Raw genomic sequence first — 135,228 nt, forward strand, 5'->3', positions numbered from 1 at the left:
GCAAGAGGGAATGATGAATTTGTGTAGATTGCATATTACAGTTTGTTCTTTGTGGACAGGAAACCTGTGGGGTAAAAGTAGAGTGTCTTTTCCATGTAAAGTGTCATAGTGTTGGGACCAGGGGGAGGAAAAATAGGGTTATAAAAAAAAGTCTAACTTAGGCTCTTCCTAATCTAGTGGTTCTTGACTTTGCAAATTTACCTGGCTCTGAGAAGAGCAAAAATGGTGAGCTGAGGGTGTGGTCTGCTTTAGGGGGCTGGGGCTCCCTCAAACATAAAAAGTCAGAGTAGGTTGTAGCATCCTTGAGCAGGGGAAGAACTGGTGGCAGTGGGGGCATAAGTTTGCTTAGGAAGATCTTGGCTGAGTTTCTTTCCTCTCCCAGACCATGGAAAGAGTAATAGAATCAGGGAATCTTAGAATGCTTTGGGTTGGAAGGGACATTTGAAAGCCATATAGTCCAACCCTGCTGCAACAAGCAGGGACATCTTTAATTAGATCAGGCTGCTCAGAGCCCTGTTCAATCTGACCTTGAATGTTTCCAGGGATGAGGCATCCACCACCTCTCTGGGAAACCTCTTCCAGTATTTTACCAGAATTGCATTGGAGAACTTTTTGGGGAAGGCAGAGGCACAGTAGGCTGCCATTTTTAATGCTGCCTCGGAGTGTGTCTGTGGCCCCTCCCCAAACCCTGACAGTCTGGCCTCATGCAACGAAAGCCACCCTTGTGCAGCGGGCCCACGGGAGGCCTGTGTCCTGCTGATGTCTAAAATTAATGCAGCTGGGCTGACAGATCCCTTTCCATCTTACCCCCTTTGACATCTCCCCCAGATGAGGGTGGGAAGGGATCAGCAGGCAGTTTCACAGCACAGCTCATTAACAGAATTACTGCAGTGTTACCCTTTATGGAAAATACTACATCGAGGGCTGAGTCTTCAGGGAAAATGTTAGATGAAGATGCATGTGTCAGCTCAGTCAGACAACTTGGGGGTCAACAGGTTCTCAGACTACATGTCCCCAGGTGCCCAAGTCCTTACAGGGAGCCACTGTATCTGGGTTCTCTCTATAAAAAAATCTGGAAGAAGGCCAGGGGAATTAATGCAGTGAAACACTTACCAGGAAGCTGAAGATAAATATTCATGTCTGGATTTGTTTCCCATTGACTTTTTTAATTACATAAGGAAGAGATGATGTCTGTGAAAGAATTCCCCTTTTCCTCCCACAGGATATGTAGTGCTTTGATGCATGTCCTTTCCAGCAACAGGAATCCTCCTGAAGTGAGTTCCTAGAAAGTCCCTGAGGAAAAGATTTTCCTATTTTCTATGGCTCAGCTGCCAGCTCTGAAGAATAGGATGGCTAAGATTCCCCCTGTTGAGCAGTGGAGCTGAAGGCCTGTTCATTGTCTGTGTGACACACAGCCCTCTGCTCTGAGCTGACACAAGGGAGACGAGTGTCCTGCTCTACCATGAGGTAGCATTCACCTTTTTATTACTCTATTAATAATTATTCCTGCATTTCTTGTGTAATTTGTAAAAAACTCTCTTTGGCTCTCTCTGCACAAAAATATTTCAGGTGGGAGTTAATGCCAGTATTTTGGGGGCCAATACTTCCCTGCTGTCTCACACGTGGGTGGTTGCTTCCCTCCTCATCTTCTCTCGGCTATGTGGCATCTCACTCCCCATTCATTGTTTTGTTTGGGAGGGAATTGACTCTCATGGGCATTGTGTTCTTCAGATGGCAGCCCTGTTTTGTGACAAGCCCAGGTTTGCACACTGACACCTACAGCTTGCTTGTACTTTGATGGGAAGTCCACTAGTTTTGGGCTTCTGTAGACAGAATCATCTGGGTGCAACATGACACCAGCTGCAGGATTGCTGAGTCTGTCAGGTAAAATGAGCTGGAGGAACTCAGGAGTAAAGTTCTGTGGGGAGCTAGGCTGCAAGTTTGTCATAGAGAGAACTACATCCAGGACATGGTGGCCAACAGGGCAGAGACCTGGACAAGAGGAGACTTCCTTGGTACATGTAGGGTTCTCTTACATGCCACATGCAAAGAAAACCATGGAACTGGTCCTCAAACCCAGCCAGACACAATCCATCCATGCTGGGAGCAAGCCCCTTCCTGGAAAGCTGACCACAGCTGCTTCCTGGGTGGTGAGGAGCCTCAGCTTCTGTGCCATGCTGATGCCTCCCTACCTCTGCTGCTGGCTTCACAGAAAAACTGAAATGCCAGAACATTTTATTCGTGTTAGGCATCAAATCATATGACCACTGGCCAGTAACGCTCTCTCCTTCTCCCTACCTTTTTCTCTTCAGCCACCTGTTCCCACTTCTCCCACACTGATGTTCCCACCCTACTGCAGTCTGGCAGAGCCTTAAACAGGAAAAGGGAGGTTCCCCGTTTGATCAAGGCCTTCATTTTCAGCTTATACTTAGCTGCTGCAAGGCAAATTGCCCAAATCAAATTGACAGAGATCTTCAGCTTTGGCAAAACGTTCCTACTTATTTTAATTGCTTTTGATGAGAATACTGACTGCAAAAATACTTTGTCATGCAATTGGTGTTTGCGTGCAGGCAAATACAGAAGAGTTTCTGGTAGACATATTTGTTTTTGTCATGCACACTAAAGCAGTATAATCCTGCTGAGGCCATCAAGTAGGCACTAGCTTATTTTATTCTTTCACTTCTTACTATTTAAAAAACCAGTAAGAGTAAAAAACTATTCTCTGCCTTTGAAGGACTAGCCTAGTAAGTCCTCAGATAGCTGGTCAGCGGGCTCCTGTTGCCCTTCCTAACTTATCTTCCTTCCTAGCCAGCTGAAAACTGACAGGGTGTTCTACAGGAGAGGGAGCCTTCTTCTCCTCAGTTATAGTCTCCCTCACCCCAGGAGAAGGGAGTTCTGAGGAGACCATAGCTATTGGGGATAGGCTTCTCCTTCACATCTTTTTCCTTCAAGACACCAAGACTCACCTCAACCTTTCCACTACTTATGACCCCAGGTGAAGCCAAAGCTTGTGGGGAGCTCAAGGGTGGCTGGAGCAAGGGCAGTGGTGGTGGTTCTTGCAGCTCTTCACAAAGCAGAAGTGGGACTGCTGGAGGCAACAGGCTTGAGCATGCTGGTACCATGGGTTTTTCCAGAGTCTTCCTTGTCAACAGGGATAAAGCTGTATGATGATCAACCAGAATTCTCAGAGCTGCTCCTGTGTCTGGTTCAACACTGTGGCTTGAGGTGGAGAGCAAAGAAAAGGCAATTGAGTCCAATGGATGGTGACAATTCAAGTCAGGAACCTCGGCTGTGTAAATATATCAGTAACTGCTTTGTTTATGTTGGCCAAAGTACTTGTTTCCCTGAATTGTGGCATTCACCCAGTATTGTGCTTTTCTCAAAACAAACACCCCACTGCCTGGGCAGATATCCCATGGTACTGCCACCATGCTCTGGGCATGCTGGCAATGTCATACCGTTGCTATGTCAACAGGCGTCTCTAAATAGAGCCCTTCCTTGGCTTTGGGGTGCTGTTCCCATAAGCTTTCCTACTGGAGGTGTGCTTAGTGCAAAGGTAGACCTTGTCCCAGTCTGCATGGGATTGCCGCTTACTCAGACGCTACTGCCATGGGGCTAAGCATCCCATCATCCACTGGCTGGTAAAAACACACCATAAATTCTGCCAATGACCATGTGGTCGTCCATATTTTCCTAGCTAACTGCCATCTAACTGGGGTGGTCAGGAGCAGCCAGGGCCTGGCTGACAATGGCTATATTCACTGTCCCAGCTCATCGGTCTACAGGTTTTGGAGGGCTAAAGTGAATACCCCACAGGTTTCTAGGAGGGGGGCATTTGTTCTGCTCAAGCTCTACTTATGATCTTAACAGATACAGTTGTGCTCTGTCCCACCAGCCCTATCACACTGGAGTCCATAAGAAAAGTCTATTCCTGGACAATTAGTTTTCTGACTTGAGTTGATTTGCCTTCCCCACCACCCCTGTGCTGGTGGGACTGGCAGTCAGAGCCTTTTGTGAGAACAGCACTTTGCATGGAAAAGTAGGTTTTTAAAGGCTGCAAGGGTGACAGGTCCCCTCTTGGGAGAAGCACATTCTTTGTGAGCAGCGGGCACCTGAGTCTTGGAAAGGTGAAAGAAACTTAGCAAATCCAAATGTCTCTCCCAGGCAGATGAGTTGTCACATTCAGCTGGAGGCAGTAGTCATTCAGCCCGCACTACCTGTGGTCATGGAGCAGAGAGGGTAGCAGAATAGTGCATCTGGCCCCTGTGCCGCCGAGAGGCAGCGTTTACACTACAGTAACCTTCCCGTTTGCCACCTGACCTTTCCAGTCTCATCCCCTCTCCTTTCTGCTTGACTTTTGGCTGTCCTCAGTTAATCTCTCGCCATGCCCTTTCCTTTCCCCTTTCTAGCATATTTGCTATTCAGCAGGTTCACACAGCAATAAATGATTAACGAGCAGATTTGTTGTTTCAGTCCCCTATTGGAATGCAGCAAAGATCTCCACTAATTTGTACATGAGGTGTAACAGAGAGGCAGGGCTTCTGCCATAGCGTCAAACAAGCCTTGGCCTGTGCATTAAAGGTAAGCAATAATGATAGGAAAACACTTTAAAAAAAATCACATCGACTTGAGCAGGGAGCCAGCCAACCCCAGGCCTGCTGGAGACAGCTTCATGCATGTGCCTTCCTGACACATAGCAGAGACGTGCCGAATAGCTGGGCAAACTTCAGACCACCTTCACTGAGACTAGCAAGCACATTTCTCATCAGGGACCCACACCTCCATGCCAGCCCCACAGGAACCAGCCATGGGGAAGGGCTTGGCTTGGTTGCTCAAGGCTGGGGCTTGGGCTGACACAGCAGCCGGCTGAGCACCACTGATGCAGGAACATGATGCAGGTGCCACAAGAGTGAGTGAAGATCTGGCAACACAGAGAGAAGACCTTCTTTCTCCAAGGTGACCTCCCTTCCTTCAGAGGCAGCCAGAACACAGCTGGTGGGAAGCGGAAGGCACCAAGCTGCTGGTGCCATTGCACCCCGCAGGCGAGAAAGGGCTGGGGAGAGAGAAAACTTCCCCTTGCAGGGTGCTTTCCTCCCTCTAACAAGACAAGCCAGAAAATGATTCAATTATATATCAAAGAACAATGAATTAAATGTTTACAAGGTGCCTTTTTAAATGCCAAGAGTTATAAACCAGTGAGTGGAAGAAAGCAGGACTCAAGATTCCCCAGTGCCCAATTCAGGCAATGCTTAACTACTAGACTGTGAGGTATTGGAAAGGCTCCAGTTCCTCTTCTGGCAGCTCTTCTCCCAAATCACAAGCACAATTTTTCTTTTCATTCAAAAAAATAAATAAATACCATCCTCAATGATGTTCAGTGCAAGCGCCTTGAATGGAGAAGAGAAGGAGAAGGAGACATAGCAGTTTCTCCTCTCATGCCTGTCTTTCCAGGCTCTTCCAGGCACTGGCACGTACACAGGCCTTTCCCTGGTTACAGGCATATATATAATTAGCACAGCAGGTTACACATTGCCTCCCTATTTGCCAGCATAGTTCACCTCTGTGCAGAAAGGCACAAAGCCTGAGTGCCACTTATGTGGTATCTCCAGCCTAGCTGTCCCATGAACCTGGGTCAGACTCCTGGAGGATTGCTTTAAAGAGCACAGGCACTGAGAAAAATGCAATCAGGGCAGGAGGATTTATTGGCCTTTCCGTTTTCAAGCCGTTACCTTTTTCATTGTCAAGTCTTTCTCATCAGTGTGGGTGTCTGGAAACCAGATTTCTGTAAAAGTTAAAATTGCTGAATTACAGCAGAGCTTCTGGAACTGGAGTTGGCAGGAAACCCAGCTCCTTTCCACCCAAACAGGGGAGCACTAGCAAGGTCCCTCCTCTGCTGCCTGTGATATTTACCTGTGACTGCAGAGGGAGATGGAAGCAGAAAGAGATCCCCTGGGCAGCAGTGGGCAAAGCTCTGCAGATGCATGACCTTGCCTGCCCGTGTGTGTAATTCCTGAGCAGGGGGTGGGGGGGTCCTGCCCTCTTACCCTTCTCTCCCTGGAATAGTGAATCAGGTCATAACACCAGCAGGTGTTTCTGGTGGGTGTGTGGGTCCATGCTGAAATGTGTCAGAAAGATTTTTCCAAGGAGGTTTCATAAGCCAGATGACTTTAGCAGGGACAGAGAGTATGAGAGGTTTAAACACCTGCACAAAAGCATGTGTTACCCAAATAAAGAGGAATGATAACACAACTGAAGAGACAAAGGAAAAAGAGAAAAGGAGACAAATATATGATCAGGGTCTTTGAATGACTCAGAAACCCCAACAGGTTCTTTCAGTACATGGACTCTCCTGCTCAAGTTTGCCTGAGCAGCACCCTGAGGATTTGCTAACTGGGGACTATCACAGCTAAACAAACAGTGGAAGATGCAAATGTGCTCTCTGTGGGGTAAGGAATTTGGTGCCCCTCTTTACTTCTTCCTCTAACCACTGGCCATGTATCAGAGGAACAGCTTGAGAAGGTTTTACTACCAATACAGGCAGATGATGTAAGCAGGCTATTTCTTTCCCAGCCACCAAAACTGTAGGTTACTGCAAGGGGTGGTACCTGCTCTTCTGGAGTAGTGCAGGGCTAGCATCAGCCTTGAAACTATTCAGAAATTCAGGACAGAAGAGAGGCATGAGCCTTGGAGACAGAGGGGACGGCGCTGGAGTTTCTGGACGTGTCTGCTGTTTACACTGCTACTGTATTTGCTGACTGAATCTAATAACTCAGACTCTGCTCACTGGCCGACTTTGCTCTAATATCTTAGGAATGATACACAAAGAGCAGGGCAAAAGGGCTGCTGCAGATGCCTGGTGGGACCACAGTGCCAGCATAACTCTGTGAAGGAATGGAAGCAGGGAACAAACACGGATGTAGGAGTGGGAACTTCTGCAGATTTGAAAAGTGGGCATTAGTGTGTTTCGACACTTAATATGTTTAAATATTTAAGGACCCAAGAGTTATTTTCAAAAGCTGATCAGCCTTACAAACCTCGCCTGCTGAAAGCCCTCCACAGAATCCACTTCTGAAACGAATGTTTAGGGCTCTAAGTCACTTTTTTACCCTTGGGTATGGGTCCTCTTCCATGGTTGCTTGCCTTCTGTAGGGGAAGGAAAGACCGAAAGAAAATAGAGACCTCTGTTTCCTGATTTTCATCCCTAATGTAGGGATTTCACCAGTCCCCTCACAAGATGAAATGTTTATACTCATTTCTGGGTCTCTCAGCATTGAACACACTTCTTAATGTGCAGATTGCGGTTGTAGGAAATAATTCTTACTTATTCTGCTGCCAATGCAGCTCTGTTTATTCAAAAAGAAATCAAGGGCACCAGCCAAGCAGTGGCAGGTAGTAAAAGACTTTGGAACAGTTTTACTGGCACAGCTACCTACTTGTGCTACTCCTACCACAAACTGCAGATCTTCCCTGCCTCCCCTTCCTACACTTGGGCTAGCTGGCTTGGCTTTTGCATGTGGTGAAGCACCAAGCAAAAATAACTGCACACCTTTGCATGGCAGAGACTCCTTCTATCAGGATGACTCAGCAGGATAGCCATGCACTCCTATGCAATGTCCTCAAACAGACTGCCTCTTCTTTAGACTGGGGTTGGGGTGGGACTTGGGCCTCCTGAGCAAGGTTGATGCCAGAGAACAGCTTATCCTTAATTACATTTCCATGATAGGATTTGACTGCGGAAGAACAAACACCAGTGAATTCAAGGTGATGGAGCCGTTTTCCAGGCAAAATAAATCAGATAACTGGGAACCTGAAATTGAGCATAAGTTCTCCAGAGATAGAGATTTCATCATCTCAGAAATAGCCCTGGCAAAGCCCCAGGAGACAATGTAGCTGAGTTATTCTGTGGCTTTTATGTCCTTTCATGTGGCTCCTGGATAGCTAAAGCCTAACCACAATTACAGTAATTTTATTTTAGGGAATCACACAATGGCATGGCCATCTACTCAGACATTTTGGGTGGCCCCTAAGAGAGCTATATTGGTGGCATTTTCGGTCTTTGGCATTGTGGGATGGCATGTTCCTTGCAGAACTATGGAATGCAAAGCCAATACTTTTTAAAAATTCTTATATTCAGATCTCCGTCTTCTTTTATTCTCAATAAACTTTCCAAATTCATTATTTCTATCCTTTCATAGGTGCTGGGGCAGTGCTTCAAGGCCCTAGAGGCTAGACAGCATTTAGGGTGCAGAAGCATTTGTTAAAAGCCTATCTGGAGGGTGTTTGGGTGCCTGGTAGAAGGCAGGAAGTGTCCAGGAGTTCGTTTTTCGGAATTGCTCTCCAATGGCGCCAGTCTGCCTGTTTGCAACATTTCACCCAGTTTTGCAAATCTGACAGCCCTCTGGCCAGCGTTACATGTTCTGCCGCAAAGTTTTGCGAAACATCCTCTGTCTTATCGAAACAACAGGGTAGAGTTCTGCTTGTGGTAAAAGTTCACAACCCTGAAGCAGCCAAAAATAAAATTTTTGGGACACATCAGCACCTAATTTTGGAGTGAAGTTGCACTAGTTTGCACCACCTGAGGATACTGTGGTGTGGTAGTAAGGCCATTCCACAGGCTTCTGTGCCCCCCTAACTTCAGGGCTGACTTTAAGGGGTTGTGCCCCCTCAGAACAGTGATGAACTGAAGATCTGATATCTCCTGTCTGTCTTGTTATGGACATCAGAGCACTGCAGCCTTCCTAATGATTAGTCAACTCTCAATGGCTCATCCTAAGCATTCCTGCTCCAGACCTCCCTGTGGGTTTTTTTAACCATCTCTCAACTTGCCAGATCAATTTCATCAGTATGTGTTTGCCTGCCTTGGCAGACATTCTCTTAGGCCCTGGTTAGGACATTGACATAGATGTGAACATGGTAAGCCCCAAACACCCATGTCCCGCTTTCTCTTTCACCTTGACCTTAGTGTGATCTGAGTTTCACTTCCAGTAGGTGACATGGTGAGAGGTGAAGAAAGGAGAAGACAATGGAGGTGAAGCTGGGCTGTTATTCATAGGGACAGATCACGCGAGTTATGCACCATCAGACAAATTCTGCTTTTGACACCACTGTGCCGACTCCTTTATCATCCAACTATTCTGACCTTCCTGATTTACCCCCTCCCCCCTCATTCCCCATGCCGTGATTTATGTCCTTGCTCCATTGTGTCTATCTATTCTTTGGGACAGGTTTGTACAGCTGATGCAGAGTTTATTGCAACGAGGTCTTAATCTTCACCTCGTGTTTGCAAATTCCTCCTGAAAAATAATAACAAGCATGCTAAGAAACTTCACAGCACTTGTGAGGGTGTAGAGGTAGGTATGTTCTTGCAGTATACAAACCTGCTCTAGAGAGGAGGGTGCTGCTTATGGAAGAAGTCATGTTCTGCCTTGTCAGGTTCCTCACTGACACTCCTCACCCATTGCATGCCTTGCCTGAAGTTCCCCAGTGTTCCAAGAAGACAGAGAGTCTCCTTAGAACTCCTACACCACACCCCCTCCTCCTTGAACCAACCTCTAAAGAAATGTCAGACCACAATCAGACAAGGAAGCTTGGGAGCCTAAAGGTTTTGGGCTTACCCAACCACGGCTCATGTTTGCAGTGCACAAGCATGCCCTTGATGCCCTTGGGCAGAGGAAGGCTGGGTCCACCAGGGCAATCCCATTCCTGGTAACTGTTTTCTGCTTTCCCAGAGACCTGAAACATTTGTGCAGCAGAACAGGTGGTGTTTTGCTCTTTGGCTAAATCTAGAAGTCTATCTTCAGCAAAGCCAAAGACTTCTAAAGAGCAAGGGAAACATGGACTGCTTTTTTTCTAGAAAACCCATCTGCTTTCTCAGTGGCTGGAGCTGCTGGTTTGCCTTGGCCTTTGCATGGAGTGCTTTAGAGAGGTTTGTGGACAGGGTACATCCGACAGAACTGTCCTGCAGAGGTGTTCTCAGAGGCCCCCTGTGGTGTGTCAGGACTTTGAGATGGACCTGTGTTCTGTCTTAAACTCATGAAAGGGACACAGAGGACTTAAATAGCATTTATTCAATTTCTTTGTGGGTATTTTTTTTTCTTGAAATAAAGCCCTTTTCTCTTTTGTTTTACTGGAAGCACAACCACAGCAGGGTGTCCAGAATCAGGCAGCATTGTGCTTGGCAGGAGCCCAATGGGAAGCAGCGTGCAGTCCAACAGGGTTGCACCTCAGGTACATTCTGTGGTTCTCCATCCCCCACTCCAACTAGTTCATGACTCACATTCACCAGGTACCAAATGACTCTCAGACCATCCTGGCTAACTCTGCCTCTCTCTGTCATGCCAGCTGCCATGAGGTAGGTGTAGGTCTAATTCCGGCCCTGAACCATGTGCTAATAGGCCACACCAGGTCACCATCCCCTCAAGCTTCTTTGAACACACGAAATTTCCACTGAGCAGAATTCACTGAAGTGGTTTCCCTCTCTGCAGGGCCACAGGAGGTGCCAAGCTACCATAAAACAGTGGCTGAGGTAGTGCCCATAGCCACACTGTAGCCAGAGGATCCTGATCTGAGTGAGATCAGTCCCTCTCGCACTGGGCTTTAGATATATGAAATATTCTATATATTTTATGTATGATTTTTTGTGTATATATTATATTAAAATGTTCATTAAAATACAATGAATACTTATATTTGTTTTTATATGTATTAGATATAGATATAGCTATAGACATATAAATATATAAAAGACAATCTTTGACATGTGTGTGAACAGCTGTTGGGAAATCTTTTGACTCCTAAATAGTATACTTCTTCTGCAATCTAGTTATATTTAGTAGGGAAATGCAGAGCACTTATGCAGTGTCCAGCTACATCCCATCCTTCCCCTGCTCCATGGAGAAATGTTTGAGGTCCCTCTCCTGCACCATTCCTGCACCTCCGTCTTTGCAAGTGATTTGGTAACAAAAAGCTGTCTGTGGGAGAGGGAAGCAGCTCTGCTAGGATGTTGTGCAGTTTTCTAATGAGGAGGTACCACTCCTGCTGCAAGAGGAGATGAAAGCATGCACTCATCTAGCATGATCATCCCTTGAAAACTCAGTTTGTGTCAAAAGCAAACCTCAGAGCAATCCAGCAAGGGTGAGGCCCCAAAAAGATGATAGGTGGCATTCTTTTGCCATGCAAACAACAAGAAAACAAGCAGCCAAAAGCCAAATCTCTGCTGTATCATTGATGGCTGTCATTCAGGCTTAACGTGGTGTCTGGATCAAGGCAAGCTGGCTCTTCAGAGCGGTATGGGAGCTGTCTCTAGCAGCACAGTGGACAGCCTGCTAGCTCCTTACCGCTAATTCTGGTGGTGAGCGCAATGCAGCTGAGTAAGATTCTGCAGGGCATCAGCAAGGGGATGGATGCAAAAGTTGTGTTTGTTGTTGGAAGTGGTGTTGAGGTCAGGGAGTACCAACAGGGAGCCTTGCAGTGATTTAATTCTGTGGACACTGGATGGACAGCCCCTCCTCGTTTTGCTAATGTTCCTGAAGAACTTACAGCTGGAGCAGGATGTGAGACCCTGGAGCTTCAGCGCTTTTGTGCAATGAGTGAGATGGAGCTGTGTGGTTCCTGCTGTGATGAATTAGCACCAAGCAGCTAGCTGCTGTTCTGGGAAATAATTCAGAGGTACTGAGGTGTAAACAATCTCTTCCTGAAGGAGGAGCCAGGAAAGAAGCTAGGTGTCTTGTCTTGTTCTTCCCTCGGAATTAGGACTGGCCCACACAGGGATGTGAAAGCCAACTGAGAGTGGCTAAGTTGAGATAAGGCATTTGTGAGGCTTATTGGAAAGGCAAGCATTAGTGGGACACAACAAGCACTGTCTGCTGTGGGTACCTGTCTCCCTCCTGCAGATATAGGTGTATTTATTTAGATTTGTTAATATACACTGCTGTAGGAAAAGCAGCCCAACCTGAATGCTCAGTCATCACCTCCTGCAGGGAAAGCATACATGCAAGAGAAATCTGAAGGGACTTCTGGCTGCCAAGGAAAGATGAAAGGATTTTAGGAAGAGAGATTGTAAAAACAAGTAGTACTGGAGAGCTTATCCATGCATAAATGAGATGGAGCCTGAAGTGATGGAGAGTCCCCATTGCTTCTTTAAAAAATTAAGGGCAAAATAAAAGATTGGCTGAACAGGGTGTAAGGCAGGAAACAAGATCTTTTAAAACTGCTAGCAGTCAGGAAGGGAAGGCAGAATCTGTATGTGTGCAAATCAACTTTGATTTGATGCCCACCCCAATGTCCTGCTGCAGAGGGATAAGGTTACAACCCTCCCCCAAAAAAAGAAATGGAGCATGCTCCCAGCTCTCTGGGTCCATGCCAAACTGTGAAGTTCAATTTCAAAGGCAAAGCTGACATAGAGACATTTGACAGGACTCATGCTTCTAAGTCACGTGGACGCTTTTGTAAACATTACTTCTGGGTGTACTTAATATCTCCACTATTAATCAGGTTGCGGGGAGTTAAAAGCCCATTAATGGCATTAACAAATGCTATTTAACTGGACTGAATTGCAAATGCAAGTTTAGACAGAGAACAAATACAATGTGGCTTTGGAGGAGCAGAAAGCCAGCCAAAAAACCCCACAATTCATCTTGAAAAAAAACCCACAAAACAAACGCCAGTGAATCAACCCAAAACACACAGACTATGAGAAGGGAGGAAAAGCCTTGGCAGATGTGTTATTGGAAGGACTTGTGAGTATGTTGGTTAAAGCCAGACGTGAGGCTCAACAAATGGGAGGTGGTAGATGGGCCAATACATGGAGCAGATTTGATAAGATCTTGGCATGCAGTGTGACCTAAGGACGCTCAGTGGAGTTTGGTCTTGCTGGCACAAAGAGCACTCAAAACAGGACCAGGAAGTTGATCTTTCTGTGAAATCAGTGGCCTACCAAACGGGGGAGGTGGTGATAACCCAGATGGTCTTCAAAGCAAAGCAATAGCAAGGACTGAGGGTTTGGAGAAATCATCCAAGTCTTTTTGGGTTTTTGAAGAGTGCAACGGGAGAATGACTCAAACATGCTTGGTTTGGTTGGCTGTTTTTGTAGGGGCATGTTAGTACCTGTACACATTTACTGTTTCTGAGCAGTAAGGACAATGAATCTTTAATGCTGTGCTTGCCTGTATGTAAAAATATAAAAAGGGGAGGAAATTGGTTAAGGGAAAATGTAACCTGAATATTGTGGGGAAGTATTAAATAGCAAAATGCACAAAAATATGAGTATCTCTCCAAAGTCTTTTCCTGGGGCTTTCAAAAGTAGACAATAAAATGTATCCTATGAAGTCCAGTTCTATACTCTGTTGCAGAGCACAAACACCTAATAAAGTAATTATTTTCTAAATGTGCTAACTGCTTAATATTTGAGCTAGATTGGCACCTATTTTTATATTGTCTGTCCTTATTATATTTTTTAAATTACATTAAAAACCACTGAGGTTGGAAACATGAATTGCTCAGAAATAAGATATTAAAATCATGATAGTTCTTCATTTTTCAATTTAAACTTCTATATGCATCTGCTTTGTTTTACAGTCACAGGATTATCGCTGTATAGGACAGATCCTCACTGTGCTCACTGGGTAACTGCTCAGAATTTCTTCTTACCCTCATCACTTGACCCCAGGCCTTATTTACTAAACACCACTTAAGCTCTGCCTAGAACACAAACTGATTACATTTCCTCATGGGCTTTCCTGTGACACTTTCACTCTAAATCTGAGCAGTTCAGAAACATGAATAGATTTCCCCTTACCACAGCCCTTATGAAAAGAGGAAGGAGCTCGTAGCACTTCCATTTAACCAAAGTGGAACTAAGATAAAGACATTAGAGTTGTGACCACTGACTCTTGCTATTCACTTTACAGCTACACAAGTTTGCTTTTTTTTTCTTCTGGCTGTCTGTTCTGTATATGTTTAGATGTTGGTGTGTTACTTAACTTTGCAGAGACTTTACCCTCCACATGACTCTTATGAAAGACAAAATTGCAGATATATAACAAAACCAATTGTTTTCTGTAAATATGAGAGCTGGGCACCTACTGAGAGAAAAGAACAGGAACAAGATAAATACAAAGTTTTGCAAGGATCAGGGCAGAGAGCAGGGAGGGAGAATGATGTATAGACAAGAACATCTACTATTGTGGAAGGTTCCTGAATAAACCAAATGAATACTTGAGTACCGTTTTGGGCAGGACATGGAGCTGAGATGTCAGAAAAAAGGTGAGCTAAGTAGTGCCTCGAATACCCTTGTTAGCAAGTTTTGATAGCGAAGCCACCCAAAGGGAATCTCTGGCAAACCTATGATGGCCTGCTATGAACGATTTCTAGGGGCAAAACACATCCTTGGCTGAAGAGTGGGAGTACAGGGCAGGGAATTTCTAAGAGTGGTCAGGATTTCTTGAATCTGTAATGCCAGAAACTCTCATAATTTCATGTTGAAGACACAGCTCCCGGCAACTTTGCTTGCAATGCAGAACGCTCAGCACTTTTGCCAGTCTGGCCCCAGGTGTCCGTAGCTTGGCAAACAAAATGGGAGGTAGTGGCCAACTTAGAAAATGCTTATTTAAGTGACTTGCCAGTAGCACACAAGGGCTCAGTCCTAGGAGCAGGGCTAGGCAGTGTTCAGTTGCATTAATGATCAGATCATCTCTTCTCCCCCTCCAATCCCCTTCCTCATTTCCTACACTCCCCTCCATCTTGGCAATAAAACATGCAGGGGTCCTGTGGGAAAAACCCAACAAAACACTGTGTGATCATGTAATTAAAGGCTGTACTATAACACGCAGGCACAAAGGAGATGAATTAATGCTTTATGGAAAGCCTCCAGATTAGCTTTTCCTCACTCCACAGTGCAGCCTGTTCCTTTAACAGAGCTCTCCGTGTGCTATTGCACAGACTTATGGGGGGAACCACAACAAAGTTTCAGAGCTTCCTTTCTTACCCCTTAGAGAGAGAGTGGTGTGTAGATGGGCTGACCCTGGCACAGGTCACCAGGGACCAGGGAGCTGGAGATCTGCAGCCCTTTGCCACCTGAGGTGATGGGAGAGCAGCAGCCCCCCAGCCATGAAGACCACAGGGACAGGAGCATGCTGGCTTCAGTGTTGGAGCCTGGGCTGCCATGGGACTGTACAGACACAGACTGTCCAAAGCAGAAATTTATGGCTTTAACAATTCTACTATATCACTTAGATCCTGAATGATGTACCCCCACGTGCTGTGGTATTCCTGACCTCTGTCTTGCTTCTCTCACTCATACCACATCTCCTCTCAGCTCTGGCTGGCACCTTATGTGATTTTTTCATTCCTACCCCCCAACTTTTTCCAGTTTATGTCTCAGTTTACCTTTGCCTTTGAAGGCAGGGTGGGTACAGTCCTCTCACAACCAGAGATCTCAGCAGCAGTGGTGGCAGAGGCAACCGTGTTTGATTGTTTTGTCCCGATACAGGGACCTACACCAACTGCACCTACAGAGGAACCAGAAAAGATGAAGCACAAACCCATAAGAGATATCCAAGAAACCTTCAGAGAAAACAAGTGCTTGACTTGTCTCTTTTTCAGACAAAATGCAAATGTTGGCTTTTCTGAGCCTTATAAGGCGTCCAAATGGGAAGATTTTAATGAGGTTTCCAAGAGCACATCCTTGACACGAAGGGCAGCCCCTGCTTGGGTGCCCACTCCGAGACATGGGAGTCACAAACCAGTATGAATGTTTCACCATGAGGGAAACAATGCATTTTTCTTCTCCTTGTTCTCAGAAATAGCTGTGCCACTTAAGCAGAAATGCAAAAACAAATGAACAAAACAAATTCAGCTTGAGGCAGACACCCAGCATAGGGAATTGCAGACCAGATGGTTAGTGTGACAAAGTTAGAAGCAACTGAAAACAGCCTTTCAATAAGAAATGTTAGGCAACTTCAGGGTTAGGTGGTACCACCTCGACTGAACCCCCTTCCTCTTTTTAAAGATGACTTTTCTAAAGTCAGCACAGCAGCAAATTTGCTGAAGAAGCACAATGATGGCACGAGAAAGGCCGCACTGTTGCTGTTGCTGTTGCTGTTACATCATCAATGTGTCAGAGGACAGCAAAACCTTTCTACCACTTGTCCTGCTGCTGGGTCCTGTTCCCTTCTCCTCCTCTTGGCCCCGTTCCCTGGACCCACTCTCTTCTCACCCACCCTGCAGCTAGTCCCTTGGTGCCTGTCTCTTTCCCCTTGTGGCAGATACCCACTCAGCCTTCTGAGCCTTCTCTTCTTTGCCCATCCCACTGCTGGCTCTGGCAGCATCAGCTTGGAGTCCAGCAAAGCTCCTTATCTTGGCTCCCTGCCTCACTTCCCCTCCCCTCTGCCGTCAATTCACCTCACTGGTCTTTTGGAAAAATCTCTGTCTTCCTAATCTACTGTAAAACAAAAGGGAGGGAGCCAAAATCTCAGCTCCTGATGATTGCTGCTGTTCTGTTGACTTCTACCAGAGCCAAGGCTGTGTTACACTGCTTCACATCACCGAAGGATGAGCCCTGCTTTTGTCAGGGGACAGATGCCAACTTGCTTCAGCAAAGAATCTGTCATGTTGGCTTAGGTTTCAGTGTGGCTGGACCGATTGTTGTTGGAGGATGAGCTGACCCCTGACTCCAAATGAATGCAGAAATAGCTAGACACAGCTATGTATGCCCTCCTCATCTGCTTCACCTGCCTTCTGCTTCTTTCGTTGCAGAAGCACATGCACATACAGACACTAAGCATGTACAGGAGTTTTCAGTTGTTCTGCGCACTGAGGCTCGCTCTCTTTAGCTCTTGGAGGAGTCCCCTGCTCTCAGGAGATGCAGCACACGATGTCTTGACAGTGTTTGCATGAGTTGTTCCTGCTTGTTCCACATCATCAGGCTGTGTACTGACAAGTGGAGCATATGCTCTCAACAGCATGTCTGCTGTGACTAAATCATATCCTGGGTCATCAACTCAAGGCTCGCAGAGTGTTCTTCCAGTTCCAGAGGGAACTGTTGTCTGCTTGCATTGTTTATAACCCTTGGGAGACTTGGGCAAATCAGGACAACCATGTGCAAGACCCAGCATTGTTTTCTTAAGCTGCACAAGCATTTGCTTTCTTATCTCCATTGCTCTCTGCATACACTATGGGCATCTACTTAGCTGTGCAACATCTTGGGTGAAGTAGAGCTCCTAAGTCACCACTTGACACATCTGTGCAGAACTTGGTTGCTTTTAATAGGACCCTAAAAAGGCAGCCTAGATGGATATCAGTACATACTACACAAGTGGTTAAACTTCCTGTGTTGTCACTGCCTTGGCAGCATTTGGGAAGTCATTTCACACAAGTTGTGGAAATCTTGCCATGAATTTAAAACTCAACATGTATGAGACACAGAACTTCAGCTGTATCATTTTAAGGTCAGCATCTGTAACAACTGGGACATTTTTTTCCTTCTCTCTTTCTTTCTTCTTTCTTTTTTTTTTTTTTATTTAGCTGAAATTTTATTTTGTTTAATTGGAACCTTTCCCCACTTGCAACTTCAGCAAGCACATGCTGAAACAATTCCTGATGTTCAATGACAGTTCTGTCGTAGACAATTATATCATCAGTAGACACTTACATTTTTTACAGTTTGTAGCATCTGTGCACTGAAATGTTTTGGAACCTGCCCAATAAATATATCGAAGTTGCTCAACCCTTGGCTTTCCATGCCAAAGGAGATCTGAAAAACCTTATCAGTCTATCTAATTTTCTCAAGAATTTGGCTTCCATGGAGCAAAAATTTCAGTCCTAGTGGAAATTTTCTCTTTGCATGTTCCTGTTCCAGAGGCCATTTAAGGCTGAATCAACTATGCTGTCCTCCATAATTAGAAAGGAGCAGGCTTGCTTGCGTCTCCTTCTGTTTTGCAAATACTGCCACTTACTGTTATGCAGTATCTCCAGGCCTTCCACTGCAAGGCTGGAGGAATGTTTCAGATTGTCCAGATCCAATTTTCCATGACATCTTCATCTTCACTTGGATTCCAGAAGTGCTTTGCCATGACTAGAGGTTTCACTCTCCCAGACGCTGTCCAAAAGTGTAATGAGAGACTATCTTGACTCCCATTACATTACAGATCACAAAGAGAAATTAACTATTCCTGTTTCTGTTTCTGTGGAAAGAGCAAGCATTGGCTCACTGTGTCCTGAGTTGTCCTGTAACCATTTTTGGATCCTGTTTCATTGAGCTTACTCAATGAAAACCATTATTTCCTTCTTTGAGTCAATCAGAATCAGCTTTTCACGGCTCGGGGATATCAAAAAGGTCAAGCACTCTTTCTATTTTCCTTTCTTTCTTCCTTATGTTTCACATTCTCTCTCCCTCTCTTATTCCCCCACCTCCTTCCTCCTTCTCTCATTAGAAGGCAGAGCATGACTGTGGACATCACACCAACCCCACCGGTGCACCCTCTGTTTTCTACTTCCAGCTTAATGCACGGCTTGTAATTATTACAAAACAATGGGGTATCTTCTGGGTGATTGTTAGAGGGAATTTCATTCTGGCAGCCTGTGAAGGCATGTGGATGCTCTGATATTTGATATTCTTTTACTTTCTGTCTGCTATATCTATTTCCCTTCTCTTTGCAGGGCATTTCTTTCTTCACAACTGCTCGTGTCTATAGCCTACTGAGTTCCCAGTCTGAGATTATCTCTTGTAGTTGTTGAAACTCCTGTTGGAAGCTGGTGGACTTATTGCAGATTGACAGTTCTGTCACTACAAACAACATTTGAGCCAAAACTTTGTCCTGTGTAATCTCCATATCTCAAGGTGAACTCCTTGTTCATTTTTTTTCTTTTGTTTCACTAGCTCATGAGGTGAGATTCCCAACTGGTGTAAATAAGCATATATTCACCAAAGTCAAAGGATGTGTATTGATTTATACCATCCAAAGATGCCAGGGAAGGCATCTGTCCCATATTGGACTCAAAACACTGGCGTGTTCACACACTGGCGTGTGTGAAATTCCTCTTTGTTTCTTTTTATGTGTGTTTTATTTTCCTCATCCTTTTCTTTTTTCTCTTTTCTTTTCTCTTTTCTCTTTTCTTTTCTTTTCTTTTCTTTTCTTTTCTTTTCTTTTCTTTTCTTTTCTTTTCTTTTCTTTTCTTTTCTTTTCTTTTCTTTTCTTTTCTTTTCTTTTCTTTTCTTTTCTTTTTTCTCTCCTCTCCTCTCCTCTCCTCTCCTCTCCTCTCCTCTCCTCTCCTCTCCTCTCCTCTCCTCTCCTCTCCTCTCCTCTTCTCTCCTCACCTCTCCTCTCCTGAAAAAGCAAAACCAAAAGGCTGAAAAAGTGCTGCTGTGTCTCATTTTCCCTCAGGTTGAGGCTCTCCTAGCACCTCCTGCATGCAGCAAGCTGAGGAGGAGGAAGGATACACTGGTGTTAAAGGTAACACAGGGGAGTTCATATTGCCTCCTACCACCACTTATTTACCATTCTCTGAATCAACATCCCCCTTCCTTGGCTCCAAAATTAAGCCACAACTTTGAACTCAGAATGTTTAAAGAAACAAGGGGGGAGAAAAAGTGTCTGGGCCATTCTTCAGAAGCCCCGTGTAAACACTGGGTGACCCATTCCTTGTTCTTTTCCTAACCTGGCTGAACTCTGGAAGCAAGCAATAAACAGCAAAGGTTAATTAAATCCATTTCTAAGTTTAACACCCCTGCTCCCCACCCTGTCCTAACCGGACTTTGGGGTCTGTGTGTTTTGGGCAAATATAACCTGGTTTGAATTTCAAAACATGATTTCAAGCTTCCTTTAGAGACAAAGAAAACTGATTCCTGTATGCCAAATGAGTCATTCAAGACAGGGAAACAAATTAGGGTTGCAGCAGCAGCTAATTTCACCACCAAAAAGAAATTTTGTGCACTAGAGAATGAAGTGCTAGTTCCGGGCAGCAGCACCAGACACTCAGTATAATTATAATTTATATGGCCCTCACTGCTGTAGTAGTTAAGTGCTTGACAAGAACCAAGGGATTTACTCTGAGGTAGGGAAAAGTTTTCTTCTCTTTTACAGCCAGGGAATCAGAGATGAAATGACCTGCCCCACGCTATTCAGTGGATTTGGCCAAGCTGAACTCAGGTGTCCCCAAGTGTCTCTTTAAGGCTTTCAGCAGGAGTTTCACACCCTTCTTTTTCTCTTGCCTCTGCCCTGCCTGTAGCCATGAGAAATTTGGATCCTGTTTTTAAGTAGGGTAGTGAAGGGAAAGGAGCAGCTTTCCCCTCTGCTGCAGAGCCATGTGTCCCAAGTTCAAACCACAGATTATTTGAGTAACAAAATTCCCAACAAGACATAGAAAAATATTTCCCAGACATCAGAAGGTGAAGAGCTCAGCTTCCAATTCTCCAAGGACACCAGGCTGATTTAGCTGTATCACACCCCTTTTCTGGAGAACTCACACCTGACCCTTACCTGTCACCATTCAGATGCATCACCAGGATGCCAGGTGCCCAAGCAGGGTTAGATTTGAGTACACCGGACTTACAGAACTACACTACTGCCCTGTCTCCATTTTTGGCTCTCTGAGAATTGTGCAATTCAAAGTTTCTCTACAGGCCCAAGAGAACGTATTTTCTTGCAACAAAAAAAGGAGCAGTATAGAGCTGGGTTATCATTGGGAGTGGTTTAGAAATGTTTCTTTGCTCTAATGAAACCTCTTCTTTAGGAAAGCAAAAGACAGCTTGCAAACCTACAAAAGAAAGTACTTTTTTTCTGAAAGTGAGACACTTGGTGTCTATGCTGAGGTGGCAGTACTGGCCAGAATTCCTTTGAGGCTGGCAAAAGCTGGAGAGAGTGCCCCTGCCCCTGGAACTACATTTTGAGTCAAGTGGAAAATGGGAAAAGATCCACAGCTCAGCAGTGAGGCTAAAGCGCCACCAATTCCAGCCTCTGGGCTGGTGTGGGAGGGCTGGGAGCCTTGCAGCAGGGCTGGGGGCTCATGTCCAGCAGCTCAGGTCTAGCTGGGAAATGTGCAAAATGCAACCTTGACACTGATGCTCCTGTCAGCCAAGGAGCTCAGTGCTGCCTGGGGCTTTTGTCTGAGCCCCAAATCCTCCTCCTGTCTTGGGGGCTTTGTTCAGTCCTGGAGGCCAGCCTAGAGCAGCTATATATGGTTTCACTTTTGCTGTCAGAGGATATCTGTGTTGCAGGAAGCTCTTACAATAACTCTGTAAACATGAATGAACATGTTTCCCTGATAACGTCAAGTGAAAAATCCCATATTTTTCTCTTCTTTAATGAGCAATTCTTGCCCTTCAATATCTCTGACCTGAAACATATGTTTTTACTACTGGGTGACAGTGCTGTAATCCCATTCTTATACTTGATTTATGAAGGCAGGGCCCGGAGCTGCGTAGGGTCGAGGCCCCATTACACTAGACACTGTATGGGCTCTTAATGAGGGAGTCTGTACCCACAAGAGGATGGACAAGAGGTGGGAGGGAAAGAGAAGGCATGGCATGGGGGCCATACCTGGAAGGGAGCTGATGTCTCCTGAATCCTGGAGTAGCAGCCCAGCTGCCGACATTGTTGCCCCTATAAATATTCCAGAATTTCCATCAGCTTTGCTGTGGCTCTAGCTCTGGCATCAGAAGAGCCCAGTGTTCTGCAGTTGCTTCACCTCATGGCTCAAGTAGCAGTTACAGGATGCACAAACACAATAGTGGATTTAAGTGACACATCTGAACATGATTATGGTTTCCCAGGAGGAAAGAACCATGTCTTCCACTGTGCTTCAGGCATCATTCAGGGGATACTTTTTTCCAGCTCCTCAGGTTGGGAGTGCCTGCATGAACATAACCACAGTGATGCACAGAACCAAAGGATGGATGGGTCCAGCAATTAAATAGAAAAATCTGCTTAAGTATATAAACAGCCCTTATTAAAGACCTCAGGACAGCTGCTGATGAGCTCTGCATGGAGCCCCACAGATTAACACTGTCTGCTTCTTACATGTCTCACATGGACAGGAAACTGGAGCAGATGACAGAGCACAGAGCACATTTACTGGGATCTTCCTCCTCTCCAAGAGGAGCAGCACAACAAGCAAATGGACCATCCAGCACTGGCTGCAGCTCACCTGCAGTCTGTGTGGGCAACAATGTGTGGACCTTGTAAGGACTCCTGCTTGAGGGGTGGCTTCTGCAAAGCATTTCAGTGGACATGAGAGCAGCCATGCTGAGCATGGGTGGAGAGCAGCACCCCAGCTGCCTCCTGCCACATGGGAGCTGTCACAACAATGTTGGCCTGCAAGTAATTCTTGATAAGCTGTGGGGACTGTGGTGCAAGGAAGGAGATAGGGCTAATTGCCCACCCCCAAACAAGAGCTGGAGATTGCTGTCTTTCCCCTTCCAAGAGCAAGCCTAACCCCCACCCAATCCCCTTGGAGAATCTTCCCTGTGCTGTCTGTAACACACAGATCTGCAGCAGAATACAGATGACCCATGCCAGTCTTCTCTCTGACCAACCTCCTTCACGTATCTGTTTCTAGAGGGCAGAGGGATGAAGAAAGAACAAGTACTCTTTTAGTCTACGATGTGAACACATGTTTTCTATTGTCTTACTTATTCTAAACTCTCCCACTTCACTCCTTTACCATGTCCTTATTAATTCCAATAAATGTCAGGTCCAATCTCACTTAATGGAATATACACCTATTAAATGAATGAAGTGGAAAAACGGCTCTGACTTCTTGCCTTGGATCTGAGCTGCAATACATGTTTTTTTTCCATGCAATCAGATTTTTTTTACCAGGTCCCTAGGAAATTTCCAATAACACAAACAAACTTAAAAAAATCCTGTGAGATCCCCAGCCCACTTCGAAGAGGAACCCTGAGATGTTATTCAATCCTTGGAGCCATTTGTTTCTCATGTGATCCCAAACACTAACTAAAGGCAACATAATATGATAGGTATTTACAACATATTCATTATCTTATCAGAGCTTCAGGTACAGCTGTAAATAGCCTGTTCCAGCTGGGCAGTCTGCTGAGTTAAATGGGCTCTACTTTTAAAAGCAGGAACTGGAAAACATGTCCCGTTTAATCTGAGATTCACTTGCACCCAAGGGATGGAAACTCAAACAGCAGACCTCAGCTGCAGAGGAGGTCCATATTCCATGAAAAGCCTCTCCCTCTATCTGATGCAAAAGGCTGGGCTCGCAATCATCATGCCGCTCATCCAGGCGCGTTGTTGACAGAGCCCTGTTAGCAGCTCCCCAGGCACAGAGAATTGCTGCTCCCTGGATGGAAGGCAATTTTGCACAGTCAGCCAAAGACAAAAGGAAATGTAAGGCTGAGGGTGGAGAGGAAAGAGACCACATTGGAAGTTGTGAGAGGAAAGGGAGGGGGCAGAGAGCTGGTGGCTGGAGGAAAGGGGAAAATATGAAAAACAAGACCAGAGAAAGTGCAGTTGTTAGAGAAAACCTTTTCCACTGCTTCCCTGGCTACAGCCAGTCTGAACAGGACATAGTGTTTACTCTTTGCATGCTGCCATGCACTGTGTACCAAGTGAGAATGGCTGCTCTTCCACTACAGGACCCCTGGCAGCAACTCGATCAGTGTCAGAAGGAAACAAATCTGCTAAATCCCCATTCAGTCCATAGACTTTTGAAACTCTTTTTAAGAGCCTGGTGAAGAGTCAGAATTGGGTTGCATTGAGTCTGAGCTTATGTAGAGGGAAATGGTATTTCAAAGAAACAGAAGTAAGGAAGTTTTATCTCTGAGGCATGAGAAATCAGCAGCCGATTCCATCATGACAGAGAAATTATTCTCTGGCACTTCAGAAACATCCCAGAGGCAACTGTACAAGAGACCTACTGTCAGGAGATGCTGTTGACCATTTTTATCGGCTTGCTGGCTAAAACTGAACCTTGCTCATTAATGGCTGGTTGGCAGCTGACCAGAGAGTGAGTGACTCATGGTGACTGACCACAAGAGGAGGTTACTTCTGTAAGTGGACTTAATTTGTCAATTTGCACCAGAGATTTGGGAATTTAGTGAAACCAGCACTTGGAAGTGTTAACAAGCAGTGAGCCAGTGGCAGCGAATCTACTTAAGGATGCATACCAGGGCACAAAAACCAGTGCCAGAGTAAACAGAAAGCAGAGAACAGATTGGTTTGCAATAAACGTGGAAGCAACTGCAAGGGTAAACAATGAGTCTGACAAAGGAGATTTAGTTACAAACCCTCAATAAAAGCATCTCATCTAACAAAAGTATGCTGCTTTTGGCGGGCAACAAAGACATCCAAAACCAAAGTGCAGTACTGCACATATGGCTGAGGGGACAAAGACTTCAAACTCATCAATTTGATGATGAGACAAAACCAGTAGTTCTTCAGGTACCCAACCTGGCAGGAGGAGAGGCTGCTTTGTGATTGTGGAGTGGAGCAGATGCCCTCGAATTCTGAAATACTGTCAGTACCAGAGAAGACTTTCTACTTTTATGATTAAGACAAGATGGTAACGAACCCAAGTGTGATCACAGAGGACACAAAGAATCTATGTTGCCAAGCTGTATTGGGTGTTTACGGAAGGGCAAATGCTAATCAGGACACAGAGAGTGGAGAAAGCCAAAGTCACATGAGTATCTGTAACTTCACACATAACTGATGCAGGATTTCCTTTTAAAGAGCCGGTGGGTGGCCTTTAATGCTCTGAGATGGATTGAAAACAACATACTCATTGATGGGAATACTCATGTTGCTGACACACTGTGTACAAGAATTGCCCACCAAGGACGGAGATAGATGGTAAAGATTACCTTAATTTTGAGTGTTTTCTGAGTGAATAGATAGCATTCACTATGTCTTGGCAAAGAGACACCTGCAAAAAACAAACCAAACATTTCCTCCTCTGTTTGAGATAGTGAGGGTTGAAAATGGCCCATAGCTGGATGTGGTGGTCTAATGCATAGCAAGTAGCTGAGGAAAGGGAGTGACAGAGACCTCCATGAGAAACACAAGCAGAGCTGCTTATCAGGAGTAAGCCTCTCACAAAGTGAGATTATTGTGCAAAGGGAGGAAACAAAGATTTTTCTGGAAGAGGAAATGGGTCACCTCTAAAATTCAGGCATGTGGGAGGAAGGCATTTTAGGAGCTCAGGTACCATGGGAGGTGACCTCTTGCCATTCATTTTGCTTCTTATGTATGATAAAATGACATCACTGCAGGGACAAACAGCTGTTGTACTGTGTGGCAATGTCATTTATGCAGCCAGCGCCTGCTGCCCACAGCAGACACTTGGGATTTGAATTCACGATTGCTGGTGAAAGTTCTGGATTGAGAGCACTGGTTTTCCACAATGGTCCTTAGTAGGAGGTACAAAGCTGGATGCCTCCCATGACATACATACTGAGTGAAAGGTTTTCCCTCAGCAAAGGTGGCTCATGCCTCTGAGGTCAGTTGCAGAGCAGGGTGGGTGGTCAAATGGGAAAAACAGGAAGGTGAGCTGTCATATTTCACCTCCATCATCCCCTTCCTGGGGCTAGCAGGGTCATTGGCTGTCCTGTGGCGTGGGTCTAACCTTAAGCTTGTCCCTTGTAAAAGGGTTTGAGGGGCTTTCTTGAAGTCTGCAGGGGTTAAACAAGATAGTGTGGCACTTGGGGTTGGACAGATATGAATATACACCTGTCAGGACTATGTCTGAGTGAGGGTATTGTGGGGTGATGGTATGGCCTTGATCTAGAGTTGCGTCTGGAGTGGAAGGATCTCTCACTCCTCTCTGAGAGAAGGAAGAAGGTTTGTGCATGCAGGGCATGGCAGGGAGAGGCACTAAGGTAATTTGCAAAGGGTGGCCAAAGCATGAAAAGGGAGCTGTGTGGTGGAGCCAGGATGACGTGAGCCTAAATAGTGAACATCAGCACGTAACACAGTCAGGTCCTTCATGGGGTAACACAGGGAGCTCTTTTAAACACACACATACATGCAAGCACAGAAAGAACAATTTATGGTTGTGTCAGACTCACGTCTGGGCTTCTCATTAAAATTAATGAGGTAACGTCTCTGAGGCATTCTGAAACGGATGCTGCCCAGAGAGTACAGGAAAGACCTCTATCACTTTGAAATAGCTACTTAGCAAAATCAATTGCAAATTTTATTTTCCACAACCATGCATCAAACTCATGCCAGGAGTATCAAAGGCTACTGTCTAAACTTATATGCAACTGACCTTTCTTCAGACACTTTCGTCACCATGACCAAGGTTCAATGGCCAGAAGTGAGTGATGATGTAACAGCAGAATGGTGTTCAGTGGCTCATCCTGATGACTACCTGCACCCTGGAACTGAACCTATGAGTCCTCAGTCTTCCTATTTGTCTGCTGTCTGCAAATAGCTGTGAAACTCGCAGCCAAAATGGGTGCTCTGCTCCATTCCCTCCTTTCCCTTCTTTCCTTTAGTGAGAAGCTTCTCTATGAAGAAAAGAACGGCTTGTTTTATGCAGCAATCTGCAGTGCAGACCTTTAGTACTTGACTGAAAATAATAATTCTTCTATGGCAGCCCAAATGGGTGATCAATATAAATCCATGTGACAAAATATTTTTACCATTTTTTGTCTAAAAGATTCATTTTTTTTTTGTTGCAGTGCCTTATGTTAAAGTTGCAGAGTTGCTCACTCAGTGAGGAGATGCCAAGCATAAAAAATGTCTCTGCCTTGTGCTCAAGAGACATTCTGCTGCTCTCTGGTTACGTGAGTGCATACTGTATTTTTGGTATGACCTCTGCCTCCTTCAGCACACAGGGCTGGCTCATCTGGGAAGGAATTGGGCTCTGGAGAAGAAAGCTGCTCTGGGTCATCTGCCAGCAATGTCACTGGTGTGGCTGTCATGGCAGGAGCAGCAAATGTCTGGTAGACAAGACAGAGAGATGTTTTGCTGGAGAAACAGATGCTCTCTTCCCTGTCTGGGCAACAGCAGAGCCCACTCAAACTCCTCTGTCTGTCACTCGCTGTGTGTTGTGTTTTTTGCTGTAGACCGTATTTGTGGCAGTGCTGAGCACACATACCTGGAGGGGAAATCAGTGGGAGCTACACACTGAATACCTAAAATGCTGTAATCTTGCCCACAGCTTTGGGAAATTAAGCCCTGAGTGCCTTCATTTTGGCATCCACAATTAGTGAGAAGCTTCTGGCAACTTTGATCTCTCTCTTTTTGTGGAGCAGGATCATCCCCTCTCCCATGCATGCTGTGAAGAGACATGCATCGATTTTTTGAAGCTCTCTGACTCGAGGGTAAGACTTGAGGTAATTCGGTAATGATGTTTACAGGGCTGCTTGTGGAAAACAGGCCAGCCAGCCACACACCAGCTCAGGAGGACAAATAATCTGTTCTGAATAAACACGCACACAGTTACAGCAGCAGGAGCCCTATGGAAAGAGAGTGCGTGTTCATGAGATCAAGTGCTGTACAATGCCGTATGCTCAAGGTTGGGAATGCAGATTGTACAGTCAGCAGGAAGTGCGTAGACCCCAACTTTGGATGGCCAGGCTTTGCTGGATGCCTGTTTGTTTACTGCAGTTGTTTGAAAGCCAGACTCTAAGCGGGCAAAGGGTAGACTTCCATGCTGGAAAGATATTGCCTTTCCCATCAGCTGAACATCTTCCCTATGTCTTCTCCCTATTTCAGGTGCTACATTATTTATTGTTACTTGAATCATAGAATAATTGGCTTTGTAATGGAAGTCCTTAATCAAGATATCCTGTTCTGTATTCAATAATTAGGCTTAACTCTTCTTGTCCCTGCAGATTGGCTTGTTGACTACTTGCTGGTTTGTTTCTTCTGTCTCAATCTCCATTTTACTGTATAAAAGGAACAGATTTTGAATCTTGTACTTTCCCAATCCATGTATTTCAGGAAATGGAAGATGCTAGTCTCTCACTTCCTGCATATTTTTGAAGATAGCTCAGGGCCTCTTCAACATGATATATCAGAGATTCCATTTAAGCTGGAGAATTACCTTGAAATATTTATCATCAATATATATGAGTTTTATTTTGTACTAAACAGGTTGATAAAATTAAATTGGATCTGCTTTCTGGAAGTGTCCTGGGTAGTCCTGTGCATCAGGCACAGCTTCACCAGCTGGGCAAGGGAGGACATTGCACTGCTCTGTTCTGGGCTGGGGCAGTCTCATCTTCAGTCCCTGTTCAGTTTTGTGTGCCACAATATAAGATATTAAACTATTAGAGAGCATTCAAAGGAGAGCAATGAAGATGGTGAAGGGCCTTGAGGGGAAGCCGTGTGAGGAGCAGCTGAGGTCACTGGGTCTGTTCAGCCTGGAGGAGACTGAGAGGAGATCTCATTGCAGTTACAGCTTCCTCATGAGGGGAAGAGGAAGGCAGGCACTGATCTCTGCTCTGTAGTGACCAGCGACAGGACCCAAGGGAATGGCCTGAAGTTGGGTCAGGGAGGGTTAGGGTGGATATCAGAGAAAGGCTCTTCACCCAGAGGATGGTTGGGCACTGGAACAGGCTCCCCAGGGAAGCGGTCATAGCACCAGCCTGGCAGAGTTCAGGAAGCTTTTGGGAAGTACTCTTGGGCACAAGGAGTGACTCTTGTGGATGGTCCTGTGCAGGGCCAGGAGCTGGACTCAGTGATCCTTATGTGTCCCTTTCAACTCAGCTTATTCTGTGATTCTCTGATTCTATGATTTTCCATTCCTGTTGTGAGTGTAACATCTATTTATTGAACATTAAAAAAGAGGCAAGAGAGAAATCTCTGCTACCCCCTGTAGTCTGAATGTCACTGAACCTTATCCTGCTTCTCCAAGCTTATGAAGAGATTAATAGTATCCAACACATGGAAGCCTACAGTCTTCTGATTAATAACCCATAAAAATGCAATAATGTTTGATAAACAGAAGCATTTCCTGATTTCCTAACCCAAGTCAGTACAAATAAAATTTCTGGATGACATGAAATGATGAAGAGATAAAAGTGGTCCATCTTCCCAACCCAAATCAGGCAGTTCTTGTCCTGGCTCTGGTGTTCACAGCATCAGAGAGTTTGTGCCTCTTTCTGTTTCCACTGCTTCTGTTCTCATGTGAGCAGCTGGTCAAGTCCTCAGTATCCCCCTTCCCTCTGGGAAACCTATTCTTCATACTCCACTGGCTGATGTTTTCCTCAGTCTCTTCTTCAGGTGTCCTTCACCCTCCTCATCCAAAGATCTGTCTACCAACCAAACTTGATGCATATGTCTGTAAATCTTGTGTTGTGTGAGAACACCTTCCTTCCCTTCCCCATCAGACCCATGTATTCACTGTAGGAATTTCTAGCATACTGCTTTCCTCTTCCCTGAGCTGTGAAAGGTGGCATTTCACGGCAGCAGCCATGCCACTGTGTCAGCTTTGAGGACGACATTATCTCCAAGGCAGCTCATGGTGTCATCCTCTTTTGGTTTCTCACTACTGCTGTCCTCATCTCCTCCTCTCCATCCTTCAAGCAAATAGAACTTCCTTCTCCTGTTCTTTTTCGGTCTTTCCTCTGGGCTCAGCATTTCCCTGTCTGTCAGAAGTGACCAAAGGCAGGATGTGTCCATCCACAGTCTTTGACCATGTCACAGCACACGGTGCCTTGCCTGCTGCAGCAAGACCACATGCCATGCAGGTGACACACTGCCCTCAGACCCCCTGCGCAGTCCCCGTTGAGCACATGGGATTGCTCACCTGCCTTGAGCCTGGACTTGCCCTCCAGAAGCAATCTTCAAGTGGGGAGTTACCAGCATCACTGCATGGCTCCTGCTCAAACCTGGTGAGATGCTGAAGACAGCTACCCTGGCCACGCTCATCCCTCAGTCCTGCTGTCTGTTTTGGGACTGGACTTGTCTGTTCTTCTCCCTTTGACCCGCCCTCAGACATATTCCCCTAGCACAGAGTGCCCAGTTGCCCTGGCCTATTTGATCTGATGAAAGAATCAGGACTTGTTTTCAGAGCCAGAGGGAAGGAGGAGGAAAAATGAGGGGATCAGTACTCAGATTTTGTTCCTGTGTTCTTTAAGAGAAACCTTCAGCCCCTATCTGCAGAGCAGCAGATCTACACCTCAGCAACAGCCCAGGTCCCATTATTTCCTATTTGAATAAGAGCTCTGGCATAAGGGTGTGGATGCTGGCAAGACATCTGGGGAAGGATCTTGGATACAACAGCAGCCCAGATTCCCAGGGAGAAAAAGCGTGCGGACTGTTGTATGGCAGAGCCACAGGCTACAGAGAGCACTTGTGGCTTTGAGTTCAAGACAAACAGACCCTAAACAGCATTCTGGCTGCTGTGTCCACATTAGTAGGTCAGCACCACAGGCAGGGGAGCCAAAGAGCAGAAATCATGTCTTGGTTGTATTGTCACTGCCATTGCCATGGTACCCAGACACCTCACGCGTTCCAAGGTAGAGGACTGGAGGCAACACGGGGAGTGAACCCTGCTTTCCCTGAGGAGAAGATGATTTGCCTGTCAGTCAGCTCCTGCTAGTGTTCCTGCGGCTCGAGTTCCCCAAGACTCAGGCTCTGAACTCGGGTCATAGTAGGGCTCAAACCCTGTTAGACTGCCCACTGCCCCTCTCCTCACTCCTGGAAGAAGGTGTTAGTGGGAGTGATGATGACAGGCAGTGGCTGTAAGTACTGCCTGGTCACACCACAGCTCTGGTCCCGGTGGTGGGCACTAGGGATCAGTGTATGCCACAGAGACCTATTAATCTGCTCAGCTGTTTCTGGGATGACCTGCACAAGTGCATAGGCAATGGTCAGCAGAGATCACGAGACACCCTCTGGACTGAGACACACTGCCGGAACAATGAAGCATACTAAGGTTAGTGACTTTCTCAAGCCAGTGGCTGGGAGACATCCAAGGAATGCAATGAGAATTGGACTCTTCTGGGAAGCTGCCAGCAGCTTAGTATCACATGCCTACATGATGTTTAATATTCCATGCAGTGCCTCTGGCCATCCAATGCCAAGCAAGGCCTTCAACTTGGGGTTCAGGTGCTGCACAATGTAGAATTCAGAGTGGGGAGCCAGCGTGGGGCAAGTAGCCTATCAGGGGCTGGGGCTGGGCACTCTGGCTTCATCTTCTCCACCTCCCCTCTCCGAGGGCTTCCTTCTGCACAGTGCTTGTGAGTTTATCTGGGCACCCTGGTGTGGTCCTTCATGAAGTTGTGGGGTCATCTCTGTCCTTTAAACATCATGCAGGACCACTTGTGGTTGTGCCCAGTGACCACCATTTCTTTTGTCTCAGAGTATTTCAAATAAGATATGGTTCTCTTGGGGATGTAACATGACCATGGAGCTAGAGCTACATTACTGTGACCAGGAATTGGAAGAAATCCTTCTGCCTTGCTACCTGTTCAGAGGCTGAAAGGACTTGTTCCACTTCTTTTCCCTCAACCCTCAGGAGAGATTTTGTCTGCAGAGAGTCTGGGCTATTATCAATTTTGTTGAATGCATCTTACCTGAGGCTGACAGCTCCTTCTTCCATTCCTCTAGTAGTTCCTTTTGCACCCTCAGAAGGCAATGGATGCATTATTGGGCAATGGTTTTGCTAAATCATGAGATTATGTCAACTTAAGTGTTTTTGGTGTCCAAAGCTCCAGAAGAAAGTTTAATACTTTGATGCCGATGTACCTGAATTCTTGATATCTGCATCAGAATGAAAAAAATTCTTGCCTTTCAAACCTGCCCAGACTTCTATTTTTGAGTGCCTGAACTGTGTTTTTTTATGTTTGTGTATGGCAGGAGCAGAGATTTCCAGGAAATAAGCCTCAATAAACAAAGGAAAACCTTATCCATTACATGATGGTCCTGGTAAATGCTTGTAAACATAGAATATTATTTAATACAGGCTAAGTGAGGCATTTGCTTCCTTTTGTTAGACTGTAAATGATAGGCTGTACTTCTGACAGGCCCAAGACATTCAGGATTATGAAATTGTGATCTCTACTAAATACAGAGACAGGAGATGCCCAGAGAAATGCCTCTAGTGGAAGCTTTTGGTCTGGTCACACTCATTTACTTTTTAAGTACTTTCAAGGCATTAAAGCATAGCATGATCCAAAAAAAAAAGAAAAGAAAAGAAAAAAAAAATTAGAAAAAAAATCTTAGCTGTCTTGGATCAGGGACTACTGTTCCAGATGATTTTTATGCAGGTCTCAGCACCACAGGGTCCAAACTCCAAAAGTTCCTGTCACAGAAAGAATACAGATAAGAAAGCCTGCCTAATGGGCTGAGATTATAATATCCAGGAAAGCTGGTGGCTGCCGGAAAGAATCACTGGCAAAATCATGGCTACAGTGAAGAAGGATTAGAACAGCAAGTTTTATATGATTATATGTTTTTCTAGATCTGTGATAAGGAAGGTCTTAAACATAGAGGTTGATTCCCACAAAAAGAGTTAAATAAGCTCTGCCAGAGGCAACAGAGAAAGAGGAAACCATGACAAAGTGTTGTTGTTAGCTTCAACAGTCAACATGTCATTAAAAGGGTGAAGTATTTGTAAAATTCTCAATGACAGAAGTCCACAAGGTGTGTCATTTTAAAACAGACACAGGAGCACAAACAGAGCCCTGCACAATGTTAACAGAGTTCACAGAAAATAAATGGAGTAAAATCCCATTGCACAATAGCAGGGTATCCAGAGTGCGCAGTCCTGTCAGCCTGCCAGCGGTGCGGCATTTGGGTATGGTACTGACAAAGAAGCCATGCCCTATAGATGTGTGTGGATGCTGCTTCTGTGTGGGTAGCCAGCTCTAAAACAAGGTAAGGACCGGGCACAATTAAAGGAACAAAGGAAAATGGGCTTAACAAAACGTTTTTTATAACAGACCACAGGCAAGTTTTCTCAGGTTCAGGATTATTGCACTCAGTTGCAAAACAACACTCTTGTATTAATACCTAGGAAAGCTCCAGTGATGGTCCTGGCTGGACTATGGGGCAAAAAAGAGATTAAGCAAGTGGGAGAAATCAGAAAAATTCCAGAGACTTGGGAAATTACAGAAAAACAGTTTTCACAAAGGACTTCAAGAGAACTGAGTTTATGCTTAAATCTGAGATAATTGAATGCTATAACATCATGACACTGTACCCCCACGGTGCAGCTCCTGTGAAGCCAGCCCAGCAGGCAAATCCTCAGGCTGGCTACTGTTGTGCTTGCTTTAGTGATGCGAGTGCTTCTCAGCATGGGGTCACAATGAAGCTCTGGGAGAGATATGCCAGCTCACAGATCCCATCTGTCCAAACCCCACTACCTCCTATTGCTAAAATTATAATCTGGCTGCTAGTGAAGAAGACTTGTGAATAAGCAAGTATTTGGTTATTTCCTTTGGGTTGTTCACTTCTTGCATTTAGCAGGACTTCATGTGTATTATTGTCATTATTTTGGATGCACACTTTCCCCTTTCAGCAAGTTTTGCTGTGAAGGCAAGAGGAAACCAGGAAAGCTGTTCTCAGATTCTGCTTAAAAGAATTCTTAGTCCAGGACAAACAGCTGGAAGGAAAATATGTTAGAATGTTGATTTTAAGAAAATCAGTCCATGTCAAATTCCAATACAAAAGGACAGATGCTTTGGTGTTGGTAAACCAGTTCTTGGTCCCTAGATGGATGGAACTACAGGAATACACAACATTATTATTAATGTAAACAGTGAGTTATTCAGAGGCACAAACCAATGAATTATAAAGGGGGACGCCTCGAACCTTCCTTGCAAAAGCACACCAGTGCATCTCTTCTGAATGTGCTGAGAAGGCTGTTGACCTTCTCAGCCATGGGTAGGCTGATGCAGTTCACATGAGTGTTCCTTAGCTCAAGGGCTATTTATCCAAAACACTGAATTTACAAGCCACTTCCCAATAAAGAGAATAGGACTTGTGTGAGACTTCCTAGTTGAGAAAACGAACAAAACCAAGAGGAAAGAAAAAGAAGAAAGAGACCTCTGACTTCTTTATCACTTTCTGCTTTAGGACTTGTGCTGTGGTCTTTAAAATTATGTTGCAAATATCTGTGCACCTCTGGACTGTCTTAGCAGTCCTGTGCATCTGTTGGGACTCCAGCAAAACTGAAATAATGCTGGGAGACCTGTTCACCACCTTTCAACCCCTTCATCTACCATGCCCTTTTGCTCAGTGGCTCACCTTTGAGCACATCAGTAACAGGGAGCGTGCACACAAATCCTCACTGCAAATCCAGGGAAATCCACACACCAGTGTCACACTCAAGTTTGTGAAATGCCGGGGTCCCATTTGTTCTTCTGACACTTCACAGCTTCCTGGGAGCCTGGCCAGGAGGTTCCTGATAGGGACTGGAGAACCTGTCACCAGAAAACACTTCCCAGCCTATGCTAGAGGTACAGGGATTTTTCCCCTGCTTGCACTATGGTGTTCACAGTGCAATTTGCACGCTTCTCTGAGCTATTAGTAGTACAGTTGATAAGCCAGGGAACATTACAGAAGCTGCTCCCTGCATCTGTGATTTATGTTTCTTGCTAAATATAAAGCTTCCAAGGCTCAGCACATCAATATTTTGGAATGGAACACATGGAAATATTTGGTGGACTGGACAGAACAGATCCCTGTGGCCAGTCACTCACACTTGCCCTTTTGTGAGCAATCCGTCTTTCCCTGCAACAGGCAGTGGGATTTGGGCACAACAGCTGGAGTTTCAGTATCCCCGCATGCTTTATTCATGAGGGAGCCTGGATTCAAGCCATCCAGACACTGACCCTCCACAGATGCAACTGTAACATCAGCAATGCAAGAGCCTCTCTAAGCTCTGACAGGCTGTGCAGAGCACATACCTCCTGCCCGGCTCCATGTGCTGCACCATAGCCTCAACGTGTTTCTTGGGAAACAAGTTGTCCTACAGGGACTCCAGGTCTTCTCCTGGCTGTGCACTGGGATGGTGCCTGCTTAGCTGAGAGACTAATGTTCCCAGTGTGGCTCTTTGGGCTGCATCTCTGTAAGAGTAGTAAAAAGCCCAGGAATTCGCAGTCCTCTTAACAATGGTGTAAATCTGGGACATGGGGCGGTGAGATGTATCCATTCAGAGAAAGGAAGAGTGGCCAGGGAATAACTGCCAGTGGGAAAGGCTCTCTGGATGGTGGACAAGCAGACCATCCAGTGTGTGCACACACCTTTTTGTGTGCTGTGCCTTTATATCCCAGCTGCTGTAAATCCTTTTAGCTCTACTGCAGTCAAGGGATTTTTTCCAGCTGAGAATCTGCTTTTGGGTGGAGCCATGCCAGGTCTGCATCACCCTGGACATGGATCTAACAAGCAATGTTTCACATCTACCACAGAGGTATCCATTATTTTGGACAAATCTCTCAATGCAATGCTCATTTTATCAGTCCAGGGTATGTTGTTTTCGTCAGAGGAGGAATGCGGCAGAGGAAAGGCGTGTGGCATTTTTAGTGTAGCAGGTCGATCTGTGTGGTAGATGTCCTCTGACCTATCAGACAGTCTGGCTGAACCACGATTTGGGAACCTCAGTTGAACACAGTAGAGTGTACTGTGGAAAACACACAAAAGCTCTCAAAATTAGCAAAAAAACTCAAAACAGCAACCCTTTTCAGAAATGCTTTCACAGTTCCTTTTTGTGTGTTTTTTAGGATCTAACATTTATTTTGGAGTGGGACAGAGAGGTGGATTGGCTGCTTGCCTGCCTTCTGGGATGGAGAGCTTTGCATAAAAGGGAGGAGAAAGAGAACATCAAAACCAGATTGAGGGGAGAACAAAGTCACCTCTTTGCAGTGAAAGCTTATGGTTTTGTGCAAGTTCAGGATATAATAGGTATTTTCCAGCTATTGCTGTTCCAAATTTGTCCTACTGAACTGCCTAGTGGAGTGGCCATGACAAAGTAAGAATGCATGTGCTTGTTCTCACAGAAGGCAGATTGAATTTTACCATGAAGTGGGAAACAAAAGATGTGTGTAGCTCGTTCTGTTGTGTGTAAACCACCAGGTACTGGTTTCCTTGCGTGAATCTCCACAATACTGTGTATGGATCACTGCTTCCTAACACACAGGTTCAAGCCAGCAATACAAACCTATTGTTCTGGCTGATTGAATTCCTCTGATGTATTTGATTCTGCAGCATACCAGAGTGTCTCTGAGATAAGGGCTGGTTCAGCAACCACCCTGGCAGGGGAAATTCAGATTGCAGCTTGGAATGATAGCCCTGGGAAGGGGGTGGGGGGGCCTCGCCAGAGTGCTGGAGCATAATAGCCTCTTTCTGGTCATCAAGCCTAGTGTTTGGTGGCCAGACAACTGTCGCCTTCTCTGTCAGGAACATGTGCCCTCTGTGGCTGCATCAGACATACTATGACTATGGGACACCTCCTCACATCCTAAAACTAACATCCTGGCTTTTGAAAAGCACCTGTCACTAAGGTGAAAAAGGACCAAAAGCCACAAGCACAATGTACAAGAAAGCAAAACTCGTGCAAGCTATGGCTCAGTCCGTATTCTCTCACACAAGCAAGTGATTTGCTAAGCAAAACTCCAGTAAGGCTCAATCTTTCTCTTGGAGAGTTGTACCAAATCCTTGTAGTGAGCCTTCACTGGAGGAGTTCTTAGAGACACTTCCTGTTTGTTGAGTAGGAAATACAAGGCCAGGGAATCAATTAGAAGAGCTCTAAACTTCGATACAAAATGCCTGGCTTCCTCCTACCATGCCTACAGCCTGAATTTTGGCCTGGGTGATTGTTGCTCTACAGTTTGATGAAGCCTCCGGTTCCCTTTTCCCAGACAGCAATCTGCCAGACAAAGGTGCAACTTCATCTCAAAAATCTCAGACAGAAAATCATACTACAGACAATGTCAAATTGGTGTGTTCATACAGCCACGTCTGTTTCTAGTCACTGTGACTAGATAAAAAGATGCCCTCTTCATGAATTGACTTTGCCTGCCAGGTCACGAGGAACAGCCAGCAGTCGCACTCTTACCTCTTCAGCAAAAAGTGCAGAAGAAGGAGATCCTTTCTGGCCCCAAGATCTTCATAGCATGCAGGTGTGACATAGAAAAGACACGCAGGATTTTAAGGGCAGAAGGGGATAATTTCGTTTTAATGCATACATGCCACAGGCTACTGAGCAACCTTGAATTTGCATGCTTAGATTGCAAAGGAGCTTTTAGACAGCAGACAGCCCTGGTTAAAAAATTTTCCACGGAGGAGAATCCATGACAATCTCAGCCCATTGCCCCAGTTGCTAGCTGACTGCTGCCTTACTTCTGGTTTGACTCTTTCTATGCCAAATATAGGATCTCACTTTGTCTTCACAGGCTTTTCACCCTAGTGGATAATGGTCACATTTCTTTTCCTCTAAAGACATCAATCAAAATTTTTTTTGTGCAGCTCACCATAAGCGTCAGCTCAATGTCTAAGTGCGAGATCCATCTAGCATAATCAGCTACCTAAATTTAAACATCTGGTCTGACCCAGTTTTCTGGCTTGCCTCTAAGCTTTGGAGAAGTATAGGCTTTTTAAGATAGTAATTTGTCATGCCTAGAACAAATGTCACACCTCTCTAAGGATGGGTGAGACTTTATTATTAATGGACTTACGTCTCCTTCCAGGCTATCAATAAAAATGTTAAATAGCAGAGGGTTTAGGGCTGGTATCTGAAAGAATTCTCAGGAAATAGGTGAGAAACAGAACCCCCTTTAGAATGACACTCCAAACCCTACCTATTATTTGGCTGTTAATCCTTTTAAGGGTGCCTTATATTAGGTATTTCCTTAATAAAAATACTGTGGGATACCAAGCCAAATGCATCACAGAAGCTTAGGTGAATCACATCAACTCTTCCTTCCACTGACTGAGCCTATAAATCTCCTAAATCTGAGATTATATCCTAAACTGACAGGTATTCCCTTCATGGCTCCGTGGGTGAGCAGCAAAGGAAGGTACTCCTTTTAGGAAGTTGTCTTCTGAGCACTGAATATTCCGTCTTTAACTTTTGAACGAAGACTAATGGTGTTCAAAATCTGTGTGCAAAGCATACCTCCGTGTACTTCCATCTATTATACATCCCTGAAAAGACCAACTGTGGCCTCCAGTCAATCATACACTTCTGATTAGAGAAGATAGTACTTTTATGGAACTGGAATGACTTGGGCAGCTGGTCCTTAGCGACAAAGGATGTTCAGCTGCAGGATCTTCTTCTGAGAGGCCAAGAAAACCCCCTGAAACACAAGTCTGAAGCGCAGTGGGTGTCCCACCAGGCAAAACTCAGTCCGGGGCATTCACTATTACAAACTTCTTTCTCTTATCCAATATACTGTATATTTGCTTTCTTCTTTGCTTCTCTTATTTCTCCCATGATTGGTTGGTTGGTTGGTTTTTGTGCATTTACATTTGTTGGGGCCTTGAATGCGCTATTCTGAAAACAATTCATAGTTTGGGGAAAGCTGAGTCCTGCAGTTCACGTATCGTCAACTCACAATTTTACATCTTGTTAGCCTTGCCTTAAGCCCAGGAATGATTGTGCTGTTAGACTGAAGAATCATGTCCAGAGAAGCATCTGGCCTTGACTTGAAGATATCAAGACACAGACAATCCAGAACCTGCACTGGCTGCTTAGTAGCTAGGCACCCACAATGTAATCCAATTTATCTGGCTTCAGCTTTCGGTTCCTTGATCTTCCTTTCCTTATGGTTTACAGAGGCCTCGTGTCTTTAAATCTTCTCTCACTCTGGCTTTAGATAGGCAAAACAAATGGAGCTCTATAAGAAAGATACTGGCAAACTGGCGAGAGTCCAGCAGAGGACCATTGAAATATCTGGGACATATACGGTGTGTGAGGAGAGGTTGAGGGGACTGGGATCACTCAGCTTGAAGAGGGGAAAGCTGAAAGGGAGTTGCTTGCTGTTTTCTGCTCTCTAATGGCTGGTGGAGACAGACTTCTCATGGAGGGTCACAACAGCAGAATGAGAAGCAATGCTGCAAGTTGCAGCAAGGGCATTTTCTGTCTGGACATAAAGCTTTTGTCGTGGGGGAGGTAAAGAACTGGAGATTACCAGAGGTTTTCAAACCAGGGGCAGACAAGGCCTCAAGAAACCTGCAGACCCCTGCAGCATTGATTTTCTAAGTCATACTATATAAGGAAATTTTCTACACCCATAAAGACCTCTATGTGATTCTTTTACAAGCACCCTCCCTCAAGGTTTAAGCATCTTCTAAAAACTGCAAGCAAAACTGACTGCAGCATTCTGACATTTTTTAAGCAGAGCCACAGAAAGATCACCTTCTATGAGTCTTTTTATATCTTAAGGGATTGTATTAGCCATAAGAGAGCCCTTGACTGAGGACATTCAGTTGTCCTCTTCTCACCTTTAACCATTTTCAGAATCATCCCTTGCCAGAATGTCATCTCCAGGCTGTTATGAGCAGCTTGTGCTCTCTAGATGAACATATTAGCATTTGCTTCACTAAACATGTGTTGCTTGAAGGGCCTAATTTATCAAGTGATAGAGTCAGGCAGTGTGATTGCCATGCTTTCCACACTATTTACCCATCTGCCAATCTTTGTGTCATTAACAAATGATTACCAGTGGTAATTTCAAGCTTCCGGCTCATTGACAAAAACGTTGACTACCACTCTCACCAGTGATACATCCTCCTTCAGCAAGAGCTCTCTGCTGACAGCTGCTTTAAATCTGTCAGTCACTTTGTCCTTCATGCCATTTCACCTGCGCTTTCCTGATGTTTGGTTATGCTAATTTGTCATCAGACTGTTACATGGTGCTAAGGGAGACACCTCATCAGGGACTATCATGCAATAGTTGACTTTACTGGCCATACCTGTGAACTCATCAGAAGAGCACTACTATATTTATTCAATGAGACATACTTTCCACAAAGCCATGTTATAGGAATTAATTGCTTTTTGTTGTCCTTTTATGCTTTATCAGTTGAGTCCCATGTCAGTTTTTCCATTTTGCTTGGACTGCGGTTCAGGTAAGTTATCTGCAGTTACCTTGCTCATCCAGATTGCCCTGTTTGAACTGGCATTGTGCTAATGTTCCTTCCATTTTCTGGACTCTCACATTTCACAAGATGGTTTCAAAATTAATCCCAACAGGCCTCAGCTAACAATTTTGTGATTCCTGAATGCAGATTATTTGGTCTTCTGGTTTGCAAATGCTTTGTCTATAAGAGACATTTAACTTCCGAAGACAGGAATATTTACTGAACTGCTTCTGGTTCTTCATGTTATCACTCCTGCTTTTGCTATCTTCTTCCAGTAATGAGCCTGGGTGGTTGCTGCAGTTTCCTTTGTTCGGAATGCCCTTTTGAAAACATCCTTCTGTTGCCTTGGGTCCTACTGGCCATGTATTTTCCTCCAGATACTCTTACCATTTTAAACTTTCAGTTTTAAAATTTGGAAGTTTGAAAAAGCTATTCTTTTCTCATCTGTTTACTGAAAATTCTATTTTTTCCATATTACTGTCCTCAACCTTACCACAAAGCTTTTGACTAATCTTGTGCTAGTTCTTTTTTTGTAGGCTTGCAGATATTTGTCATCTAAATACAATTTTCCTGGGCATATCTACTTTTATTCAGTTTTTTCCTGTCTGAGTTACTCTTCACAATCTAGTTAATTCCTGATTTTCTTTGAGTTTGAAAAATCAGCTCTTTTGAAGTCGTGGTGCACATGTAACTGTTAAGGACATCCCCTTATTTGCCCATATTGAATATAATCAGGTCATACTCACTGTTCCCTAGACAACTGTCAGCTTTCAGCCCAGTAATTAATTCATCTTTGTCAGAACAAAGTCCAGAAAGGTTACAACATGATGGCCCCTTGTGCTACAAAAGAGACTATAGTTTCCCCCAAATCAGGGCGCTTTCTCAGTGGCTGTTTGGAGCTTACAGTGTACGGAAGTCCCCTGGAGGATCGTCTTTCTTTCCTTGCATTTCTCATGGAGACTGTGGAGTAATTCCTATTCTATGGCCTGCTTTTACGGCATGATTCACACAGTCCATTTTCACGGACTCTATCTTTCCTAAGCAGTTCATAACCAGTTATTTTAACATTCCGATCATGCAAATTGACACCAGCAGATTTGAGTAATGCTGATTGTATCACATTTCTTCTCACTAATGAGAATTTCCAATTCTTCTTGCCTCCTACCCAGACGACTAATGGCTACATAAAATCAAATGGAAAACCTCTTCTGTTCACATTCTTTGTCACATGATTAAATCATTTTGCAACATGCCAAGCTTGTTTGTAGTTCCTTAACCCCCAGTTCTTGCATTGTGTAATGCCTTGACTGCTGCTAGATTCAGGCTAGGAAGATTAATTCTCGCTCCTCACCAGCAATACGCCTGTCATCCTGTTTATACAGGGGATGTGACCTAGTGCCCCTCAAAACCCAGGCCTTCAATGTCACCTCCCTCAGCTAAACAGTAGTTAGTTGATCCTTGTGTTCTGTCACTGATGGGGCTAAAGGGATTGTCGGTAGGTTATGTGAACCTTGCTCTTCTTTGGCTCTGTTCCAAAGGTTCCTCAAATCTTCTGTTGTCTGTGCTTCTTCACATGATGTTAAATCAGGAATTTCCCCATTTATAGTCACCAGTGTGACTTGCTGAAAGAATGCACAATCTGGTACCTATTGTACTGTTATCCCTGTTATTTTCTCTAGGGATATGACTTCCCACCCCATTTTCTTCATGCCAATGTCCTCATCCATTTCGCAACTAGATTTCCTTGGTGAGTTCAAGAATCCTCTTCATTCTTTTCACAGTTACCATCAGCATGTCCCTGAACAAGTTCTTGGCTATTATTTTTTTCTGTTTGAAATTCTTTCTTCTAACCAGACTCAGTTCATGTAACTTGTCCTAAGCATCCACACACTTAATGCAATCCACGTGTAGCTGAGTTTGGATTTATTTTGCACAAACTTAGCAAGTTTGCGCAAAATCATGATTACTTGCATGTAAGCAACCACTAAACTGGTCACTGATCAGTTTCTCTTCTCTGTCAATATCAGGTCATATGTGAAATGCATAAAGGATGTAACTCTTCCTGAATCCAGAGACTGTCACTTGTAGTTTTGAATGGCACATGGACAGCTAGGCTAGCACCCTATGTTAATCTGATTGAAACACCCTGAAGCATTTACTAGGATTATTGGTTAGTGTTATGAGAACCTCACATTTCCAAAGAAAGTTTAGGTAAGTTCATTTTCGGGTAAGCGGCTCCATTCCCCTTTAAGGAGGTGTGATTTCCAGACTGTAAGAGAGCCAGACTGCGCTGGAAGCAGTTCAGTCTGGTCAGGCTGGAGTGTTTGTTTAAAATCAGAATTGTTTCCTGAACCATTTGTTAAAAGCTGTATCATTACACTCTTCACTGGACTTCTGCCTCTCCTGGGATCTGTAATGTCCATACCCAGTTTGACTTAATGGTGATCCCTCCTCTCTGCCCACCCAGCACTAGATGTGGGATGCCATCCATAGGGGAAGGGGGTGAGTATCTGCTGGATCTCTCTGATCTCAGCCAGCAGGGCTGGTTTCTTGTCTCTGTCTCTGGTCATTTTATGACCCAGATTCAGACGTCCTCAGACAAATCAGGGGAAAAATCCTTACCCTGAAACCCAGTCCATCCTTGGAGTAAGCCATTAGATGACTTGGGATGTCTGCTGCCTGTCTCCAGCAGAGAGTGGGATAGTTCAGAGCTTTCTTTGAAGTTTCAGCACAAGAGATCCTGTATTTGCCTTTTGTGGAGCAGTTTTGCTATCCATAGTGGAATAACCAATAATGGTCATGGTGCCCACACATTGCGTTTCTGCATCCTTTCCTTGCAGAACCTAGTCCCTCTGTGTGACAGGAATGTAGTGAATCGTGTTAAGGATGGGTCACTAGGACTGCTGGGACAGAAGCCCAGCTCATATATTTAAATAATTGTGATCTGAAGGGCCCATCCATATTGCCTGAGAATATCGTCCCTTGGGTAGTGGCAACAAGATCGGATCATGAGGGAATTTTCTCTGTTCCATTCTGGCTCTCCTGCCCAGAATGTAACATGACAGTAACACCTTCATGTCAAAAAGTCCTTCCTGGAGATTTTCTTCCACTGTTCTGCTAAATCAGTGGCATCTGAAGATGTGATATGAAGACCTGATTTGAAAAAAAATAAAAGCCAGATTTGAAAGATAAGTTTGTTTCAGTTGGGCATTTTCTGGTGATTCTGGAGGCCATGTAAGACTGGGCTAACCTCAGGTGTGGAGTAAGACTATTGAAATGTAATTGCACTTCCAAGTTTGAATAGATCTTCAAGGCCCTTGTCTTCAAGCTGCAACATATGTATACAGCGACCCTAGGAGGACCTGGATCCTGGCTGTTGATAAATGGCATTATTTTATTTATTTCTTTTCTGCCAGTTGAAACATTGGCCAGGGAAACCTGCCCCACCAGTTTTGCCATTACAATTCTCCCACTCATTTTTGGCTTCCAGCCACACTACAAAGTCAAGAGTAGTCAATGAAACAATAATGGGAGAGGAGGACCAGAATTAAAGACAGAGCCCGTCTCTCACCAGTAGACATGTGACTCCAAGGCTAAATGTTGGCTTATAATTATTATTAACAAAAGCAACCTGGGAAGGAAATGTGATCTTCCCTTTGTGGCATGTGCATGGTCAAATCTTGAACATGCTTCCTGGGAAAAAGAAACAACCTTCTGCACAGTGGAGAAAGGCAAGGACTCTCTGCTGAACTTGTGGTTTTCATTTGTCTGGTTTCTGGGTGATTGCATTACGTTATGGAAAGTTTTTTGTAGTTTCTAAGTCCTTTTGTGAAGATCAGAAATGTACGCTGGATGAAGAAAAATAAATCAAAATTGTTGCCATTATCCCTTCCCCAACCTTACAGTTTGCTCCAGCTAGGATGTGATTTATGAGAAATTCCCTGGCTTTATTGTGGAAAGTATCAAATGGAAGAGTATATCCATTTCATTCAGCATAGCTTAAGATGATATAGCTGGGAGTTGACTGAGTTGAAATCCCAGGGTATATACTGCCAGAACTCAAGTGGCCTAAAAATACACACAGTGATTTCCTGATGTCCTCCACACTCACCAGAACAGTGCTAATGTGCTGGTCATGGCACAAAATGCTGCATACAGCAGACTGCTAGGAGAAAAAAACACATTAAGTTCTAACTTTTCAGCGTAAGGTCTGCTTCAAAGCAGTTTGACCACTCTGAATGTTCTGTGCCAGGAGGGGCTTTGCCACAGTCCTTAGAAACCACCTCTTTCTCAGGTACCACTGCAACATTTGACCAGATGACTCATTACTGTACACTTCAGTGTCTGGGGTGAGGCCTTTTTTTGCAAAGAATCCTTTCTTCTCTCATCAAAACTCTCCAGGGCAAGGATTAACTTTTGTTCTGCTGTGTTTGTACAGCACGACGCACAATCTTGCATGGTCCCCTATAGCTCAACCCTTCACAGTCCTCTGACAGGCTGCTGCTCCTGGTTACAGCTGACTGCAGAGCTCAAGTTTCCTTAGATGTTCCTGACAGAACTGCTAACTTCCTACAGATTCGAGGTCAGATATGGATGCCCTAAAACCTAGACACCACTCTAAAACACCACCTCATGCTGGGTAGCAGTCTTCGTCCCTAAGAGTTGTAAGTGTGTGTGACCATGTGGTTCTTTGGTGGGGCCTAAGTACTTTTCGGCAGCTGATGCCAGTACCCAGGAGGTTTAACCTCCCACTTTGCCCATGGATGAGGAAGCCTTGATGAAGAGCACATGGAGCATAACTCCTGTTTGCCACAGACAGCTTTCTGTACCATACGCTTCATGGGATTCTTATAATAGGCCAAAGCTTTCAGAAGCAAGACATTAAGTGGAGAAAAATAGGATCTAGAAGGACATTAACAATTTGAGAAATGCCCTTTTTAAACAATGTTTTAGGTTACGCACTTTGATGGGATGGTATCTACTGCGCATGCAAAAGCCTCTTTCAAAGATAGGCCTTCCTGAGAGAAACACAGAGTAATTGTGAAGGTTACCAGCACAAACATGAGGAAATAGATATAAAGTTGGGACTGGAGATGGTTTATGGATAGGAGAAGGACAGAAGATACCAGATGAAGAGCTTGCCAGGCTTTTAGTTACATGCTCAGTTCAGTGGAAATTAGAAGGAAAAGCCTTCTACTTTTCCTCTTAGCATGCTATCCTCATGGCCTATATTTGTCATCTAGGACTTGAACAGCAGAGAAAAAATTTGCATTGCAGTAAAAATAAACTGGCTTTTTTGTTATTGACTATTTTTATCAAATGTTTAAAATGAAGCATTGCAAAAAAATGAAAATCATACCCACTCTTTTGCCAATTTCAATAGATAGAGATGAGCTGAACTATTTTTAACAAAAAATAAATACCCCTCTTTGAGGTCTTCCTCTGAATTTCATACCAGGACCCTTTGTGTTCCCTGGCGTGAGTGTTTGATCCAAAAATACGCAAAGATCTGCCAAACCACTAACTACAACCGAGACAAAGTTGAGTAAAAATGGAGCCAAAAAAAGTTGTGTGTGTGGCTTTTCTTGAGAGGCTAGATCACTTCTATGTTTTTGAAATATGTAAATATATAAATGTATATTTATAAATTACTTATTGCTGCTCATCAGGGGAAACTGTGCAGGCAAATAGAAAAATACAGAAAAGACCATTACAACAGGCACAGGAGAGAGATTAGAGAATAGAGAATGGGTCAGGGAAGTTAAACTCAGCTCTTCCATCTTCAAACGGAGGAAAATGATGGTTTTGTGATTCTTGGTGGAATTATCATGTAAAACCCCATGACACGATATGCAAGCAAACCACAAATTTTGGAGAATTACTAAAAGGAGCTGACAGTTCTGGTGCTGATGTAAACTGCAAGAGTTGAGATGGGAAGGACTGGAAAAGTATGTTTTGGGAGGGGGTACAAAGCCTCTGACACCTAACACAGCTGTTCCTAAACCAAAGGTCTTGACCCCAAGGTAGTTTGCAAGAGTGCACCCAGCTGGCAAAATTCCAACTGTAGAAGCAAGGCTTTTAAGCAGAAATGGGGCTGCAGGCTGGGAAAAGAGGCTGGCACCTAGGAACTGGGACTCCTAATGCTGGAAGTAGGAAGGTGTTGCTCAGCAGATCATTTTGTTCTGTCCCTAGCTGGAAAAACAGGAGGCTGACCAAGGAGTACCACAGCTCTGAGGAATTATGACTGCTATATACCACCAGTACATTTAACAGCTGAGAGGGATCCCAAAAGGACAATCACAAAATTTTCTTAGAGAGTGGGCTATGTGCAGAAGTGGGGTGTTACCTTAAGTGATAGCAAAGCTTCCTTGTGAAAGATGTGGCCATGTGGATTTACACCACCTAAGCCCAGTATTCAGGACAAAATAAATTTTAAAGTGCATACATGTCTTTTTTTTGTGTACATATATTTGACTTTTAATCACCTGGAATAAAATAAGTGAAGCTGGTATTTCTTCTTTGTGGCACACTAGAAGGTCCTGAAAGGAACCAGAAGAGGTGGCTGTCTTCCAGAAAACATTTCCAGAGTATGGTACTTTTCTTTCATTCTTTTACCTAAATGCAACTTTTTTTACTTACATTGAGAGGTTTGTGTTATATTTTGTCTCAATGACCCAAATACTGCTTTGTGTCACAATTGGGACCTGACAATCCAGGGATTATATCTTCCCAAACAGCTTCAATGGTGTCTTGTCCTCATTCAGCTGACAAAGAGCTAGAGGAAGGATCTTTCACGCAAAAGTAACACAAAGGATGCTTTACTATTTATAGAGAGAAGAGCTTTTAAGCACAAAATTTTGTGATAGGTACATAACTTGCACAGACTTTCACTGGAATTGGGAGGCCTGTCTTCTGTTTGCATTTTAAAATGTGTCCTGTCTCAAACATACTCAGCTAAAGCATTACAAACAGAGAGAAAAGAAAATCAAGACAGGGAGGCAAGCTTATTTTCTGGTACAGTAGGAACGCCAGCTTTATCTGGATGAAACAAGCCAGAGATTAAATTTAGTTCCTCAAAAGGATGGTGAATATCAAACATTACTGCAAGGTTTGGATAAGCCTTGTTTGTTTGGATTCTTATCCATTCCGCAGGCAAGAATAATTTTCTCTCCACAAACAGAAAAGTTTCCAAACCCAGTCCCTCTTTACCAAACAAAAGTGTTAGACCTAGAGACAGCAAACGTTCCCCAGCCTCTCTGTTTCCTCCACACAGTTTCCCTATCAGCCCCAAAATCTGAGCTCTCCCAAGCTTCCTGTTTTCCACAGTTGCATTCTCACTTTCATGGTATTTTCTGAAGCATACCCCACCACAGCTGGTGTAGTTTCTACTTGGGAAAATATTATTTTCCTATGCTGCTGCTGAATCCCCAGAAAATCTCTGCACAGACTCCTGCACAAAGAACTCCTCTGAGAACACTACCATGGTCAATCAGTCCTATAAATACTTATCAAGGCCAGACATCCAGTCTTCAAAGCCTAGAAATTGTTTGATATTCCAGGAGAAAGTCATTTCAAATTGCTTCACACCTCCCTTGCCCAGTTGTAGGAAAAGACGTAACACAGGGGGAAGTAGAAATTGTTCCTTGTCTGTTCCATGCCCCTGCTTGCAAATAGCTTAATCCTGAAAGCAGATTTCACTCCTATGTTGCCACTGTAATGGGCGACATCTATTTTTACAAACACCTTAAAAAAACAAACAAAAACCTCCAATGAAAAATGGCTTTTAATCTGAATGAAGAAATGTTTTCTGAAAAAGTCTGCTGTGGTAAGTAATGTTCGGGGTTTGTTTTGCTTTTCAAATGCTGCCTTTTCAGAACAAGGGACCTGATGGGACCCTGGTGGGTGGTAGGCACATGGATGCAGTGACAAACAGCGGGATTTGCCAAACACTGACACCATTGTCTACGAATAGGTACTTTATGATTGGGTCCTTGCTAGCAGGTGATGGCAGGAATGGTAGATCCCTGGGGTTATTTTACCAGGGCCAGATTCCTCTGGCAAATAGCCTGGTGGACAAACAACCTCTAAGCTGGTGCCTCAAACCCTGCATGGAAAATAAGATGCATTCTGGTGATGGCTCCTCCTGATCCAAGCTCCTGTCAATGGATGATGGTCACCTGAGACAGCTCCTGGAAAAACCTAGGGTAGTGAAGGACATGGGAGCACTACCAGATAAATCCCAGTCAGTCGGGGTGTGGGGTGCTCCTGGATAAGACTTGCTCAAAGGAGATGACTCCAGGTTGTGGTTTCCACCTCTAGTTGCTGAGGCTGCTGTGTCTTGGCTGAGGTGTTTGCCTCTCTCTCCTCTCCCCAGCCCCTGCTCTCCTGTCTGGCTCATCCTCCCTTTGTTTACTCACCTGTGAGATATGTCTCAAGGCCAGACTGCTCGCTTCCCAGAGCAGGCAGCCTGGGGAGCACAGCTGCCTGGGTTGTGTGTTAGTACAGTTATGTGCCAATCCTTTTTAGGGTAGATGCACATGAATGCAGGGCTTGTAATAAAAAGCGAACAACAAAACACAGGGGTGAGCAAAGACATGACAGGCAGTGCCCTGATGAAGAGCAAGGACCTGGAGGCAAAGAGCCCTGGAGAGAAATAATGGGCAGCCCTGCCCCCTTGTCCTCTCCACTCTGCCACCCTACTCTAGCCCACCACTACCCCCACCTCACCCTTTGGTTAGGCTGCTAGAGCAGGAGAACAAGGAGGTGAAGGAAAAGTGGTGCCTCACCACCTGAGAAGACCCCAAGTGTTCAGCCAGGAAGGACACAGAGAGGACTTCTGCTCTCCCTCCTGCTTCCACCCTACCTCCTGACCCTCCCAACCACTGAAGGGTTGCCTGACTGCTGCCTGGAGTCTCATTTCTGGTGCATGTTTCACTTCTGGTTCAGTTCAAATAGTGCAGACATTATGCTCATCTGCCCTTCTGCTTCCTTATGATCCCAGAGGAGTAACGGGATGGGCACTTTGATCATCCATACTGCTGTTAGGTGTGTGCAGGTCTGTTGGGGGTGGGGACATGCACACTTAAGCACAGAGAAATCAATGACCTTCATTCTGGCTGAAAGAGGGAGAGTGAAGTGAGGTCCTGGGAGCCAGGTACGGAGATAATAATGCATCATTTTAGGGCACAAATAGAGCTTTCAGACATCATCTCGGAGTTTTTATGAACTGGGTTCACACAGTGTGGCCCACCACTGGAGTGAGGGCTTTCCAGAGTCAGCTTGTGCCCTGTGCCACAGCTGATCTGTCCTCTGGTGAATGTTGTGTGGAAAGCTCCTGTCACATAGGTGACAATTTCGGAGAGGGTCTGTGGAGAACAGACAATGACATTGTTCTGCCTTGGCCCGCCAGGGAGCCACTCTGCTGCACAGGTACTGTATATAACATATGGGATGTTAATTCCATTTTCATGTACATTTTGGAGGAGCTGAATGTGGCCTTTGTCTAATGCTTTGGCTTACAAGGGCTTTTTCATAAGAAATTCTATTTAAATGAAATAGAAAACTTTCTGATAGTTACCAAACACCAGGAGACAATGGCAGGCTATATCTGTTCAACATCATCAGCCATTCATTTATCCTAGGAAGGAATTTCTTGGTGATAATCCTGAGTGAAGGCTTGCTTGTTTGCATGACTGGATGAGATCCAGCATTGACAGCACCTTGCTGAACCCTTTGGAGTGTCAAGCTGAAATTACAGGAGAGACATAGTAAAGCTTGGGAAGCACTAACAAAAAAATCCATTCTCAGCTGCACCATAAGCATCTTTCCATCCTGGCATATGAGGATATGAAGAACAAGAACAGATGGGCAAAACACAGACATTACTCCAGCAAGAGGTACTGTAAAGACCAAAACACATAAATTTAGAAAGGATGAACAGGAACGTGTTAGAGGGATAATGGGAAGCAATGAGTTGGTGGAAAGTGTTTGTGGTAAGAGTGGGGTGCAGGAGGGCAGCACCACAGCAAATCAGGAACCTGAAAGCCCACCTAGTGCTGCTGACCCTGCAGCTTGGGCTCACCTGCCCCGTACAGGTATGCGCATCACCTCCCCTTAAATACACCTTACCGTCTTCCCAGGCACTGTGTACTGCTGCCTCACACCTTTAGCACCAGAAAGCAATCCCCAGTCCCTAACTTGGCTCTTCCTTCCTCTGCTTAAGCTCATTAATTATTATACTGCCCCTGGAGATGTGATAATTAGCTCATTAGGGGATACTTTTGCCTGCCTAGAAAGCAACAGTTGCAGCCATCATCAGGAGAGAGGAGAGTGTCTGCATGCAGCCATCTCAGTGCCAGATGGAGTCCAGGTTTCAGGTGAAATTCTGCCTAAAAGAATTGACTGAGAAAGGAAGGCTTTTTTTCTTAATGATGTTGGATGTGTTCCAGGACCTTGCAGAGAAAACTCGAGTTAGATCCCAAAGGAATTAATGCATCAGTTAGCTCCAACTAAAGCTTCTAGGGAAGTGATAAGAAGGCATAGTAAATATTTCACCAGGGGCTAGGCCGAAATATCTGAACCACTCTGGGGCAAATTAGTGGCTGAGCTCCTATCAAGAGCACCTAGCAGAGCACAGCTCCCAGGAGGACGCGCAACCTCGTTTAACGCCGAGGAGGTGTCAGTGCTTCTGTGGCAAGTTTCCATCCTGCCTCGGGCAAGCAGCTGGGCACGGTCCAAGACTGCTTGTGCTTTCCTCCACCAGTATCACAATGAATAGCATTCCCCTCTCCCACACTCGCCCTCGGTTCCAGAAGAGCTCGCATTCTCCATTTGCATTTCAGGTGATTTCAAAAATGTGAGCACTTTGTCACCTCTTGATGGGAGCTGAGACCTCTGTGTCTCTACTGTGGGGAGCCAGTTGTGGAACCAGGGGGCTGAAGATGTGAAAATGGCTTTACCTGCTGCTTTCAAGCAACGGGTGCGGTGCAGGAGATGAACTGTGGGAACTAGATGAGTGCATCCTGCGTAAAGGCCATGGGGTCAACAGGCAACTAATGAACACCAGAACTATTATTTGTCTAAGTGATTGCAACAGGGTGGGCTCCAACGAACCCAATCTTCACTAGGGGAAGCTGGACCTTGTCGGTCTGCCAGAGTGCCTCCAAATGAGGCAGCAAACTGGTAGCTAAAGTGATTCAGATGATTTACTAAGGGATTGTCAAACATTACTGGCAAAAAGCTGGCAGAGAAAAAAAAGTGTGAAGGAGTTAGGCAAATGACTACTCTTAGGTTAGTCCTGGGGCTATGGGCATGCCTATGAGGTGTTTTGCAGCCAGATACTGATACACTGTCTGAACTCTGAACTGATCAGACACCATAGGATAGCACTGACCCTAAAGTAACCCAAGCTTGGGTTTTTCAAGGTGATAACTCCTTTAAAACAGCTTCCATTCAACTCTGCACACAGACAGATCTTGAGCATGCTTGCTCAGTGCCTGGGCAGAGTACAAAGTCGTGGATAGATGTAGCTTGAGAGAGAAGCTTAATTAATAGATGCAGGCAAGGTCCTAGAAGGCTTTATCCTGAGGCAGAACACAGGGAAAAGGGCATACTCAAAAAATATGAAAACCAAAAAAATATGTAATGTCGAGAAGAGGAACACTAGTACACAGTTATTTGCAGCAGTGAGTCCCACTCACCCCTCGCTTAGCAGGCTGAATTTCTCATGTCAGTGGAATTAATGCAAATGGTTGAAGATACAGTAGCAATGGTTGAATCAAAAAAAGTGGGAAAGCTGCTGAAAGCTTCACAGAAATTTGCTTCAGTGCCTGAGACAGCCTGCATTAGGGATGAAAAGGCAGATACCTCACTGCTCCCTACAATCAAGGTTTCTGGATTGTCCTATGGGGCAGGAAGGACACCAGTACCTGTGGGACTTGGTCAACATTTGGAGAAATACGGTGTTCAGTACTGTGTACTGCTCTTTGCACTCGGTTTGTGTCCTGGCAGGATGGGGTTCCTCACCTTGCTGGACCCTGGTAGGCAGCTGCCCATGGTGATGCAAACTCTGCTGCTGGTTCTGCCTGGCATGGATGCTGGCAGACAGGCTTCAGGGCAAACAGCCACTTGGATGGACTCCCTCTGCGCCGGCTTGGGAAGGGCAGAGCCTGGGGCCACCATCAGGGTAGGCAAGAGGCAAAAAGAGCCACTGCTAACATTCTACCTGGTTTTGGGCTTAAATTTAACTCTTGGGTCAACCAGAGCTGCCAGCATGGCACCTTCTGCCAGCATAAAATGGCCTTTAAAGTGGGAAGGGAAATGAGTATGTAACACAAACAAACAAAAATTGGTTGACCAAGAATTCAGGGAGGGCAGTATAACTGCACACAAAACTGAGTTTTGCCTCAACCACCAATTTACCTTGTCTTGAGGGCACTGGAATATGTTAAGAGGCATCCAGAGGCCACAGACGTCTGCTGCTCACAGCCAGGGCCCGGCGAGCGGCGCCAGCACTTGCTCCTCCTTGAGCTCTTCCCAGCCGGCAGAGGTGGTGCCCTTCAGTTCTGCATCCCAGGCCTAAATGTGGCCCCAGCAGCCCCTGGGATGGCCTTCGCCACTCCTTGCTGAACACCTTGTAGGTATGTCCGGTGAAGGGTCCTGGGACTCCCAGGGGAAATCCCACTGGAGCTCTGGAAGGTGTGAGGAATTGGGAATGCACATCCGGCACGAAGCAGTGGCCACTGAGCATGGCACTTGCAAAGCACGGCAGGAAAGCTGGAGAAGAGTAATATATTTAACTCCCCTACCTGGAGGGGATGTTTTATGGTGGCTACACTGCAGGCTAAGTAATCATGAGACCATAAGGGAAGAAATGCTCTCTTTTTGCAGTGGCAAGTCCCAGACAGAGGACTAGGGCAGCTCTGCTACTCTTAGCTGTCTGAAACATGTTTCCCTCTTTAACAATGTTAAATACAGATGCATTTAGAGGACAGAGTTACAGAACTGAGCTTCAGCTTTTGGTTGTGTGATTTCTGATGTTGTTTTGGGGTTTTTTTTCATTTCCTTTATTGGTACAGAATTGCATCATTTTCCCTCATGCTGTCCTCTGCCAGAGCTGCCCCGAGGAGCAGACTGACCTGTGTGAAGCTCCTTGGACTGTGCTGCACATCCAGTTTGATGCAGCATTGCTAAACAAAAGAGGGGCCCCGAGGGAGCCATGAACCCCGTGGTGGGGGTGGCAGTGTTCTCCAAACCCAGCTTCTGCAGAAAACTCAGTGCCCATGATGTCCCCTCCTCTGCCTACAGGGACATCTCTGCGGTGCTGGGAGCTAATTTTAAGTGCTTTGTTGGTGGCTGTCGAGCTGACTGCAAAGAAGGACTCAGAGGTGTTCAGTGAATTTGTCAGAGATCTGGCATTTTCAACCCTTTTTCCAACTGGTTCAGGCTGGAGCCTCTTAAAGACACAGCTGTCCCCAAAACTAGTGAGGAAATGTTGCTAAGCCTGAATGGCCAAATGGGGGAAGCTACGGGTCATTGCAGCCCCCAGCTACAGATCGTTAGCTTTTTAACCCAAGCTATCTTATCTCACGCTTTAGACTTCGCAGAGGCTGGGTTCAACTCCTGGCGCCTCAGCCAGGAAGCTGCTTGCCTTGGATGCTCTCCAAAGCTTATTTACAACATACATATGCAGTGTGGCCATTGATTTATACTCCAGGCAGCCTCCACCCCAAAGAGGCAGATTTAGAAGCAGTGTCTCTTCAAAGCGAGAACGAGCTCCACTTTACTTCCCCCTCAGCTAAGCTTCATCCTATCTGGATGCTCAAACACAGGTAGTGGTGCTGGAATTTTTGGCAGAGCCCCCCAGCAGGATTAGGCACCCAAGTAGGGGCAGAAATTTCCAGTCACTTACATCAGTGTCTTGGTTCTCCACAAGCACTGAGGCTCTCCAGGCTTCTTAAGGGAGTCTAACGGTGCTCCTGGACAGATTTAGGTTCCTAACTTTAGACCCCCCCTTTGAAAAAGCTGGCCTTTATGTTCTGGGCCCAAAGTATTTATGCACAGTGGCAACACTGTCATCCCTTCTGTTCTGGCACCCTACCACCTATTCAAGCACACCATCCATACTAAAACAGCCAGATCAAATAAGTTGTCTTTTCTTCCTCCTTTTTCCATGCTCCACATGTGGACACTTTCTGTCCTGAATCACCTGGTCTCCTCTTGAAATGAGGCTCTCACACCTAAAAGAAAAAATGTCCTGTTTATTGCATGAAGGGGGAAGTCGGTGCCGAGGCTGGGCAAGTTTTAGCTAGCTGATCTCTGCCCCACAGCTGCAGCTGAGCATCCCACTCTGCTGAGCTCTTCTCCCAGCACCCCCAGCCTTATGGCTCCACTCCACCGGCCAAAGCCTGGCTAGAGGCAGCCTCACACCTGCTTTTCTTCAGCAGATCTCCCTTTTCTTGGGCACATGAATCATTCTGTGACATTTTCAAGGATCTGCCTGGCGCTCAGGATCAAAGTCTCAGCACCTTCCTTGCGTGTGAACTTGTGCCAGCATTTTCATAAAAAAAATAATTGTGTGCCTCGTTCAACAGACCTGGCTAATGGCAGGTTCTGAGAAGCACCTAAGTACCTGGTAGTGGAGATGTAATAAAACCTGCTATACTTAGGCCCTTGCAGGCACTTCCAATTATAATAATCTATTTTTGTACCTTTAGAACAGTCCTTTTTTAAAACTGTTCTTAACAAAGAGCCTCAGCCTTTGAGCTATATATTTTTCTTACATTAAAAAAAGCCTGCATATTGTTTTGCCCATTTTGAGCTGAGCATTTGGAAAAAAACCAAACAGGTTTGCTGGTGGGAGAGCTATTTTTCTTGTTTGTGCAAATAATGAATGGTGTGGTTGATAAAAATGAAAGTCCACAAAGGATGCAAAATTTCCCTTTCCAAAAGACAGTTCTAAGCATGTTTTCTGAGGTGTTTTTGGGAGGAGGCTGCAGGGCTTGTGGTCTTACTCACAGACAGAAAGGGCTCTCTAAGGTAGGAAAAAACTCTCAGAAGAATCACTGAAGACATCCTACGCCTTGTCTGGCTCCACGCTCACTTCAAGGCAATGCAAGAGACAATTACCAGTGGGGAACAATTTCCTCCTCACTTGATCATTTGGGAGTATGACCTATGAAAGACCAGAAAGAAAGAACAACACCTTCTGACTTCAGTAGGAGAATGGATACAGAAAGTCTGGAGCATTTTAGCTGCCTTCTAAATAAGAAAGATAGAGGAATTTCACTATGGTTTTTTTTCCCTTTCTTTTCAACCTAACAAGTGAAACTGGAAAATACAAAGACCAGCTCTGCACTGAGAGTCACTGAGCCAATTCTGTAACAAGAGTGCAATTCAGGCATAAACGTCAAATGTAAATTTATATTTCTTTTAAATTGGTCACGTCCTCTCCTACTACATTATAATTTAGTGGGAAGGATGCTGTATTTGGGATGGACATGAAAGAGCAAGAAGTGCAGCCTGATGCGCAGGCTGGGATGCAGTTCATGGGGTCCAACGCGTCACCCCCTACCTCGCCCCTTCTCACAGGAGACGTGAATAGCAGGGGAGCCTCAGCTGCTCAGGGGGCTCCAAGCCCAGGCACTGCACAAAGCCATAGGCATCGAGGCAGCTTTTTGCACGGCTTGATGTGCAGCTCTGGCTGGGCACCCCTGGGCAGGCGGGGTGGGGAGGGTGGCTGAGTCAGCGGGGCAGTGAGGATGTCTCTGGGCAGTGAGGAGAGAAGGGTTCTGTGTTTCTGCCTGCTTGATGCAGCACAGTGCTCTGAGCAGCCTGCAAGCTCAGGGCCATGGACAGAGCAGCCCGCTTGTTTTCCCATCATGTCCATGTTCATGTGCCTTGCCCCATGGGCTTCTGGAGTCTGTACAGACAGAGTCAGCTCCAGACTGTCTTTGCCAGTACATGCAGGTCTGAACCACTTGTGTGTCTTGGTGTAGAAACAAACAGTTGACATGAGGGACAAGGGTCGTGGCTTGGTGACTAACCTTGGTAAGGTGCTGTTGCCCATACAGATGGAAGGCTGTGCTGGAACAGGATGCTGATGGGGCCAGAAGAATAGAGAACAGTGTACCTTGGTTTTCGAAGGGTTTTTAGAGGTAGCACCAAAAGTGGTTGATTTAACCAAGAGGTGATGATTGATTCAGCACATATGGGTGGAGAGACCTCTGGAAGAGCTTTATCCCATCACCTTTCATTCCTTGGCTGCTGACCTTTCAACAGCACACTAAGGAGTCAGGGATAGATTAGTACAGGTGGCTCTATCCAGTCTTTGCGTGGTATGAGGCTGTTTGTAGGTTCCCCAGAGACAACTAAACCAGGAGAGACACCAAGCAAAAGCAAGACCAACTCCAAAGGCATTACCCATGTGTGCTTTTAGATGCTCTGTATCAGCCTGGGGCAGGGAAGAGCAGCATCAGTACACAGATTTTGGGGTGGCTTGATTCCATGTGTGGATAAGATGGATGTGGGCTCCTGGTTTTCTGGCTATTTCTCAAAGTGCTCCTTTGTCCTGGGAAACCTCTCCCCAGGCCAGCTGTGAGTCTGTGTGCAAGGTGTCCTGCCCAAACCCAAGGCAGATCCAGCAATCCTGCAAAAGGGTAAGAGACTTGCTCTGGCACTGCAGACTTTGGGTATCTCTTGGGAATTGGGAACTGTCGTGGTGTTGTGGTAGGTTTTGGACATAACTGAGGGAGGAGACATGGGGAGAACAACAGCTTTTACTGGATCAGATGTTATGGGTGGGGAAAAACAAGTGAACTTTTGTCCATATATGTCCTCCTGAGGGGTGCTTGACTGCTTGCCTGTTTTTTCTGCCCATATCTGTAAGTCCAACGAAAGCTGGTACTGGCCCCTTCGAAACTTGCTGTGGGAGCTGAAAGGCAGTTTGAAAAACCAAACCGAAGCAACAATGTGTAATTGTCTGTAATCAGAGACAATGTTCTCTTAGCTCAGTTTTTCAGTCAAGCAGGATAAATGCTGACATGTTTCCCACAGCTGAATTCAACTTTTGGCAACAGAATGTGGCAAAGCAAAGAGCACCTTACAGTGTCTATGACTGGTACTGCTAAAGCTGCTCTTGCACTGGTCTTCTCCTCAGCTCTGCTTGACCGAGTACAGGGCAGCACACTGTAAAGTGCTGCTTCCAAGAGCATGCAGTAGAGAGTGCCTCCAGGCAACAGCTCTGGGTTTATATTTGACCAACAGCGATGTCACCTTCTGCTGTTCCTAGGCAGACTAAGGGGCATCTCGGCCGGAGGAAGAGAGGAGGAAGGAGACCAGAAACAAGAGATGCAAGAGGAATCCAGACAGAGAGAGGCCGGCTCAGCTGAGCTAAGATCTTCTTGACTTGGCAGATGCCTGACCTGCCAGGGGATGGTCAGCATGCGCAGAATGAGGAGGACGGCTGCAAGCACTCACACTGTCTGGCCCAGCAGCGAGGAGGTGACCTTGACAGACTGCTCCAAGTGCCAGGGTAGCCGGAGGCAGAAGGGCACTTGGAACCATGTCAAGGAGCATGGATCACTCCAGAGGGAGAAGGAAGCATGAGCCGTAGCAACTGAACTTGTTTATAACTCGTGTTTCTTGGTATGTGAGTGACAGGAAGGCAGGAGGTGTCTGAGGCAAGGAGCTCCTGCCTGCACACTAGAGTATCTGGTTTAGCAAATTAGCCTCCTTGTTACCTAAAATACCCTCACATGTATGTGCTTTACTATCATCTCTAGTCATTACAAATACTCATAGATATATAGATGATATAGATAGATATGGATATAGATATAGATGATATAAATATAGATATAGATATAGATATAGATATAGATAGTCAGTTTCACTGTTCTGTGGGCTGCATCCAGTCACATTTCTGCCTTACTCTTTGGCTTTCTCAGGGCTCTGCTGCCAGTCTTCAGTGCACAGGTCCCTGCATCTATTTTCCCTGGGGTTAACATGTTGAAAGCCTAGGAGCTGCAGGCTCTAATTTCCATCCCAAAGACTATGATGAAAACCTGGAGGGGAGTAAAATCCGGGTTGCATTGCAGCAGTACAATTTCAGCTGTGTGTTGCAAAGGTGGTCTGAAACTGTCTCACTTCTTGCAAGAAAGTGTACTCAAATTTAAACTATACCTTAAAACCAGAACTAAGGGCTTTTAGAAGGAAAAATGTTCTCTAAGTTCTATTTTAGTGTAGCTGGATATGGAGCTTGTTCTAATCACTCGGACTCTTTTAAGTGCACTCATGAATAACACCCACTTTCTTTATCCCTGGGACAATAGGGCAATAAATGGGAACATCTCTCCGGGACCCTCCATAACCTGGAGCAGCATTACTCGATCTGCAAACCAGGCAGCATCCAGGCCAAGCAACATGCAGAAAAACAAAAATGGAGGGAAATAAAAAAATGACAAAATAAAATGCATAGCTTTTCACCCAAATTTTCTTCAGCTGAATGTGAACATTATGGCTACACTGCAGGAAGCACTTGGTGTTGTTCAAAGAGGGTAGGTGACCAGGGGAGAAGGATACCCTTACAACTATCAATAAATCTGCAGCTCACACGATCAAGGGCTGCTTCATGAGACCGGGGAAGACCGTGGCTCCCATTTCTGCTCAAGGTTCAGCAATACCTTTATGAAATGCCTTATTCATAATACACTGAAGCCTTTACAAATGTCTCCTACCCACCTGCTGTTGGTTGTTGGTTGTGGATCCATCCTGAAGCACTGAATCTGAGCCCTTTTCCTTGGTTTACCTGTGGCAACTCTGTACAAGCTTTTAGTAATAAAATGCTTTTTAAGTGTAATTCAGTCTGATTGAGAAGGGCTATGGCAAAACTGCCTCCTGCTCCAGAAGAGTTCTCCATTCTATTACTCATATGATTTAAAATATTTTACCTGTTAATTTTCTTGCTCCTTTTTTGGGGGGATTTTTTTTTTTTTTGAGTGCTTGACAGTGCTGCTCCAGGCCATTCCCTCCACAGTGGAAATGAAGAGACATCCCAGACCTGCTCCTTGAGAGCCGACAGTTGAGCTGTTCCTGAAGTAGGCTGGAGTGAGAGACGTCAGTAATGCCAAGAAACACCAGCCAGGAGGCTGCTGTGGGACAACATCTGGTACCACTTCAAGGAGCTAGGGGATAGAAAAGACAGAGCTCTGTGAGCATTGTCTCATTCTCTTTTTTATTATTAGTGTTGTTTTATTGTGCTAAGCACAAGGCATCAGAAACAAAGCGTGACAGGCAAACAAAGAAAAAACCCAAGGCTCTGGAAAGCAGTACTCCTAATGAAAGACACAACTCAAGTTATTGAGGTTGGGTGAGGATGGATGGCTGGTGTCTCTCAGACTTGGAGAGAAGAAACAGGTAAGGAGACCATGTCCCCCACCACAGCTCTCCTGCTTGCAGTGATGCAAGGGGAATGAAGGCAGCAATGAAGGGTGCTCTGCCCACAGGGAGGTGACACAGTGGAGGCCCCACAGCAGAGTCCCACCAGTTTCTGTAGGGCAGAGCTCTGCAGCCTTCAGCACTCTCCCAGGATGCTACAAGAGTCCTCTCAGCCTGAGATGAACCTTGCTATGGGATATCACGGAGTGCAGGAGGTGTGGAGGAGGTCAGGATGCAGTTGGGGGTAGAAACCACAAGGCACTTGCTGCATTGCTCAACCCAGAAAAACCCTTTGGTCCTGTTTGCTGAAAGCTCAAAGAATATTTGAATAGAAAGATGACTCTTTTCAGTCTATACCTAATACACTTTCCCTAAGTATTTCCTGCCAGGGAGAAAATAATTAGCGGGGTAAATGAGCCACTAGCCTGATCCCATGTACCTAATAACTTTTGACAGTGTTAGAAAATAGCAAGGGATGACAAGAAGGCATCCAGTTCCTTTCTGACCTACAAGGCAGATCAGCTCATTTCCATTCATGTTTCCCAGTGATCTCTGATCCCTTCCTACGTTGAAAGAGGACTGAACTCGGTCACCACTGGCACTAGTGTCCTAGCCCAGAAAACGACGTCTGGCAACGGGATGCTGCTGCCAGAGGAATTCAGCCAACCTACACTCTCTTCCTGAGTTGCTTCCAGTAAATAAGATGAGCAGGAACAGGCAACAACCCAAGTGATTCGATTTGGAGGCTGTAAAATATTCTTCAGAGAATAGAGGGGACAATCCTGATTTCACTCTTTTAGGACATCCTTCAGTAAGGTAAGGCACACATGCTCTACAGGCACATTGATACTCCCAAAAAGTAGAAGTGACCAACAGATCCAGGTAAAATGGCAATCACTCAGAAGTGATTTTTCTGTTCCCTTGGAGACCTTCATGTCTTTGGAACCTTTGGATTCCAATATCCTTGGCAGATGACAAAGCTCTTCCAGCAAACTTTCTTGTCTCTTCCTGTCTTTTGTCTCCCCTTGCTTAAGATATTCCATCTTAAAAGCAGACTTTGCATGTTGCTTCTCTTGTACTGGATTGTCACATTCTCTATTTCCATGTGGAAGAGCTATCAAGACTCAGTTGATGTGCTGGAAACAATCGTGAGTTCTCAGCAGCATGGAGTTCTTCTAAACTGTCCCCACTTAATGATCCGTTCCTGTTTTCCAGATACTGTTTCAGAAAGAGGAGTCCTAATCCATTGCAAAAAATATAACCAAAAATGCTGGGTTTAGGTCGGTAAGGCAGAATTACCCAAAGACTCACAATCTTGTAACACCTCCCACAAGCAGGTATCGTCTCGACTCGTGCTCAGGGCATTGCGGTTTTTCCTACCTCAGCTGCATGGCAAAAGGGGATTTATCTGGGGGACAATTATACTGGTCCTTCCTTAAAACTCACCCTTTACTATGGTTTCTAGAGGGAAACAAGCCATTGTTTCTGGTAGTTCAGAGTCATACTGTCTGCTGAGATCCCTGTCCAACACATACCATTATTCCTGCAAGAGAACATCTCTGCTGCTGCTTTCTGCATTTCTATTTCCTGTTAGTCTTACCCATCCTCTGCCATGTAACAAGTCCACAAGCAAAAGACTTCAGCTTTTGGAAGGCTGCATGATGGTCAAATCATGGCACTGTAAATTGTTTGAAATCATGAACTTTTTACAGCATTTCTGCACAGGTCCTTGCACAAGAGGAGGCCATTGAGATATCCCTGCCAGCCAGGTGATGGCATACAACCTCGTGCCCGTAAGACCAAACTCCACAGCTGTGTGGGAGAGGAATGGGCTTTAGCAGGGACTTGAATCAGCAGGTTCTTCTGTTCTCTCTTTCAGTTGTGCTTGTGGCCCTGCAGTGGTAATAGGGTCCATAGTTCCTCAGCCCAGAAGAGGTAACAGAAACTTCTATCAGTAGCTCTGGCCTCTGACAAATATTCCCTAAAAAATATAAATATCTTGGACTGTTACAGCAAAGCAGGTGAGCAAAGCCCTGCCCAAGATTTACTGCCCCATTTGAAACTCTTCTGATATGTATCTGTCTCTTGGGTGTGAAAAGGAAGGGCTGTGCATGTGATGTGTCTCTGGGGAATCAATGTGAGGAGACACAGACCAGCAAGAACTGTGTCTCCACCTTTCTTATTCCCTGTGGAGCCATTGGAGACCTGTGCCAGTCAGACCTGGTTATTGCTGGCCACTGAGTGCCGCTCCCTGGGAAAGTGGTGCTCCGATACCCTCGATATGGTCAGTGACAAGGTGTTGGTTCTCACAGTGTTTTCAAAGAAGGCACAAGTATTTCCAGCTTATTGAAACGTTTGTTTTGACTTTTATCACACTATATAAAAGTCTTTGAGTTTTGTCTATTAGGTTTCCATGCCATAATATTATGACGGGTCATGGCATAATAGTCTTACTGTTTTGACTCCAAAGCATGCTGTAACATGGGTCAAGCTGATGAAATCAAAATTAAATTAATGTTTTATTTTGACAAGATTGTGTTTCTCTTTCATTTGCCTGATAAAGTCAAAGCAAAAATGTCAGCAGGATTTTTCCACGGTGCAGTCTCAAAATTACATTTTCTCATTCAGGTGTGGTTTTTGAATGGGCACCATAACCTTGTTTCATGCGCAGATCATAGTGGAAACATTGTACACATGGATAGTATCTCAGAGTAATAGACTCAGCCTGTTTCAAAACAGGCTCGGACATTCAGTTCCAAGTATTTTTTGAACTATGCCACCTTCTACTGTGTAGCTCCCAGTCCCCATCCCTTCTGTTCAGCCAGCAGGAACCCAGTCCAGAAACAGACTGAGAAGGAAGAGCTCCTGAAAAACTGGGGGTTGTGTCCTGTTGGGTCAGGAAGCCTCCAAAATATGGAATAAAATTGTCCTAGAACAGCAGGGCCCCCATAAGAGGCCAGTGATACAGATATGCTTTATGTGGCTATAAGCCTGATCCAGCTTTTATTCATGTAGCACTCAGAAAGCACAATCTCTTAATCCCGTTCCTAGTCCTTGCTGCTCACACACGATGGTAGACAAGTGTTTGTTCCTGCTTTCCCCTCCCCATCTTTGTCTAGTTGGACTGAAGTCTTTCTGAAACTGAGACTTAATTACTTTGTGTACAGAGCACCTGGGGCACCATGGAGGTCTTGATCTCTGCTTCTGGTGACTGATAATGTACCCTTTCTATTGTGCAGTTTTCTACTCTGAGTACTGACTTTCATGGTAATATATTTATTTCCCTTGTTTATTCCATCTCTTTTTTTTTTACCCCAGAGCTTCCCTTTGTTTGCTTGGTTGTGCTCTGATGCACAGGTATTTATCTGAATGGGGTCTGCTGTATTTGTACCAGCCCAGGTGGCAGGTAAGATGCAAACATCAGACACCTCTTTACACATCCCCGGGTTTCCTGAATGATTGATTAATTGCTTTCTCCCTTATCAGCTTTTCTTTCTCATAACTGGGGGTCAGCTTGCATGGACTAACACCTTCAGGGAGGCCCTATTTCCTATATCCATCAGCTTTACTGGCTTCTTATTATCTCAGCCCTATCTGTACCTTTGTTCAATTCAAGAGGTAATTAAACTCAAAGCCAAAGCAAATGTCAGGGTGATAATGAGACAGATAAGATTAAAAAGAAGTCTTTTTTTTTAAAAACCTTACACGTACCTGAAGTGCCTGTTGGCCCACAGCCAGTGGAAAGTTTCCTTTCTTGCCTGGATATAGTCAGAAAAGTGACCATGTAAAAAAAATGGCACAACCTCACTCCAGGTGTGTGCTGCTGAGAACAGCACCTACCTGGCAAAGCACTCAAGCATATAAGTATTTGCCCTGAAATTGTTTACTCATATGCTTAAATTTAAGCATGTGCTTGAGTGTTTTGTTCAAGCAGGGCCTCAACCCAATGCAGCTTGAGTGGGTGCAATTTGGGGGTGCGATTCCATTCATTTCAGTAATGCCATGGGAGTCACCCTGGGCTGCAGCCGTGTCCTTCGGTCTGCCACTCCTGCCCAAAGCCCACAGTGAGTGCCAGGGCTTTGCCATGCTGCCCAGTTTTCAGGAGAGCTCGGAATTTACATGGTCATTCCTTCGGGCTGCACAGTCCACACTGCTGGACTCCACCTTTCTCTGTGTTGTTCTGGGATGGAAAGATGGACATGCTGATCTCTCCTCTGGGATAAGTTTTTCTCAGCAGGAGCCCCCAGTGGCTCAGGAACCACTTTTGGGGGAGATTTTACAGGGGATGTTGTGGGCTCTCTCTGCCTCATGGACTGTCCACACTTCCTTATGCCTTTCTGCATTGAATGAGTTTATAATCTGAAGCAGACCTATGGTGTAATTTTCAGAGGTTGGGGTGGAGAAGCCACTAATCAAAAAGAGCTGCAGTTTTCCAAGGGAGCTTCAAAGCTCTCTGCAAGCAGGAGAGCCTGTGAAGGGTACACATGTTGCTGGCTAGGCAACCCCTGACGGTTAAAGTTTTACTTAAGCCCATGTGTTTTTCCACTGGGTATTTTTATCCTCTGAAGTCTACTGTACTTGGCTATGTACTGTAAACACACCCCTGTTGTTCTCTCACATGTGTTTACTTTGCAGCTGGGGGAGCAAAGCTCACCATGCTGGCTGTTGGTAGGTGGCTGAAAGTGAAAATGAAGCACCAAAGCACCAAATCACCCCAGAAAGCCCCGATGTATCCTGCCTATCTTGTCCTGTGGCCTCCCTACCTTGGAAGCCTGTTCTCTGCCTCCCTCCCTGGGCACAGGGCAGATGCACCTGAAAGCCATGCTCTCCTCAGCATCCCTCAGCAGTCTGGCTCCCATTCTGCTCTGTTGCCTCAGCACGAATGGATTCTCACCTGCCAAGAAAAAGAAGTTGTCCAAATAAGCTTCTCATAGAATGAGTGAGAAGTAGATTTATTATATCTTACCTGAATGCTGAGTAGAGGCAGGAAGAGAAATGTCTCTGTGCTGACATCATGCAAAGAGCCTGTGATGGAGTCAGGAGCTAAAGCTCTGCATCAGTGCAGGACCTCACATGGCCTTTCAGCAGCTTTCAGTGTTTTGAGGTGGATGCTAGCTGCCAACAGAATGATTCCACAGGACTCTGCATCCTGAAGAAAGATACTGAAAGTGATGACACCAAGGTCAAGTAATTATGTAAGCAGTAAATTTTATTAGTCTCTTTTCCATGGCTCTGTCCTCTGGGGACTCTTTGATATTTACCAATATGTCCAAGTACCTCCCAGAACCTTCACCCTGAGAAAGATGAGCAATTTTTTTTTATTTCTTCCTTAACTAAATGCCAATTTTGACAAAGCAGGTAGAAATGCAAGGTCTCTTGAAGTTCCCTTTTCTTTGCTGCTGGGCTCAGAAGCTGGGAGGGTGTGGAGATGCTAGGCACCAATAGTTGCATGAACATTGTTCTGTCAAGATACCAAGCTAAAAGATATATTCATAGAGCTCTGAAAATAAGCAAGCAAATAGGAAGCAAGGGAAGAAACTGGTTGGGAGAGGTCAAGCTCAGTACAAAGTGCTGCTGTTACAACCACACTTCACCCTGAGAAGAGGCTTTGTGCTTTGGGTGAAGCTTTGGTCTGCCTAAATAGCAGTCTGTCTCCTCCCCAACATTGTGGGGAGTTTTGACTGAAAAACATTGTGTTACACCTATGGGTGCTTCTCTCCTGCTGTAATATGAGTTATAATAATTTTTTTAGTTCTCTGAAAAAAATTCTTTATTCTTTATTCCATCAGCCTTCCATTATTTATTGACTGCCTTACTTTGAAAGACAGCTAGAATAGAAAAATTTAATATAGAGGCATGAAGAAATATGTATGTAATTTTGAATACATGATGTGAATACATATTTAACTGTATTATATTATACATATTAGGTTGAATATATAAAGGGTTTTATAAAGCCCTGGCAGAAAGGGCCCAGATTCCAGATTGAAATCTTTTGAAATAGTTGCGACGTATTTATTACTCATAAGGATAACCTCTTTTTCTAAATGGTTTAAAAAAGAACTGTGGTCAAATAGAAGAGAATCATTCCTTCAAATAAACAACTAAGCCCACACATTTAGGAGATGTGGTTCTTGTCATGTCTGGGACAATACTAGAGAAGCAAAAGAAAATTTGCCCGGGCATTTGCTACTTGAAACCTTCTCCCTGCACCCAGGGTAAAAGACAAGCAGACTTCACTCACAAAGGTGGGAAAGGCCTTTAGGTTTCTGCTGCCTGTCTTTGAAAGGGTTGACCAAGGGATTGCTTGGCTCTCATGGGTGTGCTAATAGGCAGCATTACCGATGTGAAGGAAGCCCCCACTGTGGAGAAGGTGATGGGGTCTCTCCCAACTCCCAGCATCTTGATGCCACCCAGAGCAGATCCTGGAGCTCCTGAGGTCAGGGCACAAACCACAGTCTCCCCAGGAGAGGTGACTCACAGTGAGACGTTGCATGCTGAGAGGCAAAGCTAACAAATGCCACTCTGGGAAAGGCGGGCGGATGTGCAGTGGGTGGCAGACCCCAAGCAGTCCACCTCCCTCTGGGGACAAGAGACAGGGACTGAGGTGGCTGCAGTGTTTCCAACACCACAAGGACACTCACTCACCGCCACAACCAGGGGCTCTGCAGAGGTGGGTAAAATGTCTCCCCGGGATCGGGACTTGCTTTCACCAAATGCTAAAGCCCAGACGGAAAATTCCATTATTCTTCTATGAGTGTGCTTCATGGCTGCTGCTGCAGCTGAGCAGGTTCCTGAGCAGTGGGTGCATTGCAGCAAAGCTCTCCTTCTAGCTCCAGGCTTTAGTCTGCTTCCAGCCTCTGTGCAATGGCTCAAAAATGGTGGACCAGCCTGAAGTCACGTCTGTTTGGTGTGTTCCCTTGCTCCTAGACCCTGCCTAGTGTGGTGCTGGGAGAGTGCCCCCAGGATAGCTGGACTGAGTTCGTTGTTGGTGTCAAGGAGGTCTGTCTGGCCCAATTAAACACCAGCCCCCAACAGATGCTGTAGAAACAGGGGAGCTCAAGACTGTAGAGAAGAGCAGAGTAACATGAAAGCCCAAAAGTAGAAGTTTCTGTAGATCCTTCTGCCTGTTTTTTCTGCTTTTCTGTCATAAAAACTCAGCAAGAGGATGTTTAAAATGCCGGTCATGCACTTACTCATTCAGTTTGTGATGCCTGGTATTTCAGAACAATGGGATCCAGCTCACACTGTTGCAGTGTGTGTACACAGCTCAGGGGAAGGGCAATTGCACCTCTGCCCATGAAAGATACTGTCACAGCACTTGGACTGAGATGAGCTGACAGGGTCTCACAAAGATGAATGACTCTTCCACTTCAACCCTTGTTCTGCACAAGAAATGTACATTGTACATCTCATACAAAACTACAAGAAATTATTTACTTCCTGCGAAATCAGGAGCTGAAGATCGAGGCAACCAGCTGATTACACCTGGTACTGCAAAACTGGAAATAGGAAACTGCTGATGTGTTTTGAGGAGTATCTCCTGGACTTTTCAGCATGGGACCACCCATTTTTAGGTGAGGGCAAGATCCTGAGGACCAAGCTGTAAAATGTGCACTTGCCTTTCCCTTGGTGCATGTATAGGGGAGGTAAGCTACGAGCACTGTGAGATCTGGTCATGCAGCTGCTGATACATATAGACAGAAAAGAAGATGCAAATTTCTGCAACAGAAATGGTGGGATCAACACACAGTTGAAAAACTGAGACAGGCAGCATGCCCATGACATCCATGGATTGAAAGTTATAATCAGAATGAGGCACTGCATGAAATCTGCCTTTCACCTCATGAGCTGCCAAGAGTGGTATTAAAAAAATGCATGGGCTTGAACATGTTATGGGGCTTGGGATCAGATTTTCTAGGTTCCCGTGGAAAATCAAACTGGCATTAGTTTGATTTTCCAGCCCATCTAGGGTTTGGTTAAAGAAGCATTTTCCATGGCTCTATTCTCTGGCCAGGAGCAGAGCAGCAGATGTGCAAAGCTGCAAAGCTGCAAAGCATTTTCCAAGGTATCTCCGGAATACAGCATCCAGTTGGCAGCCCTTAACACAGATATCGCTTCATTTCCCTCACATTGCTCAACTCTTGAAGGAGTCACACTCCCCTTGAGGCATCTTTCTAGGACTGCTGTAAAAAGCTTGAGTAAAGAAATAGGCAGTGCATAACCCCTGTATTTTACTTTTTGGTAGTACATCAGGACAAATCTCAGCTGTTCAGAAATGAATGCTGGTCCCTTGTGGTGGACAGAGCAGGGTAGGGAGAGGAGTGCTGAGAGAAAGGGCTGATCTAGGGGAATAGAAAAAGTTTTTAAGCCCTTCTTCCCTCATCTTATTTTGACACCCTTATTTTTCTTGTAATGGGCCACATCTCTTCCCTGATTTCAACTGCTCCAACGTCTGGCACATCATCTCCATGCTGATCTCATTTCACTGGGCACTTAACAGTTCCAGTTTTACTTTACTTATGGGGTGAGTCAACTCTTTTCACCAAGATCTTTTATTTATGATCACCCTGTCAAAGAAAGAGAAAATAGAAACCTGCTTCAATGACTGTGGACAACTTTCCTTCCTGAGAGCTCTGAGCCTGGAAACTTAGTGGAGGTTGCACTGACAAAAGTTGTTTTCCCCAGGCCTGAGCCCTGGGGTCACCTGCTGTTTCTGGTGGCTTTGGGGACAGGAAACATCACCTCACGCTTCTGCTCCCATGGCTTGGTATCCTTGAAACCGTTTTGGTTTTCAATTTTTAACAGTGATAAAAGCTACTGATCTCTTAGGATGAATTGGTAGGATTGGTTCATTTATCCAATGTCTCAGCAGAGACATTAGTTTGACACTTGGGAAAATGAAGAATGGAAGTCTTTTCCTATTTGTGTCACCAAGAAGGAGCTCAGAGAGGATGGGAAGAGCCCATGGCAGCGCATCGGTGGTTTCTTGCATGGTGGGGTGTCATATGCACGGACCAGGAATCCCTGGTACTGACAGAGGAAAGTATGAGGGGGAGTTCCACAATCTCCTTTAACCTGAAGTGTGAGGGGACACTGGAAACTCGAAAATACATTCTCCCTTTAAAGTGACACCAGAGCCTACTGCAGTAGCAATGGATCTGTACAGTATTCATGTGCTGGTCCCTGTTGGTATCCAAGACAGCTTCCCGTAACGGGAACAAACCTTGCTCTTAAACCCTTGAGGGTGTACTGTGTAGCCAGACTCTTCCTGAGACTTGCACCTGGTCTTAACACAACCTCAGAACCCACCTCTGTCAGTGCCAGAGGATGTCACTTCTGGCTCAGGCCTACAGGAGTATTTCTAAAGCCAGTGTTACTCTGCCAGATTTCTCTTTTCTTTGTTATTTTAATCAATGACAAGAAAGTTTTGAGGAAAGGTTTCATTCTTTTCCACTCCTTGGGACTTTTGTAACTAGTCACAATGCCAAGTCAGTCTCCTTGTTTGCACAGCCTAACCAGAATCACTGAGAAGCTAAATACAATCAATAAGAGGACCGTGAGAATATTCCATTCAGTCTGATGATCCTTTCTGCAAGAAATGTAGGAGTGAGCCTCCTAGCCAGACCTGCAGTTCTGCTGGGTCATCATCCCCAGTACAGACCAATACAGATGTTTCACAGGAAGGAATTATTTTCTTCAGCAAACCCATTAAGAAGACTTTGGCTTGAGCTCAGAAGGTTTTATATCCTTTCTGTGCCTCTTAGATGCCTATGTTCTTTGCCTAACAGATATACTGGTGAATCCTGGGGAGAGGTAAACAGAAGAGATAAAGACTCTGAAGCTCAGAGCTTGTTTGCCTGGTGTCTGTTTAAATGACACACAACAAAGCTTTATTAGCACAAAGCAGCAAGGTCTGCATGTGGCCAGAAATCTCTCCTGCCTGTTGTCTCTTGCATAGCCCATGCACTCACTCCTTATCCCTGGTTTATACAGCTGGTCTGAGGACCACCCCAGGTAACAAAGAAAACATCAGCTCTTGAAGGATCTGCTGGGAATAGAAAGATGTCGTATTATTTACCCGTCTGGATTTATGCATGTGTGTGTGTGTTTAACAAGGAGCCCGGTGCCTGCTGGACTCCTGAGGCTGGAATTTATACAGGCCAGCATTTGGCTGCTGCAGTTTATCTTGAATGCAAGAATAATAAACTCAGCTGACAGGATGATGTATGCAAAGCATCTTCTCCTCCCACGGCGTGTGGAAGAGGTGTCTGGTTTGCAGGGAGTCCTATTATTAAGTGATTAGCCTTGCGACATTATCAATATCAGATTGCTTAGGGGCTTTGTGGGATCAGCAATACAGTAGGACTTGGTGTCCATCTGTCATGGTGGCAGTCAGATACAGATGGTGGTGTGACAGCATTACCTGTGTAGGTGAAACAGATGTGTGGGTTCATCACATGAAGACTCACAGAGATATTTGCAAAAGAAAACAAAGTTGCACCTTCCTTATCATAGTTCTGTTATGAGATAATTTCTGCTACATTGTTTTAATGGCCCTCTTTGTCTTATCCTTCCTTGTCCTGCTACTGACTCTCATTCAGCAAGAGCAAAACCAAAAACATCCCAAGCACCACTGAATATAATATTTTCTTGACTTTTCAAGCAAGGCTGATTTATTCACTCCTAATTAAGTTTCAGCATCTGGGCAGCTTCAATCTCCTCTTTGTGCTTCTGCCAGTTCAGATGGTAATTCTGAGATCCTAGGAAGCCTCAATCCTTGGATATTTTTTGATCACCAAAAAAAGATCCTGAAAAGACCATAAAAAACCAACAGCTTGCTGTACTGAGTGTGTTTCACCCTGAATAATCATTAAGGCCCACATGGCCAAAGGCAGATCAAGTACCTTGGGGGATTTGATTGCAACTGTTTAAACGGTATTCTGCTCACATCATAAATAATGCTCACCCATTGTACAGTGCAAAAAGTCCTTCACGGCCACACCTCACCGTGTTTCCTCTTGTCGATAGTTTTATCTTAGCTGTGACACCAAAATCCCATAGGTAAGGGCCTGCTGTTGCAGTTCATTATATAAATTTACAGTGTTGTATACTTGAGTGATTACAGTGGATCGTATATCTGTGGGAATTATTAGTCCCTGAAGTGCAACTGTGCCCATGATACAGCATGACTCTCAGAAGAGGGAACGTTGGGCCAAGTACAATCAGGCCAGACTGCCGCTTGTAAGAAAATTTGGGTCTAATCCACCATGTCCACATGGAGCGGGCTGGAGCCTAGATTCTAAAGCCTTTCTAATTCCCTTACCTCCCAGTAAGTCTTTGGTGTCCTGTGGGACAGACTAAGATTTGATCATGTGTTCCTGGGAGGTAGAGCTTTTAATCCTGTGATTTGGACATGTAAGCAGACACTTCCCTGATCCCACCCATGTCAAAAGTGAAGAAAGAAATGGTTGCAAAGAATCCAGGCCACTCCTGACTAAAATGTTGTTGTGCTGGCTGTCTGTACTGAAGGCCAAGTCTCTCTAAGCATTGTTTTCAAGCTTGGAGCAGCTTGCAGAAATTCATAAGCAGTTGTGGAGAGATGTAATAAGACCACAGACCTACACTACTCCAGAAGAGAAAGGCTTGAAAACTTGAACACTGACCCCCACTTCACGAGGGTAGTTTCACCCAAACAGTGACACTGGCTTGCTTGTTACTGCTGTCTGACACCTCTCTAAGTGGGCACACTGGCTTGCTCCTTTATGTGGATCCATTGCTGAAGCTCTAAAGTCAGGGCACTGGTTTGGCTTGTCCAGGACTTCACAATCCATAGATAGTGTTTGGGTATGGAAACTTTCCTGCAGGGACAAGAAGACACTGCTACCTAACATAGAATATTGCATTGCCTAGAAAACTGGAAGGTCAGTTCAGGTATCTGAAATCCCTTGCTCTCCGTGTTGCTTTGCACTTCTCAAATATGTGGGACATCCTACAGTACCACCTTTCCTCTGCCTAGGAGAACATATTTTTTGGGAAACAGGGACCTGGTCCACTGAGGTCAGTGGGAAGTCATTCATCAATTCTAATCAGCTCTGAAGTGGGTCCTGGAGGGGCATCATGCAACTCAGTGATGTTACCCAGATCCTTCATTTGCATTTTGTCTTGTCCTCTGTTTCCTGTTGTCTGTTTTCCCTCGTGGAGACAGATTTATCCTAGCAATTTAGAAAACATCTTCTGCTTCTTTTTTCTTTTTCTTTTTTTTTTTTTTTTTTTTGTGAAATCCCTTGTACTATTTCTTCATCCTCTGACTTCTTCTGCACAAAAACCACCTTTGCTTTTCCTTCAGCATGTTTGCCCCTAAGCCACCCAAGTTTCAAACCATCATTTTCAAATAACCAGCTTCCTAAGCAAGTCACAGTGTTGTTTTTTCCACAGTAACTCCAAAGAGCAGAAGTTAGCTGGTGGGGCAGCATCAGCACCAATTCCCTGTTGGTTTGGGTTTGTGCCATCATGTATCATACTTGGCCCTGAGTGTGGCATCACACTCCCCACATCGCCCACCCCACATCTTGCAGAGATGGAAAATGGAGCAGAAGTTTTATCTGAGCTTTCAAATATTTTGCATTGTGGGCAGCTTGGAGCAGATCGCATCCTAATGGACTGTTAGGCCAAATTGGGCTTGCTAACTGCTTTTGTAAGGATAAGAAATGAGCTGGGACAGAGAGGAGCAAAATGCTTTGGAATATATATTTCATTCTCTGCTAGCACTTCTGTGGAAGAGCCAAAACGGATATCGCTGTCACTCAAATTTCCCTCCTGTTGTTTACTTTATCATCCCTGCCCCGCAGGGCCATGCTCACAGTGAGTGTGCAAGCGTCCCACTCTGCTGACCTCATGGAGATATGGTAGCAGGCACCCAGCAAGGCTGTGGGCCTCCAGTTTCCATGGGGCACACATCCCAGGGAGTGGATGGGGATTTGGGCTGACACTGTTTTCTTCAGCCAGTGAAGTGGAGACCAAGCATGGCCTCTGTGGGCAGAAATGAAGCTTTGCTCCTTGTACCTACAGGAAATAATCTATGTCAATAGAGCACAAGGAAGGGTGGGATATAAACGCAGACATTTTGCTCTATAGCTCCCAGGTTATGCCCACCAAGTGAAAATTTCACTGTAGTCAGCTGAAGGGACCCCATACTGTTAGGAGCCCAAATCCCACAGTACATGGTCACAGAAGGGAGCAGGCAGTGGCAGAAACAAAACATGGACAAAAACATCATGTGGTGTGTAGCAGGAAGACAGGATGAGAAGCCCGTAGGAGGATATCTGTGGAGCTGGGTTGATGGCCATATTATGCAGGGTCTAGTTGGAGCACCTTCAGGGAGAAGGAGCAGAAGGGAAATATAGCCTTACTCCCTAGCATTGCAGTCACAGAATGTGATTTTGCTTTGCAAAGGGCCGTGAGGTGCCTGTTGATAACTTTTCAGCCTTCTGAACTTTTCTCCCCTTTTTCCACCATGACTTTTTTCAGCATCTTGATCACCACATAGTCTGAGGAAAAGGTACCATGCATATCCAGAAGGGTATTACCTCCTGAAAGCAGGAAAACTGTCTCCTCTGCTCAGTCAAAGAGAACAGGTGGGTGTAAAATAGTGCTCATGGTTCCAGATTTCAGCCTGGCCAGCCATGAGATGTGTGACTGCAGCACAACCACATCCTTATTTGACAGCATTCCCTATTCCAATTGTTCTGAGTTCTAAGAAGAAAAGAATTCATGTAGCTTCCTGTTTCTCCTACTTTTGGAAATATTTTCCCTTCTTTGAGCTGATTTAGCATGCTGGACTGCTCCTGCACAGGCCAGCACAATACAGAGAGAAGCAGGCAGACACAAAGAAATGGAAAGAAGTTCTCTCCTAGGCAGATTCTAATTCTCACTTGCCCTAGGCAGCACTAAGGTTTTGGAGACCTCCACTGGAAACCCAGTAGAGGAGATACAAGAATGCTTTACCCAGGCTGATCCATGTTCAAATAATTTACTGAGTATTAAAAACATTTTGGAAAACGCCATTCTGAGCCTCTTAATGCATACAATAGCTCCAAAATATACTTGCAGTGTTCTGCGGTCATGGAAACAACATTCTTTCCTTAAGTTTCTGGGTGTGCTGGATATTATTGGGTCCATGCTGTGCAGAGAGCAAGCACAGGTAGTGCTGGATACATCACTGATCTTCATGGTGCGCCAGTCACCACCAGCTGCACAGTCAGGGAGGTGAAGAACAAGCAGCTGATGGGCTCCAAAAATTTCTGCTAGTCTGCTGCTGCCTTACAGGTGGTCTGGCAGAAACTCAGGTCGGAATCCACCTCTTGGTGCCTGCACATCTTGTTCTTCCAAGGAAACCTCTTTTAAATAGGTGTTTTCCCTTCTCCATCATTAGAGAGACATCTGAAGAGTTGCACTTACCTTGCAGGAAGACTTGAAAATCAGTAGCTTGCACTCTTGACTGCTCTTGCCATGTTTCAAATAGGGGATTGTCTGGGGACAACCTGCTGCTGAAGATCCTGAATTGTGCTTTGGATTCTGTTTTGTTCTGTTCTTGCCACCTCTGCTTTCTTCATAACAATTGCTTAATGCACGGTATATTCCCAGTGGTGAATCAAAAGATGGGGACCAGGGCCTTCCACCCTCCTGTCTACTAGGCAGACTACCCTAAAGCTTGGCAGCTAGGCTTCACTCCAGATGCTGGAAGGCATGGGGTTAAACCTTCCCATGGAAGACAGACAACAACATGCAGCTCTCTCCCTTGCACACTCATCACTGTTATAAACCTCCATTACAGTATGGGCAGCCTCCCCTCCCAGTTGTTCCGTTGAATGAACTGTTCGGCACATTTATCCTCTGAGCAGAAGTGAATGGGAAGTTCTGGGTCCATCTCCTAGGCTGGGCGATTTGAAGTCCATCCTCAGGAGATAGGAAAATGCATAATCAAGGCAAAAGCTTGCTGACCCACTGTCCTTCTGTCCTTCTCTCTGAAACCAGGCACACGGGCCAGTGCCAATTCTGCCCTTCGCTGCTACTTGCTCTGAGTAAATCAGTGGCTGGGTACCTTCTCAGTGACCTTTCGAAGATGGTCACTCTCCCACTGTCTCTGTAAGCACCAGAAGTCCATCTCTCCTCAAAGCAGGGAAAATGAGTCAGCTGAGGATCCCAAGGAGAAGCTACCCATCTCCTATCTAAAATCAACACCTCTCCCTATTCTCTGCATCTTTTGTGCATGACTCTACACTCTTGCTGGGCATAAAAGCCTTCCTGTACGCACTGTCTGGGGTGAGCTCATTGCCCACTTCCCTTCCTTGGGTGGCCTTTTGCTTCTAGCTGCTTGCAGTACTGTAGCTGACAGAATGCCTCCAGCACACTCTCTTCTTGCAAGCCTGCAACTCCCTTGCTTGGAGGCAAGCAAGGGAAATCACACAGTCATAGTGTGAACGTTTGAAAAACATTTATAGAAAAGGGAGGGAAAGGCAAGTCAATATTAATAAATAACAGAAAGATAGAACATCTGCACTAAATTATTGCAAACTCAAGTGAGAGTGGAAGGCTAAATAAATAAAGAGAAAATCATGTTAAGTTGGAAGATGAGTAATAGAAAAATTCTCCTTCAAAGTGCCACCAGTTAGCCTTTTTGTACAGTACTATATACAAACAAAACTAATGGAGATATAACAGGGGTCAAAAAGCTTGATGCAGCTGTCTAACAGCTGTCTGCCCTGTTTATTTTGCTCCCTTCTGACTCTACACTATTTTATGGCTTGGATAAGTGCAGTGCAAAGAGAGAGGCCCTGAAGTTTGGGTTGCCTTGCCCTATCAAGGTGGCCAGAGGACGGACTAGATGAAGGCAGAGGTCCTGTGCAGGCAAGGATAATGAAATTGGTACCTCAACACAGCAAGGGTTTAGGAATGGTCTTGGAGAAACCATGTGGCAGTCAGGAAATTTGAATTCCAAGGAGCTCAGCAGCTCCTGGCCTATGTAAAGAACATCATTTTCTTTTGTTCTTCTAGTTCTGTTGCCATATCTACTCCCAGTTGCATGTGATAGGGCACAGAGGTGGAAGTAGACAACTTTCAAGTGTCCTTTGCAGGCATGGGACTTGATGCCTCGTATTGCCTTTGCTCAGGGACGTGACAGAACAAGAAGTTCAAGTTATTCAAGTTAACATATATACCAGTGGGAGAGAGGCTCAAAATGTGATACACTGTTTTTCTCTGTCCTAAAGCAAGATCAATCATACCATTGCTAATAAAGGTACGTGCTTATTGGTCCTAAAGACATTCTGAGATAGATCCTTTATATCTTCCTCAAGCAACCTATGCTTGTTACTGGAAAATTTTTTTGAATGCATAAATTGCTTTTCTTGTAGTAATGTAGACCCAAGGATTCACTATGTCTGTACAATTAAAACAGTAGATCCCTTTTATTTTCAACAACCATCTGCTTCATTTCTCCTTCAGTTTTCCTTAAACAACCCTGACCCTTTTAGTCTTTTTTCATAGACAGCATTTTCTACATTTTGAGCAGTTCTTGCTCTTCATTTTTGTGGAAGTGCCTCCTTAAATTTAAGGAATAAAATTTCACTGAAGGCTTTCCCACTACTAAGTTGAGTGCAGTATCACTTTTCATGATTTTAAGGCTTGAATTTCTGTTTGCACACTCCCATGTGATAATTTGCCTTTTCCACACCAGCCTGTCATTGCTGTTTCTGGTTCAGCTAACCCACAAATCCTTTTGTCCAAGAGACTCCTTTCTAATCAAAATGTCCTTCTGCATTTTTAACATCATAAAATTTACTATGTATGCAATCTCCAGAGTCTACCTGAACTTAATCCATTGATCTTGCTCTGTCATCCCTCACACCTTTTTCAGACTATTTCTTCAACATGTTAGAATCATCTGGAGTCAGATGTTTTGTTGAGATGTATGGTAATGCAATAGCTTTTCCTCTGTGTGTAAAGTCTTGTTTTCCTATATACTCCCAAGGCTGTGCTTTTCCCACTTAGCCTTAAACTTCACCTATTTTTCCTTGGATTGGCTGTGCTAATTGCATCCTCACATTTGGCCATTTTAGATACAATTTAAAGAGATGTGAAACACTTTGATCTTCTCATTGTAATCTCCCCATTATCTTCCCTCTTCATGGAGTAATGAGCTAACATTTTCCTCCATCTTCTTTTTAGTCAATGATTGAATTCTGTTACCTTTGTTGTCTCTTGCTAATTTAATTTCAAGTTTCCAGACCTTGTTTTACATGGCTATGTTCATACTTATCCTTGGACATCTGGTTTTGTTTCTACTTGTTGTGGTTCCTTATTGTCTTTGAGATCAATGAAGAGAAGTCAGTGTTTTTCATTTCTAGACTTTTTTCTGCATCTGAACTTCTGCCTTTAACATTGTTTCTTTGGGAAACTACTAACTCTCTCTAAGCCCTCTGTTTCTTGTCAGTTTCCCAAGCTTATTGAAGTCTGTCTGTCTGAAACCCATTGGGTTGGGTTTCTTCTCTTCTGACTTGCTTCTCCAAGGACCATGAAATCTACCTTTCATGGTAACGCCCATCCACAGTGCCTTCCACCTTCCCTTTCCTACACTGCTCCTTCCTTGTGCTAAGACTCAAACCCAGAGGACCTTTCCCTTTAATTCCTTTCTGGGTCTTCTGAATACAAACAAAAAGTTTGATAATCTGTGCTATAAAAGTGCTGAAGAATTTTTAAGCTGATGAATTCTATTTGTTCAACAAGTGCCTCTAAACATAGCTAAAACCTTGCAGTTCCCACAAGACCTGTGCTTCAGACATGTCTGTTAGTTACTCCCAAAGAGCCTCATACACCTAATCTTCATTAATGGATGCCCTTTAACAGACTCCAATAAACTCTGACAATGGTATCCTATCCCCACCTTTGCATAATTTCAGCAAGGCTAACTCCATCTGTCTTCTGGATTTCAGAAGAAGCTTATACCTACAAGACTCACAAAGCAACACCTCTTTTATGTCTCTGCTATCCATTCTTCTTGAACAAGCAGCATCCTTTCCTGTCAAGCATTCCAGTCATATGAGTGATCCGACCATGTCTCTGTGATTCAGCAAAGCTGTAATCTTGACCCTATATTAAAACTCCCAGATAGAATAAAGAGAATGTTTATTAAATGCTGATTTCACCATGCTGCTTTCATTACTATGCCAACATCTAAGACTGATGCATTATTCTCGTTTCTTCTGTGGCATTGTGACAAAAAGCATTTTCCTTCTTCGTTTTAAGGTCTTCCTCTAGTTTGCTATGCTGTCTGTGTGAGCACACACTGATCATATGGTTTTGACTCCCTGTACATTGTCTTTTTCCTGAAACATCATGCCATAGATAAAAACCAGAGGTTTTTTGAGGCTCAAACATTATTTTACTCTTTTTGTGGGTACTGGTGCTTAGGACACTACTCTGAAGTCTTTCAACCCAGCATTTGCTCTCAGAAATCATGAGTAGTGACTCTTTCTCTAAAAGCAGTTGCCTTAAAATTACATTTGTCTCAGTTCAAGAATGAGATTTCAATAACAGGAATGAGTTGAGGACATAAATACATCACTAGGAATAAGTGAAAATGAGGGGGAAGTGCCTATCTTACTAAGCAGAATTTGATCTGTTTCCTATAGACTAGAAATATAGACAGCTCTTTCCATTCCTTAAGTTGGATGGGGATGTAGCATGCCGTGCCAGCAGGAATGCTCACTTCATCTACATGCAAGAGTTTTTCCTCACCTTGGTGACCACACAGCCCAAACTCAAAGTTCTCAGCAATAACACAAATGGAGGGAATTGTCAGTCATGGGAATACTTCAACACATTCTGTGTTGCCCAGAAATGTAAGACGCCATCTGGAATTAGTGTTGAATATTTTTGCTAATGACCTCATGATGGAATATTGAGAATGTTTATTAAATTTGCAGATGACACCAGGCAGGGATTAGTTGTGAGTCTGGTAAAGGACAGGATTAGAATTCAAAATGATCTTGCTGAACTGGAGGAATGGTTTGAAAAAAAAATTAAATAGAATGCAATTCAATAAGAACCCACGCAATACATACACTTAGACAGGAATACTCATCAGCAGCATAAGCCCATAATGACAATTTTTAGAAAGTTTGCGCAAAAAAGATTGAGAAGAATTCTGGCAGCTCACAGAAGTTGTCAAATGAGCCAACTGTATCATACTTCTGTGAAAATGTCAAATATTATCCTGGAATATATACATGAGAATAGGTAGATACATTAGATGATACATTCTACTCAGCACTGGTAGGGCCTCAGGGGCAATATATGGTCCTGTTTTGGGCACTGCACTTATGAAAAGATACACGGTGTTTAGAAGAAGGCAGGACAGGACCAACACAGTAATTCAGGAGTCTGGAAAAATGGGAATTGCAGAAAAAGTTTGCATGGAAGCTGTTTAACAGTGGAAGAGGCACAAAATAAATTTTAGATAAACCAAGCTTCCACAGAGCAGAAGGAAACTGCCCGTTCTCTCGGCCTGAGAACTGAGAGACAGAAATGGAGCAGGAAAAAAGCAGATCAGGCATTACTAAAAAACTTACCTGCTGGTCAGAAAATTAGAAGGAGTTTTCCTGGAAAGAGATCTCTACTCTGCAAAGTCTATAGACATGGATCTTCAGCTAAGGAGAATTGTTGGTACAGAAAGATTTGGACAGCCTCCCCAAAAGGTGTGGCTAGGTGAATGCACAGCTGTGGCCTACAAACTGGAGATAAAGCAATATTTTGAACAAGGAAGCTTAAGGGAGTTACCCATTTCCATTCTGTCTTGAATCTAAGCAACTTTGGGCCATGCCCCCTCTTTAAAAACAATCAGACATTGTTCCTACATGCTCACAGTGGGTATTCCCACTGCACCAGGAGCCTGTTGTTTTCTGTCACTTGGGGATGTTTGACAATGTCTTGTTCGACAGCTCCTGAGTGCCTCAGGTGTGCCTGGGTGGAAGGCACCCCCTGGGCTGCAGTTCACTGGGGCAGACTGCAGCTTTCTGCTCTCTCCCTGAAATGCTGATGTGAGCAGGGATCAGGGCAGGAGTGAGACATAGGGCAGCATATCAGCGCCTGCTTCCACCTGTGTGTAAGCACACAGGCCCCTCATTTCACCCTTCTCCCACCTTCCTGTCTCCAGGTGGACTGAACAAGCAGGGGCTCAGCACAGGTTGCAGAGGAGCACATCCCCTAGTGCTGAGGGACCATCTTTCCTTAGGCCTTACCCTCTGTGGAAGGCAGCAAGGAGGGGTAATGCTACTCTGCCAGTGAGGCACACCACTAGAAAGGTCATGATCTTGGGAATCAAGAGAGCAAGCAGTAGCCTGATCACCTTTAATTGAGTAAGACCTGCATTTAGGGCACTGGTGATTCAGAGATGGTGTCATTCCCGACGGAGTTTAGGTTTGCCTTTATTTAAAGTTATCACCTCTGCATTGGTTCTGTTTGGCTTTCAATGATGTTCCAAGTAAGTAATTTTAAATTCCTGTGATTCATATTATCCCTGACTAATGGTGCCCACAGTGGAAAATTCTAGGAGTTTCGTGATGAAAACCATATTTAGAGTTAGTAGTATCCATATATAGTAGGGACTGGCAGTAATAAAGTGAACGAAAAGAAATATGCTGGTAAAGATCGGAAGTGGAACCTCTAGAATGAGACTTTTTCATGTGACATTTAAAGGGCATGCTAGAAATATTTTGGTGGGAGATCAAATACCACCATTCTCCACATTTTGGTTTGATGTCTAATCGTTCTTCTTGGTCAGGTTCTAGTGAGGAAAACCACAAACACACACAAAACATCTTCTGTTCATCTTCTGGTTTTGTACTTGAGGCTTCTCCTCCCACTTCAGTGCCAACCCCTCCCAGCTTCCACATCATCACGGGGTTATTAATCAATTGTGATATCCACATGACCTCCAGTTTCAGCTCTCTTTGGTCCCTCTACTCCACTAGCTGAACTATTTCTAATTGGCTAATCAGCTTATCCGGTTTGGCCCTTGATGCAAGCCAGGTCTAGACATGATCTATTCCTGGGAGGCCCCTGGGTTCAAGGGGCCAATCTCACACCCTGTCCATCACCATTGCCAGCACGGTACCCTATCTCAAAGACATGCCAATGAACATTAGTGAGAGATTAAAATGACAGCCTTGGTTTTCTTACATGCCTTTTAATCATCGTAACATGCAGTCTAATGTTTCACTCTGTCTTCCTTTCCCTGCAAGAGCATGTTCTCAAGGAAGAAACCAGGAGGGACGAGAGTGGGTCAAAGACCACAGCAGGGTGAAAGCAGTGGAAAGGAATTAAAATGGAGGTGGGGGAGGAGGAGACGAGACAAAACCCGAGTCGGAATCTGGCAGCCAGACACAGAGAAACAAGGCTGGAATATAAATTCCTTCATATGGCTCCTTTAGGCTGACGTCTTACAGGTACCACTCACATCACACCAACATGCCACCAACATGTGCCAATGCTGGTGTCTGCTGCAGGCTGCCTGACACCCACAGCTACACACCTGAAAGGTGGTTTTCACAAAGGCTGCACATCTGAACTAGTTCTGAGAAGAGCTGGGAGGCTTGGCTGCTCTGGAAACCAAGCTGCCTTTTTGAAGTGTCTGCATATGGATTTAGTAGCTGGCTTTTAGACCTTTGAGTTCTTGAAAAAGTCTTAGCCTGGTCATTTAGCTGTGACTTTATGCAATTATTGACCATTTACACAAACAACAATCAGAGGGCTGCACGCAATAGGGTCATGTCTGAATTCCTTCTCGGTCTCTCCGGCAGTGAATAGTTGGCGGCTCTTAAACAAAGCCCCATTCTCTCTGCAAAGAAGTGTCAGCATAAAAGGCGGATGCTCCTAGATGAATATCTGCTACACAGGCAGGCATAAAGAAGGTCTCCCTGTGCCCCAGCTGAAGAGCTGTGTGGCTGTGTTAACAGCATGCACAACCAAAGTTAATGACCTCACTTGTCCAAGACTTCCTTGTGCTCGGCCAGCTCTGAATGCAGGCAGAGCAAGTTCACACCTGCCTGCAAAATACCATATGGACATCATCTGTAACAAACTTGCTCAGATGGTTCATTTCTAAGGGGCATTCAAACTTTTCCTGGACGTGTGTGTTTTTTCCTCTCTTAGTCATGCCTTTACTGAAAATTTTAGCTCATGTAATACTGACTCCTTAGCTTTTCAGCTCCTTGGTCCAAAACTATTTGGCTGGTGGGATGTGTGAATTCCTTTAGCCAACCAGTGGAGCATGTAATTAGCTCTATATGCACGAATGAATTACGCATATGTTTCGCTATGTGGCTTCAGCTGGTAACTAAGCATGAGAAGTTTCCAGCTAGAAAAGGAAACCAGTGAGAAAGTTAGGAAAGGCTGTGAAGTGGGCAGTGCACAGGACATCTCTGGTTTTCCTTGCTCCCTTTCTGCTACATACCTGATTCTGCCTGCATCCTCATTTTTTAGGCTGTGCTTTCCACGGAATACACATTCTTCAGAGGATGCTGGGAGCATACTGCAGGATGCGCTCTGTTTTCCATGCATCACATTCGGCTTTCACTCAGCATTGAGTCGAGATGACTTTTGCTGATCCAGTAAGGATTAAGCTTGGCCAGCTGCAGAGGTTAGCATGAATCTTGCTCACCCATCCCAGACTACCTGAGCAGGAGATGGAAGCAGACCCTTGCAATCACACCTGTCCAGCTTATGAAGTTCCTGTCTCTTGGCTGAGATGAGGTGTCAGGCTCTGTGTGGGTGTTGCTGAGGCTGTTGCAATACACAGTTAAACATGTTTGCTTGAAAAGCTTCACAGTCCAGCTACATCGCATACTTGCAGAAAGACCCTCCTGCAAAGACAGCTGTCTTACTGAACTGTTGTGCTGCTTTGCTCCTTTTCGCCACTTGTTTAGCAATTCTTTAAGGATTCAAGCCTTAAAACAGGTCAGAGTTGAGAGAAGTTTCATAGCTGTAAGTCTTTTCTCAGTCCTTTAGTGCAGTACTCAGATGATGTTGAGTTGGCCTTCCCTGAACAAGGGGAATGTAACCCTGCTGGTAGCACCATTATATTATTTATATAGCAAGTTACAGTGCAGAGTTCAGACTTCTTTTTTACATTTCTGGGTGGAAAAAATGATTAGAATGTTTTGCATAAGCAAAATTTATCCTGTCCATTTCAATACTCAATTTTTGTAAAGCACCCTGGCATGTTATAGCTATTATTTCTTGATATAAATAATAACCTAGTACACAGACTTCCCTCCTGTTGAAATCCTTCCTAGTTTTTAAAGCAATAACATGCCCAGATGGAGTAGGATGGATAGAAACTAATATTTTCAAAGAGAGGATCTTTTAGCAGACTATCAGATCTCATTTAATTTTATGGTGAGAGAAAGCCAGAAGTGGATTCAATGTAAATGCTGATGTGTTTCACTAGTGTTTCATACTGAGCTGTGGCATCCAAGGACCAAACCAGGGCTTCCTGAAGCCAGCAGAAGTCATTGCACCATTTCTCTGGTTCTCAGGCATCCAAATGAAAGCTATCCAGCGAGGCAGCACACTCGGTGCCTTTTCCTCTGACCTCCCTCTGAAGCTACGCTCAAGGCCACACATTTGGCAGATGAGGAAAGGCTGAACAGCAAGCATTTCGGCCTCTTACAGATGTGGTTAAATTATCTTAATGTGTTTAAACAAAGTGCAATGTCAAAGTAGCATAAATACCATATTTCAGCAAAATGGCTGCTTCTCCAGTGTTCTGCTTGCCGATGCCAAATGAAATACTTCTCACTGTTTATTCACTAAATTCTTTCTTGTCCACTGAATTTTCATATTGCTGGGCTGGGCCAAATAATCGGTTTCCTTTTAAAATAGAATAACCATTAGTGCATTCCAATAGGCTTTTCATGTTATGCTGGAAACCCTTGGGAATGCAGTGTGATTAGCTTTTTTTGGTCTTAATTATTGCTGATGGGAGCCTACCTGTGGGGAAACTCTGAAAGGCACACAACAGCCAGCCACGCACACCGAGCAGCTAAAGGAGGAAGCTCGAAATGTGTGGCAGCTGGTTGGTGTACTAGTGGCAATTCCAGCCTTCTTAAACAGGATACCCTTTGTGTTAAGAAACACACCTGCACCACTTCAGAGATTAATGGGCAATTTCTTGGCAGTACTTGTGGACATTTCAGTTGTCCATTAGGATGATATAAAACCAGAGGAGAAATTTTTTGATCAGCTTTAATTGAATGGTAATCTCTTCTCCTTAAAGTAACTTAGGTTTCTTGGGAAACTCATAAGCCTCCTTGACTGCCCGGACAAAGAGTAAAGAAATGACAGAGGCCCCCTAAAGTATAAATCCTCCTCCATCCTCCCCAATTAGTCATGTCTCTTCTGTGAATGAGTTAACTTTAAAAAAAAATCATATTACTAAGTATTTTATCAAAGCAAACATTTAATCAAAGTGAAAGGAAGAGATACTAGTCCCCTTCTGGAATGGGATGGAGACTGCCAAGATGTGTTCTAATTTCCTAAGAAAACAAACTATGTCAAACACTGGGTTTTAAGCAAGCAGATGCTCATTTATCATTCGTTTTGTCTGTGCACACACTTGGGATCCTGCTGAACACAAGTTTTCTGAGATGGAAATGACCATATGGCCAATACCTTAAAAATTAATTAAACATGCCCTGCCTCTCGTGCGCATCACATCCTTTAATGGTGCTTTTCTTCTTTTTTTTCAGTGTTGGACAATGGAAACAGAACAACCGCCTTTGTGAGAGTCTGGTTCATTGCAGAGACAATCTATGACTGATGCTGTGTGCTACCAGCAGAGTTTGGACACTTTGCAAAGGCTGTGCTTTCACGGCCCCACTTCTTTCAGGGGTTATCTCACAAAAAACCCAAACAAAAAACCAGCTTTGTTACTGTTTTAGGTGTTGTGAGAGGGCCCACAAGGAGTGGCCTGCAGCTGCCCCAGAGCTGTGCTGGTGTGCTCCAAGCAGAGCACTGGGTGTGTGGCATGCCAGAGACATCTGGGGATGACAGCAGTTCCTGCACTCACCAGGTGTTGTGTGCACTCCTCATACATCACAAAACAGCTAAAGTTTGCTGACTAAGGAAAATGCGAGCAAATAAAATAGGGTAGCTTTATGAACTCAAACTCCTAACTTGCAGGTACAGTTACCACTGTCACTGAAGATTTACATGGTAAAGGCCACTTTGATTTCAGACAGGTCGTTTGTGAGCAAAATTAATGCAAGTGCAATTATGGCCATGGGTCCTGATGCAGTAAAAAGACATCCAATTGAACCCAACTGATGGCCGTGTATGTCATTGGAGACTGTAGTTTTTACCTTCCTCATAAAGACTCAAGTGGCAGCCAGGAACCTGAAACATAGCTCAGTGACATCATTTATAGATACCCACTTTATCTTAGCCAGGGCAGGGTGTTTCCCTGGTCAGCAGAGTATAAGTTCGTCTGTCTGTTGGTATCATCCCTGTCCTGTTCCCTCTGCTGCTTTGTTCCTCTCCGTCCCCTCTGCCAGTGATCACTATTCACCCACTCATTTGCAAAGAACTGCCCTAAAACTCCACAAGCAAGAAGACACTGACAGGCACTAGGGATGAATACTATCAGCATGGTGTACTGTGACTGGTCACACTACTGACATCTTTGACGCCTCGTAAACCCAAACTTGAAACCATCACATCCCAGAAAAATAATTTGCCGACCCGTGCTGATGCAAACAGCAACAGCAGAAGTTCCTTGAGTCTGCATACACAGCTCACAGGTTTGATGGTCTATATTATTAGATGCCACAGTACCAGTTAGCTGTAAATACCATGCACCCTGCATGTGACACAGCCGCTCACCTGGGCCTGAGCCCTGAGTTAAGGGAGCAAGGATGACAGGAATGAGAAAGGAAGAGTACCTGTGTTTCAGCTCTCCTCTTGCCTGCTTCCTGAGGACACGAGCCTCAGTTTCTTCAGATCCAAATATCTGAAGAAATACCTGCTGTCTGGAACATTCCCAGAGAACTTCCTACCAGGGAAGTAACCAGACATTTGTCTTCCAAAGAGCACTGAAAGCCCTAACTGTGGCTCCAATAAGGACATGAGTCATAATACTAGGGAATAAGGGAATAGACTATTTCAGTTGGAAGGGGCCTGCAATGATCGTCTAGTTCAACTGCCTGATTAATTCAGGGCTAAACAAGTTAAACCATGTTAAGGGCATTGCTCAAATGCTTCTTGAATTGCATCGGCCACCTCTCTAGAAATCTTGTTCAGTATTTGACAATTCTCTCAGTAAAGAAATCTTCTTAATATCCAATCTAAACCTCCCCTGATGTAGTTTTGAACCACTTCCATGCATGTTATCACTGGATCCCAAGGAGAAGAGCTCAGTGTCTCCCTTCCTAATTTCCCTTCTCAGGGAGCTGTAGAGATCACCCCTCAGACTTCTTCTCTCCAAACTAGACAAGTCCTCATAGGGCATTCCTTACAGTCTTTTCACCAGCTTTATTGCCCTTATCTGGATCCAAGGACTTTCACACCCTTCTTAACCTGTGGGGCCCAGAACTGCACACAGTGCTCAAGGTTAGAAGAGCAAACAGCAGTATAATCACCTCTTTTGATCTGCTGGTTGTGCTGTGTTTGATGCATGCCAGGATGTGGTGCCTCTTGGCTGCCAGGGCTCACTGCTGGCTCACACTGAGCCTGCTGCTGACCAGCACCACCAGATTGCTCTCTTAAGCCACTCGTCTCCCAATTTTTACTTGTGCTCAGCATTACTCTGGCATTCCAGCTTGTTAAATTTCATCCCATTTACCACAGGCCAATGCTTCAATCTATCTAGATCCCTCTGCAAGGCCTCTTGACTCTCAAGAGAGTCAACAGCATCTCCCAGTTTGGCATCATCAGCAAACTTGCTAATGGTGCACTCAGCTTATACATATCAGACCTTATAGTGTCCTCTGCAAATAGAGGTACTGATATTCATTATATTACTCTCTTTCTTCCTCTTTTTTCTTCTGTTATTTTTTGTGTGAATTTTACATTTGATTAACCATTGTAATTTTAGAAAACAAATCATTGAGGTGTGGCCACACGTCACATCTCACTGAAAGCCTTTTGAACTGCAACCTTCTCTAAGGAAATTGGGTTTGCACATTGAATTACCTAGAAATCACATTCATATATCTGATGGGTTTTTTTCTGGTAATGTCATATTATTGTCTACACTCAGGAAGGTTCACTAACTGATAGGGATGGAAAATGCAGCCCATCATTAGAAACAAAGACTCTGTGTGCTGATGATCAGTAAGAAATCTTCCCTAATGCCTTCAGCTCTGTATTTTCCTGCTTTCTGCAATAGTTACTCTGTTTGTCAACTGTCTACTCTTCTCTTCAGAGAGGCTTTGATTTTTCAGCCAATGGGAATAGACTTTGGAAAAAGAAGCTGGAGTTGTCAAAACCAACAGCCAAACCTCACCAATCCTCATAAGAAGAAACCTAGATATACCCAAGGAAGAGCTCATTCATGGAAAAACCAAGATGGGTTTGTGGAGAAGTATTTTAGCAAGATTAGTATTTAGCAACAAGTGATTGTTTCAAAAGTCAGTAGCAAGTTCCCAGATAGATGGTAAATATTTATTTTGAATAATAATGTTTTAAATTCAGAGCTGGTCCATAGACAAGCATCCTATCCAACACGCCCATGAGTCAGTGATAGATCAGAGGAGGATCCAGGTCTTCTACTGGCTCCTATCACGCTCTGTGCACGTCAGACCATGCACTCCCCCTTGGCAGGTTGCCATTTCTCTCCCAAGACAGAAGTGTCCCTTATCTGCACTGCTTTATATAAACAAGTCACCTGATTTCACTGCTAAGGGGACATCTGTAGGATCAACATCAAACTCCATCTCCAAACCTCTGATTGCCGGCATTGGTCATAGTCTGGCTCACACGTAGGCTGATCCCACCGATCTGCAGGCCAGGGACACACAGGCACAAGGAGAGTACTGACCAGGACGTGGATCCTGCCCCCATGGGCAATGTGGGTCCTAGTAGGCTGGGCCATGCCCTCCACTGAATTCTCTAGCCCAGAAGTGGGTTCCAGTAGCCCTGTAATAAGCCGAAGGCTTATTGACTATTGACTATACAGAGAAGATCCTGGAGAGAACCTGGCTCACACATTCGTTTATGAGAGTTTGGCCATCTTCTACATGTCTCAGAGCATTTCTCCAGGAAATTTTATTTTTTCCTTATCTCATGATTTGGTGTTTGTTTGTTTAAAGTTCCTGAAACACAGTCCAAGCAGGTTGAACCTTGTGACTTGTGGCTGACTGAATGCTGCTTTGCAAACAAATGTGCCATGACCACAAACTGAAAACAGTGGGCTTCAGTCCCAGGGAGATCTCCTTTTGCTCTCCTTGCAAGCCTAGTAGCTTCCATAGTGGAATCCATGTCTGCACACATCCAGAGGTCTCTCCTGGAGAGGCAGGCTGCTCTTTGATCTGATACCCCAGCTGCCTGCTAATCTCCAGTCTTTCACAGCTACATCATCAACCCTACAGCATGAACAGTCCCATGCCCTGTGCCTCAGTGAAAAGGCAAACATGAACCATGGGGAAGAAATTACTGCTCTGTTTTGGTTGTCCTTTCTGGCAGCTGGTGGCATTCCCACCATGTCCCCTTGAAAGTCCTGATCATTCTTGTCAGACTGCCTCCGTGCTGATAATTCAGTACAGCAGCAGCACCTGTTACCCCAGTCTCCTCCCTCAGGGCTGGCTGCCTTGGGCTCATACAGCAGGAACTTCCTGCAGCACATCCTGCCTTGCAGGAAAGGCATGGCTGGAAGTGTCTGCTGGTCAACGAGCACATTCAGCATGTCAGCTCATGCTCTGTTCCATGCAACTTTTCCATGGCTACATTTCAGCGATTTGATCTCTGGGTAGAGCCCATGATGTGGCAAAGCCTGGAATCTCCCTCTGCCCAAGGATTGTCTCCAGCCGTGGTAAGACAGGCAGATTGCCTAGGCCAGCTGGTGCCCTTCTGAGACCTGTGCAGCGCTGCTCTTCTGTGCTGACCTGTGCTGTCAGTGCACCTGCTCAGGAAGGCCCACAGACCCTCCTGGCTGCACCGCAGTGATGTGCAGTCTCCCTCAGCATTGTCCTCAGTTCTGCAGCCCAAGATTTTTAACTTCCTGGAGATACGGCAGAGGAAGAACATAAGACAGGAAGATAAGCAGACAGCAGTTTTAAACAGTCCCCTTTCCTGAATTTATATGTTTATTTCAGAGAAAATTTCTATCTCAGAAGTGATATTTATCTTATTTTCCCCTCTTAAATAACTCACCAGCAATTCCCATCCTCTCAACAAGTGATGGGGGTGAATGTAAATGTGTTTGTGTACATGACCTCGATGCTGACCATGGGATCTCTGTGCACCCCAAGCTTGCTGTTATCTTGAGACAGTCACCTTGACAAATCAGCAGTGGTGAAGATATTCTGTGCGCATTTTGGCTTCCCAAGATACAGTCATGTCACTGTTCTTGGAACAGATGTTGAGACACATTTTATATATATACATTTATTTATTTTTAATAAATTATATAAATTCATATATGTTCAATATAAATGAATTATTATTATTATTATTATTATTATTATTATTATTATTATTATTATTATTCCTTTCCTAATACATCAATAAACCTATTTTTCGGAAGTCCTCTGACATTTGAAAAGTTGGTTTCTCAGCCCCATCTGTCCCATGTATGTTCCCTGAAGTGGGGGAATGCAAATCATCAGCCCCATGACCGCTGTAAATTAAATTATTTAGGTAATACAGAAGTCCTTTGCTCTATCATCCACCCTGACAGTAAGTGTCAATAGTCCAGTGAATGGGTTATGCAGGGTTACCTTGCTCCCAGCTGATTCATTTTCTCACCTGGGGAGGGGAGGCCTAGGAGCAAATATCTGGGGGTTTCCAGTTCCTGGGCTGAAAGGGAACTTGATGGTGTCTTGCACCCTGAAGTTTGTTTGTTTGGGAAGTTTGTCTTTGCAGAGACTACAGACCCTGATTAATGTGATGTTGTTGCTATGGTCATTGCTCTATCCTGCAATGTTTTCGGTTTCCGTCTTTGCTGACAAGGCCTTTAGCACCAGTCTAAGGGCAACGAGTAATAACAGAGAGGAACAGAGTCATAATGACTGTCCTCTGAGCAAACAATTGATATGCTAATGACGTTGGTGGGAACGCAGCTCCTATCTACAAAGAGAGGGACTGGAGAATGAAAATAGGACAGGGCAAAGAACAGAGGAGATTAAAAAAATGAAGAAGACTCTTTTGGCATTTTTCCAAGGACCTAGAATAATCTTTGTGGAGGAAAGGGAAGGATCCAGTGTGATTTCGTACCAGGAGGAAGTCTGCTTTATCAGCAGAGCTAGCAGAGGAACTGATTCAAATTTAATATTACCCCACCACAGAGAGGATATTGAAATACAGAAATCTGTGCAGAGCTTTTTATTTGAATTTTATCTTCTGTGCACTTCTGGTACTGAGTAAAGAGCTCAGTTGTTCCTGAATCCCATCTCAGCCCACGTTTTCAAAACAACGACATGCTCTAAACACTTAAAAAGAAGCACCAGATTTCCCAGTACCTGTGGTCCCGAAGAATGCAGTGCTTTGCAAGTGGCAGCTGGAATACAAAGCCCAAAAGTTATGTTTGAGCTGAGTTGTTGTTTCGTCTCTACACAGGACAGCAACCAAAGCCAGTGGCCTAGATGTGTTTTGAGACAGGCCATGGAGAAAAGGAAGCTGCGGTCAGTCGCAGTGTGTGACAGCCCTGGGAACAGTTCTGTGCCTGCCTAAAGAGGGGATCTGCTCTAGCCAAGTCATGGGCAGCTGCATTTCACACTATCATTCTTTTCTTATTTGCCCCCACAAATAATCTATGACTGAACCAGATGTATTTTTAGAAAAAAGTCCATTCTTGGCCAAAGACTTCAAACAATGAAAAATCTGGAAGTCTCATGAGAATCTACTCCAGTGCTAACACCCTCACTATTAGAGGCTTATTTCTGCTCTTGTTTTTTACAGTTCAGTTTCCACATTTCAGAGTAAAGAACCTCTCAATCTAGATACTTTCTTGTGCAGACACTTTTTAACCCCAATCAAGTTGTCTCCTAGCTGTCTCTTTGATCGGCTGAATAGATAGAATTTCTTTAAATCTCTGTTTGTAGAGGGCAATTTTCTTACCATGAACCATTTTCATGCAGTCTGGGATCTGAGCTGAACAACACTGAGGGAAAAACTTTGGCCAGACTGTGTTTTGAGAAAAGACTTAGGAGATAGACTTCATTATCTGATTACATTTGGTGTTAATAAAAACTTGATTATACAGCAATAAATTCTGCAGTTTGTATTGTTTTGGAATGACAAAAACTTGAGTTATCTATTGCACTTCTCAGTTAACTTCTTCCCTTTGAAACTATTAAAACAAGTATGATTATATTGCATCAATGTAAATCAACAGGGATGCCCTGTCCTGGTTACAATATATTGAGTTTTATTCACAACATCATGAGTTTTCTTTTTAGGCATTTTCAAAAGTATAAGTCTCCCTTTCAGGGTGCTCAGTAGCAAAATTAGCATTTGCTTTTTGTCCCTGTGCTCCCAATTTTTTCATGGTTGTCAGTCCAAATATTTGGCCTTCAGAGCTGTCTGAGGGGAAGCATAAATCAGGCATATAAAAATCCAGTATATAAAAATGTAGTTTCTCTTACATGCAAGACAAAAGTTCCTTTTTGCAGGTGCAAATATGGAAGTAAATCTCTGTTCAAAGGTGTGGTCACTGCTTTTTCACTGCAGAAAGCTTTGCAGCATTATGTTACTACGGTGAGAAAATTGTTATTGGTCAGCTAAAGGCCAGTAAATCGTAACATGCTACTGCGTCTGCCATAGAAAAAATCATGATCTCATGATGGAAATGTTCACTGGGCTATATTATTACTGCAACTTGTCCTCTAAGAACAAGGGCAGAAGCTCGAAATGGATATGGTGCCGGCACAGTTACAAATGAGAGTACTCTGCTATCCACATGCTTCTGCACCACTTCTCCTCCCACAGAAAGGTCAATGACATAGAGGTGAGAGGATTTATGTACCTGGTGCCCTAGTAAGAAGTGCTTTTAGGTGGGCTGGGCCTGGGCTGTAAACAGCCCCACCAATTTCAGCTAAACATTATTAAGGTCATAAAGTGTCTCAAGATTCACGTAAACTTTGTGCCAGCTTGGCTGCAGCCCAGGTGCATCTGCTGTGAAAGCCCCCTGAGAATGGTTGGGGAGCTTGGGACTATGCTAAGTCAGAGCGTGAAAGGCTTTGCTTTGGGAGGTTTTGTGTCTGGTTTTGGCAGTCCAGCTTTCTATGGGATAAAAACACAGCAAAAAGAAAATGCAATAAGGAAGTCTTATGGCCTCCTGAGGCCCTCTGTGGCTGCGAGTGGCATCTCCAAGTCAGTGGCTGGGGCATCCTGGTATTTGGGTTCATCTGAAAGTGCAGGTGTATTGCTTTAGAAAACAATGGGGACTGTGGCATTGAGAGGTGAGGTGAGGTGAGGTTTTGCAGTGCTGCTGGCTTCCACGCTCCGGTGTAGGAGGTTTGCCCAGTAATTCTCACTAATTATTTATTGTGTAGGCTTTCTTTTGAAGGCAGTGGCTTTTCCTTCTCAGGAAGGTAACAGCTTGTTCCTCTCCCTTTGCAAAATCACTGACTGCCACATTTAGCTAGTGGTGGGGCTCAGTGCTTGCCCTCCTTTTCCTCATCCAGTGGCAGGGTACAGATATGAGGGGAGGCTCAACAGTGTAGCCCAAAGTCTGCATTTGCAGCGTGGGGATGGGGATGTCCTACCTGGACATCCATACTGGGATGGCAGCTGGGATGAAGTCAGAGGACTGCGGGATGCCGGAGCCAGGTGTGCCAGTGATCTCCCACACACCCATGGGGTTGTCAGCTCTGACATCCCATAGCACCTACAGGGCACCCTGTAACACAAGAAAGGATGGGAGGCCCTCCCAGGCCCAGGGAAGGGCTGTGCTCCAGTGACAGGAGACTAATCAGGCTGTGGCAGCCTGGTGCTGCCTGATTGGTCTACAGTGACATGAAGATATGCTTCCAGTTCCAGGGGACATCTTCCCGAAAGAGATTTTGTATGCTAATCCCTTCTGCCCTCATCAGCCAGGCCTCAGGCTGCCAGCTGCTGAGCTGCCAAGTTCCCAGCAGGAGTAACCTCTGGTGCACTGATAAGATGGGATAAAAGCCAACCTCTCCAGGCTCCCTTGGCTGTGGTGGGCTCTCCGCAGAGACCCCTGCAGCCAGCCCTCACTGGATGCTGCTCTCCTCCCTGTGAGGGTGATGCAGTCACCAGTGAGGAAGGTGCCTGGATCCGGGTGAACATGGACCACCAGTCCACAGATGGGGTCACCCCAGACCCTGGGGAGCAGGGAGAGGGTTCTCTAGCCCACCATCCCTGTCTTGGTGAATCTGTCCTCTTTTCTGTGCAGGTCAGATTGTGAAGCAAAACTGGGCACACCGATGATGGAAAAGGCTCTTATCCAAGGGATTACCATGGCCTGAAATACAGGCAGCTCTTTGCTCTAAAGCTCAGAGAGCAGAAGAGGGTCTGCTCTCCCCCATGGTGATCTCTGAAATTAGCTTTGCACTGCCCATGACCCCTGGGGCTGTCACAAATATATCCCACTGCTCAGAGCACCTTCAGAGTTGCTCATAATGTCAGGAAAAGCCTCCTTTTGGCAGCTGGGAATGGCTGGAGTAGACCATAGATTGTGTCATGGACATTTGCCCAACCTCTCTGCAAAGAGGATTATAAGAGCAAGTAATACACACCTCTCTTGCTGATATTCCTGCCCCATGGGGAATTCAACAGTGACAAAAGACTCAGGTGTATGAACTCCTCTGCTTTGCTGCAAAGGTTCTGAAATACAGTCAGGTTTTGGGCTCCTGGTATTTTGACTGGTTTTGCTGTCATATCTTGAGAGATAGCTCTTAAATTACATGGCACTAGCCAAGCAGCATCCTGCTAAACAGCAGAAAAACCCATGTTGCAGCGAAATGTTCTATGACTAACTGCATTAACAGGTTTGTCTCTCCTTCCTGAAAGCTGTTTTAAGAAAATTAGGTTGGTTATGCAGACAAATCATGTCTCTTTAGTAGATCTATACTCTAATCAGGTGAGATAAATACCCAGAGACTAGTTATGGGGGCTGTATAAATACCTCCATAGATAGAGGCATCAAGAGATGAAATGCAATGATATTTATTATTTTATGAGGCTCATTCCTTTCTCTATGATGTAAAGAGACATGCTTCATTGAGTGTCAGTAAAGTGTCTTTGATGTAGAGAAAACTCTACTAGTTTTGATAGATTTGATCTTTTAAAAAATAACTGTATATTAAAGTATTTTCTATGAAGCTGGTGACCTTTAATGTCACATTACTGAGTCTCAAGTGGCCATACATGGCTGTGACAGAGCAAGGGCTCTATGTGACTCAGGGAGTCCCATAACACAGGAGCTCTCCAAAAGTATTAAGTGTTCGGCACAAAGTCAAGACACTGTAAACCCTACACAGCGTGTTTCATATCCAAATGCTTTCTGCCATTTAGCTTTTTTGGTGATTGATTGACAGCACTGCAGGTACCAGGAATATTTTCTGAGCCTATTTTCTCTGAAGGATGCTGCTGCCTGTTTCAGTAGTTGTACATAAATTGGCAATCCAACCCTTTGGGCTGCTGAGGCAGACAATGCTAATACATGGAGCCAATGAGAATTATGTTTGCCAGGGCTGGCCCTGGTAATGGGCAGCCAGCCAAGGTTTCACAGCCTTGGTGATATCCTCAGAGATGAAGGTGAGGGGGTAGCCCCAGTTGCTTATTTTAGGTGACTCATAGATAGTTGCTTTCAGAGAAAGGCAGATAGACACAGCTGTTGATCAGAAATATGTCCTGCTTGCACAGCAGTTTATGAAAGAGATAAAAAAGGACCATGCTGAAAATACCTGTGAGAGTGTTTTCACAGGTGTTTTCACAGTCCAGATTGGCCCAGGAGCTAGGTGGAGGAGACTTGAAGATCAGACAGGCAGAAAACCTCCCTCTGACAGTCCTTTCTGCAAGAAGTGAGAAGGAGGTGGCGAAACATCCAAGCCCCTCAATGCTGCTTGCAGGTGAAATCATGCAGAGAGAGTTTGTTCCTTCTTCTCAGGATTTTAATCAAGGTTGTATTCTCAGAGGGAATATTACACTTTTTTTCTGTGTGGGAATACTCTACTTCTATTATAATGTCCTGCTTTGGACCCTTTGGCCAGTTCAGGGCCATCACATACCATTCAGTGCTAGGGATCTCTTTAGGAACAGAAATAGTTGATGTATGAAGTTCTTGCCTCTTAGTGGAGGACATGTCAGAAGCCCCGCAACTGGAAATGAGACAGCGTGTTTGTTAAAGGTTTATTTTAGTCATGGTCTTCACCCTCCTTCCTATCCTTGGGTTAAAGAAAGTGCTGGTTTCCCTTCATTGTATTTGTTTCAGTTGCTGGTTGCTCTTAATGACTGCAAAGCCCCACCCTTCTATGAACGGGTCAGTGCCCAAAACATGCCCCCATTCAGATCTGCCGAGTTTAAACAGGTGCTTTTTCTAACCTACAGTAAATATGAGCTGACTTTTTAAAGTCAAGTTGTCCTTCTCAGAGCCTAGAAGCAGATCTCACCTTTGCGATTACCCTCAATGACTGTGAATTTAAGTTACACCTACCCTGAAAAACTAGGATCTTGGGACATGGTCCCTGGCTGATGCTGAACCTGCTGCTTCTGATGAATGGTCTAGTAAACCCTCACATGACAAAGACACCTGAATCTAAGGCTGTTGGCAAGCAGAGAAATTACTGTCTGCCACTGCACAATGCAATGTGAATGGGGTTTTGTCCATTTCAAACTCTTATCCTAAAGTTGTATTTATAGCAGGGGCGGGGAGTGCAGCACTCCTCCCACGTATTCTGCCTGGTGTGGAATGTGCTTTCTGGTACTGTGGCAGGTGAGTGGCCACCCCACATTACTGCTGCTGAAGGCTGTGGGTGAAATGCGTTCAGCAAACTCCAGCAATACGATAAGCAGTTGATCTTCACATCTGCCCACCACCAAGAGGAGGAGGGAGGTGCAGTACTCAAGGAACTGGAGAAGGACTCAGGAGATTCATTTTCACTCTGCTATCCTTGCTTGGAAACAGCCAAATCCCTTTTCCCCAAGGATGCTGCTTAGGACAATGGGAAGAGTCCTGGGGGGATGACTTTGGGAGCTAAATGCACAGGGCAAGCTAATATGTGTCATCAGGTGGCACACATTTCATCCCCAGCCAGAGCCAAAATCCGTCACTACTCTCCAAGATAAGACACATTTGCATTTGCTCTTTTTACTAATGATAATGGAGAAGAGGGCACAGCCAGTGGTCCCAAGATACGACCTCAAGTACTTCTTTGTGATGGTACTGTTACATAGATTCTGCCAAGGTGGGGTTGGAGGGACAATGTTCCCTGGTGTGACCAGAAGTCCTTTAGATTACATTTGCTTTCCTGCCAAAAGTAGCACAAAAATGCTCCAAAGAAGGAAGACCAGCACCCTGTCCCTTCACAGCTGTCCCCAAATCAAGATGGAGACCTGTCTGTCCCCCAGTGCTTGTGCAGCTCATTGAGAGGGATCAGTAATTTTGTGGGAGATCAGGTGTCAACCCATGCAGACCCAAGCTGAGTTACAGGGTGCTTGTCAGCCCAGGATAGCACAAGCTCCCCCCAAGACAAGAAGGGACAGAGGCCTGTGCTCCTTTGCAGCACAGTTTCCCCTTTATATGCTACAAGTGCCAGGGTATGGGGCTGTAGGCAAGGCAGGGTGAGGATAGGCTGGAGAAGACAGCAGTGGGCTGAGGGTGAGGACCAGCATGCATGGAAAATTGCTGCCCTGCGCTCCCAGGCATGTCGGCTGAAACATGGCATGGACAGATCAGTCCAGCTGAGGAGCAAAATGGCACTGTAGGTGCACAGACATGTAACACCCTTCACTAATATTTGGCAGCTCACATCTGCCTGCAGGGCAGAGGGGCAGGGGGAGCCAGGGCACCTTCTGAGCAGGAGGCGGGCAGCAGCATGACAGTGTCCCAGAGCAGCGGGCACGCTAGGGCTGAGCGTGGGGATTAGCGAGGGAGTGGGGCATTTTCCAGAATTCATATTCAGTGTGCTTAGCTTAATCCACTGTTTTGCTCCATTCCCTTTCAAGCACCATATCCCACCAGATATGATGACTTTTCAAAGCCCTTTTTGGGGTGAGTTCTCTGTTTGTTTTTGTGGGTTTTTTTCCAAAATACTGCAGAGGCAATATAACACAGCCCAGCCCTGTGTACGTGCTGCACCATTCTGGAAGACGGAAAACAAAAGCTAAAAGAGGATGGTTAACCTTTTCTAATTGTCACAGCACAGGACTAGTTGCCAGGAGGAACTTGAGTGCTAATCCTACTTTACTCACCATGTGACCTTTGGGTAAGTTACCTAATTAACTTGTCCTTCAGTCTGAGGAGCCTGCAAAGAGCAGGTGTTCCAGTGAAATCCGGCATTGCTGAGCCAACCTGTGGCCTTAGGAAATAACCAGGGAATAAAACCTGCTGCACTTTTTTAAAGGTGGTATTAATACACAGAATTCAAATGTCCTGCTGTAAATTTAAGCTTGCTCTTTAATTTTTTGATGGGGTACAGGATCGAGCCCAGACTATTTGGCTGAACAGAAGGTCATTCTGTATGGCATTTGGTATTTGTGGAGGAGTGATACAGAGTGATCTGATCAAATTATTACTGAGTCAGTTCTGTTCTCTGGAATTCATTTCCTTCCACTGGAGGTACACAGATCCTGATTTTCCCTGACCACCCTGTGCTGTACTGTTGCTGTTAGAAGTGCTCTCCAAATATCACTGTGGCTGCCCTCTAGGAGGATGTGGGATTAACCCTCTTTTCCCTTGCATTTGAAAGAAGTTTTCAGGCTGACTTAAAAACGCTCGGCGCAAAAAGGTATAGTTATCCCTTGAGTCCAAGCTTTTTCCCATTCAGTTTCTCTCCCTTCCTGCATATGTCTTTTTTATTGACTCACTTTAGCCGTAGCTGAATCTCTTTCTTTCCTGAAATTATTTGGTATTAGGTACATAAACACAGTTGGATTCTTAATGCTAATGGGAATGAAAAGCTACTAACAACCATCCCCAGAGATCATCCTCTCTCTGGTGAAAGATCTATCACCCTGCACTGGAAAAAGCATTTTACAGAAGTATTCACTCCCTCTTTAGCATTTGATGTCAAGGAAAATGCCATTGCATCTCTGCTATCGATTACAGACACAACATTTATTATTATCTGGCACTCAGGAGGCAGACCTGCCTCCTGCGTTAGGTATGGCTTGTTTTCCAGGTTTGATCTCTCATTTAAAGAGGGAGCTTTTCATGGAGATTTTTTTTTGCAAAGAGACAGTCTACACCTTCTCTTTCAAGAAGTTTGGTCTTCGCTGTCTTTTGCTACAATGATCCAATACAGTCTTTATTTAAATCTTCCCTTTTAATGACATGCTGTGGACTAGACAGCTGAAATGCAACCTTGGTTTGAATGAATGGATTCTACAACCAGGTTTTTAGAATAAGGTATTGATCCCTTCCTATTCAAAAGTGCCTGTAACCGTGAATGGTCTAATTGAAACCGGAGGCGCTTGCTGCAGACTAAGGAACAATTCAATGGGATTAAGGCGATGTCGCATCTGGGCTGTTGTGATTAAATTTTGCAAATATTAACTGAAAAAATCTTGGCTCAAATCCTAGCCAATATGTATTTGAGCAGCTCCCCAGAAAAGAGTGGAGCTGAGCCTTGCCTGAGGTGTAGCAGTGTTGCTGTTTTAACACGTCCTTCCATTGTCTTCACTTGACAGAATCCAAGGATTTTGGCTCAAAAAGGGCAAGCTCTTTGAGGGATGTTAAGGTTAGAGTTTAGAAAGAGCAATTTCCAGGGGAAAAAAGTTTGCAACATGACAATGAAACCAGACAGAAACCCCGCTGCCTTGAAAAATAACTCTGGGAGTGAGAATCTTTCCCACAAACCCAACAAGCTCCTTGGGGCATGTCCGCAGCATGCAGTGAAACATGCTGCAAAGATCCCAGTGCTGGCCACTGAGATAATGGCAGGACCAGGAGCAGAACAACTGTGTCAGTGTCTTGTCTGCTCAGAGAGCAATATGCCATGATTTCAGGAGAGAGTTCACCGTCCTTCAGCTTTTGTGCTGTACGCAATTTACAGACTAGTCTGGGGGTTGCTCTGGAATTTTGGCAAAGGCAGTATAGGCACACTAGCATATTCCCTCACCCAGAGAGTAAGACTTGAGACATGAAAAGGACAAATTTCCTTTTCTGGGACAACAGGACAATGTCACTTGTCCCTGAATTCATTGCTAACAGACTGTTTTGTTCTTCGCATGCTCTTCAGAGGAACTCATTGTAAATCTATCCAGAAACTGAAGCAGAAATAAATTTAACTGTGCATTTATCACAAAGAATATCATGCAGTGAGTCCACTATGGCAGTTCTAGTGGTGGGATTTTCTGTGTTGGGTTTTTTTTGTTTCCTTTCTATGGCTGCCCATTAGGTTCCAGGTGCTGAGATGCTGATATCCATCTGTGAATCTGCTGCTTCTCTGTGAGACTGCCAGGCTGACTCAGAGCCAAGTTTTGCAGAGCTGCCACAACTAGAGTGAATAGGTCATTCACAGTCAGGATCTCCCAGCTTTGAAACTACTCCCCTCTCTCCTTTGGCCTGAAGTAACCTGTTGAATCAATCTACATCCACTTGTGAGCACCAAACTTCAGGAATAATTTTGACCAACTGGAGAGAGTCCAGCAGGCAGGAATAAGAGTGATTAGAGGGCTAGAAAACATGAGCTATGAGGAAAGACTGAGAGTTGGGTTTGTTTAGTCTGGGGAATTGAAGACGGGTAGATGTGCTAACACCCTTCAAGTATGTGAAAGGCTACTGCAAAGAGGAAGGATAAGCTGTTCTTCATGTCTGCTGAGGACAGGAAAGGAAGTGACTGGCTTAAAGTGAAACAAAGGGAATTCAGGTGAGATGTTAAAAGTCATTTTCCAATTGTGAGACTTGTGCACCCCTGGGATTGTCTGCTCTCTGCAAGTGCTCTTTTGGAAAGGCTTTAGCAGCAGCTGAGATAAGTATCTCATCACCTTCAGCGCGGATGATCCTATCTGGAGGCTGGTGGAAGGGCAAGATAACCTTGAAAAGTTTCTTCCAGCTCTGTTTTGCGTGATTTCTGCTATGGATGCAAAAAGTCACAAAGCCGATTCTTAATTCTCTGGTAGGTGTTTTGTGATCAGGCCACCATCTGGTTTTACAGACTGCTGTCTGATGGGAGAAAAGATTAGTTGTTCATCCTAAAATTGTGCAGAAGAATATCCTCAAAACACCACAGGGGCTCCTCTTCAAGGGAGTTACAGATGCAAACAACCATGAAGGGCAGGACTCACCTGATGTAAAAATATGTCTCCCTGGTGGACCAGCTGCCCTGGGCAATGTCCTAAACCATTTCTCCAGTAGTGACTGGAATGGTGGGCTTGCAGTGAGGTACACCTAGGTGCCCAAGCAAACTGAATCAGACAGACACCCAAGCAGCCAGGACCTGCTGAGTTTCTTTATGTAACTCAATAAAAGGAATAGAAACAAAACAAAAGCAAAACCTGACGCACACAACAAGCAGCACACAACAATCCCTTCTTCTCCGGTTTCACAGGGAAACAAGTTCCAACACTGTAAACTCAAAGATTAAATAAAAGTAAAAAGCCAAGGGCACCCTGGCATGCATGTATCAGACCTGGGTAAAACAGCAGTGTGCACACCCTCAGAGATTTAAACACCATGAGGTGAGCAGGGCCTTAGGACCCAACAAAGAAGCTGCTTTTTCAGCAGGTTCATTGTGCCTGTATTTTTAGCACTTCCTTTTCTGTAACCCTGTCCATTTTTAATGAGGGAACATTATGCAACTGGCGTTCACCCGCAGGACGGCCCAGTCATGGGCCAGCACAGGAGGAGGGGAGGCTTGGGTGGCAGTGGTGGCTGAGGGCACCCCAGGCTGTGACTGCCCATGATGCTGCTCTCTAAAGAGGCTGGAGCTCATCTTTGCTGCCACGAGCCAGGGACTGCTGGGCAGAATTCTTCCATGCAGCTAAGCCAGCACAATTATCAGTGACTAGTTTAGAAGTAAAAGGCATCTCAGACATACCCATGGAGAGCAGCTCTCCCCTGGTTGTGAGTTCAGCTCCTTTCTGTTGCACTTCTGTGTCCTTTTGTCCTCTCTTGTGACTCTTCTGGTATTTAGATTCAAGACGCACACACCAGCCAAGGGCCAGCTAGCTCCTTCGACCTTCCACTTCATCTGCAACAGACCCATTTCTAAGTAGGAATAATGATAGATGCTGATGAGGTGCAAGATTTGACATTCATCTGGGAGTGCAGAGGCATGCAATTTCTAATTTCACCAAAAACTAGAAATGGGTGGATATTTTTCTCTTTTGTTTCCACAGTTTTAAAGGTCAGCAATTCAGTTGAATTTCCATAGGTTTCAAAAGTGTTTATTTTTGCATGGATTTGCTAGTTGCTCAGATTTTTTAATTCATCTTTCTCAACTTGAAAAAATATGAATATTAAATTCTTAACTTCAAATTTAAAATTTTCTTTCAAGAAAAAAATTCTTTTTAATTGTTGCCTTTGAAAAACTGATCATGCTGATCAAGGGAAATGGTAATTGAAAAATCTAGAATAAATGCTAGAGAAAAAGACAATGGAAAAAAATGGAAATACTTCCAAAAATACTTGCAGAGGAACAGGCATGTCGTTCTTTAACTCTTTTAAAATTGTTAGCAAGCTTAATATAAATGATGCACAACCTTGGTTCTATCATTGCACCTAAAAGAGTGGAGAAAGTTTTCCAAGGAGAAAGTTTCCATTTCAGATGGAGGGATTTTTTGGTTTATATAGTGAACTTCTTGAAAATTAGGAAACCATTTTCAAACTATGCGCATCAGTTCTTTTATCCCCCCCCCCCCCCCCCCACTTTGAAACATCTGAAAACATACAGGTCTGGTAGAATAATGCTCCCAAGATGGCAACACTTCGAGGATTTTTTCTGCTTCCACTCCTCTCCTCAGGCAGCTGGAAGGCTTTCTGTGCTTGGAGGACCTGTGGCTGGGGCTCTCAGTAGCTCAGTACTTGGGATGTGCATGTGGCTTCTGAACACAGTTGCTGGCAAGCACCGAGGGAGGAGGAAGTTGTCTTTCTGACTAGTCTAGTTCTGGTACCAAGTCAGGGCTGCGATAATAATGCCATCAGATGCTTTAGAAATACTGAGCAGGACAGAGAAGTGTGTGTCCTGGACAAAAGGATTGTGACCTTCATGCGCTGTCCAATGAAATAAGTCAAATAATTTTGCTGATCACATTCAGTATTTAGGTTTTTTTGCTATTTTGTGTCTGGAAGGGTCTTTGACAGGGTGCCAAAGCATTCAGTTATTTTTATATTTGGGAGTATTTCTCCCCATGAGACCCAGACACCTACTTCCTGTGCATTTGCTCACACACACAACGGATGTGATTACAAGTCACACTGTGTGTGCCCAAGTTGTCTCTGGGAGCATGAAGTGCCTGGATCCCAGATGGCCAGGAGCCATGCAGGGGCAGGGCCAGGGCAGGGTGCATCTGGTGCAGCTGGGGTGCAGGAGCCATGCACACGGGGCAGGGCCAGGGCTGGAGCAGGGTGCATCTGGTGCAGCTGGGGTGCAGGCTCTGTATGAGCGCCTGGTTGTTCTTCCCAGCGTTGCTTGGGGCAAAGGTTACCAAGTTCAGGTCTACCCTCTGCTTCATGTATGCAGGATGTACTAATGCTTTAAAATGCTGCTGAATGGAAGGTGTTTTATGTAGAGAGGGTATTACGCCTTTGTACAGCACTGTGGTTCATGTATTTACTTTGGGTCCTGAACACCCAGCCCGAGTTACTGGAGCAAGTAATCTCCACATGCATGTTGTCGCATGCACCACGAACTGCTGTGACCCAGGCAGCTGCCTCATGAATCCAGCTCAGGGTTTTAGCCTCATGGCACTGCTTCAGATGCCAGTCAGAGGGACCTCCTCTTCTCTTATGCAATGGTGTTTGGGTAAGGTTCTTTGTCTGGAAAATATCCTGCAGGGGAATCCCAAGCTAGATCTTTCCTCGACTGCCACTCCTGCCAGCTGCACACCTAGTACTGCAGACCATGCCGAGACTAAACAACAACTTTTAAGGTTGTTGAGGAATTCTGCCTGAATTAATGTAGCTAAATCTGCACACCTCAGCAGGAAGAACTCTTCACACAGTACAATTGTGGTGGATTGTAGCACTCAATGCACTATGGAGTAAGCTGTGGTACAAGAACAAAGCATTCTGGCTGCTCTCATATCCCACTGGGACCTGTCAAACTGGAATACCCCTCTATGAAGCCCTTGACTTTAGGCAAATGGCAGGGCTGCAGTCCTCCGGGAGACAAAATTTTCTTGTGCCTATGGCAGAGGTCAAGAGACAATGAGGCCAGGCTAGGCAGTAATATCTGAGGGACCCAAAATGGAAGGAAACATGATTAAACTGATAAAATGTGTCACGCCTACATAATCCTGTGCAGCAGAGGTAGGCAGAAAATCCCACCCCTACCGCTTAGTTGCAGATAGCAGCGTCTGTTAAACACTTCTTATTGTAGCTACCAAGATGCTGGTATCTGTGTTATTTCCTGGCAAAAGGGTGTCATTTTTGCTTCACTGAAGCATGACAAAGCAGGAATGGTCAGTGTTTGGCCTGTGCTTAAGTGTCAAGGTGTCTTATAACTGCAACGCACAGTGTCTGTATTTTCGTGAAACTCATGAAGTGGAGGAAGTATGAGGAAATCAGAAGGATGAGGCCAGTAGTCATACCCTTTGTTTGTGCATATTTCCACAGGCAAGACTTAAGTCATTAAAGTAGCTGCAGCTGCTTTTGGAACAGCCACAGAAGGACAGGATAAGTGCACTGTTAAAGAAGATAAACTGCCTTAAAGTTGGTTTGACACTGCTGCTAGAGGATCTGTGGACAAGTTTATGAGGCTGCAAGAACTTGATGTGTCATGACATCCTCAGTCTATTCAGGTAGAAGTGGAAACTGACCTCATCTAAAACCAAGTATTTCAAGGGCCACCAAAGTAGATTCAGTGGTTTCACAAACAGGACATCAACTGGGATTGTTTGGTGTCTGGTTTAGAGCTCTATATGCGTGACATGGGACAAGTCCCATCACTCTCATATGCTCTCTTTTTCCTATTTATCTTTTCTCTTCCTTGCTTACACTCACCAAATATTCAGGCCATGCACAGGCCATTACTAAGTGTTCTTACAAGGGTTCATGTGCCCTCTGATGCCTCTAAGTATGAAGTTACCAGTTTAGTTTCCAAATACTGTCAAATGTTTCTAATACATAGAGCTGTTTCTTTCCACTGTCTCTTTACTAAGCAGTAAAAGTACTGGAAAGCCTTTGTGTTCTCCTGTGAAGACAAATGGGCAACTAATTCCCACGCAGTCACCTTTTCATCTGACAGAGGGACAGGCACATCTCCCCAGGGCTGGTCCAGGGATTTCATTTCCCTAAAACTATGATGATGAACATGAAGGCTGTGTTCATCACCAGCTTTTATGTCACTTTTCCAAATGTGACATAATCAAGAGAAGGGTGCCTCTTTGGGAGCAAGAAGGGTTTAAAGAGGAGATCGCTAGCTCAGCTGATGGACCATTTACTAATATTTGTTGGCTATTTCAAGGCTGATGGGCAAGGAAAGCTGGGCTGACATCTTGAATGGCTTCCCTCAGGCCAGGCCTTTGCTTCAGAGAGGAAACTGCAGACCCGGGAGATCCATCTCTCTGTGTCTAGCCAGTGCATGCACGTGCCACGAGCAAAACAAGCCTAGGTGAGGTCCCTCAAATGTAAATAGCCATCCCAGAACATCTCTGAGGATTCCAACCAGCTACCTCAGGTATGTCTACACATGCTGTGCTTGCTTTTCCCAGCTGCAGCCTGCATAGCTGGAGAGCTAACACAGATGGAGAATCCAGCTCCCTCGCTCCCAAGTGTCCAAGGAATGACCCAGCCATCTGCAGGAATCATTACCATCCTCCATGAGAGGGGACAAGGTCAAACCAATTGAATGTTGTCTAAAGAGGATCTTGGGGAGGGAATGTTTTCATTACAACAGTTCATCTTTCTTTTCACAGTTCATCAAAAGCAGGCCTTCTGCATACACACGCAAGACAAATAGGACCGAGGGGTGATGACGGATACTGTAGGCCCGCGGTGATTGGGATGACCCTCTACTCACACAGTTGATCAAAGGCAAGTAAAACAATCAGCCAGCCATCAGCAAAGATGTAATATTAAACTCCCCAAACACCTCATTTAATTAAGTCTTTATGATCAAAATCTCCATACCAGATCTTTTAAGTTAAACACTCTTAGACCTTGCCCTAAGATAGCAGAAAAGGACTTCCGGAGGGAAAACATCTGTAAAAAAATTATTCCTAAAATAGTGTCTCTTCCCTCTACCCTCCCAAATAATTTGCTCTCTGAGAAGATACACTTCTGTCTGATTTGCTCTGGTAGAAAGTTGGGGTGCCTCATGCCCAGCACTTGTCCCTGGTTATTCTGCTGCAAACAAAAAGCAGGAAACAACAAAGCTGCCATTTATGATGTGGTATTTTTGTTGTGGTGATGACTAAGGTGTGATAAACCCTACCTCTGTGAACCAGCTGCTGGCCTCACAAGTCTGAGACAAAGCTGACTGAAAAATGTCAGGCCTGGGCAGGTGCAGTGCCAGTGCAGGAGGGGAAGAGAGACGGAGGGGAACAGGCATACACCAGGAATACTTCAGTGTGGAGGATGCTTGCATTGTTCAGCCTGGTCCCCAGAGCATAAACATTTCTGAGCTAAACTCTAGTCAAGAACAAGATGGAATGTGAAATGCAGATGTCCTGGAGGTGGAGCTGGAATTTATAGTAAAGAGTACCTAAGCTGTTAGAGCAGGTCCAGGGGTGGGGCACAAAAAATTATCAAGGTGTTCGAGCAACTGTCCTTGAAAGAAAGGCTGAGAGAGTTGGGGTTATTCAGCCTGCAGAAAAGAAGGCTCCAGGAAGACCTTAATGTTGCCTTTCAGTATTTAAAGGAAGCTCTTAAGACTTTTTACCAAGACCTACAGTGACAGGAAAAAAGGTGACAGTTTTAAAGTGAAAGATGATAGATTGACAGAATCATGGACTCAGCAAAGTTGTAAGAGACCTTCAACATCATGTAGTCCAACCCACAATGCAACACTGACATTATTTCCTCTAAACCGTATCTCCAAGTGCCACATCCAGGTGCCTCTTGAGCACTTCCACTACACCACCTCCCTGAGCAACTTATTCCAATGCCTAACTGCTCTTTCAGTGAAAAAATGTTTTCTATTATCTAATCTGAACTACCCCAGCACAACTTAAGGCCATTTCTTCTTGCCTTTCACGTGAGACATGGCAGAAGAGACCAACCCTCACCTCACTGCAACCTCTCAGGTAGTTATAAAGAGCCAAGATGTCCCACCCACCCTCCTCTTTTCTTTATGATGAGGATGATGAGACACAGAAACCAATAGCCCGGAGATGATGTGGATGCCACATCACTGGAATTGCTCATGGTAAGCTGAACAGGGCCTTGAGCAACCTGATCTAGTGCAAAGTGTCCTCGTCCATGGCCAAGGGGTTGGATTAGATGACCTTTAAGGTCCATTCCAATACAAACCATTCTATGATTCTTTGATCTCCAGGTGCCTCAGATCCCTGAAACACCCATCTTTGTTTGAAATACATCCTGCTTTGGAAGCTTCTCTCTCCACTGGCCAGAGGAATCTGCAAAACTGGCTTCAACTAGCTGGATCCATGACCAGAGATGAGCCCCATCCTTTAGTATTGCAGTAATTATTGTAAAGACATCAGACATTGTAATGATGGCAAATGGGTATTCTTTTAATTCCTACATGAAAAGGGTTTTTTTAAATTTTCTCTCTGTTTTCGTCATTGCTTAAGCAATTGGACTACACCTGAAAGGAATAACTCAACCCTGTATCATGTGTTCCCACCTCACCACCTGTGTTCCTTGGTTATCATGTCAATCTGTCAGACAGATTGGGGATTTGGATGAGGAGAGGAGAGGAGAGGAGAGGAGAGGAGAGGAGAGGAGAGGAGAGGAGAGGAGAGGAGAGGAGAGGAGAGGAGAGGAGAGGAGAGGAGAGAATTAGCTATTCAGGAGGAACCCCAAAGCCTGTGGTTATGTTTTATTTTGTTAAAACACATGCATTAGTTAAATTTTCCAGGGTTGAGTTCCAAATCCCTCACAGTATATTTAGTAAAGGTAACAGTAGCCTAAGACCTGAGTCACTAAAATTAAACCACCCTTATCTGCTCTACACCACTATCCACTTATTTATACCTCTATCCACTTTAATAAACCACCAGGTGACTTAAGTGCTTTGACAGGTTTATACAGTTAGGTTACTCCTAAAACTGACTCCTTTAGACACTGTGAAGCACTATTTTTGTCTGTTTGTTTGTTTGCTTTCCACCTTCCCCTAATTGCTATGCTATGCGGAGATCTGTTTCCCCGGGCAGTACACACTGCGACGTAGACCCTCGCTACCAGATCAGCTGTACCTGGAGATTTTTTCATGTGTGTATTACCATGGCATAGCCATGAAAGGCAGAATTGTTTGTAGCTGGAATGGGACTCATGAAGCAGAGCAAAACGTGAGGTTGCAACTACATCTGGTGATCTATGAACTAAACTCTTGGTGGTGGTGTCAGTGGAAGAGCTTTCTTTCATGACAATTTGGTGAGGAGCCATTGCCATGTAGTTGAAGCTGGAATTGGTGACTACCCTAGATATGTTTCCTGCCTTCAGACTGACCAACCTAATGTCAGCCCAGAGCAAAGGAATGTGGGGAGGAGGAGCAGAAGTTAAAAGAAAAGAGCCCTCTCAACGTTATCATTAAGTCTTCCTCTGGGGCTTGGGTTTCAAGCAGACTCTCCGAGAGTTGCATAAGTAAGACCAGAGAAACTCTGGACTGTGTGTGCAAAAGTAACACAATGAAAGCCTAAAGGCAGACAGCAGGATGGAGGACACAAATTATCCTTCAGCGGCCTCTGTATTGGTGAAACCTGTCCAGTGAATGACTCACTGCTAAGGAAAAGGGATGTTCTATAGGACCATGTAACAGTGAACTGGAGTCTCTCCCTTGTCAAGCAGCCACAGAGCTAAAGGGTATCCAAGTTGGCATTTCTGTTCTACCTCATTAGAGCAGTTCAAGCTTTGCTAATATAGCAAGGGCCTACTTTTCTGGCTCAGTGGTTAGAACATGCTGGGATTGGACGGGGAGTTACCTGATGTATAAGCTCTGATCCAGGGAGGAGCTCATTAATTTTGCAAAATTGAGCCCCATCAGCAGAAGTCCTAGAGAGCCACTCACCACTGGGGTGAGTGCTTGGGGGTGTGAGCCCAGATCTGGGAGGTGGCCAAGATGTCAGCTTAAGATGGCACTCACTCATCACCATATGGTACTTCCAGTTGACTTAAAGATTTCCAGTGACTGGACTAAATTTTAAAAGTGTTTCAGCAACAAAACAGAGAAGCAAAAGAAGAGATTTGTTTCTATCCAAACCAAAACATTTGGAGATTTTTTTTTTCTTTCTTTTCATTTGGCTGATGGACAAGTAACTTCTGCATTATTAAAGGAAATGAACTAAGTCTTCTGTGGTAGTAAGTCGTTCCCCTCCCCCCTTTGGTTCCAGGGGTTCAGGAAGGTCAGCAAAGGCTCTGACCCCATAGTTCACAGAAACCAAAAGGTCGTGTTCTCCAGAACAACAGCTGAGTACTCTGCTTCAGGATTGACTTTGTTTTATCCAAGGTGTTTGTTTGGGCTGTCTCCCGCTCCCTGAAAAGTCCCATTCATAGACACTAGGTATCTGCAACCACTTTTTGGCACAAAAAAAAGGATGGGTGAATCACAATTCTGGTAAAAGGAGTGATGTCTCCTCTCCATGGACAGGGATAAATGAGGACACTGGCAAAAAGGAATTTGTCCAGCTACTTGCCTTCTCCTGAGCACTGAGGCACAGCCTCCAACCAGTTCATATATTTCTATTTGTTCACTCTTCTGTCATCCATCTTGTCTCATGACAGATGAGCATGAAAAGATCTAAACTCTGCCAAGTCCTCAACAAAAATATTAATATAATTCACCTTCCAGAACTCTGCTCCAGCTGCTCCACACTACATCTTTTGTTAGATACTTGTATGAATAATAATATCTGCAGTTAGTCTAGCTAAGACTGCAACAGAAAAAGAAGTTAACCCTCCTACTTCAGGGCACAAACCAATTTAGATTCTGGCAGGTTTGCCAGGCCTGAGGGTAGGAGCTCATACAAGCTTCTCCACAGGAGCCAGCACCACCTGCATCCCCTCCCTCCTCTCCTCCTTCCTGGCCTGTTTTCTTGACCTCTTGCACTACCTATCAGGATTTTTGCTTGCTGCCAGCTTTTGCCCCTGCCTGGAGAGGCAGACTGTTCGCCCTGTTGCATGCACTTTCTCCAAATGCAGCTGGTTCCAGCTCTCCGCTGTTCATCCTGGGTTTTGTCAATCATCTCTTGCTACAACTTAAAGTGAAAATTTCTGGTTTTCTTTCTCTGTCACTGCTGCTCTTTTCTCCTCAGCCTTAGCCATCCCCACTTTCCTTGATGCCTTTTCCTACTCCCTTTCTCCCTCTCTCCAAGCACAGACTTTAGAGACCAGGCAAGGCATAGACATGGGGCTGGACCTGATGGAGCTGAGTCCACACACACCTGCAGAGGCACCTCCACCTGGATGCACATGCTGCCTGCAGGAAAGAAGTGGGGGTCTCCTTACCCACCTTGGATTTCTCTTCCTGCATCCTGAGAGGGAAAAGCATGACACTGGGGGTCTCCCCAGCTCCCTGCTCCCACCAAGAAGAGCCCATCGGCCCCTTATGCCTGCCTACAGTTCCATGCTGAGGTGTGGCCCATGGCATTGATATCCATTTCCTCATTATCAGCTGCCTTCTTCCTCCCTACTGAGGTTGGGTTATGAAAGGTGTCCCCATTTGCTTCAAAACACTGAGTTACCGAGGGATGAAGATTTTTGTAGCATGCTTGTCTCTGTTTTTCACTGATGCATGGCAAGATGAGGGGGGAAAATACCCTTAATCCCTCCTTCATATCAATCATACAAACCCCCCTTTGCCTACAGGGTGCTGGATAAAGATGAGAGCTACTGTCTAGTGTGCTAGCCAGAAAAGTCTCATTTTCTACACATTCTCCCTGAACTGCTGACTTTTATTTATATTTGGATCGCAATTTTCCAGGAGCTGGGACCATCCTCCCACTCTGTTTTTATAGCACCAAACACAAGGATTTTACTGGGTTAGTAAAATCCTGGGTTAGTAGGGTCTGTAGTCACCGCCCAGGTACAATGCTGACTTTGCTGGCTGGTTATATTGGAGTATGTGAGTAAGACAGGGCTGGAAGAGGAGTGACAAGACAGTCCATCATCCAGTCCTCCAAGCTGGGACACTTCTTCCGTCCCTTCTCCCTGTTGCTATAGAAAACATATTGTTACCTGCTGCAAGAGTTTTGCTTGGGTTTGGCCCAATTCTGCTGGTACGTGTGCCATGCAGAAGGACTAAGGGCAGATGCCCTCTCAGGACTTGCTGTTCCCATTTTGAGGTAGGAGACACAATGACAAATACTAAGCAAAGAAGCAAATACTAAGCATCTCAATGCAGAAAACAGACTTCAAGCCACAGAGTTTGGTGCCTCCCACCACATATTCTCCTAACCTGCTCTCACCTTGCCCTCTCCCTTCTTTTTTTCCCCTCTAATCTTTCTCTTATCGTAATCAGGAAAATATATCAAAGCAGAAGATGGACTCCTTCCAAACCTTGTCCCTATCTGCTTACATTCTGTGTTTTTATTTCTCCTCTCTCCCATTGAGACCATTTACCCAGAAAATAGTCAGAAAAATGTAGTAGGTGCTAATGGAAGCCTATCACTGACCGTGGTTCACCATGCACATAGTTGTAGGCCTGGGAGAGTGTGATCATATACCCTAGAAGTGAGGAGTTTATAATGGCCTGCTCCAAATCCCTGTAATGTAAATGGCATCCTTTTCATTGGCTTCAAGGGGCTTTGGGTAACGCTGTAAATAGTCCAGCAAGATACTGTACATGGATATGATAACTATTTATAGGCGTTATGATAGATAAGATGTGTACTCACCATCTAAATCTAGCCACTGTGTCATCTGAGGAGAGACAAATCAGGACTGATGCTTAGTGGAATGAGAGATATCAGTGACAATGATGGACCATTGAATGATGTGTCACCTGCTTCCCCAAAGCAGAAGCACCTGAGATCCTTCACCATCTACTGCAAATGCCCTTTGTAACTGATAGTTTTGTTCTAAAGGACAGCTTTGTCAAATATAGCAAGGTAATAGCCTTCAGATTTATGACATTTTTCTGCAGCAAATGCTCCTAGAGCATCTCATGGTGATCCAAGCCCTGTGAGAGACCTGTAGTCTTATATCTTCCTTTGACTGGATCTCTTTAATTGTGGCCAATGACCCCACAATCATTGAAAAGCCATGCTTGGTGATGGTGCAAGTTAATGTGGATGACCTTGGTACCCAGGATTACATGTGGAATACAGGCTTGATTGCTATCATCAGTACCCAAGGTTACCAGCCCTAACAACATCAGAGTTGAGTTACCTGCGTGGAACAACCTATTCGTATTCATACCTGTGAGCAAGCTCCTCACTGGCATTCATAAGCATGCTTCTCCCTCTGAGCAGAACACAGTGTGCAGATGTTATCATGCAAATGAATTTTTTCAGATAAAGATGTCCTAACTTTTGATGTTGGAGGAGAGTGATGTTTCACATTAGAGAGGGATCGCCAGCAGATATTTTACAAATCTTCACGTCAAAGTGCAGGTGAGAGCAGGTTGTCCATATTGCTGTCACTATGGTGGTGCCTAATCAAGAACAACCCCATTGCCTTTGGCACTGTATAAACACACAGAAAGAAGTAGAAAATCTCTGATTACAAGAGTTTACAGCTCAAAAAAAAAAAAAAAAGAAAAAAGAAAATGCAGGCTTGAATTGGTTGAAATGCTAAAGGTTTTAGCACAAAAACCTCATGAGTGATACAGATGGCATTCATAAATGGGTGGAGAGACCTTCAGTAAAATCATCAATGGAGCATTAATCTACAGTCCTGTCTCTCCATCATGAAGGAGAGAATAAAGGAACAGAAGAGAAAAAGAAGAGGGGTTCTACTACTTTTAATAGTTGATGTTGGTTTTACTTCCTCAAGAATGTCACTGGCAGACATTCACATCAGATATGATCAGAAAAGATTTTAAAGGCCTCTTTCCACACACAAAAAGCTCTAGAGCCTTATTTAGCAAGTGCAGTCACAAGAGAAGTCAATCTGGCTTGTTTGAGGCTTAGCACTGATCCCAAAATATAGGAAAGACGTGGACATTATGCTAGGCTTTGAGGAAACATACATGCAATTCCTCAGCCTGTGGCACAGAAACAAGAAATATTTGTGGAGTGTAGAAGAGCATCTCCTTTCTTTCAATTGCCAGATGGAATCTGGGAGACTTGCACGGTGCTTGACTGGATCTTCCATCATACCTACATGGCTGGCAGATGGGCAGCGCCGGCTGGTTGTGCTTGAGTCCCAGGTAGCAAGTTCCAGGCACCAATACCCAGGGGTTTGTGTCAGTGTGGTTCCTCTGTCACGCTGAGTTCTGCAATCCCATTTCTGCAAAGCCTCTCTTTCATTTCAGGGATCTGCTCACATCCATTAGTGTTCATGAAAATACTGGGGGCCATATTGTTAATCTCCAGTAAGACTCATATGCAAGTCCTCTGCTGAACAGAAACTTCTGGTTCCTGGACAACAGAGAGAGCCATGCTGGAAACTGTAGAAAAGAAGGGTGTACAGAAGTCAGCTGTCTCACACTGACAGCAGCACTGGCACATACGGATTTTGGGTTCTTATGTCCTAAAGAATGCAGTAAGTCACCACTGTCTGCATACACACTGTTACGGAGTGGTAGGATAGATCGGTTTGTTCATTTTATTCTTGATCCATTGAGGCTTTCTAGTCATTCTGTGCTGGCATTTTTCTGTTGACTTAGTCATATAAACTTCCTCTAATGCAAGAATAAGTGTCTTTTGTGCTGTAACCCTAAGATCCTCTGCAAAGGATTCTGTATGGACTGCAAACTGTCTCAGATATTGTGACCATGTAGTGACCGCTCAACTACAGTTGTCTGAAGAGCTCTCAGACTTTAAGAACAGTCACATGAATTGCAACCTCAACAGTTTCTGCAAGTTTAGTCCAGAAAAGTCTATACTAAATCTTTTAAGTAGAAGTATTTTAGGTTTTTGTTGAGCAACCTGAAGAAAAATTGCTTTGGTTGCAAAGAAAAGTTTTCCAGTGTTGGGTTGCAATTTTCAGTACCCAGCCCCTAAAAAATGTAATTGCATTTGGCTTTCAACAACTGAAAACCAAAAAAAAAAAAATTTTTGCTTGACATAATCCCCCAAAGTCTAACATGTGTTTCTTCTGGAAATGTTAGTTCTGTCCACAAAAATGTGCCAGTTTTTGGTATCTTCTATTGTTGTTGTCATTCAAATAAAATCCTGGAATAACTTTACTCACTCCTTTTTTTAATGATCCTTCCTCTATCTGAATTTTTTCTTTTCTAAATGCATGCATCTAGTTAAGTTCTGAATTCCTTTGCAGTGACAGGCCACGTCACAGAAGGAGGTGTGTTCTTCCCCACAAGCAAGACAGGGAACCCCTTCTCATCCCGTCACTGTGTGAAGCAGCAGATACTGTGTCTCTCTTTTCTTCCAGTTACTCACCATTCCAAAAGCTTCTGTGACAAACACCGATTGCGAATGTTCACTACAAAGGGGAGTGTTTTCTTGGTGAGTTCCCATGTGTCTTCTTCACAGTGAAACCAAGAGCATTACCCTGGGCGGCTTGTTACAAAAACATCATATGCCTCCAGTGCATCTGCTCTAGATACTGACTTAGCACTAAGCTGGAAAATGACAGTGTATGATGTATACCTCCCAGACACATAATATTGGTGGCATTTATTTGTGGCTGGTTACACTATTTTACGGCTTAATTTTCTGTTGGCCAATTAGAAACTGTCCACTAAACTGACTGCATTTGAAAAGCTAAGTCCATGTGGATATTCCAACAGTGTAATTCCCTAGAAAGTTATAGGAATTTCAAGCTGTGGTGGCCAGAGGTCTGGGCACTTCCAAAACCTAAAAGCGTGAACAGGTCAGGCAAGTTCTGAGCTTCTGGGGCTGTTTCACAGCCTGTGTCTCACACCTTCCTTGATTGTAGATAAATTCTTCTCTCTTATCTGCTTTCTAGAAACTTTCCCCGACATGAAAAGCCATGGAGAATTAGCAAGCACTGATTTATGGTGCATTAGCACGTGCAGCATATGTTTCTCTAACTCCAGAGAAAGTCTGGCTCTGCAGTGCTTGGAAATGGTCTTTAAAAGCCCAAGGCAGAGTGCTACACACATAAGAATGTGCTCTCTATGGGTGAAATTCAGCGCTCCATAGTGACATACCACAATGCTGAGGTAGTTGCTAAGTTCTGTTCAAATGCCAGGATGCATTCATCCTTTATTGATATATTAGAGAGCAGATAGAAGTCATGTACCTTGGCATTGATTTGGTATTGGGACTAAATCAACATCAGCTCTGATTGCTCCAAATTACTCTGTATATTACCAGGCTCCGAATGCTCTCCCAGGGGATGAATCACCAACAACAAAGAATTAACTATGTACCAAAGTTATAAAAGGAGGGGTTTTAAGAAGTCATCTCTTTATCCGTCTTTGTGAAAACAAAGCAATGTGCAATGAGAGATGTACAAATAATCAGAACACCCAAGGGGGAGGAGCAGAGGTGCAGAACAAGTTTCCAGCAAGACAACCTGCTAAAAAGGTTACTTTAAAAGCTTTTTGATGATGGAGCTTATTGTATTTATGAAAGATGTGACAGGACACACTTGCCTGTAATAGCAAGGGATTGGAATTGTCAACTGGGGACAGCCCTTCTGGCCCTTTTCCTATCATGTGCTGTCTGAGGCATTGCAATTAAACTCAGCACAACAGCTGTAAGTAGGGAGAGCTGCAAAAGTACAGTCAGGTGAAACTCTTATCAATTAAATAATAAAAGCGGCCAGTGTAGTGTGAAGAAAGAGGGTAGCAGGATAGAGAATGGCTGCACAGTAAGAGAGGGGAAGCCAGCAGGTCAGTTTATGGACACAGACCAGTATCTTGTGATGCATTGTTTTGTGAAGTCAAGCATTTCATTAAGTCTAGGACTTGTATCTCAGGAAAAGATCGTTTTGAGTTCAGATGTCTGTCATCACAGCTAGGTTTGCAATGCCTTTCCAAGAGCTGAAATAATAGCTGAAAAGGCTCATCTGTGTACAAAATCAAATAAAAGATAAAAAGACAGATTTGTCTCCACTGGAAGGTCAGTGAAATTTATCAAACCATTAAAACCACTTTATTTCTTCAGAAATACTCCAAAAACAGCCTCTCCAACTCTGTGTTGTTTCCAGACTGCTCACCACTTCCTCTCGTCTTTATAATACAAGAATGACCCTCCTACGTTTCAGACTTGGCTTTGCTGAAGTTTATATTCTGCTAAATAAATACTATATTGTGCAGCTCTTAGCACTAAAAAAATATCAGCCCATCCAGGTTTTTTTCCCCTCTTGATGAAAAGTATCTTCAAGGAAGACTGCATATCTGTGTCCTGAAGGATGGGGCCAGGCAGTAAAGCCTATCCATTATGAAAACCATGTTCTGTATTTCATCTTTTTATTCTTGATTATACGTGTACACATACTTACCTTTTGCTATTTCTCCATCTTGAGCACTGTGCAGACCTTAGACACATCAGGGTCACGGTTGAAAACACTGCTCTGGAGTCTGACTGGTGGCGAATTTGTGGGGATGGATCCTGATAACTGACTGGTGACCAGCTCATCATTACCACTGAGGACATCACGAGCTACCTTTCCTTCAGTCCTTTTCCACCATCCCCTCCTGTGGTCCCAATGAAAATGAAGCCAACAGATGGGCTGGGCTCTGGCCGCCTCCTGATCTGTGAGCATCACCTGCTGCTGTGTCCGGGTCACCCAACCCTGGAAGCAATGGCCGCTGTCTTCTACTAACACCTCGTCTCTGCAGCACAGGCATCCAAGGGCAAGTGTGCCTAGAATAGCATGAAATGGTCTCCTGAGGCCCCCACCATTGGCAGATCAAGTACATCATAGCGGGAAGAGCTGAGGGCAGGATGGGCACAGATAGAGGGACAGCTCCAGCTAGGATCCAGGCTGGGGGCAAGCCCGCCCACCTCCCCAGCAGTGACAGGGGTAATGCAGAGCAGAACCCAAAAAATGTCCCCTTTAATAGTCGCTTGAGTATCTTGCTTATTCCAGTATGGTTGGTCTATGGCAGACCACAGGCATCTAATACTTCTTGAGACCTTTTGTGGCAACAGAAAGAGCAAAGTAGTTCCCCGCTCCCTGGTGAAATAACGTCAGTGTTTGGGTGATGCAGACATTGTTTCCTTCATGTGCCTAGAAGTATGAGAGAGAGTGGGGCCAGAGAAGCTACAAGTGACCTGGCCAGTGAGAATAAAATGCCAAGGAAGAGAGACAAACCCAGAGCAGACAACCAGAACTGAGGAGAGAGTGCTGTCTTCCATTTAATGAGGTGCATCTCTGATTTGTATATCAACAGCCATGGACTAAGCAAAGGAATTCACCTGCCAAGAGGTTCAGAGAGCAGTGTCTCCTCCTCAAGACCTAAGATGAAAGGCAGGTCTTGCATGCTGAAGTGTCCCATCAGGCTGACTTGATTTCTGACGAGTCTGGAGAGGCAGCTTTTTGTTCTCTCTGATTTGTCCTCTGCGTTAACATTTGCTTTAGGTTCTTGTCAAAACAAGAACAGCCTCTTGAAGTGCAGAACACACTCTGTCCTGTTTAGTTCTGTAATGTTTTGTTTGGCTGCTAGCAACTTGTTCATCAGAAGAAACAATATATCCTTGGTCCATGCCCTAAGAAATTCCCTCCTGTAACAGCAGAAATTTAACAAAGCCCACCCTGTCCATCAGACTTCAACAGAAATAAAATAGCCAACCACATCAGCCTTCTTGACAAAATGTTATCAGAAATCCACTTGGGTTAAGCTGCACAGAAAGTTCCTGGGATCAGCTTATTGGGGAACAGAAAGTGACAGAAAGGGACTGCTGCATTAGGAAAAACTGTCCGCATGGTCCAATGCCAAAACTACTGCTAACAGTAGTGGATGCTTGAAGGACAAGTGCAAAACCCTTCCTCATTTACCTAAATTCCACGCTAGTAGGGATGTCTTACTCTGCCTCTTTCATGGCTGATTATCTCACACCCCGATCCTGGGCACTGACAGTGCTTGTGATTTCATCCTGGCCAGCCTGGACTTTGAAGGCACATGTATGGCTGGTGTACTGTAAGTGCAGATGCCATTATTCATGCTTTATTAGGACACGGTCCATCCCCTTTACCTAACAGCAAAGGTAAATTTAGTCCCACATCTATCACATGTTCAATCTAAACCCTCTGTCTCAATAGCACCCTGCAGCATAGAGCCCTCTGAAAGTACTACATGCATTTCCAGAAAAAAGTATTTCCCTTTATCCTTTCAAGTCTATCTTCTTAAAGTAAAAGGAGATTCCTGGTCTTGTGTTATTGGAAAGTGAAGTAGCAGTGGTGGTTGGACTCATCTGCATTACTCCGTACTCCTGCTTCCCCTCCTCATGATCTCACCTGAGTTTAATTGCCCTGACAATATTTTCTCCTTATATCAAATCTCTTCTTCCCTTCACACCTCCTGCATTTTTGTAGCTCTCTGGGTAGACATATTTTGTTAGCACTGCTCAGTTCTCTCAGGAGCAAGGTGATTTGTGGCCCACACATACTCAAGCCTTTCACACTGGCAGTCATCCAGACTCCCTGCACTGACTTATTTGCTGCCTCATATCCCATCATGAACTGCCTGTTTGTCTTTCCATCACCTGGTGCCTCTGGTTCTAACTTCGCTTGGGAGCTCTTTGAGGACAGAGCCTACACTTAAACACACTCAGCGCCACAGATCCCATCATGAATCCCACACCACAGGCTGAGTGGATTCCCTTGCCAATATAACACGGGCAAAGACAGCTCTTTAATAGGCAGCACATCCTCTTCACATAAGCAAGACCACTGGCAAATACAATAGGATCAGGAAGAAGCTTGGTGAATGAAGTTGTGTTTCAGTTAATATCAATGAGGTTGACACCAATGCAAATAACATTTTCTTCGGTAGCTTCTAAGCACTTCCAGTTGTGTCTCATCCTATTTTTCTGATCAGTTTTTTACAACCAACAGTAGCTCTGTTTCAAAAGAGGATTTGAAAATATTCCTTCACAGATATATGGAACTAATTCTGCAAGTGTCTGTTCACTAATAGACCTGAACAATTGTTACTTTTGCAGAGAATAATACATACTCTGTGAATGTGGTTTTAGTTGTCCTGAAACTGTTCACATATTATTACTACTGTGTTTCATGGATGATGCTAGCTGAGAAGGAAAAGAGAAAAAAAATGGAATTAACTTCACAAATAGGAAAGAGGAGGTAGTGCTCTTCAAACTGTACCTCTATGTCTAGTCTCAAGAGTGTGGAACAACCAAATTAAACTCCCACACAGCAAGGGAAGATGCAACCCTGCCTCTCAGCGTAGTTGTGGGCAGCAGGACACAGAGTGTCCTGTCCAGGCCACCCTAGGATGTGAGAGTAGCTCTCAGCCTCCAGTCTCCTGTTGGCGTTTCCTGACATAAAGCTCATAGTCCCTCCCAAAAGGAGGGGAATCTGTGCATCTCATCTTGTGGGACAGTACTCCTGTCTGGAAGGATGAAGAGGGCTGTCTTCTGGCCCAATCAGTATTTAAACAGGAATGTCTTCAATAGGAAAGGTGGAGAGATAAAGATCAGCCAGCCCAGAATCCTTTAGAGACTGGGACTCTTGGGCAAGGAGGTGTCAGAGCCCCATGCTCAGGGCAGCTGCTTTACTCCAAGCAGGGACTTCAGCCTGAACTAGCTTTGCACCAGGCACCAGGGCCTTTGGAGACAGAGAATCTCTTACAGCCCCCTCTATAACAGATAAAAGGCTGCAATTGCAATAACTGCTCCTTCTTTACACAGTTGCATAACCCACCCCCTCTTTGCCTTTGTTCACATGTGTCCATTGCAAAGCATTTCATTTTGGATTACATGGAACATTTTGTGTCAACTGAAAACAATAAGACTGATCCCCTTCCTCTGCCTGTGAGTTAAACCCCCAAAAATTTACATTTGTTTTTTTTTCTCTGAATCTAAATTATTTTCCAGTGAGGCTGCCAAGCTCAAAATCACTTCATCGTGCAGCTCCAGAGATGAAATAAATGCATCCTCTCCCATACCTACCTGATTCCCAATGAGAAACAGGAAAAGAGACCTCAAAAACAACACAGTCTGGCTTAGCAGGGAAAATTGTTGCTGGTGTCCACACAATAGGCATGAAGAAGAATTTCAGGTATGTTGGAGCAAACAATGTGTGGTCTTTTGGAGCAAGATTTTGCTGCAGATCCAAGGACCCTGACTGAATTCATAGTCAATACAGCTGGGAGGATGGAAATTATTTGGAACTAGATAGAAAAATGAGGATTTACACAAAGGGCAGCATCTCCTTCCCTTTGCTCCACTCAGATGAAATAGAAGATCCCAATGCCACCTCCACTTTCTTCTTCTGTCACAGCAAAATAAGACCCCCAAAGAGCAACTGTTGAGCGCAATTCCTCAAGCTCACTCCCCAGCTCTTTTGATCGGGCATGCAACAGAGGTTGCATGTCTCCACAAAGCTGATGGGCTGTGCTATCATGAGGTTTTTATTATAACTTTTGACAAGCAGATGCAATCTTTGCCATTTTTACTTTTCAGGGCAGAGCTGTACTTTACAGAGGAGAAGGACTATGCAATCAACAGGCTGAAGTGGCTGAAGAGACAAATAACACTCTAAACCAAAGGACAGATACAGTTACTTTCTGTGTTCTAATCAACGCCCCGACATGGGACATCAAAGCAGGGCAAAGCAAGCACAGAATTCAACATGTCCCTGAACTCAAGGCTGTGACAGGGACAGCATAGAAATGTCCGGATTATGTTTCACTAGCTCGCAAGTCTTAGACCCGCCCTCAGAGGAAGACTGGCCCTGAACGCAGGAAGATGCAGTGGGACAGGCTGTTCTGTGTGACTCCAAAGAGAATCTGTGATATCCCTGCTTTCATAAGGCACACTCTCCTGTGAAATCTCCAGTGAAGATGATAAAAGCCTTTAGAGTGGGACACTCTCTTTTGGTGGGCTTTCCATGGGTGAGCCGAAAGCCGATGGCAGAAGGCACTGGAAAGTGAGGATGAGTGGGAGTACTCTTCCTCGACAGTGTTGGTCGAGACCTGACCCCACCACTGAATGGGAGAGCTTGGAAATAAGCCTGTTCCATTGACATGGCTCAGAGGGATTATCTCCTCCTTGACCTTACAACCCTATGGCTGATGAGCTTACCAGGTGCTTTTATCTAGCCCCAGCTGACACTGCCAAGGGGTTTTGTCAGATCTGCTGCTGTTGAGCAGAATACCGTCGGATGGATTCTCCATGCCCATTCTGTTTTATAAATGACTTGGACAATGAGGCTTTCACACCAAGCAATGGGGCTTTCAGGCTGAGAGTCGGGGCAGGAGGACTGAATGAACCCACACTCACGGTCCAATCTGGTGTCCAACAGGAGCATGGATCTCAGCAGCTGAAAGGAGAGCATTTGTGCCTACTATATAACTCCATATGAGGGGTTTAAACACAAGCAAATGAACCAGCCATTCAGGGTTAAATGCAGTGCTCACGAACAGAGATGTGGCTCTAGTCAATCTACCTCTCACCTACCCATCACCAGTGCTTCCAAAGTAAAGGATGGACTGTCAGAGTGGCTGAAAAACGAGCACTGGCCACTGAAGTTTCTCAGTGCGCAGCACTGAAAGTGCACTTTCCTGCATCCATGTGGTCAGCAGACGCTATGTCTAGGCCAAAGAAAAGGTTGATGTGAAGACACATAAGCTAGTTTCTTGGACTCCTGTGTAGTTCAGGCAAACCATTGTCTTAACCTCACATACACATGAATAATAACAATAAATAAGTACGATATAACCATCCTTGCCAAACCACAGGCAATCTGCTGCTTTATAATTCATCACAGCAGCAGGTCCATTCTCTTTCCTATGTAACACTCACAGTGGAGCCGAAAAACATATTCCCTGGTTGGAGTGGGTTTAGATCATAATTCAAGATACATGTAGAGCCTGTCTGGAAGTGACACATGCCTGTATGTATTGCATATGCATTGCTAGTGTTTCCCTTTGAATGCCACAGGCACAATTTAATCCTAATGAGCTAGTTCAGTCTTTTAAGGAGCACTTCAGCCATAAAGACAACTCCTAAAATGAAGTCAATCCTCATGAAAGTGGATTTTTAACACAGACAGGGTTACAATGATTATTGCTTTCATTACAGTAACTTTAGTGCTGGCAGCCTGTTGTGCTGAACAGGCAGCCCTGGAGCCTTAAATCCTCTTCATCTCCCAGAGCACTACAACACGAGCATTTGCTTCCACTACAGCGACCTGTCAAGTTGCCTCAGCCTCGGCTCAGCAGGGTCACTTCCAGGAACAAGGAGATAATTCAGCCATTATGACCCTGTCCAGCTCTCCCGTTCTTTGATAAGCCTCCTAACAAAGGTACCAATTAGTGACAAGTGTGATGGGGAATTTTGCAAGGCAGGCACCTGGGAGCTGAGCTGAGACAAAGTGCTGGTGGCCATCAGCGCTGCACTGGGAGATGCTTCCCCTTGGCTCTCACAGGCACAGGGTTTAGGGGTGATTTCTGGGGAAAGCCCCACTGCTGCAGGAGATGCAGGGTGTGCTCCAACTGCAGGCATTTGTACTCCAGGCTGGTACTGAGTCCTTGCTCTCTTGCTGTGTCTGAGACAGTTTGTTTCAGATAAAAATCAGGCTCAGAGCACTTTTCTGTCACAAAGGGTCCCATAGAATATTTATGGCCTATTTCAGGAAAGAATAAGATGGTAGCTCTTACATCCTTACCACATGTCCCTCTCATCTTTCTAAATCTCCTCTGCACTGTTTTATTTGGATAATGCAGCATTCACAACATGCTCTCCATTATTATATGCTGCTGTCCAGCTGTTCAGTGTCAGGCTTTGCTTCAGGCTTCTTTTCTCTCCAGTCGTGTGTCTTTCTTTGCACGTTTGATTCACTGATGTGCAGCGTATGCTCCAGGGCAGTTCTCTTTCATGGGCAAGCACCGGACTAATAGATGATCTCAGGAATGATCAGATCAATTCATTAACCTCCTGAATAAAGTTCTCTATTGATACAGCCCCTCTTATCAGGGAAGCCTTGGGTATTATTTATTCCACAAAATGGAAACGCTGCTCTCCCCCTCTCCCACCCTGCCAAGGTTACGGCCTTACGTCAGCCTGTGCTGCAGTGACCTTGAGGGTACTAACCCTTTGGAAGTGCTGGGCTTTTTCCCCGTCGGTGCGTGCATGGGCACGGCTCCCACACTGCGTGGTGATCTGCACGTCTCACTGCACTTTGCATACACAGGGCTCTTAGCATATATTTGCATGAGGGTTATTGGCCTTCTCTTGCTGTAGCACCTGCAAGATGTTTGGCGTCAGAGCAGCCTTGTTGCAGTGATTATTAGTACACGGCTTGCAAGCTAGGGGCTGAAAAGGCTTGGATTTGTCAATAAGGGAGAGCTGGAAACTGGCTGACCAAAGAGGTTATGGAGTTTCCATCCATCATGGTAGCTGTTTAAGAAACAACTGGGCATGGCCCTGAAGAACCTGCTCCAGATGACCCTGCTGTCAGCAGGTGGGTTGGACTAGGTTTCTCCAGAGGTGCCTGCCCAAGCCAACCACACTGTAGATGTGTGATATGTGTGATTCAGTGACCTTGCTGAGTGTGTTTTCAGGTGAGGAGAATTAGAGGCAGCAGGACTAAGGAGATTTAGGGGGTTAGAAAAGGCAAAGCAGCCTCAGTCCAGAAGTGAATCCACACTGTTCCTCCCTGAAAACACATCCCTGGGAGAGAGGAGACTGCAGCACGAAGCCAAAAAGCTCAGGGCAATGTTCTTGTGAGGCCTAGAGACACGTACATTTGCAAGCCAGCCCTGTCTGACTACCTCTCCTCTTAAATCCATCAGTTTAATAGCTCACAAAAGGCTACAGATTTCTTGTTGCTCTTATTCTAGTTACTTGGGTTAGCACTGAATCATCTTTTTCAGCTGTAACATGTGAGAGACACATGAGGTTTTGTTCTGTGCCTATTTGTTCTTCTATTTATTCAATACCTGCAGCCCATTAGCTAGATCATTGTTCACTATGCTCTTTCTTCTTATCCCAACTCTCATAATCTCCAAATGTAATTTTTAACATTTTGGTTACAGTTACCAGTTGTCAGGCTCCTGGAAAGTTCTTGGCACTTCTCAACTAGCAAAAGTAAGCACGTCCCAGCTTCCCCTGTATCCTTTTGAATAAATTAAAAAGTTTGTATCACAACAACACAACTCTCTCTTCCTGGCACGTTTGCCTCCCCAGTCAGTGTGGTTGTTGGGGGAAGGGGGAAGGAAGCCTGTTCTCATTGCTGCCCTTCTGGGGTATGAATGAGGAGGTTTTTTTCCTTTGCCATAATTTTAGCATGAAAGAGAAAGGCATTTTTATGGTGCAAAAGGTAACATTTCTGGTAACATTAGCCAGCTTTTACCTGCTACATTTTCGTGGAAATTTCCTCAGGAAATTAAATATCTTGTTTGCTTTGCTATGGAAAGCTACTGGTAGCAGCTGTCAAAGAAAATTGCAAGTACCCACAAATATTGTCATTTTCAAAGGCAGATATTTGCAGAGCATGAAGTCAAGTCATGGAGTTAAGCCATCCCTTTGGAAGGGTTCCTGTTGGCTAAGGCACTTCTGCTAGTGCCACTACTCACACCTTTTCTCTCTATGACATACGTATTTTTCCCTCCTTCACATTATGGTTACTGTAGTGACTGCAGTCCCAAAACAAGTGCAGGGCCCTACCTGTCCATTGTACAAGTATGGATAAACTCACCTTTTTTCAACTCTTATTCTTCTATTCACTCCCCTTTGGATTTTCACCTGGAGTATGTTTGGGGACATGTTTTATTTCCTCTTCGAGTGTTTTTTTTTTTTCTTTGTAATAACAAGTTATAACCCACTCACCCTCAAACCAGAAGTGGTGTTTGCCTTCAGCTTTCAGCATTCATCAGTTGCAATTTGAGCTAGAGCAGCCTTCTCTGCTGCACACACCCCCACCCCACACACACCTTTAAATAAAACAAGCCATCCTTGAGCAAGAACCTGATTTCAGCACCTACAAATGGGAAATACTGTGGAATGTTGACAGTATGCCTTTGCTAGCCGATGACCTACACCCCAGGTGTAGGGTTTGCCAGTGTGCCTCAGGTCAGCACACTGACGTACCAGAACTCATCTGAATCCCTGGTACCTCAGCCCCCCACCCACATGAACACACTTCGGTAGTCCCATGTGAACACAGTCTCCAAGGCAAATCAGCAAAATTAGCAGGAATTTTCTCAGTTGCTTTAAGAGCTCTACAGTGTATGCAGTGATGGATTCCAGCAGCTGATGGATATAGGCTCACCAAAGGTCCACCATAAGTTCCTCACAAGTGTCCTAACCTGTAATTTATGCTCATGGTGTGAGAAAACAAAGATCCGTCACATATTGAGGCTTGTGTGAATGCTGGAGAGAGAGGGATTTGGGAAGGTGGGAGGAGAGAGCTTTCTGTGTCAGAGCCCTGTAGGATAGCTGTATAATGTCCCCTCTGAGAAGCTGCAAAAGTCCTTTAATGAGCTTCTCTGCTTTCTCCTGGGCAGCCATCATCTCCTGGCCTGCCAAGATAGCAGAACACAGGCTGTGTGCCTTGGGTCTGAGGGGTGTTTTTTTTAAATCCAACCACTCTAGTCGCACATGTTTTTACTGTGGTACTGTATAAGTACACAGTCTCCGGGCAGGAATGTGTCCAGGAACAAACAGGTGGAAAACCTCAGTGTTTCTAAGAAGATAGGGGTTATCATTATATGAGGGACACTCCCTTCGATGTTGTCATGGTAAGGATAACATGTGACTGTAAACACCATAGGCTAAACATCTCTGCATGAAATCAAAGGGCTGTGCATTATCTGGTAAAGAACAGCTGAGAAATTCAGCTGGGTTGGCAAAGAATGGCATTCAAATTATGAGCTCCAGCCTTAATCCTCCCTTTTGGATGGGCAGCTGAAGTCTTTCAGGATGGTACTGGAATCCAAAACCATTAGAAAGATAAAACTGTGCCTGAGGAGAGAGCAATTTCTGGCTGCTGCAGTGCTTGTGAGCTCCCATCCACAACACAGGTGGGGAGCACAAAACTGATGGAGCACCTGGAGGCGATGGAGTCAATGGCTTCAAGGATACCATTACCATACAGAGATGAAGATACTTTTTGTAGGGGAGGGGTTGCCAGAAGTGGAGTTGGAGAAAGGTAGACTCCTGACAGCCTGAAGTGTATTTCAAGTACAGTGTCACCAGCTGGCCTGAAATAACTATATCCCATGGCAGTCTCCATGGGAGGAGCACCAAGGGGCTACAAGGGTGGTCTCTGTTTATTACATAGCACTGATGGGAGGCCACACCATTGGGACAGTCCTGCTGAGGTCTGAGCTGAAGCTGGAACCTGTGGTGACCGCTAAACATTCCAGCTTACTACCCATACAGACACCAAAGGAAATGTCACCACCTTTAACCCTTTCACCAGCATCATGAGGAGCAATCCCGTCTTTGTGGAGCAGGAATGCTGGCAACTCTGGGAAAAACTGTTCAACTTCTCCATTAGAAATACATTTATCTTTCCTCCTGCTAGTGTGGCAAAGGGACACTTTTGTTCTAGGACTTACGGGTAAAACCTAGTAAACAACAACATTTTAGCAAGAGTAAGAGAAAACACTTTTGGCAGTCCTGGGGCATTTGCTGTAGCAGGATTTACTATTCGCTTACTAAGATTAAAAGGGATCAGACATGTTGTATGAGAAAAAAAGCAATATAAACTTTAAAGTTCTTTAATGCTTTAGCCCTCCTGCCTCAGGTATAAGCCTGCTGGAGTCTTCAAAGATGCCTTTCCATTACGCCTGTCACCCATCCTACAAATTGCAGTGGCATCCCAGTGTGGGCAGGGAGGGACAGCACTAGTGATGCATCTGGGCTGGCAGCTGCCAGGCACATAGATGCCAGCCAACGGCTGTGTAGACTATGGGCTCCCTCCCTAGTTACTCCTGCAATTTCCAAGAGGACCAGAGTTTCAGAGGATCTCAAGTGAGCCCATGCAGGGAGACATCGTTCCTCCTCCCCCCCGCAAGCTGGCTGCAGGCACGTCTGTCCTGCTGCGATATGCACATTTCAGATTATCTGACCTTCTGTAGTCTGGTTGTTTTGGCTGTGCAGCCTTGGTTTATATTTGGTCTGGGCTGGCTTTTGCTTTGCAGATCAGGTGGGAGGGTTTAACATTGTGTTTCTGGGGATTTGGGTATTTCTTCTTGCTCCCTCTCCCTCTCTCTTATTTCTCAATGATTTCTCCGGCTGGGTCAGGTTGATCTGTGTGGGATCCTGGCAGAGCACCAGAGTGTAGCATAAGCAGTGCTTGTAACATTGATTGCATTGTATACTCAGTCACTGGGCTGCTTGGGAGCCGGACAACCTTTTACAAAACAGCAGATTTGTCCCCATTGAGCACACTTACAGCAAGTGAAATGAATAAAAAGCCAACCACAGGCAAACCTCCAGGTATCTCTTGGGCAGAAAATGTACCAGGATATATCCTGTCACACTGCAGCCTTCTCACACTCATGGGAGATCAATGCCAATTGTATTAGGCAGTACTGCTTCTTTCAACAACTGCTTTAGCTGAATTTTGTAGACATCAATTCATCCTGTCATACACAGAGATCAAAGTGATCTTTGCAAGGTCTGCTCAGTCCTGATTTCCCTCCCACTTTCTAACAACTCTGTTTTGCTACATTATGGCCTCTTCTAGACCTCTAGACCACTGCTCCTACCAGCAGTGCCGGGTGATCTAGCAGAGCAGTGGCAGCAGCTGGGCAATCCCACAAAGGATGATCCAGCAGAGCAGTGGGGGCAGCTGAGAAATCCCATGATGACTGCTTGGTTCCTCTTGAACACATCCCAAAGTTCTCCCCAGGAGCAGGCTTCATGGGGAAGCCTTTGAGCTGAGAAATTATTTTCCTTGTGATGCTTCTGTGAATTGCTGTGTGCCATTGCCTGCTCCCTTCCTCACTGGGAAGGCCAGCGTGAGCACTCCGCACTTGCAGGTCTTCTGGGAGCTTCTCCAAAGCATCCATGAGGTATCCAAGGCAGCACTATAGTGTCTGCAGAGAGGTGGAGGCCAAGGTCAGAGGAAAAGTGGGTCTGTGCCTAGCAGAAAAAAGTTACCCAGGTTAACCTGGTGCTGGTGCCCGAAGAGAGTCAGAGAGCGATGGGGGGTGTAGCATGCCAAGGCTGCCTTTCCCAAAGGTTAGACAAATGCAGGACAGAGCTTGCCAGGCACTACACACACCCAAAAGTCAGTTTCTAATTTGAGAAATTTTCTAATGCCCACTGTACTCTGGGGAACGCAGCCTGGCAGAAGTCATGAGCTGAATGTGGAGTCCTCCTGCCACGCAGCTCCGTACCTCTGTCCCCAGCAGAGAAAAGGGACATTGTGATGGCCGGGAGCACCATGCCAGGGAGGAAGCAGCCTGGCCAGTGCACAGCAGGCAGCCTGCGGCCAATGCCATGAACCCTCTGGGACACCTATGGATGTGGTCAGAAGGGAATAGCACAGTAGGGAGCTCCTCACACACCTCTGTGACAGCTTCCACATTGCATCTCAGCCTTTCTCCCTACCTCCTGAAAGTGACAGAAGATAGTGTGCAGGGAATGGGGTCCCAGCAGCCCCAGGGGGAAGGCGATCTGACATCAGGCTGAATGCAGCTTCGCTGTTGGACAGGCAGCAGCCTCACGAGAATTTTGCAGTCTCGTGGGCTTAGAGCTTTTCCGGTTTTGAAGCAAATGCTCTAAGCTGGGCTACACTTCCCTGCTGCTCTGACACCCGAAACCCAGCATTAGATTTATGAAGCTCGCAAGGCAGCCTTGTGAGATGTTTGCCAGGACATGAGGCTCATAATTTAATCAGGTGAATTCAGATGGGGTCCTGCGGCGGCTCAGGTTGCGTTATATAACAGCATCCATAGGAGACTTTGCTGGGTGATAAACTGGATGCTGCACAGCCTGCTCCGGGATGGCCATTAAAGAGAAAGTCTGCCTCCGTTTTGTACCCTGTCCAATGACATGAATTTTCACGAGGAGAGAAATGCATCTTCCTTTCCATAAAACTGCAGCAGGGCTTTGAAAATGCAAATGGTTTGGTTTTATAAGAGCAAATATTGTGTTGTGGCTGCCCACTTCCAAAGCAAGAGCCAGAAATGGTGCAATTCAGTCTAAGAGACTGCACGCAGGTTTCCATCCAGCTTTTGAGCGGGTTTAGCATCCAGCCAGCTGGCCCTTCTGAGGTGCTTCACCCCACAGACCTGCAAAGTCTATCGGCACATGCTATCAGGGGCCTGGGGCAGGTGGCTGGGTGAGAACTGCTGTTCTCATCAGGTACATGAGGTCTCCTGGTGCTGTGTCACACACTCACTGTCCTGTCCTTCCTTGGTGGGTTTGATTAGTATCTGGCCAACACTCAGTGTGTTCCCACCCTGCCACTGCGTGACACTGACTGTGTGACTGAGGGCACTGCTGCTGTGTGTGACAACACAACACACAGGACATGAGAGCAGGAAAGATTTAAAAACTGCAGGGGAGATTGTGCCTGCAGAGGCAACACAGAGATTTGCTTTGCAACAGACGGAGCATCAGGTGGGAAGGGACCATGGGAATCTCAGCTTTTTGGACCATTTGGACCCCACTCATCCTTCCCTTCCTTCCAGGTGCCCCACTAATTCCCCACTGGTTATATTGAAGTGCAGACCCAGCAGCCCTCGGAGATGAGTCAATCTCTAGGTGGGAATCCATGGCTTACACTTAGGTTCATGATGTTATTTTAGTTTGTGGTGTTTGCTTCTCATTACGGTAAGCTCCTAGGAATGTCAGTACCAAAATAGCACAGAATCACAAGGTTACCTGACAAAGAATGAAGTAAACAAGAGGGATATTCTTTCTCTCTGCTTCTCTTTTATTATTTTTCATTTTCTTTTTATTTTCTTTCCTAAAAAGAGACATCTTGAGTACTGACACTGAACTCCAGGGTGGAGATTTCAGGTTTGGAGATTAGGTGTATCCAGACACAGGAGGTGTTTCGGACAGGCTTGGCCTAACCCCCTCTGGGCAGATGTGCAGCCAAGGCGCTATGGGTCTGCAGCAGCTGCAGAGATGCCATTACTGCTTGCCCACCCTTGCCGCACACAAAGGTGGGGCTCTGGCAGTTCTGGCGAGCACCAGTGCCCTGGTTGGTATCTGCCTACCTATCTCTGGTAACTGCTGCTGACATGCAGGATGATCCAACAAAGTAAAAGAGCCATTTGGAAGAAGCTGAACATTAGGGATGTTTGAGTGGCAGCACTGCCTCTGATCCCCATTTCCCAGGGCTTATCCCAGAGGAATTATAAGCCCATGTAGTTCTGCGTTCAGGAGCTTCACCTGCAGCAGACAGCCCCTGGCCCTCTCTCAGAGGCACAAACAAGCACACAGCCTCTTTCCAGAACCACACTGAGGTCTCCCAGGATACCAGCGCACAGTCCAGAAGGGACTCAGAGCTGAGCTTCTCTGTTTAGACTCCATGAGAAATGAGAGCAGGCAAAAAACAACATCAGCATCTGGCAGACAGAGAAGGAGTGACTTCCCTGTTTCTAGGAAGGCAGTGCAGATGGTGGGGAATACTCCAGCCATGCAGTGGCAGCAGTGGTAACCTGGCACTAGGGCAGCCGGGGTCCAGTTCCCTCCTCTCCTGGGCTCTTTGTGTGACCTTGAACACTGGGCTTGTAGAGAGCCTGCGTTGGTGTCCCCACTGCAAAGAGCCTCCACCCGCACAAGGACAAACGCATTCAGGACAGGAGGGGTGCTTGGTGACCTGAGGACCCCATTAGTATGTGGAGGGAACAGTCCCCTCCTTAAAGCCACAGCAGGAGACTGGGGTGGAGTCACCACCTCTGCTGCTGCTTCTCTGTGTGCCTTGGAAAGGACATTGCTTGGTCTAAGTTTCTGAAGGGGCACCTGGGAGGGAGGGTCACACAGAAACCTGGGCTCTCCATCTGCAAATTAACAGCTTAGACTGCCAGCCTAGGGATTATGTTACGCTCCTTCTCTGCCTGGAGGATGCCTGGGGCAGCAGCAGGGACAAACAGCGGGGGTCCCCTCAGAACAGAAACCCCTTCATGGCTGAAGGGGACTGCTGAGGCAAACAACACTTTCCAGCAATAGCTGCTCTCTTCATTTCCCCTTCCACTTTTTCGGAAAGAAATCTACTATACACAAAACTGATTAAAAAAAAAAAGCAACAAAACATCCTTCTTACAAAACCAAAATAACCAGCATATAGCAAAAGTTAAAATGGCAGCTTCAGCTCCTGTACCTGGCTGGGAGCAGTGGTTCTGTGGGATCACCCATATGCCAGATAGTTAAGATAAGCCAGCAGCTGTGGCCTTTATCCCTTTCTGGTATACTAAAAAAATGATAAAAAAGCCACCAAGGTTTCACTGGCCATACTGCACGCGTGGCTTGGGGCTCCATGATGGAATATTATGACAAAACTGGGGAGACTCTGGGCATGAGAACATGCAATGGCAGCTCCTTCTGTATCAGCAAGGAGGGACAAGCATGTGGGGCACTGCTGTGGGAAGATGTGCCACAGAAATTGCCTAACTGTTGCAAGGGCAGGGATGAAAGTTGGAATGTGGAGAAAGGTAGAGTAGAAAATAAGGTCCAGAAACGCTTCTTTGGCCTTTCCTCTTCCTAACCTTCAGCAGAGGAACCTGTGGGGACCACAGGAACAATTCCTTCAGACATGTTTGCACTGTGCATCACACTAAAAACTCTGCTGGAGTTCCAAATAAACCTGCAGCTGGACTGGGCAGGCAGAGGGCCACTGGTGCCTGATTTGGGGCTGCCTGGCCCTGTCTTCTTTCCCTTCACCCTTGCCACACTCAGACCTGAACATACTTTGGAAAGAAGGTGTCTGCTTCAAAACAGTGACAATCAGCGTATTTGGCCAGAGGCAGCCAAAAAGTGGAGGCAGGCAACAGCTGGGTGGAACACAAAGGAGCTGCGAAACAGTCAAGGTTAGCAAAAGGAGCAGCAGCCCCAGTAGACACCACCTGCATGAGAAACTTCCAGGCGTGGGCAGGCTTAAGTTTTTCTGCTAAATGTTGCAGGGGCTTCCCAAGGGAGAGAGGTGACTCATACCTCTGTGATGCTCATGGGCACAAAGCAGCCACTTCACAAGCCAGCAAACTCAGGTTTTGTGCCTGCAATTAGGTAGCAGGATGAAGATGACTCATGAGATACTGCAGGACACAACATAACAGATGTCCTGGCCAAGAGTGCTGCAGGGAGATGCAGATACCAGGAAAAGCTGAGCAAGAGATTTCGGTGTGAAGTGGCTTTGAACGGAGGAAGGTGCAGTTTCAGCTGCAAGGGCTAGGGACCTCACAGCTAAGCAGGGGAGGAAAGGTAAAACTCGGTGTGGGCTTCAGGGTCTACATAAGAAACATACCATATCAGGCCAGCTGAGTCCTGGACTGCTACAACTGTGTGGTCATTGACATCTGGTTGAACTTGAGCATGGGAACATGCACTGACCATGGCAAGGGGCTCTATCGCTTCAGTATGGATAAATCTGATGTTAAAATGCTGGAGGAGTCAGTGGGTAGAAATGCAAGCTGTCATGTTACAGTTATAACCTATTTACAGGCAGTAGTGGGGCCCTTTGAAAGATAGAGCATGGTGCTAATAATGTCAAGGTCATGGGTTTGATCCCTGTATGGGCCATTCATGTAAGAGTTGGACTTGATGAACCTTCTGGGTCCCTTCCAACTTTGACAATTCTGTAACTCTGTAATATGATGAGTTTACACTTTGCACAAAGAAAGGGTCCCAACAACAAAAAAAAAAAATATATCTCTAAATTGAGAACTGAACTCCATGGAGAAACCCCATTAAAATGTTGTGGGTGATCCTGAATTGCTTTAGAGAGAAGCAGAAAAGCAGAGCAGGTGGGTAAGTATGGAGAGGTCATGTGCACAGGGAAGATGGAGAGGAAACCCCTCACGATGGCAGGAACAGTGTAGACTCGCCTGTTAGAGTTTGTTTTACACAGAGCCTACCACTCTTTCAAGTGATTCCATTGCAGCACTGGGATGAAAGCAGAACAGAGATTTCACATCCATTTTAACCACTTCCTCTCCCTTTTGGTTGAACAGCTGACTCACAAGATCCCACAAAGGTCTCTCTACAACAGGATACCCATTCAAGCAACATGGAGAGATCTTGCTCCTCTTCTTTAACAGGCCATTCTCCTTCCATGGTGCTTTCTTCCTTTGGTGGCAGGGAGGGGAAGGATTTCACAAGGCCACAGAAGGAGTGAGTGGCAGCTAGTACACACCACCATGGAGGGCTTCCATGGTCCTCTGCCACAAAAAGGTCTGAACCCTATTTCCAATTTTCCTCTATGAGGAAGAAACACTGCACCAAATCCTTTTCAATGGCTCTCCTCAGCAAGTCCATAGCCTTCAGGATGCCTGAGAACATGGGCTGCTGTCTGCCTGCAGCTTCCTAGCTGGGAGGCAGCTTCGGTGGCTTCAGACATTATCCGGTAGCATCTGTTTCCATGCTCTCATTCACAGATGGTGCTGCTGCAGGAACCCCAGAGTTCAAACTTACACCCAGCTGCTGGATGTGCTTCTGCAAGGCCAGGGCAGCCACAGCCAGGCAAAGCAGAGTGTAACTTCCTTTATTACAGTATATAAAACCAAGGGATGTGTTTATGGAGGTCAGAAAGGGCTGGCTCAGAACTTGAGATATTCTTCAAAAGGACAAGAGCCAGCTGCTACAGAAAGCAACCTCCATCTTGGTCCTCAGTTGCATGTCAAATGTAACAGCAACCATTAAACAAGAGTTGATAATGCTCACAGCACTAACAGCCTTGAGACATTGTGCAAATGGTCACTCAGTTATGTATTTGCAGTAAAATCTGCCTGCGAAGCATTTTTTTTTCTCCAAGTAGATGATATTTGGTCCATGTTGAATTTTTTCTTTCCTGTTTCAGTGCCTAGTTCCTCCCTATTCAGCAAGTCATCACTTTACTTCCAGGTGGGCAGAAGATGGATACTTGATAGAGATATTCATTTTTAGGTCTAAATTGGTTCTTATCATTGCCAAATACCTGAAACTCCCCATAGTTTCCATTTTTATCCAAGTCTTGGACAACCCTAGCACAGCTTCAATCTTTTGCCTGGAATTAGGGTTTAAAGGTCGAAGACAACATCTGCAATAGTCTTGAGAGAGAGCCTGTGCAACACTGGATTTCACATTAAAATCTCTCTCATTTGCTTCATACACAAATCAGCTTTATATACCTTGTAAGAGTGCTCAGGAAACGCTTCAAGTTCCAGAGAACAAAGTGGAGGTATTATTAGCAGAGAGCAAAGAGCAGAGCTCTGTAAGCAGGCATCATGCTGAGCAGGAGGTTTTAAATAGTTTCCTCTGAGACAACTTTGGCTCCTTCTGTTACACAGTTTTACTCAAGTGTTCAACAAATTATCTCATGAAGGAAGCAAATATCACAAGAACAATGTCCCTCATATGTCTTGCAGGGGTTGAAAACCACAGCATGGAAAGAGCAGCCTCAGCTCCCTAAACAAGAAAGGAAAGGCACAGAGAGGGAAATCCTCTCTGACTTTGTTATGGAAATGTGATACAGTTTGACATTTTAATTGCGATTCTCCCCTTATTATCTGGCACACGTTCATAGTGCCCAAGATGTTGTTTAGTGAATCCAGCTGCCTCCTCCGCTCCGTTTGAAGTCCGGTGACTCCGCGTGATAGGGGAGTGTGAGAGTCAATGTGATTTGTGTATGAGGAAACATAAATATGTCACAGGAGTTTAGTCTCATAGGTCTGCAGAGTTTATACTCACAAAATCTGTTGTACCCTTGTTTACACACCCAGATCCAAAGGCCTGACACACCCTCGCTCTAGCTCAAAGCTTTCATCATTTCTGCCTCCTTTCTAATGAGGCCATTGCAAAGCATGTGGATGATGTTTGACCACAGTTTAATATATCCAGGAAAATGTGCTCTCAAATGTTAAGAAGAGCTTTAATCAAAGTGATTCTTTGTCATTAGCTGAGATGAGCACACGCAAGGTTCTGCTGCCACATGTACAAACTCCTAGGCACAGGCCTCCTCACATGCCAAAAACTTCTGCACACCAAAAAAAAGTGGAAGGCTTGCAGATGTGTGAACTTTAGCGCACCCCTGAGCATAGACACCTGAGTACAGAGATGCAGCTGTGCTTGAGTGTTGAACAATGCCCATGCTCCTCCTGCAGCTAACTTTTGCCAGCCAGAATTGTTGAGATAAACCCATCCTTTTGGCACTGCTTTTCACCTGACCTTCACTACTGCTGCCAGCCACAGGGGAAGGCTTGGCTTAAAATGGGCCCATGATTCTACGTAGCAGAGGAATGGAAAGATTTACCAAAGGGTGAATTTAAAAACAAACCATAGGAAGCTCAGGGGTCTAACTTAAGGGAAGAGGCTTTCAAGAACATCCTGTTAGAAGCAGATGTCCGAGTCACTGAGAGCGTCCTTCAAACCCCAGGCTGTAAAATCTGTGTTTCTGAAAATGAGAGATAGTAATAGCCTCCCTTTGGATAGGAGGTTCTTTGAGAGAAGAAACCATGTGAATACAAAGACTCAGCCTATTTCACCTTAGGACTACAACTGTCTCCATGAAGGCAGTAAGAACTCTGCCCTCCTTTGAGCGAGAGAAAACTGATCGATAATTAGTATTGCTGGAATAAATGTCCAAGTAAAGGCTACCACAAAAAGGCTTGGTGACCTTCCTAACCCCAAGTCCAGTCATTTCTCCAGAACTGGGAGAGCAGGGAGGAGT

At 45.0% G+C, this 135,228-nt stretch overlaps 1 long non-coding RNA gene across 1 annotated transcript; it reads right to left on the reverse strand.

Moving 5' to 3' along the window:
- Window positions 1-53,099: 53,099 nt before the first annotated feature.
- On the reverse strand, window positions 53,100-101,844 carry LOC125322322. Its single transcript, XR_007201952.1, has 7 exons — window positions 101,730-101,844; window positions 100,877-101,029; window positions 64,402-64,584; window positions 64,199-64,329; window positions 58,949-59,182; window positions 55,017-55,173; window positions 53,100-54,238 (listed from the first exon to the last, which is right to left on the reverse strand). It is a non-coding gene; the product is annotated as an uncharacterized LOC125322322 (long non-coding RNA).
- Window positions 101,845-135,228: the final 33,384 nt, after the last annotated feature.

The sequence above is a fragment of the Corvus hawaiiensis genome, chromosome 3 (assembly GCF_020740725.1).
Source record: "Corvus hawaiiensis isolate bCorHaw1 chromosome 3, bCorHaw1.pri.cur, whole genome shotgun sequence".
Lineage (NCBI taxonomy): Eukaryota > Metazoa > Chordata > Aves > Passeriformes > Corvidae > Corvus > Corvus hawaiiensis.